This window comes from Musca autumnalis, unplaced genomic scaffold (assembly GCF_047663935.1).
Source record: "Musca autumnalis isolate F117 unplaced genomic scaffold, ASM4766393v1 scaffold_1, whole genome shotgun sequence".
In the NCBI taxonomy this organism is placed as follows: domain Eukaryota; kingdom Metazoa; phylum Arthropoda; class Insecta; order Diptera; family Muscidae; genus Musca; species Musca autumnalis.
This window is the reverse complement of record NW_027411644.1, coordinates 197,462,688-197,599,839: the sequence shown is the minus strand read 5'-3', so window position 1 is coordinate 197,599,839 and position 137,152 is coordinate 197,462,688. Positions and strand designations below refer to the sequence as shown.

Here is a 137,152-nt window from a genome sequence, read left to right as displayed (position 1 = left end):
CATTTGCCGATCATTAATTATTTACAGACTATCAATTTTTTATTTCTATGTTATTTTTAAATATCATTTATAAATTATAAAGTACACTTATTGTTATATTTTATTTTTTTAATATTAATATTATATTTGTGTTTGATGTTTATTTTTTCTCCGGTTATTTCTGATTTTGTTTGTATTTATATTTTGTTTTTATATATAAATGAAATGCTTACATAATAAAATAATATTTAACAATTTTTTTCTTTCTTTTTAATACAAAAGTGACTAGAAAGAAGTAAATAAAGAAACCTTTTTTGTTCATAAAATACTTGGGAGAAGAGACAAAGTCAATGTAGAAGTCATGTGCATCTTGTGCGGATTTTGATCATTGGCATCATTAAAAAATATATGTATTTCAGTATCAAGTATTCTATTATATAACTGCCGAAGTTTGAGTAAAAAGGTAACAACCAGTGACATTTTCAACAATTGCCACAAAATATCGAGAACGTAGACACATTAATTACGTTAAAAATGCCGCTATTTAACTCCAGCATTGACTTTATTCCATCCATAGTTGTATATAATTTAGTACATCTGTCCTTAATGCTGTCGTCATAATTTTTGTAATGGTAATTGTAAAATTTTTCGGAATAATACTTAGTTCAAATACACTTTCTTTAAAAACATATTTAGTTTGTTTTAAAAACTAATTTGAAATATATTTAAATTTTATAATATTAACTTTTTAAATTATTTATTAAATAATCTGAATTTATTTGTATCTTATACGAGTTTGTTGTTATATATTTTTTTACGAAAACTATATTTTTTCCTTATTTTTAACATTATTTGTTTTGTTGTTGCTTGTTTTAAGAACTTGACAGAGATGATAGTTTTTTTCTTATTTTGTGTTCACTTTTTTGAAAATAATTTATTTTTTCGGTTCAAAGTATAAAATTTGCAGATGCGTTCTTCTATCGATTTGATTCTATAATACAACAATTATTTTTTAATTAATTTTTTGGTTAATTTCATTAAATTAAAATTTTATTTTTATAAACTAAATTTTCCGACCAACTTTCTCTGTACGGAGTACATTGTTAACTGTTTTGGATGACAGCTTATCACTGAATTCTAATGATAGACACATTTTATAGTTTCATCTCGAAAATTTAAAAAAAAAAAACAATCTGCATTGACGTTGAATATCGATCTGTTCAGTTGCCAATCGCTTCCGTAAGCTGCACGACTACATCACAGTCTAGTCTCCACACATATCACTCAAGAACAGGCCTTGACATAGGACAGTGTTGGTAGCGATTGACATATGCGGAGTATTGCACGATGTTGGTCTCGGATGACAGCGTTGGTGGCATTTGTGAAAGGTGTAATAATTTTTACAAATTATCGACTTTAGCCAATGTACAGTCCTGCCGGATTTACTATTGTCCTGACTTCGTATGGCTAATATTTCCCGTTCAAATACGGTTCAATTTATCAACGACTACAACCGCTGGAAAAACTATGTATGTTATACAGTTCATTCTTAAATAACCTGTTCTCGGCCTCAGTAGAACCATCAACAGACTGATACCCAGGGCCACCGTTTTCTCAAGGAGGGCTAACAATAATCTACTCTACTCTTTGTATCGTTTTTCACATTCTCATCCACCACACTCAAATTTCGATGAGATGCAACAGATGCTGGGAGTGAGTGCATCTCAGGTGTGGAACTGCGAGTTACTGAACGTATACATCCCACCGATAAATAGCTGTACTCCTGGTTATAGGTCCACCATTATCCCGCTTTTGGAAAGTCATAACCGGCTGGTCTTGGGGGACTTTAAAGGCCTCGACACATAAGCCGCTCGGCTTTCTTACTTATTTAATTTCTGGTAAAGGAATAACGAAATGTCAGAACCACATTTCAATTAGGTCGAACTTGGTCTTTTACCAAAAATGAATTAAGCAAGAATGCCGAGCGGCTTATGTACCCAGGCCTTAATTCTTATCATGAGTTGCGGCATTCGGTCCTCGGAAACGATCAGATGGGTATCGTACTCACTAAGCCGATTGATAGATCTACGTTTTGCTCGGTTAATGAGGACGCTCCAGAATTAGCGGAGAGTGTCAAAATTTGCCATACATAACCATCGTGTCACCTGGTCTGACAAATAAAGTCAGTTGGCAACCCGTTGTTTATCTTAGGTTAGACCATCTCCCCATAATTGTCTCAATCAGCAAACCGCCCGATTTCATCATCTCTAGAGCTCCGAAATACGTGCTCGAATTCTAATCGCGAGTGAAATTCGAGCGAGTTCGAGTATACTCTATTTTTACTCGTCACACCCGAAGCATATTTCAGACTTGCTCGTTTTTATTCGCGAGTGAAAAGTGTTTGAGAGGGCAAGTTGAGCGCGGGGAAGTTGAGAGGGACGTGTTTAGGGCGAGGAAGTTGAGGATGAGGTCGGGGAAATTGAGGGGGAAAATTTAAGGTGGGGGGGAGGGGATTTTAGTGCGGGGAAGTTAAGGGGGGATATTTTGAGGGCGGAGAAGTTGAGGGGTGGGCGTGGCTTGTTGAGGGAGGGGGTGTGAGTTGATGGCGACAGGGCAATTTTTGGGTGCGTCAATTTTTTGGATGGGGAGGGGGCACATTTTTTTGAGGTGGGGCGACTTTTTCAACTTTTCACTCAATTCAACATTTAACTTGATTTTACTCTTCGAGTAAACTCTTAAGACCCCTTAAGAAGCAAGAATGCCATGTTTATTATGTGTCGAGGCTTTAAAGACCTGAGTAAAGGAATAAAGAAATGTCAGAACCACATTTCAATTAGGTCGAACTTGGTCTTTGGTCTTTTACCAGAAATGAATTAAGCAAGAAAGCCGAGCGACTTATGTACTCAGGCCTTTAAAGCCTCGACACATAAGAAACATGGCATTCTTGCTTAAGTCATATCTGGTAAATGACTAAAGACCAAGTTCGACCAATTCAAATGTGATTCTGAAATCTTTTTATTGGGTCGAACTTGGTCTTTAGTCATTTACCAGATATGACTTAAGCAAGAATGACCTGCTTCTTATGTGTCGAGGCCTTTACTCAATTTCGAGCAGTTTCACTGCCAATCTTGTTTTAAAACCAGGAGTGGAGAGTAAACTTGTTTTAAAACTCGTACTCTTCGAGTACTCCCACTCGCAGATACTTTTCAATCGCGAGTAAAAACAAGCAAATCAAACATTTTTCTCGCACTCTTTGTGTACTCCCACACGCGGGTAAAAACGAGCAATTCGGAGCTCTGAACGCGCACTTTCATAAATCATGGGAAAGCTAATTTGCCTAGTTTCAGAGAGTTCACTAATCACCGCTTCAGGGATCTGCCCAACCCTTCTGATGTTCGGGTAGGATAAAAGACTTCGGAGACAAAATCTTTGCTGCAGGCGCCCGCTATATACCTGCTAGTCTAATACCCAAGTGAGACCAAATTACCCAGCAGAGGCAACGGGATTAGAAAATGAGTGTGATGAAAAGCTGCGCAAGTTCCCAGCAAAATGTTCGATGACAAATCATGAGTTGAATCATGGGTGCATGTGACATGTCATAGGTGAAAATTTAGGTGAATCACCAATGACATTTACAAGGGAGTGACACACACTTTCACCAATTCATTGTCATAGCATTTTGCACCAGTTCATTGTTATCGCATCTTGCATCAGTTCATCATGGCTTCATGGCTTCTTGCACCGATGTTTTGGAACCGGATTTTCGCCAATCAAAAATAAAATTTGCAATACAATTATGTAATTTGTTGAATTAATAAGAATACAATGCACAGATGATTTGTATCGCCTGATGTTATTTTTCTTTATTTTTTAAGTAATTTTCAAAATTATATATTAATCTGTAATATCATATTTATCTCATCCGATGGCTGCAAGATATTTCTTTCAAGTTGTGGGGTTCCGTTTTTCCAATATTCGAATAATTATGTGTCAATCTCTGAACCAAGCTCATCATTTGGGAAATCTAGTAAATCAAAAGAAAAAACTTATTCTGTAATAGTTATCATGTTATGGTCTCTTTTATACTTATTTTACCGATCTTCTTCTTTGCTTCTCTAACTTTGGATGCCATGTTTTGTAATATCATATTGAACTTGATCTTTCCATTGGAGTTTTGTTCTTCCCTCGGGTGGCGTAACGTCAAATGGCTCGTATTAATATACCGGTGGCATCTTTATCCATCCTGTTGATATGGCCCGACCAACCCAATAATTGCAGCTCGATATGTTTTAATACATCGGTGTTGCTCGGCTGGTAGTTTATAGACCGTGGTTTTTTCATACTTCTTTTTAATATCCCCAACACGAAACAGGTTTCCAAACACAAAATATATTTTTCTTTTGTTTTATATCAATTTACATTGTATTTTTAATTAAAATATGTATGTATATAAATTTTGCCACTATCGATCACTTTCATCTGACTTTTATTTTCATTTTAACAATTACTTTTGCAAGTACACAATTATTCGGGAACATGAGTATTTGATAATTTATTGTGCGGGTACTTATCAATTTATTTAAACTCATGACAATATTATGACAAAGATCGGATCTTTCACCACTTCAATTTCACTCATGAAAATTCGATGAAAAAGATCGCATCTTTCACGACTCCATTGGCACTCATGCAAAAGATCCAGTGAAATCATGAGTTCACATGGAATCACTTTCATTTAATTTTGCTGGGTTATTTTAAACGACAGTTTGTCGAGCACTCTGGGAGTGACATTGTGAAAAGAACAGTACTACGTCGCCTCAGATCTCTTCCTGCCGAGGAGGAACCATCACAATTCACAATGGATGATGTTGCAAATGTCATCAGAAACACTAAACCATCCAATGCGTTGGACCCTCATGGAATCTCCATGGTAATACTGAAACAGGTGGGTGAGTCGAATATCTCACCTGTCGTTCCCAAAGTTTGGAAAATGGGCAGGGTGGTCCTGCTGCTAAAGCCAGGAAAGGATGCCAGCAAGGGTGGATCTTAAAACCGATTTCCCTTTTGTAGGCCGTAGCAATGACTCTTGAGGCTTATCGCATCCATATCGTGATAAATAGCTATCAAGTTGCCGATCATCAGCATGGGTCCCGTAAGTAGCATAGTACGACAACAGAACTGAACGTCATCTCCATACATATTAGTCAAAGACTCAACCAGAGCAAGTCGTGCGATAGGTCAGTGTTGATGACGCTCGACTTATGAAAAGCCTTTGATGCTGCCAAGCCCTCCACGCTGTTAGAGAACATCGAGCAGACAACCATCCGACCAAGTTTGAAACGTTGGATAATCTATTGTATGTGTGGACGCCAATCGTACATGGAATTCAGGAACAAGAAGTCCAAATCCCCGTATAGTGAAACTGAAAGTTCCTTAAGGTGGGGTGATATCTCCGGAACGGTTTAACCTCTCTTATACTCCGTCCCCTCCAGACGGCATTAAGATCGTATACGGATGTTTGTACGATCTTGGTGTTAGGTACCTTCCTTGATGTCATTTGTGCAAGGCTGAACTACTGTTTGACTGATCTTAACACAATTTTCCAAGCAAAAAAAAAAATATGCAAATATCGGCCCATTCTATTCACCACATAGATTGCAGAGGTGAACACTGAGTTGCATGTCATGATCAATGGTAGCAACCAATAACTACTCCAATATTCTAGGGGTCACATTCGTAAGCATGTCCACGTTGTCCGAGCATGCCAAAGCAAACTGCGACAAGCTGAGATGCAGGAACTAGGTCCTCAAGTCGCCAGCCGGCAGATGTTACCGTGAGAGCCATCCTAATCACCATGTGGTGGATAGGAATTTTTTAACTTTTATGAGGGAGGTATTGTAACGTTTGGATTAGGTTGAACAATTTCGAAAATGATGTAAGTTTACAAGAAATATTACGGTGTGCGATGTTTCGACCAAATCGGATACTCACTTCGAGAGTTATAGTCCTTAGCAGTCATTTTATTCTCGAACAGAATTTCACCGGCGACATATCACCACTCACATACTTACCACAGATTGTATACGCCAGAATATTATTCAAGGTATTTGGACTGTCCTCATATCTCTTGAAGGCCTTTAATTTCATTAATCATGGTCATGCGATATATGATAATAGGTATGTCTGGTTACCTTAAAACTTATTCCAATTGTTGCTGGAAGTCGTCTGCTAAAACAAAAAGCCAGCAAAGAGAGCGAATCGAGAGAGCCATTTTGACAGTTCTTTTACTGAGAGCTTGCAAATTCTTGCTGGACAAATTTCTTCTAGCAAGTACTTGCAGCTCTTCTTCTTCCTGCAAACAATAAAGCTGCTGTTTTTAATTATTCGGTGATTTATGTAGCAAGCCTAATTGTATTGTTTTTTTCGGAGAACAAAGTTGCAAAGTGGAAAAATTCTTTTTTGGTTCATTTTCTATTTTATTTCCAATAAAATAAAACGTTTTTGCTTCCTTCGGTTCCTTTATTGGCGGACAAATCGCTCTGTTTTGGCAAGTCAGCTTTTTAAAATTTTCTTGCAAAAGAGAATAAAAACTGCTTACTCTCTGAGAAAGTTCTTGCTGGACAATTCTTGCTGGGAAAGTAACCAGACAGTCCTAATACCCTTCACATGATAACAAATCTTAAAAATAATTGAATTTTTCATCGACGACTTGCAAACTTGTAGGAGAACGCAATATGTTTCCGTAAATACTTGTCAATCTCATACTATTCCCCTCTAAACATGTGAATGGCATAGAGGATTGTACTAATACTGAATTCTGTAAAAGCTTCTTGCTGACTTCGTCTTCGCCGATTTTCATCTTGGCCATTTGAATCCACATTATGCACTGTGAATGAAGACGCTCCTACGAGGATAGGAACAGAGGGAGGAGCTCGCCAGACATCAGCATTGTGGCACCCGGTCTGATAAATGACGTGCAACCTGTTATATCTCTTGTCTCAGACCATTTTCCGATCATTGTCTCCGTAAACAGAACACCCGACTTCATAACCTCAGACCGCCGTACTTTTCTGAACCATGGAAAAGCTGATTGGCAAGGTTTCAGAGAATTTACCAACTACCGCTTCAGAGATCTGTCCATTCCCTCGGATTCTGGGTTAGCTGAGAGAATTTTTCGAGACATAATCACAGCTGCTGGTCGAATACCCGAAATCAAACAAAATTTTCCAGCAGAGGCGACGAGATTGGCAAATGAGCGTTTTGAACTTCGTCATACGTACTTTTGAAGTCAACAGGTTAGTAGGCGAACACAAGTGAAAAAAGTTGCTAAGCCACCAGAGGCATGTTTTAAGTAAATTGTGGGCAACGGTTAAAAAAACTCTTGAATGAGAAGAGAAAAAAGGATGACCGTGACAGATCCGAAGCAGTTTATAGAGAACCCCGAGTGTGATATGGCAATGAGAAGAGGCCTCCCAGCCGAGGAGGTACCACCACAATTTAGGATGAGCGATGTTGCAGACGTCATCCGAAAAGCGAAATCATCCAAAGCGTTGGTCCCGCACTATATCTTAATGGTAATGCTAAAGCAACTGGATGAACCCGGGGTCGAGTATTTAACAAATGCCCTCAACCTATCGTTAGCCACCCATATTGTACCAGAAGCCTAGAAAGTTGCCAGGGTGGTCCCGCTATTGAAGCCAGGCAAGAATGTCAGCAAAGATGAATCGTAGAGGCCGATCTCTCATGATGAAACGATGTTTCTCAGTTGTCCCACATCAGAATGGATTCCGGATGTAATACTACAACAGCATTACACGCCATATCCACACATATCAGTAGAGGACTGAAATGACACGTAATGCAAGGAAGAATTTAATTCCAGTGTAACTTGTCAGTGCTTACGACTAGTAATTCTCATTTACTTCATACTCCAGGTCTCTGAAGTATTTAAGAAATGGTTGAGAATAATGGGCTGGCTGCTGCAGAGAGTTAGCAACGCAGATTGGAACTAAAGCCGTAGGCTGTTCTAAATTCGCACCTTGGTGTTACAGAGTTGGAAATACTTTTTGAGAGCTACCCATTGAGTTGTGGTGGCTGATACATTCGGCACTGGACCATCGGGTTTACAGTTCTACAGGGCCTTCGGGTCAGCTGTTGCACTCGGCACCGGACCTTCGGGTTTTTCAGTTCTACAGGGCTTTCGGGTCAGCTGTTCCACTGTTTGGGTAATAGTAGTACATTGTAGAAACTAGACCGTAGACGTAAGGCTTGGGTACATAAGCTGCCTCGCCTGGTTGCCTTGCTTGCCTGCTTCATATCTTCATATCATATAAAGAAGGCCGAGCCAATTTCGAATTAGGTTTCCCTTTTCTTTTTTATTCTTTTATCAGAGGCAAGCATGGCAAACAGGCAAGGCAGCTTATGTACTCAGGCCTTTAGACTTACCCCGATACCCGATCGTCTAACTCTTAGTTTCCCCGAACGCCGAATCCAACGTATTCCCGAACATCAACAGCCGAACGCTAAATCCATCAGGCTCCCCAAGCATCATCAGCCGAACGCCGAATCCAGCGTATTTGATCTTCCAAACGTGTATCGAGATCCAAGAAGGTCTATCTATATTGGACAACAACATCTGGCACCTTTTCGTTTATGTGTGTTCTGAGACATAATCACTGCTGCAGCAGCTCGCCATATACCTGCTGGTCGAATACCCGAGGTGAGACAAAGTGGCTAAATCATCTGAATAGTTGCAACAATGGAGTCGGAATAAGTGAATTTTGGGTAACGGTTAAGTCACTCTCGAACCATGGAAAGAAGGAAGATAGACCTCAGTTACATTTGGCGATGTTGCGCTGACGGATCCGAAGAGGTACGCAAGTTATTTCAATCATAAGTTTATCGAGTACCCCGGAAGTGACAACGCGAAGAGAAGAGTACTGCGTCGCATCAGATCTCTTTCTGTTGAGTACGAACCACCACAATTTAAAATGATGTTGCGAATGTCACCTGGAATTCTTAATCATCCAAAGCTTTGGGCTCTGATGAGATCTCCATGGTAATGCTGAAACCGCTGGATGTGCCGGGACACGAGTACCTCACTAAAGTTCTTAACCAGTCGATAGCCACCCACATCGTTCCCGAAGTCTGGAAAATGGGCAAGGTGGTCCCTTGTACAGACCGACTTCGCTTTTGTCGCACGTAACAAAGATCCTTGAGGCTTTAAGGCCTCGACACATAAGAAGCATGGCATTCTTGCTTAAGTCATATCTGGTAAATGACTAAAGACCAAGTTCGACCCAATATAAAGATTTCAGAATCACATTTGAATTAGGTCGAACTTGGTCTTTAGTCATTTACCAGATATGACTTAAGCAAGAATGCCATGCTTCTTATGTGTCGAGGCCTTAAGGACTGCTCGAGGTTCGTTTTGAAATTTTCATCGAAGGTTCTCCTTGTGATTTTGACTTCAATGATATTTTCGTACCCTCCACTATGGATGAGCGGCTGACTTTGAGTATCGTCAGTTGCTTGGCAAATGACTGCAAATGTGTAAAGTATTATGTTTCCTAACGCCGTAGTACTTAACAACTGCCAAGCTACTTATTTCAAAACGTCACAAATACGCATTTTTAACGCGGGTAAAAAGCAAACATGTATAATTTTTTTCTGGGCAATTAGATGCATTTTCGAGGAACAATGCAAGAGTGTGCATCTGAAATATTTTGTCGAGTTTTAGGCGTCGTTTATCGATAGCAATTATCGTTGAGTGGAGTTGTCAGTTGTCAAAATTACTTTATGTATGGCAACCTTCAACTGAAGTTGCGAATCTCAGTTGACGAACCGGCTATTTTTCAGCAACCATTTATTTTCAGTAGCAGTGAATATATTCGAGGAAACCAGAAGTAAAATTGAAAGGAAAAAACATTCAGGTATGTGATGAATTTCGAATCGATTTGCAATGAAAACGATTTGCCCAAAACGAGTGAATTGTTCTTAGATGTGATGGGATCCGCATCGAATTTCAATTCCACGTTGTTTGGTTTTCATTAAATTCCCACAAACAAAAACGGACTGGTGATCCCTAATCAGCAGTTGAAGCAAAGACGTATAGCAATAAAGACTAGAAGAAATGCATTTTCCAAAAACATATGCTAATAGTTCCACATTTTGGTTACAGATGGCTACAAAACACACTGGAATTGATAACAGCAATGCCAATCGTTTTTGGTTCCCATTTCTCGTGGCACAAAACATTAACGTCGTGTTTTGTGGCTGAAACTTATTTCTTCACTATTTCTTGTTTTTTATTTAATAAAAAAACAAAACTCAACGCCGTAAAATTTGAGTTTTAATGTTTTTCTTGTCACTATTCCAATGAGTAACAGTTTTCGTTTAACAGAATGTTGCTATGATATCGTAGCAACAGAGGTTAACTCCCTCTACAGTTAATTTTTCACAATTGACTTTTCCTATCTTATAATATTGACATCTTTGAGTTGAAGGAAGAAAAATAGAAATAAAAAACACTTTTTAGTCTTGGCGATGGCAAAAGCCGACAAATTTAATAACAAATAAAATAAATGTGTGTTCTTGTTTAAATTGGCCTATATGGAAGTTTAGTGTGGAAATTCTTGTCGAATTACATGAGGAGAACTTTACAAACAGTGTAAACAACATATTAAGCGGATGTCTTCACTAATCTAGAGGAAAGAAACATGTTCAAAGTAGATTTTTTGATCCGTGTTTTTAATCGAAATATCAAATATTTTCTAACAAAAATACTAAATATAAGGCAAATTAATGTAAATTTATCTATTCTATATCCGTGTTTAAATTTCAAGCTTTTTTCCTAAAAAATATCAAAACAAAGATGTCAATATTATAAGATAGGAAAAGTCAATTGTGAAAAATTAACTGTAGGTGGAGTTAACCTCTGTTGCTACGACATCATAGCAACATTCTGTTAAACGAAAACTGTTATTCATTGGAATATTGACAAGAAAAACATTAAAACTCAAGTTTGATGGCATTCGCTTTTGATTTTTTCATTGAATGAACAATAAAAAAAGAAAAGAAATAAATTTCAGCCACAAAACACAACGTTTATGTTTTCTGCCGCGAGAAATAGGAATCAAAAACGATTGGCATTGCTGTTATCAATTCCAGTGAGTTGTGTAGCCATCTGTAACCAAAATGTGGATTAGCATATGTTTTTGGAAAATGCATTTGTTCGAGTCTTTATTGCTATACGTCTTTGATCAAAATTCATTACTTCGTTTATAAATCGACCACAAAATATGACCGTTTTCAAAACGAGAAAAATAAACGATTATCGAGAATTGCATCACACGTCTTTTTGATCAATTTTTCCATAGAACAAAATGGAATATAAAACCGACATCGAAAACAATTCGATGTCGGAAAATGAACACGCATCACACCTACAGTCGTTTTTGACTCGTTTTGAGCACGAAATCGATTTCCATCACATACCTGATTTTCTTAATAATTGTTGATAATTTGCATGATTAATTAATTTTGTGTGTCAAAAATCTGTTGAAAATAACAACAAAACAGTTTGAAATATTAATTGATAAATTGAGTGGAAATCCAATGTGCACATGGGTTCCATCTATACAGCCGACTACACCAGGGAATTTTGTTTTTCAATAAAAATGATTTTTGTTTTGTCTTTTTTTCCTCCTCCGTCAACTTCGAAACGATCCAATTTTGACACAATTTTTCTTTATCAAGTGGACAACTTCCTTCAATACGTTCGACAATGTAGATTGAGCCATGCAAATGTTGTACAGGTATGTGATGAATTCCGAATCGATTTGGCATGAAAACGATTTGCCCAAAACGAGTGAAACGTATTTAGATGTGATGGAAACCGCATCGAATTTCAATTCACGTTGTTTCAATTTCATTAAATTCCTCCAAACAAAAAACAGACTAAGAGGAAGTCCTCAATCGAGTTTGGGGTAGTTTTAATTTGGAGGCGGAGTTGAAGTTGGTTTTCAGATGTGGAAAGCGGTTCAGAATTATAGGATGGCAACAGCAATGGAAGAGGACCCAATCAGGAGCAACCCCTTTCTGCAATTGTTGTTCCTCGATAGAACATTGTCCATAGCTTCGTTCCTGTACTTTTTAATGGTAAAACTCGTAAAAGAGAGAACTGCAAAAAATTTGTTCTCACACACAAGATTTTTGAAATAGTTCGGGAACGGAAAAATGGAAAATACGTCAAAAAAACTGGAACAAATGTCAAAGTCGGCGTATCAGCCAATCAGACGCCGGCAACCATGTTACTATTTTTTTACTCGCCCAAATTTGTCGTGTAAAAAGTTTTTAAAGAGAGCGTCATTCAGCGCCATTTTTGTTTAAAGAGAAGTTAACATTTTACAACTTTTTTGTGTACGGGAACGCTTTTTCGAGTAAAATGGGTAAAAGTCGTAAAAATTGTAAAAACTTTTTAGTTCTGGAACACAGCTCATATTTACATTAGGCAAGTTTCCTTGTCAGTCTATTGGTGAGAGAGGGTGTTGAGAGGCAAAGGGTTACCACATGCCTCACCTCTTCCTCCTTCAAACTGGCAATTGCCGCAAGGAAAATTGCTTAATATAACAAGTGAGCCAAGGCTATAGTCGGGTCGGGGCCGACTATGTGATACCCTACACCACTACCCCTGTTCATAAGTTTCGACTAATAAAATTCGAAATATTAAAATTGGGATAGCTTAGCGCCTTTGCTCTGAATGTCTTCATTAACACAGGTCAATTTTTTTGAAACGCATTTAAGTGCATCGACAGTACAACCCAAATAAAAAATGGAAAAGTGGGATGTATGCCAACCATCAATAGGCTTCTTTCTCTGTTAGACCCCCATCGTGAGGATCCGATCAAAATTGCGTAGTGTGATTGCACAATAATGGAAAAAGGGATGCATTACCGACTATTGCGATATCTCTGTTGTTTGACCTCCTAAGACAACCTACTAAACATCGTTGTAAAGGTGATATTTTCTACTTTCCTTGCCAGGTTTTGATTTCGATATACCTCCTACAGATTAACTTTGAAATAAAACGTTGGTCTTTTTTCCAAATATTTTTTTGTCACATTCCCACCCCTGAATAATATCCGACCATTATCAAAAATCAAAAGGTTTTTTCCTCTGTGGGACCCCCAATAACACCCAAAATTTCGTGACGATCCAATTAAATTGCGACCTGTAGCGTGATTTCCAAAAAAGTGGAAAAATGGGATATATTACCGACTATTGCGATATCTCCGTTATTTGGTCACCTACGCCGACCTAGTTTACATCATTGTAAAGATGGGATCTTCTACTTTCATAGCCAGGCGCTGCTTTTGGAAAGTCCCTAACCAAAGCTGTGATATTCGTCTTTATAATTAAAATCGCAAAAATGTTAAGTTGTGTTCTATTAGCGACTTTTGCGATATCTTCGTTGTTTAACCACCTACGACAACCTAGGTAACATCTTTGCAAAGGTGATGTTTTCTACTTTCATTAGCAAGTTTTGCTTTTGATATACCCCTTTTAGAAGCGGAGATATTCGCTTTGAAGTAAAACGTTGTCTTTTTCTCCAAATAAGTTTTTTGCCCATTCCGACCCCTGAATATTATCCGACCATCACCAAAATCAATAGGCTTCTTTCTCTGTAGGATCCCCATTAGCCCCCAAAATTTCGTGACGATCCGATCAAAATTGCGACCTGTAGCGTGATTACAAAAAAATGAAAAAATGGGATGTATTACCGACTATTGTGATATCTCCGTTATGTGGCCACCTACGCCGACCTAGTTTACATCATTGTAAAGATGGGATCTTCTACTTTCATAGCCAGGGGCCTAATTATGTGATTCGATATCGAGTTGTTTCGACCTGAGTACTCAAAGTTGGGATGACAACACTCGTTATCGAGTAAAATTATCGAATAATTGAGCATAAATTTGCGAGTAATTTCTCGAGGCCAAATTGCCTATCGTAAACAAATAAAATGAAAGATTTTTTTATTGTCTTTTTGTTTAAAATGTAAAAATTGTTGTTTGTTGTCGTTTTATAGAAGAAAAACGATGTTAGTAAAAAATTGGCAGCATTTTTTAGACAATATAACAAGAGAAATTGGGAAAAGTCCTTTGTAGTTGTTTTTAGAAATTGTGATAAATTTAGAATCAAAATGCAAGCAATCATTAACCATTAGTTTTGCAGTCATTAAAAAAAAGTTAAAAAATAAGCATTTTTGCAAAACAGAAAAAATATTTAATATTAATAGCCTTTATTTTATAAGTGAAGAACATTATAAACATTTCATCCCCCGTTGTTTACCAAAGGAAATATTCTCTCAGAGAGGCTAATGCAAAACACCCACCAAACTCTCTCTCTCATTTATTAAGGTAGATGTAGTAGCAATCTGTTACTACAATGTCAAAAAGATTTTGCAAGAATTAATCATTTTCTTTTTTTCTTAGCACAACTTCATTCAGAAATTATTATTCAATGTATTGTTAAACAAACATTTACATTTTTCATTCATAATTTTGTTTTTATAGTTCGTGCTTTCAAACAAACACCATTTTTTACATCTACCTTCATAATATTCCCTATAGTACACATAGGTTTTCATAGCTCGATTACCGGTTACTCTCGAAACATTCGATCAACGATTTCGATCGAATCTCGTCATGCCGCTTTTTTATCGTGTCGAAAACTTTTTCACGAGCAAATACTCGATCGAATCGAATCACGTAATTAGGCCCCAGGCTTTGCTTTTGGAAAGTCCCTAACCAAAGCTGTGATATTCGTCGTTATTATTAAAATCGCAAAAATGAAAATTTGGGTTTTATTTGCGACTATTGTGATATCTTCGTTGTTTGATCACCTACGAGAACCTACTTTACATCATTAGAAAGGTGATATTTATTTATTTATTATAATAATAACACTGTAGTAAATACAATGTTAATAAGAAAGGAAATAGCATTGGCTACAATGGCCATCAGCTAAAACTGGTAACAAAATTTAAACTTAAAATTATGTTATAAAGTTATTTTAATTTGCTTTATGTAGTTATATATCTTATTGATGTTTGCAGCTGAGGGGCATTTCAGGATATTTAGTCCATCGTTGTTGAGGTATACGAGGCGGGCATTGTTGAAACAGGTACATGATTCCAAAATATGTTGAACTGTGAAGATATTTTTACATTTTGGACATTTATTGTCCACATCCTTGTTTTATTGTCAGGTTTTGCTTTTGGTATACCCCGTATAGAAGCTGAGATATTAGCTTTGGAAAAATACGTTGTCTTTTTATCCACATAAGTTTTTTGCCCATTCCGACCCCTAAATATTATCCGACCATCACCAAAATCAATAGGTTTCTTCCCCTCCGGGACCCCCATCAACATCCAAAATTGACGATCCGATCAAAATTGCGACCTGTAGCGTGATTAAAAAGGTTTAGATGGACAGACGGACGGACGGACGGACACACATAGCCAGATCGACTCAGCTCATCGAGACATTCATTTTGGTATATATAAGTATGGGTCTACGACCATTATTTCGATGCGTTACAAACTTTTTGGCCAAAACCAACTTATAATACCCTCCCCACATAGTGGTGTAGGGTATAAATATGGACATTGTGCATATTACTTAATGTACATACATACATATGTAGATACTTACAAACTTTGCGGCAACTCAAGATAATAAGTGACATATCGTAAGTGCCTTTGAATAATTCTTTGTTCGCTAAGTTTCCCAGCAAAATATTCGATGCCAAAGATGATATTCAAACATGAGTGCAAGTGACATGTCACCTTTTTACCACCTTCGACCATTCTTTTTACAAGACCGTTACCCCCAAAAGTTCCAAATCATTTTGGAGGGCAACTTCAACAACCCAGTGGAATGGTATCTTAACCAACAACTTGGCATGACATCACTAATGTCCATTGTCATGTCATATGCCACGAACAAGAAGGAGACAAAATATGAAGGATTAAATTCATAAAATAAAATATAAAAATATAACAAAAAACATAACAAAAAGAAAGATAACATTATGAAATTGGTTCAAATGTTGAAGAAAGGAATTTAATTGAATTGTACTTAGCATTTATAAAATTGGTCCTAATGCTGGAGAAAAGATCGGATGATTCACGTGTTGTATTTATTTACAATTCTTGGAATTCCTTAAATTGCTGAAGATGGAATTATTCACAACTTCATTTGAACTAATACAAAAGATCCAGTGAGATATTGGTTTTCTTTGTTTTCCTCAGCGTTTGTCGTGTCGGCCATCATCCAAAATGCAATATTAAACATTTTCATTTCTTTTTGCCATTTAATGAACTTTAAACGATATTTGTTAATTTTTTTGCAAATTACACATACATATCTGTCAAAAAAAAAAAAAAAAAACCTGCTGTTACAGATGTTGCCACATATCAAACATTTACAGCCCTATTCTGAACATTCCCATGGGAACTGTTTCCCATGGGAGCGAAATTTCCCATTCCCACGTTTTCCATATTCTAAACGACGTGGGAACTGCAAACCAGGGAGCTGAAATTTCGAAATTAGGTACACCAAATTATTATATCATACTTTTGGGAGCTGTAATTTTGTTTTATAATACAAAATGCCTATTTGCATTGTATTCGCGGTTTTTGAATTAGATTAGCAAAAGCACAACTCACTTAATTCAACAACCGTGCATTGATTTATGGATTTTTAAGTGAATGGAGTCAGCGATGTGTGATGTTGTTCTAATAGGCACATTTTCTTCAGAATTTGCGAATTGGTGTAAGCATATTTTTAAAAAGTAGGCAAAAATATTTTTTTTGTATAAAGTAATCGGAACTTTTTAAGTTTGTAACGAATTTAAAAATTGTATGTTGATACGGAGTAATTTTAGTTGGGGTTTAACGAGTATATCGCTAGTTTTACTTATTCCTAATGATCGCTAGAACTGGTATTTTGCATATTTAAAAAAAATCAAAAAGATAAATTCGGATATTTTTCTCAATTATTACATATTTTTGCGTGTTATTACATATCGTCACCATAAATTTCCGAAGACGTATCTAAAAAAAAAAATAAATAAAATACGTTTTTGATTGAATATAAAACTAAAACACGTGCCCTTGAAAAATTTCAAGCTTCTACGTTCAAAAGTAACGATCCTATTCAAGAAAAGGCATTTCGGAAAATGGAATAGCATTGCAATAATTTGGCATATATGTATGTACGTTTGTGTGATCGTTGTCGTGTCGTTGAGGAAACTAACACGTTTTCAATAGGACGTTAGTCGTCTGATTTAAAAAACCCGAAGGTTATATTACGAAAATGAATAAAAGTTGTAAAGACTGTATATATTATGGTTATTTTCCAATATATTTTAATAATTATTGCCAAAAATTCTTTTGAAATTGAATCAACCCTGACTTTTTTTCTCGTATTTCTATACATATGGTCTGTTCCAGAACTGCAAAAATCAACTAATTTTTACTACTTTTTTTGTTTTGTTCGATAACATAAAGGAACATTTTTTATCGGTGTAAAACATGTTAGATTCTTGCAAGTTTTTGTATCATATCAGAATATGCAAAATCCGAAGTCTACTAATGACATATTTTACAGTACATTTTGTATGCTTTTATTAAGTCCCAATTTACATTGGGCGAGTTTACTTGCGGCAATTGTCATTTTGTAGGAGAGAGAGGTGAGGCATATGGTAACCCTTTGCCTCTCAGCACCCTCTCTCACCTATAAACTGACAATTGCCGCAAGTAAACTCGCCTAATGTAAATTGGGACTAAGCAAACACATGGCGATTATAAATATTTGCAATAATTTTGTCGTGTAGGTGTCTTAAAATATGAAATTTCATAAAAATATAAAAAATTTCTTGAATTTTTTTTCAAACTCCCACACTGTTTGCTGGGGAGATTTTTCCCACAAAAAGACACAAAATTCTCCCACAATTCAAGATAGAGAATGTATACTTTTTTCCCATGGGAACAAATTCCCAATTCGAACTTTATTCAGAATGAGGGGAGATGGGAAATGGGAAAAAAACTCCCACAAAATTTTGTTCAGAATACGAAAATGTGAGAATGGGAAAAAATTCCCAATTCCCATGTGTTCAGAATAGGGCTGTTAATATTTTTTATTAATTACCAAGTATTTTTAAAGTGGATTGTTGATAAAAAGTATTTTTCGTTTTAGAAACATTAATTTAAAATAAAGTAGCGTTTTATAAAAAAATTACGAATTTAGTTATTGCAAAATTATATAAATATAAAATAACGATATGGCAACACAAATTATATTTTCGCTCCTCCCTTGTCATTTGTGGTAGGTCGAGAAGTGAGAAGTGAGCTGCAACTCACTCGTGAGAAGCTCCCTACGTGAGTATTCATGATCGCTATGAATATTTTTTGGCAAATTGTGTGTTTTGAAAAACTTTGATCGAAAACACGTTTATCGACCACCCAGTTCGGTTGACATCAATAATACAACATTTCATCTCAGCGTTAGGTAACTTCCGTGATGTCATTTATGAAAGGCTGAACTCCTATTTGAATGATCTCACCACATTTTTCCACGCGAGGAATATGTAAATATCCGCCAATAAATCTACGGCCACTCTTTTCAATCACATGGGCTGCAGAGGTGAACACTGAGTTGAATGTCATGGTCGATGGCAGCAGAATTCCGACCACCAACTACCCCAAGATTGTATTGATCACATTCTACAACATATTCACGTCGTCCGGGCATGTCGCAAAGTCATCAAGTCCTTGTTGACCACATAAAACGCGATAGGTCGGCCTGAGGTAAGGTATGCGTCGACAGTGTGGTCCCCGAATATAGGTGCAACGCGATGGAAATATATTCAAAACTGTCTTCTGACAAATAACTGCCACAGGGAGCCTCCTCATGTACTCAGTGGACCATCTACATGAGAAGACAGTACTTGCTGCGGTGTTACCGTGAGATGAGACCTTACCGTGAGACCTTATAAGGTGGATAGGTAAACTATGCACCGATGTTAATTATCGTGTCTGTCCTCCATAACCTTTAACTTTAATTAGTCGACCAAAAATAAAAAAACATTACAAAAGAAAACATACAAAGAATTAGTACAAATTCGTTTTTACATATTTATAATAAATTGACAACATATTTTATTTTTCTTTTTAAATTAAATTTTGTGTAGGAAGAAGAGTTGTGAAGAAAATTAAAAGAAACATAATTTAAAAAATATATATGTATAAACAAATAAAATAAATACAAAAAGTAGTTTCATTTATTTTTGTTTTAATTACCTGCTATTTAAAGTAGTATTTTCTGTTCTAAACTCGAACTTGATTTATAGCAGTAGACAAATATAAATATGTATACAATTATTGTTTTGCTTTTGGGTCTGTCCAATTGGGGTTTAGTGTTTCTTACTAAAGTCGTTTCCGTACTCGTCTTTTTAAAGTAGAAAATTTAGGGGGAAGGGTCATTTGAGTTCCTTGTTGCAAATTACATATGAAAACTTTATATAAATATATAAAAACAGTCGAAATATATAAACATTTCACAAGAAAAATAAGGCTGTAATTCGGCTACAAAATAGTCAATCGATCTGTCAAATGGAATCTCATTATTTTTTTATCGGGCTTAAATAAATAAGAAGAACTTTGATTGTTATATTTTCATTGCTTTTTTACAAAAATGTCGTTCGAACTGTCGCCCAGGGAGAAGAAAAGTCAAGTGGAATCTCATCGTCCCTTTATTGGGTTATAAAATAAATTAGAAGGATTTCGATTTTTTGTTTTGTTTTTTTAATTATTTTTTTATTTTGTTTTTCTTGTTTTTTTGTTGTTTTGTTATACTGAAATTTTACATTACTATAATTGTTGTAATTAATGTTTATCATCTCTTTCTTGTTTTGTTTTTAATTGATGATGATTCTTTTCTTATTATCATCATTTATGTTTTTTGTTTTTATTTTCTTGTTATAAATGTAGCCTGTGGCTAAAAAGTGATTCCTTTGTTTTTGTTTTGTTTTAACTATAATTAATAATAATGGTAATTATTTTGTTGTAGTTTTTTTTGTTTTGTTTTAATCAATTTATCTTTATATATGTATATATTATTTTATATTTAAAAAGTTTAAAAATGTTGTTGTGGTTGTTGTTGTTTGTTCTTGGGATTAGTAGTAATAATAGTTGTTGTTGTGTTCGCAGTATTATTATTTTTATTATTGTAAATGGATGAAGGCGCCGCCGTCAAGACGACAGACGATGTGGTGGCCATAAAGCCGGATGACGGTGAAGATAACACTGATGGTGACGACGTCATAGAGGCCGTAACAACAGGTGGTGGTGACGAAGACATGGTTGCAAATGTTTTTATAATTGTTTCGGCAGCAGCGGCTGCAGCAGCTGCCACAGCAGCAGCACTTGTTGCAGCCGTAACCGTATGCTGATGATGATTATGATGATGATGCTGGTGGTGGTGTTGGTTGAGTTGTTGGTGATTATGTAAATGTTGGTGTTGCTGATGTTGGTGGAGAACATAAGAGGATGTAGGATGGCCATGATTGGCGCCGACATGGGAATGCGTTGCCAAAATCTGTTGCGGATAATCTTGATTTGTTAGAGCAGAAGAAGTATTGTGGGAGTGATTCTGGTGTTGATTCAAAGAATGTTGTTGATATTGTTGTTGTTGCTGCTGCTGTTGCAATTGCAATGGATAGTTGATATTTTGATTTGGGGATTGTGGTTTCTGCTGCTGCTGTTGTTGCTGTTTTTGCACATCATGATTATGATGATGATTTTGATGCTTCTGGTAAAGTTGCTATGCCAAACGTGGTTTCTTTTGATGTGGTGTATCTTCTTCTTCGTCCTCTTCCGCTTCATATTCATCACCGGAATCACTACCATAATCAACAAGCTAAAAAGAGATAATAAAGAAAAGATTTGGTTAGATTTTGTGTGAAAAAACGTGAAAGGGAATTATAAAGAGCCAAAAGAAATAAGGAATCCTAACTTTATTATAAATAGAACCCAATGTGACATATTGAATCGAAACAACAAGAACTTCTATATATGATCACAAAGATTACTCTTAAGGTCTTGTTGTATAGGAGGTCACAAGGTCTTGTGGTATAGATGACAAGGACTTCTGGTATAAAAACCCACTATACCTTTTTGAAGAGGACTATAAAAAACAACAAGGCCTTCTGGCATAGGGGTGTTGTGGTACAGGTGGATCGCATACGGATAGAAAATTGGATCTTGCTGTATAAATACGATCGACCCATAGGTCACAATACAAAACAGTTTTCGGGTATATTTTGTTCATATATAGCAGAAGACCACAATGTCTTTTTGCATGGAATGAGATCACATGGTCCACTGTTATAGAAGACCGCAAAATTTTTGACATACATGAACCCAATAAGATATTTTCTTGTGTATAGAACGAAATCACCAAATCTTTGGTATAGAAAAAAGTTCATTTTCGTTCCAAACCAAAAGGTTTTTGGTATAAAAGAAGACCACAAGGTATTCATTTAAACCGAAAAAGCACAAGCCTTCTGGGAATAGGACACCATAAGAACATCTTGGAATTAAAAATACTATAAGGTTTTTTTTATAGAAAAGAGATTAAGGCCGTCTTGCTCAGAAGCAGACGAGTACTTCATGTATAGGGAAGATCTTCTTGCATAGAAGACCATCGATCATAGTCTTTTTGTACAGAAGCGGTCCACCCACTATTTTTCTATAGAAGTCCACAAAGTCATCTTCTATAGAAGATCACCGGGTCTTCTTGCATAAAAAATACAATATAGAAGATCACAGGATACTAATGTACTTCTACACAGAGTTCTCATGACATTTTAATTACATTGCTGGGTCCCCTTGTTTCGAAATAGACCACCGGGGCTTGTTTTATAAACAAGATGACATGATCTCAAATTCTCTTTATATATGTATGTACTTTATTCAATCATTTCCTTACCTTCTTTAGAATATTTTCACCAGTTGCTGTTGTTGTTCCTGGCGATGCAGTTGATGACGGCGCTGCCTCCTTTTTATTTTCCGTTGTTGTTGTATTACCAGCAGCATTATTACAACTATTAAGTTTATTCGCTTCAACACTGGCCGCTGCTACAGCAGCTACTGCGGCTGCTGCCACCGCAGCAACGGCTTCATTTGAGGCCATTGAAGATAACAATTGTGTTGCGGCCGCAGCTGCAGCTTCTGTCAGAGCACTTGTTGATGGACCAGCCGTCGACGATGGTGAATTTGATGATGATGATGACGATGATGTAGATGATGTTAACGACGATGCTGCATTAGCGGCATTTGGTGAATTTGCCGATGTTGCCGTTACTGATCGATTATCATTACCACCAATTGCCGCTGCTGCTGTTGCACCACCTAACGCCGCCAATTCTTGTTGCTGTTCAACTGCTGCCAATTGTTGTTGTAGTTCCACAATATCACTTTGTTGTTGTGTCTGTTGCGCTTCTAAATGCGCTGCTGCTGCCGCCGCCGCTGCTGCTGCCGTTGATGTACTTGCTGCTGATACACCAGCAACTGCTGCTGCGGCAGCCGCTGCAACTAAAGTGCTATTCAGATTCAATTGTTGTTGTTGCTGTTGATAGCTATGCAATGAGTGAGACGACTGTTGTTGTTGTTGCTGCTGCTGCAGAGTTAAATTTGCAGCTGCTGTTGCTGCAGCAACTGCGGCAGCTCCCAAATGTACGGCGGACGTTTGTTGTTGCTGTTCACTACTATTGCAATTACTACTACTAGTGCTGCTGGTATTGGAGTTGGAGCTGGAGGCATTATTGCTACTAGTGGAGGGTGTTGTTTGGAGGCCTGCATTATTGTCACCAATAGCACCACTACTGCTGCTGCTGCCACCGCCACCTGTTGGTGAATGATTTGATGACGTCGCCGATGTAGAACTATTCAAACTATTGGCAGATGTATTACCACTCAACATACTGTTACTGGTGCTATGCTGTTGTTGCTGCATTTGTTGTGCATTTTGCGGCGGTGATTTTTGTTGTATTTGCTGTTGAGATGCTGGTGAACCATTTTTATCTGTAACAGCTGTGAGAGATGGAAGAGAAGGAAAAAATTAATTGTTTATTTTATTTGTACAATTTTTAGCTTATGGTGCACAGAACTGAACCCAATGTAATTTGTTTCCTTTTATGATAAAAGTTTTATCCCATACAATGTCAATATGAGGTCCACAATGTATTATTTTATTGAAGAAGACCACGTGCCCTGTCTGCATAGAAAAGGTCACACGGTTTTTTTGTATAGAAGTAAACAGGAAGACCTGTATAGAAGGTAGAACTGTATAGAAGGTAAGGTCTTCTGGAATATAATACCTCAAGATAGTAGACGAAGTAATTTCGAAATGCACCAAATCCATACATACATGGAACCTAAGCGTAGTTGACCGTTCTCATGGTGAACAAAGATATACAAAACCAACAAAAGCCGGGGTAATAGATCCTACTTTACGATTTCCTTATCTGGTACATAGATTTTCTTTAGAGTTTTGGATTGTTAACATTCTCCCACCGCTAGCACTGATGTATAAAGCCACTTTTACTTTCCTTGTTTAAGATGTGAAGAAGGTTGAAAGTGCATTTGAGACTGTAACCAAATAGTTGTTAATCTAGTGACGTTGAAAGCTCTGCAAGTTAGAAATTGAACTGCTAAAGGGGAAGAACTTAAACTCGCAGGACGCCTGGTTTTATCTTTCGGAACATCTCTCTTCTTCCGTAAATTCAATATACAATCCGCTTACCCTTGACGTATTTTGTTAGCAAACATTTGATTTTAGTTTTTACAGTGTTTTATTTTTTTCCTCCTTTGTCGTTTCTCAATCACGGAAATGTTCTCAAGTTTACCGATTATTTTTGTTCTAAGGAAAGCAATACAAACCCTATATTAAAGTTTATGTTCTATACAGTCTACAAAAAACATCTCACTCTAACTTTAGGTTCAACCTTTCTCTTGCTCTTTCTTCTAAAAACTATTATACATCTTCTTATAATTGTTATTAAACACTCTCTCCCCTTGTTCCTTTATACCCTTAAAATTGGATACCAATAACAAAAAAATCAATTCAATTACTCACACTTCATGACGGAATTATACGTTTCCAATTCTTCCAAATCTTCTTCTTCATTAAACCACATTTCTTCTTCCTCCTCCATTTGCCTTTGATCACGACGAAAACGACCGCCACGAATAATTGGAATGCCACTGCAATAAAAAAACAATGGAGATAATGTAACAAAATACTACTAAGGAATTACAAATCTCTCTTGCTACTTACGTATCTAAACCCATCTTATCGCGATCTTTTATTCGCTCCTGATACTGATCGTAGCGATTCTTTAGATATTTAAATGTTTGAACATATTCGATTTCATCAAATATTTTGCTAAATGTTTCAACAAAATAAACACACAAAGTTTTGATATCCTCCAATTTGACAAATTCAAATAGTTCCAATATAGCTGATTCGAGGAGATTATAACGGCCATTGTTGCGTATGAAAGCATCAACAACGGGAGCAAACAAATTGCCCTTAACAATGTGTCTGGAAAAGAAATCAAAAAGTAGTGTTAATTTTATAGTCCAATTGTAGATTGTAGTCGTCGTATTACTCACCGATTATAAAACTCATCTTTTAATGCTACAATCTTTCTTAATAGCCTTAAGGCGCCTAAAACAAGGAACGTATGAGAACTCTTCATCAAAACCAGAATTCTCTTGAGGAGATCTTTTTGTATGATAAAATTCTTGATGTGATAGGTATGATGTTCGACACAAAATGATAAAATATCTAAAACTATTCCCAATAATTGTGCTGTTTGATAATCCTCGTTTTGCGGACGATCATCGATCGTGTTGAGCAACAAAGGTGCTGCAAGTATAAGGAAACCACAATAAATCAGGAAATCAAAATATCGCATTTCAGTTCAAAACATACCTATTAATGTTTGTATACTGTGTTTATAGAAGAAATTCAAAAAATCACCCTTTTCAGTTAACATATTTTCCGGTTCCAATAGAATTTTTATGATGCCCATCAATTGCACAGCAACACCCAATTCTGGTTCGGAATCATTTAACATTTGTTCAATGGCAATGTTTAATAACATGCGGTCCTGGATAGGAGTAAAAACATGAAAATATACAAAATACATTAGTAAACTGAATTTCATTTACAAAAAATGTTTAGGGGAAGTAGGGAGGGTGGTGAGGATTTTAAATTTTCACACACTCAAACTTACCCCTTCTGTACGACTCACTTGTTGCAGCGTATAATTACGCACCACTAACGGTGAAAATTCCACTATGGCCGTTAGTATATCTATTGATGCCGCCTTCGTTTTCTGATCATTCATTACCAGGGTGATTTCCAGTGCCTGCAGTATGCCCAAACATGTCAATGTCTTGTAAAATGAATCTTTACCTTGTGGCTGGAGATTTTGGGCATAATTACAGAATTCCTTTAGAAATAAAACAATATCACGACGCTTGGCATCGCTGGTATTTGGATCGGTAAGCATGGTAAACATATCGACCAGAAAACGTTCATCCTCTTGTATCAGTGTGACAATTTCGACTTTGTTAAAAAATATAAAACTAGATAAAGTATTTAACATATTATCCTCTACGAATACAGATGGTGTGGGCAATATAATATCCTGTATATACTGCACACGAAATGTCTGATGGATTTTCGCTAATAGATCTTGATTTTTGATGGGTACTGCTTCACGGAATTTAGCCCATTGCTTTAAATACTGACGATGTTTTTTTGGTTGTGTGGCACTCGGATCATATTCGAGGCAGCCTACCACATCGAAAATGGTATCCTCGGCGAACATTATTTCGAATAGTGCATTTTTATTTAATAGAAAAATATTCTTAAATATTTCGAATAAATGATGCAGTCCCTCGGTATTGTCCAAATCTTCGCACACATGAAATATGTTGAGTAATTTCTTAATGTAATTTTCCGATTCCAGTGCCATAGAGAGTTTCTCTTTGCGCAACGGTGTGGTTAGACAATTTTGTATAACTTCAGAGATATCTTCGAGGCGGGCCAATTCACAGGGGGGCAATTCAATAGGCGGTGCTGTATCGGACATATCTTCGAAGCGTTCATCTTCGGATTCCTCAACGATATCTTGTGTGATTTCAACGGAAGGATCTTTGCCTTGAACCTGTAAAAAGGGGGTAGTAAAAAAGAGAGATTTTGTTAATATTTTCGAAATAAACAAAAGCTCATAACCAAAATAAATAAAATAAAAAAATTGTTATCGTAGTAAAATTTAGTAGCTTCTTGTAGCTTCAAATAAAAACTTCTAAACGATTTTAATGAATCCATGAAATAATTTTTATGGTTCAGAAAAAATATTATTAAAAATATGCACGACTATAGAAAGGAAATTCTTCATAGAGACCTTTATGCCATTCAAGAAATTAAGCCTAACTGCTTACTTGGCTTAAAAAGTATAGGTTTAATTATCTACTTCTTGCCATGGTAGTGGATGATGGCTAGTGAAAATCAACGCCTCCATTGCAACAGAAGACGACATGGGTTCAAAAAAATGTATTACCTAAACAAATCACGCAGGAAACGCTGGTTGAATTGAAGTTATGCGGGCATGGACGATTGATTATATGAAGAGAATTGGATCAGACAACCTCCATAAATCTATGTTCGTCCCATAAAATATATGGATTCAAAATGTGGACTCGACTTTATTTCCAGAGCGGCTGAGTTTATGAATAGGAATGGTTTGGAATTACTTGCTCGACATAGATTGGCTACAGCTACACTGCCTATTTTATTAGCATATTTTTGAAAGGCAATAATAGTTGGTGCCGGCATGTTTTGGCCATTATCTCAGGAAGTATGGACTTACCTCCCAAAAAAGTTGCGTCGTCGTAACTGGCCCACAAGAAAAACTTGTTGCAATAAATTTCAAAACGATTTGAGACGAGCTGTTTTTCCAAAATTTGTGTGGGAGGTACACGAAGGTGTATACCGATTTAGTCCATATTCAAATCTGATATATACTTGGAAGTAATATTACCATATACAAAGTTATGACCAATTCGATTACAACTTTCGAATGTTATTGTGCGCACCATTTCTGAGATTTTTTTGTGGGGGAGTTGAACTTTTGTGGGGGAGTGAGTTACCGATAAGAGTTGACGATATGGCCTAGGTTCGAACTTATACTAAATTCGGAGAAAATATTACGATACCCAAAATTTTAACCAAATAGGTTGATCCATTCGAGTTATCGTGCGCACCAGCCAGACGGACGGACATAGGCATTTTCTGAAACGGATTTCATCCAAACATAATTTGGGTCTATACCCATTACTTCAATAAGGCACCATTTTGGCCTAAAGACTTAGGATATAAAAAGAAGTTCCGTATCTCTTATTCATATTTGCACCCATTGACATGATTTACCACTTTTTCTTCCAAAATGACCGTTCGTGGGAAATAATTTTATTAATACTCCAAGCTGCCCAAGAGATACGTGCTACAAGCTGAGAAGAATGAACAGTTTTATCGGATCTATCACAGGCAGGTTTAGACTAAAGACAAAGAAACCTTGCTTGACCTGACCGGCCATTTTACAGTGGAGCGGGAAAGGTACATACTTCAGCTCTCAACTCATTTACAGGCTATAAATAATATTGCGTTTACTCCAAACTGGTGTTCTCTCTACCATTAAAGCGCTGACGATACCTAGCATCTAAATGCTAACGATGTGTGATTCAATTCCTTCACGTCCATCCCATTCACACAATCAACCAATTTTATTTTTAAAAAATCCTGGAAATTTCTAGCCAAAACCGCATAACAACTTCACTTTAAACATTGCCCATGACACTACAAATTCGAAAAGTCTTATTCTAGTTTTTTTTTTTTTTTAAAACTTACCTGACATATTTTCTCCCATATCTCATCACATCCGGCCTTCTCTTGGAAACTTAAGGCTAAATCAAAATTGTCACCTTCAGACCAAACGATTAATGTGTCCTGTTGCTTTTGATAAGCGGTGTCGGGTTGTATTTTACTTTCCAAAAGTAAGCTACCATCGGATTCAGCGCGTACCAGCAACGAGATACCTTCAGTGGGAGGATCAATAGAAAGAAACATAAAATATGAAATTAATAAATTCAAATAAATTGTAAATCAAGAAAAAATCGTAACTAACCTTTCAGTCTGTCGACATAATTTGATGAAACATGACCAGTGCCACGATCATCCCATTGACGTTCTGCATTTAAAGCATATAATTTGACACGTCGGCGGGTATCGGTAGTCATTTTGTTACGATTGTTTTAAAAAGTTCTTTTTTTATATTTATGTTTATTATACAATATTTTGTTGTATACAATTCTTGATGATGAGGGTGATGGTGTGACAAATTAATTAATTAAATCCCTCCACCTCCTCTTCTCCTTAACTTTAACCTCTGTTCCTGCAGCTTTATTTATAAACAATTTATTGTGCTTGGTGCTACAATCTATATATTTGGAACCAGAAAGTCATGAGTGGATTTTTTTGTTTGTTTATTAGTTATCCTAGCGTTCCAACAGGTGGCACACGTGTCAAGTTTTGTTTGGAATTGATGTTTTTCTCCTAATAAACAAACCACCAGATGTTGCTGCTGTTTTCGCAAAATAAGAGTGTGAATTTACTTTTACTTTCTCTTTTGTTCAGAACTTTGTTCCTTTTTTCTTAATATATTTCTAAGGATGTCGCTTTGTTGGTGTGTTAGAAGAGAACTTAAAAACGTTTGTATTGAATTCTAAATTCAATTGTTGCGGTTTACTCATTTAAATATATTAAATTAAACATTTTCTTTTGTTTATAAAATTCAATTTGGGACAAAGGTTTAATTTGTTTTCCTCCCATTAAGTAATGAAACTTGTGTGGACCACATATGGATCAATATATATGGTGGTGTTTTTTATAATCTGGAAAGAAAAAAATAAATAGAATTAAATTAGTATTGGGATTGAAGCAAAAAATGGTTTTTATATTTTCAATAAAAATAAAACTATTCTAAACAATAAAATGACCATCATAAATATACACTTTTGACCACGGCTGACTTTCAAAACGTCAGTTGTTTTGTATTCGTGCATGAAACTATAGGTTCAGATCGAGATCGAGTTCCATATTAGTATAATTTTATGAAATTGCAGTAGTGGGGAACTCGATCCACGAACCCTAGTTTCATGCAGGAATACAAAGCAACTGACGTTTCGGAAGTCAGCCTACTTTCAGCATTGATTTCATTACATAGTAGAGGATTTAACCTTGCATGAACCTAACCTAAGCCTTTAATACCGCCAACCGAAACACACTGTGGACGTCGAGCAGAGCATGCTTGAAGCGTCGAATAATCAATCATATGTGTGGACTCCAGTGGCATTCAGGAACGAGAAAAGGGGGGTTCCCCAAGAAAGGGATATATCTTCGGAACTGTTTAACATGTAACTTTCTCGAATTCCAGTAGAACGATTCTCTAACTCATTTTTTTTTTTGAGTTACCGACAAAAATCGGTGAATTAAAATCCTTATAATATCGGTAAAAGTCGGCAACTTGAACAAAAATGTCTTCAAAATTAAATGTCTTCAAGTAGCAATCCTTCAGCGGGGGATTTGTAACTCTTTCCTATGGAAAGGTGCAAAAGTCGGCTACGCAAACAAAAGTACTCTTCATAAGCTTTAAAATGATACCCATATTGCCCAAGTAAAAAAAGAAACAATGTTAAGACCCATATTTCGGGAAGTATGGACTTCCACGGGAAAGCTATATATCGTTGTGATCAGTGTACCAAGGAATACCTATGGTAAACATTTCCGGGCGATCCGAGAAGTGCCCTCAAACGAGACTTAAGTTTGCATATTTTCCATGTTAAATTCGGAAACTGTCGGTCTTTTGTTTAAACGGAACTACAAACTGTGTATTTGCTTTATTTATGACTTCGCGCAGAGAAGAAACAAACATTAATCTCTTTCAAAATTCCATGGACTAACCAAAGTCTACAAAATACTGATGAGTGTTTGTTATCCTGTGGACAACGGAATATTGTACAATTTTCAATAATTTGTATTAAAACAAGGAGTTTGTTGACTTGGTGTATAAATGTTTCTGTACCTTGAATGTATTTATTTTATATTTTACCGAAAAATTGATGAAATGTGTTTGTTTTCCTCACAAAATGAAATAGTAAATGGCAAAATGTAATCACGGCAACATTATAAAGACAATTATTGAGAAAGTATTGCTGTCGTAACGTATACTTAGCCTATATGATGAATAACACAATACGAACGTCTAGCGATTTACGTCACACGTCAGAAAAGAGGTGCTTTGTAAGTGGAGAGATCTTCTACGTACAAAATTCATCTGGTAAAGAGCGAAACTAAAGGCCCCGGCACATACGGTCCGTTCAGCGTCGCGTTACAACAACCACATGAAAACTTCAAGAACAAACTTGGCATCACTTACACTTTTTCATATGGTTGTTGTTTTTAACGCGTGACGCGTTGCACAACGGACCGCATGTGCCGGGGCCATAACTTTTTGCCAAGTCAAAGCAACACTGGCTTATACCATGTTTACACATGTTTATATTATAAATACATAGAGAAAATAAAATTGGTTGTGTTTACATACAAGAGAACAAAACAACTTCGAGAGTTACAAGTGACAAATCTTCTAGTCATGTAAAAGACTAATTTTTTTCATTTGATGCAAAGAAAAAACACGCTTTTTTGCACAGCCATAAACAAAGGCGGCTGTACTAGATAACGACAAAGAAGACATAAGCGGGGGGTTTGGTTTTCCCCCAAACCTCAAATAAGAATGAATAAGAGAAATATGGAAAAATAACAACAATATAAATATAATACACAAATTCTCATACACATCATCACAAAGCATACACACACAAACGACTACCACTCTATGAATGAAATATTGTGAAAGCAACTAAGCGTATCATGAAAAAGTAACAACAAAAGCAACAATCGCAAAAAATACACAACACACCCGTAGCGTAAATTTGCAGTGTTGCAAAGAGGGTTGGGGTGGTAGTGGCGTGTTTTAGGCAATAAAATATGAAAAGCGCCAAAGTCACTGATAAAAAATACCGACAAGTTATCCACCGCATGTGAGTTAAAAAAAAAAAACAGACAAAAACGCCGACAATTAAATGTCAACAGAATTGAAAAGATTTACGATAACGAATTTTTAGATATAGTAAACCCCCAAATCGAGAAGGTATTTGTTTGTGAAAATGTTGTACAAAAATAAATCTAAACAATGACGTATGGCTTAAATTTATAACTGATAGTGTTAGAAAATGCTAACACATACCTAATAGCCTAATAGGTCTTGCCAATGTGTAATAAATGAACTCCTTCCTTTTGGACTAAATCTGACTGGTTTGGTTAAAAGTTAAAAAAAAACTATTTCCCACGAATATCCTCAAGGAGACATGTGAATGAGCGTAGCCCGATTCTATTTTGGCTTAATGACGAACGAGATATGTCGTTTGACACACACTCCAAATTTTCAGAAAATGTGGCAGGATTTTGATGAAAAAGGCGATCTTGATGTTTTTAAATTGCAAAATGTTTTGACCCGGTGTTCGTGGAAACAAAGTTTGACTTATTTGAAAATTTTGAGGAAAACTTGACCACTTGTGGCCATGTTACCAGATATGGAACAACTCTAGTTTAGTAAAAACTCTCCGATTTTTTTGAATTTTTTTTTCAGAGGTAGATATTGCTGCGCTGATCACGGAAATGTATAATTTTCTTGGGGGACGGACCCTGTTACCCGGCTCTACAGCACCGACTGCTACAAAATGCGTATCATTGGAAAGCTTATGGAAATACCTATCCAACAAGTGGTCATATTTTCAGGTCAGGTCATTATTTTCAGGTGGTCAGGTGATATAGCCCAAAAACTGAGTTTTTGACCCGGATTTTTCCATAAAACCCTCAAAAAGTCGAAAATGGGTCCATTTGGGAGCCCGTTTTATGTATGTCAGATTATAGCTCGCACTTTAACCTTTCCAAAATGGTGCTTTATGTTGTAATACCTTCTCTGGATCCAGAGATATGGCCCTTAGAATCTTCAGAACTCGGTTCTATAGGGCTCATTTCTTTACATTATAGGGGTCTAAGAGAAATTTTAAATTCCTAAATTGAACAAAATTTTCATTTAACTTATAATTTTTCTGTAAATAGCCGGCCTTCGGCCGGGGATTTAAGACTTTCTCCTATGGACAGGCGCAAATCTCGGGAACGGGAACAAAATTTTCTTTTAAATTATAAATTTTTCTTTAAGTAGCCGGCCTTCGGCCGGGGATTTAAGACTTTCTCCTATGGACAGGTGCAAATCTAGGGAACGGGAACACATTTTTCTTTTAAATTATAAATGCTTCTTTACATAGCCGGCCTTCGGCCGGGGATTTAAGACTTTCTCCTATGGACAGGTGCAATCTCGAGAACGGGAACAAAATGTATTTTTAAATTATTATTTTCTATAAATAGCCACTTGGAGAAACCGGGTTTTCGAGATTCTAAGAGCCATATCTCTGGATCCAGAGAAGGTATCACAACATATAGCACCATTTTGGAAAGGTTAACGTGGGAGCTATAATCTGACATACACTAAGCGGGCACCCATAACTTTTGAAGGTTTTATAGAAAATCCGGGTCCAAAAATCAGTTTTTGGGTTATATCACCTGACTATCTGAAAATAACCCCATCATATGACCACTTGTTGGATAGGTATTTCCATAGGCTTTCCAATGATAACCATTTTGTAGCAGTCGGTTCAGTAGAGCCGGGTCCAACCCGGGTTTTGTACCCGGACTTTCGGGTCCAATAACCGGGTAACCGGGTGCAACAATATCTACCTCTGGTAAAAATTTCAAACAAATCGGAGAGTTTTTACTAAACTAGAGTTAAGCCCCAGATATAATATGGGAGCTTTGTTAAAGATGGTAGTATATTTATTTGTCGGCCAAGCCTTTTCTTTTTAGACGTCACATTTCAATATCAGGTTTTTTTTCATTATACAAATGCAAATTTTTGACAAAATACCACTATCTGTCTGTTTATTTTGTGATAAGAGAGTGAGTGCTGTTGCCAGGAGAGGTGTCACAGAGCGAGGGAAAACAAATTCATATTGAGTGTGGTCGGTCGTTGTTGTTTGTGTAAGAGATCCAAACACAAAATGGGGAGATACACGAGAAAGAAGGAAAACTTGTACCATAAAAGAAAAGAAGAAACCAAGTGTTTACAAACAAAACAGCCAACAATAAAAATAAAACGAAAGTTAAATAAAAACAATTTGAATTGTGTTATATGATGAATAAGAAGGAAGACAGACGATATCGTCTAGTTGACAATGACTCAAACATTGGAAAGTTCTGACCAAGAAACAAAAAAAAAAAAGAAAAAAACGTTTATTTCCACTGATTGTATTATATCAATTCGTGTGTTTTCGCTTGCTTCGCTTTCCTTTTTATTACGTACGAGATTACAAATGTTTCTTTCTCCTTCCCCGGAAAATTGTCCGGATCATGGCTTGGTGGCAGCCTAGCTATAGCTATTGAAATCATATTCACTTTCATTGGATATTGCCCCTTGATTCAAAAATTCCACTGTGACGGTTCGAAAAAAATAATTCTAAATTTTTCAGCGCATCAAAGTCCACATTTAGATATAGTCCGTCCCAAAATTGTAGGCACATTCATTAATATATTTGACTTAAATATCTGTAGTGCGATTCTCTAATTTTTTGAGTTACCGACAAAAATCGTTAAAATTAAAACGCAAAAATATGAATGAAAAGTTCAAACAAAAGTTGACAACACTCTTCATATCGATAGAATTTTGCGACAGCTTTTTATTCGTGGCTAACTTACCGAAAAACATCGGTAGTTACCGAAATTATAAGCATTTCAATTTTACCGACAATTGTCGGTAACTCAAAAAATGAGTTAGAGAATCGCACTACTGAGGTATGTATTATGTATATGGACGATTTTTTTCAAACTCGGTTATTGTTTTGTAATTTGTCATAATGGTTTCTGAGTAGGAAGAACAAAAAAGCTTCTTCTAAAAATATATTAATTGTGGTCAAAACTAGAATATAGCGCCAATCAGGGAATATAGCGCCCATTGAAACCATTTCGGGGACCCGACGGACAAAATTTGAACTTCTGCAAGTAAAATTTTGAGTCTATGATTTCATCTACCTTGACACTACTGTAAATAAGACAAACAACATGAGTTCTAAAATAAGGGACGAATAACAATGGCAAACAGGATGCTCCTTTGGACCAAATAAACGGCTTAGAAATAAAGTCACCTCTCGTGGAACACTTATTTTATCAGTGCTAATGGATGATCCCGAAGCATGGGTACTTACTTGTGCAAGCAGATAAGGCAGTAATTGGTGTGTTTGAGAGCAAAAATATACAACGAATGCTATTGCATAAGAACAAACGATGATGCCCCGCTAAAAAGGCGTAAACGAAAGCTGGTAGGCAAGACTTCGACGGAAAACGGGTAAAACTAGCATCGAAGACCGTGGTATCTCCCCAGACTAGGAAAATATTGCAAGAGGTCGGGGAAGGTGGATGTTTATCTTAGGTTAGGTTACAGGATGCGCAGTTGCTTGTTGGTAGCCGCTTCCCAGTGACCAGCGGTGCTCATCTCGAAAAAGCATAAGAAAGGTGAAGGATGGGAAAAGAAGGAGGAAGTATGGGGAAAAAGAAGGGTGGAAGTACAGGGAAGAGGTAGGAGGAGAGTAGATAGAACATAGAGGTAAGGAAGAGAAGGGGATGACCCGCAGCATAGCCACTTAAGGCCCTTACAATAAGTAAACAGGGCTGCGGGATATATGGAGGATGAGTAAGAGAGAGAGATACAATCTCATGGACAACAAACAACTGCAGAGAAGGTGCTTGATTGTTTCAGTCTCTTCCACATCTCAATATTGTTATCCTCTCAATTACTTCTTATAGATCTAATGCTGCAATGACCAGTAATGACACCTACAGCGATTCTGATTTCTGATTTGCGAAGAGGGATTTTGACTTCGATACTTTACAACCAGCTACCGTCTTGCCAAATCTTTACAGTTTTCTCTGCGTAAAGCTAACCGAGTTTGTCGAGGAAGAAGCAAAGCGGTTGATTAACAGAGTCCTCCACTCGAAGGAAATATTACTGGGAGCCTGTATCGGTTCCCCAAAATTGCAGTGCCCTGATACCCAACAACATTTTACGGCTATTTATAGACCTGCAACCTAACCTGTCTTCTTCCATCGTCGACCCATCAGTGAAGATGGATAGGCTATGAGGAAGTGAATCTGTCCTGCGCCCACTCACTCCTATCTGGGATTATTACCTCAGCTGTGCCGAAGTCCAGAATTGGCGAAATGTAATCGGTTTCAACCTCATGCTACTTAGCTAAATCTGGCTTTCTATCCGCTATAGAATATCCATGCCGTGAACAACGTCACATATTGAGCTCCTTGAGCCTCAAGGCACATTGGGATGCTTGATACTGAACTAGGATATCCAGAGTTTGGATATTCTATATAGTATTCAATGCTGACTGAGAAGTGATTTTTACTGCACCACTCATAATAACTGACGAAGGTCGTTGAACAGTAGCTAACTTTGACAGGTTCGAAGGAGGCAGTCATAGTGCGGTTTTAAGATCCAACTTTTACCGATAGAATTCTTAAACGAATAAAGTTGAATTAGACCCTCTTGTTGTGCTCCTCTGTGTTCCTCTTCTATCTTGGCAATGATCAAGGAGCACCTTCAGTATTTCGAGAGAGATTTAATTTCATACCGTTCAGTATTGGCGGTACAAAGTCTGCAATATTTCTTTTCTTTCCTTCTGGTGAATAGTAAAGGGTGATCCGTGTATAGGTTCCTACTTTCTTTAAAGAAAAAAAAAGCAGAGAAAAATCAAATGGAATGGGAAATGTTTTTTTGCAGATTATGTCTAACAAATAGACTTGTAACTGACGAATGACACGCGTGATGTTTTCGCCATATTTTTTACATATTCCACAGGAAAAAGTCTAACGGTTTGATATGAGACGATCTTGGTGGCCAATCGACTCACCGATGTGTTCTTTCAATAAATCCATTGATGCGATGTGTGGGAAGTGGCGCCGTTTTGTTGAAACCAAATGTAGCCGAGATTACGACCTTCAATTTCAGACATCAAATAATCGGTTATCACGGCGCAATAACGGTCGCCATTGACGATGAAGTCCCAAACGGCATTATTTTGAAGAAATAGGGTCCCATGTGGTTCCGACCCACAAACCGTTATTTTTTCTGGATGAAGTGGCAGCTCTTGAATCTATTTAAATTGCTCTTCTTTCAAAATGTGGCAATTTTGCTTCTTTACATACCCATAAAGCCAGAAATGTGCCTCATCACTGAACAAAGTTAGGCTCAAAACACACTCCCCACATAAAGCAAACTTTCGTACTAAAGTTGAACAATTTGTAAACGTTGTAGAGGCGTAAGCTTTTCCATGATAAAATGGCAAGCAGTACTAGACAAAAATAACATGAACACGTGACACGACTCACGCGTGATCTGTCAAAAAAGGCTGTTGAAAAAGTACCTCTTGTTTGGATACACGTTATAATATACCTTCCATCAATTCAAACAGCGTAGACAAAAATGTCCCACTTATTAGAATGACTGACTACACCATCTGCGTCATTCCTTGAGCATTGCTTTCTCGAACAGAATCCACAGCAAACGAGATAAGAGTCCTCTGTATGGGGTGCCTCTAATGACTGTTAGTTTGCTTTCCAGCATTCTATCAATTCAATTGGTTAGAATACAGGGGACATTCAGTAGCCTTAAATACAGGGGACATTCAGTAGCTTTAGAGCAACATGAATGGATTCGAGTTTCACATTATTGAACGAACGCTCCTTCAATAATGTGAATGATGTGGCGGTAAAAGTGTGATTTGAGTCATTCATATTCTTCTTTATATAACAGCCAACCTTATGTAACGCCGTCCTTCGGTAAAGAGTAACTTGGCTTTCCAGCCTAGGGGATGAATGTCACTGTAACCTCTTTCCATCCGGTCCAGACGATTTATATGGTTGAAAAGTATGACATCCTTTAATCACTTATTAGCCTGTCAACAAAACTCCTCTCGTCAGGAGTATAAGTTCTATTCGTATATACGTTAGGACAGGAATTGGCATACTTGCACCCCGGAAAGTGAGTTCTAGCCAGTATGTCTAGAGTCTATAGAGCGGAGTTCGTCCACGTGCCATCACTTCGTATGATGCTACCAATAGGCTTTTGGATCTTCGAAGTCGGCTTACGAAATCTTGCCTCTGCATTAACTTACTCTATTGCATCACTGAAAATTATTCAGGGATTTCTCTTAGCCTTTTTAACTTCAGTCTTATACTTATGTAAACTATACCTATATAGGTCTCAATTGAAATAAGGTTTAGTCCTGCAAGCCACGTATTCCCTGCTGCTGGCTTTCCTGGGGTTTGCCAGTTATTTGTTTTCAGCAAACTAGTTGAGATCTCTACCAAAATATGCTAATACCTCTACCAGGATATGAAGCAAGAAAAACACTTCTCAGAACTTTGACTTGTCTGTCAGCTTCCCCTGCGGTGTGCATTTCTGGAGTTTCACGCAGCCTTGAAATATACGAGACTTGAAAGTTTATAACCCTGTGATCCGAAAAGGAATATTCCTCCAATACATTCTGTTATAGAAGGAAGCATCCTACATATTTGTAAGAGCGAGGTCTACTATCTACTCCCTTACCATATTCTAGAAGGAGCCACCTAAGTAAAAACCTTCAGATCAGTAGTGTTGACAGTTCTCTGAAGAGGCGATTAGTCAATCCCAGAAGTTTAAGAAATTGGCTTGTCCAAGCCTGTTGATAGTATAAACGGTTATATTGAGTTGGTTTATTCCATCAAAAATTGCGGATTACCCAAAATTTGTGCGAATATTTGACACGATGATAAACTATGGCACTCTACACTAAAAGGCCTTCCTCCATAACGGTGTAGTATGTTGAAATATTGGTCAGTGCTTAGCCCCTCTGTAGAACCCCTTATGTGCATTGCTATTTCCTAGCATCAAAAGGCTAAAGTCTACCTAAATGACTTAATTTGGATCAAATGAGGATATTTTTAGTGTTGTTGATTTCAAACTGTGATTTCAGTTATCACTTGATAGATGTCATCAAGATTTGAAAATTTTCTCTAAGGATTAATCCTCTTAGTTGCATTTCGTTTGAAAATAGCAACACAAAGTTTCTAACTTCTCAACAATATGTATCTACTACTCTACTAATTTTTAATTCCTTGACATTGAAAATTTTCGTATTTTTTTATCATACATATGATTTCGTCATATATTTATGTATTTATCTATAAACAGTATTTCTATTATTGTGGAGGTGTGACGACGTTGAACGTTTTTGTTTTTATATTTTATTTAGCAACTGACCGACCATGCATACATACGATAATCGTCATTCGTTTTTATTTGTTAGATTATTCATTTGAATTTTTCAATATCAGTGTGTAGCAGTGGTATTCATTTTGATTTTCTTCCCCCCAAAATGCTGCTACTTACGCCCCACACAATCAACAACAATTGATCTGTTCCTTTACTTTTGAAAATGCTAAAACCGGCAAAAGTAGTAAAAGTTGTAAACTGCTCCCATGTGAATTATATGATGTCGGAAGTAAAGAAACGCTTTTCGAGTAAAAAGTGGTAAAGCTTGAAGATTCTTGAATGTAAAGGGACACAGCTAATGTATGTATGATGATATTGTGTTGTCAACTGATAGTTGTTTTGTTTTAGCTTTTTAATAAATCATTGTATTGCACAGTCAATGCATACGATACGGCATAGTAAGTGTCCGTCTATTTCATTTGCTACAGTTTTCTTTTAATGAGAGGGACTTAATTAAGAAAGCTCTCTAGATTCTAAAATGTAAACTAATCACGTGACGATAAATTAAAAGAATATATGGCAATTTAAATAAGACACAACAATTATCTTTAAAAAAACTGAACAAGCTTCCTTTACCGACAGTTCGCAGAAAAATATAAAAAACATTAATGCTTTTCCTACCGATTCCAACCATGTATAGCTTTTGTTGCGGAAATGTTATACTTCTCGAGATATAGGTCACAAAAATTTCACAAGTCGACACAATGCCAAGCATAACGCACCAGTCAAAGTAACCATTGTTCCGAGGCCTTAAGCATTTCCTTCATGGCATCGGTTAAGAATTTTACTCGAAAGTAAAGTACCAAAAGTTTCTTTAAAATTTCTTGGAAAATTTATTCCTCTCCAATCAACTTCAGCTTTACTATAGAAATCGCACACAAATACGGTTGGGGTTGGGTTACTATTGTGACACAAATGATCTTGTTTTTTTTTTCAAAAGAGATTTTCACACACATAGCCGCGCATTGCGGATGGTCATTTTATTAACAAAAAAGCTAAATAAATTCGCAAAGTCAAGCCAAAGAAACCAGTTTAACCGGCAATGAAATTTATAATCTATTACCAAAGTTTTTTTGTGAAGCGCGGCATGCAGTAAAAAATGTATGTATACGGAAAATCAAATAAAAACAAAACCCCAACAATAGATAGGCAAAAAAAAGTGGAAAAGGAGTAAAACACACAAATACGAAAAATAATCAAAATAAATCGACAAAAATAAACATGAAATTAAGTGAGAGAGAGGGGTGGCGAGTGGTGGCACGAGTACGAGTGTTTCACACACCTTCTGCTTCCCATTCCCCTTTGAGATTACTATTTACAAATACACACCCCTGGCCTGATGGTACGTGAATATACGACGCATTGCAAAGCAAAGTCAAAATCGTACGAGTCAAATGTTTGTTGACTTTCCGATTCAGAATGAATGTGTGTACGAGAGTATGTATAACAAAAAAAAAGTGTAAAATAAAAAAGGCTCGCATATTGTAAACCTTATAACTGCCCCCGTCAACAATAGGAAATAGCAGGGAAGCAAAAGCAATCCACAAAGTGTAATGTGTATTTGTCTGTATTTTGCAGAGAAAGATTCTTAGCTGATAATTCATCATTCTTTGTAGCAAGAAATTAGCTATTTCACAACAAGAAAGGAAAATTTCTCAGCAAATTCCTACCAAACACAAACACAGAGAGGAGTGTATCTTGAGAATCACTTGGCGTCATAATAAAGGTATGCACAGTGGGTTTTCTTTCGATATAGAGAATGAACTAACAAAGTCATTTTAGTTGGCCACCGTAAGTTTTAGAGATTTTATTCCATTACCAAAGGATCCTCGAAAGACCTTAAACTGCACTTAAAAAAAATGTAGAACTTTTGTGAGGGAGGTGCCCAAATATGTTGTCCTCTTGGAACTTGATATACGCTTGGAAGAAATTTTACGAAGTGCTAAGCAAATCGGTTTCTCTATTCGTAAATTATCGTGACCATCAGTCATTTTAGTTGGAACGATGGGAGTAGGTACTTGCCCCCTAACAAAATGTATCATCGTAAAAGACATTAACCGCATAGATGCGAGGGAGCTGCTTTACAGGTAGCGATACCCGAAAGAAAGGGCCGATATCCATGAATCCCAAGACGCCGGTTTCTTTGTATCGGATTGACTCGAGACCAAAAGCGTTTCGGCCCGAGACTAAAAGCGTTTCGAGTCCAAATTCTCTGAAACGGACCATTATTTCGATGAGGCACGTTTTGGTCGTATGAAAGTGTACGAGTATATCGTTAGCCTGAAGGCTGAGGGTATAAAAAAAAACATTGTTATTTTGAATACATTTTTATACCCTCAGCATTTATGCTAACGAGGGTATATACACTTTCATACGGACAAAATATGCCTCATCGAAATAATGGTTTTAGACCCCAAGTATGTTTGGACGAAATCTGTTTCAGACAATTTGGCTGGTGCGCACGATAACTCTCGAACGGATGAACCGATTTGGTCCAAAATTTTCGAAGATGGTCCACTCCTTCCAGTACCTCCCCCACAAAAGTTCGGAAATGTTCGGAAAATTTGTGCGCACGATAACTCTTGAAGGAAGTAATCGATTTGGTCCATACTTTGCATATCGTGAAATTTCTACCAGACTTAAGGTAAGGTCACATTAGGTAAATATTTGCTCCAGCGACCGGCAGTGTGCGCTGTGAGAAAGTGGCCATGAATAATGCGTGGACATCTATGCTCACTTGCTCTCGGTAAGCGCACACTGCCGGTCGCTGGAGCAAATATTTGCCTAATGTGACCTTACCTTTAGATGAGGTTCCAATATGGACTTAATCGGTCCGTTCCTTCGGGTACGAAAAAGTTCAGTTTAGGACCTGTTCACGAATCGCTTTGATATTTGTTGTATCAACTTGCATTCACTGCCCACCATATAACCGTATAAGCTTCATCAGGGGCAAGTCCATACTCCCTGAGAAAATAGACTGAAAGGTACAAAAAAGCCCTATGACACCGTATGTAGTGGTTGGAGAGCAAGACAACTCTCGAACGGATCTGCCGATTCGGTCCACAATTTGGTCTTTGTAATATTTTGTGCAAACTTAGTTTAAGTTCGATAATAAGCCATATCGGTCCACTCCTTCTGGTACCTCCCCCACAAAAGCTCAAAAATGTTCGGAAAATTGTGCACACGATAACTCTTGATGGGAGTGACCGATTTTGTCAATACTTTACACATCCTAAAATATCTAACAGATATATAGCTATATTATGTTTTTCGCTGGCTAGTGTGATAAAAAAAGCCCTATCTATCGATATCCCCGCAAATTTTTGAGCTTTAATCCTATCCATACTTTTGTCGGTGCATACAGCCAAAATTTTGGAAAAAAAAAGTATTTCAATCCACACAGGCTGAGGGTATATCTCTGTCGACAAAGCCGACTGATACTTTTTTACTTGTTAAATACCCAAAATAAACACCCCAACTTTACGCAAGAAATGCGAAGGATAATCCCGCAATCGGCCACGTCTCTGTGTCCTCTTTGACAAACTCAACAAGTTCTACTTTGACAAAGCAGTAAGGATCTGGAAAGGCGGACCTCGATGTGAGGTAATCTCAGAACGTAGTACTGCATCCCCGCTCTTCGGGGCTTTATTGTCCACTGTCATATAGGATATATAACAAGCAAGTGGAACTACAACAACATTGACTACTGCAAGCTCTGCGGAGAGACGAGGAAGAGACAGACACAATCGAGGTTCTTATCTGCCGGTGTCCTAGTCTGGTAAACAAAAGAAACAGGGCGCTTAATGTCCCTTGAGGTAGTATTTATCTCTTACATCTCCCCCATTGAACCCGCGCCCATGATAAGGTACTACAAGAACCTTTAATGGATCTTAGGATCACTTATTCGATTGATCTCTAACTCCCCTCCACCCACTTCTACTCCCCTTTCGCTACCCTTTTCTTATTCCACTCTTTCTCTCTCTCTCTCTTCAGGATGAACATATTGTACCGCTGGTTGCCGCAACTGAAAACAGAAAAGGATACCGGCAAACTTGAATTGCAGAGACCTTTTTGACAGAATGCTATACCTTTCCTAATCGTCAGCATGGATTCCACATGAACAGCACAAAACAACAACAACAGTGACATCATAGTGGGTACAGTAGCTAGATGGAGTGAGTGAATGATTAACAAGTACAGTGTAAATACCGTCCTCAGTGTCCATCTGACACCTATTGGGCCATAAAAACATCATCTATCTTGACAAATCAAAGTAGTGTTATATCCACCGTGTTTAAAATGAAGTCGCTTCAATGTCTATTGGACAATCATTGTCAACAGTGTGTAACACATCTGACCTGCAATATGCGGTATATATTTCCTCAATATGCTGTATTCGTTCAACATCCACATTCCTTGGCTGGGAGATTCGAGGCCGAGCCTAACTAAACGAAATACAAATTAAACACTAATTAAACGAAACAATGATAAAACAACAGCATCATTAATCTGGCGATTACGTTAATTAATCAAACTCCTTGTCACTTTTTTCGTCAACCTAGACCGGTCATTTCGATGGGATCCACAAATTTGTATGTTAGATTTTGCAACGTCTCATGAAGAGAATCTTTTTTTATTCTGACATTAAAAGCGATTTTTTTTTCATTTCTAATTTTGTTGGGATGTTTAATTTATAAAAACACTGTTGAACCATGGCTGTTGCATTGCGCCAATAAAAAAACTTGGATGACTCTGACATTCACTGCAACTAGGTATGACGTAAAAACGTCTGGCATCGAATATTTGTATTTATCGTAAAATAATTTCTGTTGAAATTTGCCTATGTATGTAATTGTTGCCACAACCACACAAACTTGCTTGAATTTACAATGAATACATCACGAGACGGCCGCCTCATTGTGTATGACACAACCTAATGATGCCGCAATTAACGTGCCCCCATCCCGTCAATGTACAAATCTATCTCTATAGAGAAATATGCACTACACATGGAATTTGATTTATTTAGTTTGTAAACTTTTCAATAAATCGCAATAATTCCACCGATAATATGATGCGATAATGAAACTTCCACTCAATTTAATCAATTTCCAACCTAAACACAAGTATCAATTGCAAGTGAGCCAACAAAAATCAACACATACACACAGCAACAACAATAACAACTGTCAATTCTCACAACAGAAAATAATACAAACAATAACAATGTGAATGGGGGGGGCAGACATGGTAAATATTTTTACCCAGAGTAAAGATGACAAACCTCCATGAGAGAAGTGGCTTTGACTTACGACACAAAAGAGAGGAGAGTATCATAATAAAATTTTCTATAAATGAGACTGAACGATTTTATTATCGGATGAGTGAATGGGTGTTTTTAGCAACGACTTTGCAAAAAAACAAAAAAAAAAAACAAGATACACATAACATAATACGGGAAAATATTGGGAGGACGTCGTAATGTAATGACGTCGCAGTACCAGGTTGGGAAGTAGCAACTCACAATATCCATCATCATCATGCACGTTTTTGTTTTGCTATGACAAAAAAATAAAAACAATTTGTTCGAAATTAAATAAAACAGTGAATAATGCAATTTAAATGTGAAAAAAACACTGATAAGAAATCAAACAAAAATAAACAAAATCGATTGGGAAGAGAATGGTATGAAAATAATCGATGAAATTAATGCATTTTTTACTACGGGTAGGTATCCCAGGAAAAAACTTATTCAAAATTTTCTTACTAACCCATTATTTTAACAAGGACATGTCACCAGAAATACATGTCACCAGGATGATGTTGCAAATGCCACCAGGAACGCTAAATCATCCAAAGCGTTGGGCCCTGATGGAGTGGAGTATCTCACTAAAGTTCTCAACTTGTCGCTAGCCACCCTCATTGTTCCTGAAGCATATAAATGTGCAGGGTGGTCCCGCTACGGAAGTTAGGCAAGGATGCCAGCAAAAGTGAATCGTACAGGCCGATTTGCAAAGACCCTTGTGGCCAGTCCTCAACAGTATCAGGAATAGCTATCAAGTTGCTGATAATCAGCATAGATTCCGAAAGCAGCACAGCACGACAACAACGCTGCACGCCATCTCCACATATATTTGTCAAGGACTCAACCAGAGACAGCCGTGTGATAGAACAGTGATGGTGGCGCTTGACTTATCAAAAGCCTTTGATACAGTCAGGCACTCCACGCTGTTTGAGGACATTGAATAGACAACCCTCCGGCCAAGTTTGAAACGTTGGATAGTCAACTATATGTGTGGACGCCAGTCGTATGTGGAATTCAGGAACAAGAAGTCCAAACCACGTAGAGTGAAACAGGGAGTTCCCCAAGGTGGGGTGATATCTCCGGAACTATTTAACTTCTATCTCTCCTGTATTCCGCCCCCCTCCAGTCGGCATCGATATCGTAACGTATGCGGGATCTTGGCGTCAAGTACCTTCCCTGATGGCATCTGTGAGAGACTGAACTCCTATTTAACCGACCTTACCACCTTTCTCCACGCGAGGAATATGCAGATTTACGCCACAAAATCTACAGCCACTCTGTTCACCTCATGGACAGCGCAGTTTGGAAGAGAATTGCGCCCCCCTCCAGACGGCATCGATATCGTAACGTATTCGGGATCTTGGCGTCAAGTACCTTCCCTGATGGCATCTGTGAGAGACTGAACTCCTATTTAACCGATCTTACAACCTTTTTCTACGCGAGGAATATGCAGATTTCCCCCACAAAATCTACAGCCACTCTGTCCACCTCATGGACAGCACAGTTTGGAAGAGAATTGAATGTCGTGGTCGACGGTAGCAGAATTTCGACCACAAACTGCCCCAAAATGTTAGGGGTCACGTTCGACACTACTTTCAAGTTGTGTGCGCACGCCACAGCTATCTGCGACAAACTGAAAAGTAGGAACAAGGTCCTCAAGTCCCTAGCCGGCAGCACTTGGTGTGCAGATAAAGAAACCTTGTTGACCACATATAACGCGATAGGTCGGTCTGTGGTAAGCTATGCGGCCCCAGTTTGGTCCCCGGTATTATATGATACGTATTGGAAAAAAAAGATTCAAACCTGCCAGAATGCCGCCCTAAGAACAGCAACAGGGTGCCTCCTCAAGTCTTCAGTGGACCATCTACATGAGGAGGCAACGATTCTTCCAGTAAAGCAACACAATCAGATGCTTTCGTTGCAGTACTTGCTCGGGTGTTACCGTGAGAGCCATCCCAATCACCATCTGGAGGTCCAACAATATAGGAGAGAACCTCTAGATCAACAGGCATATCAGGCAGGTTTGAACAGCATTCACACGGACACAGTTGCCAAGGCCATAAGCAAATATAGTTTGAATAAAGTCCTCGAAGTACATCCCCCATCTATCGCAGCTGAGGAGCGTCAGCTGCCACGACAAACTAGAGTAGTTTTGACTCAACAACGCTCGGGATATTACAGTCGCCTAAATTCTTATTGGGCGGAAATCGACCGCGCCGTGCAAGATATCTGCCCAGTATGCGCGACACAAAACACCTTTTCAACTGCCCCGCCAAACCTACTCATCTAACTCCAGTGGATCTGTGGTTACATCCCAGGAACTAGAGATAGAGCCAGATTGAACAGAAGAACGAAAATACAAACATAATAAACACAGTTACAACAACAACAATCAGAAATACACATGTTATTTTTCGGCCTCAAGATCAAATTGAGATTGCCACAAGGCGCAGTCTTTTCACACATTTTCTTTAATCTTTATTTTACCAAATTCCACAATCCACCAGAAAATATCTAAGATTTCTGACTATATAGTCACCATCAATAATTTCTTCCGGGTGTGCAATCATACGTTATCCCCTACAATGTCATACGTATCACTTTCCATTTCAATTCAATTCAATTTTTTTTTTCAATTCAATTCAATTTTTTATATATATTTAGAGGCTTTTCGGAATTTTGTGGCTCTTTTTGGAAATATGAATTTGCCGACAAAAATATGGAGTTGAATGGATTAAAGCTCAAAAAATGTTGCTGGCCGAGGTCCATTTTCGAATTGGATCTTAATTTGGGAGTCATTCTTGTTGATAGATATCGCGCCCACCAGTCATTTCATTTGGTCACCATGGAATTTAGAGGACATAACAGAACATAATACCGCTGTAAACAGGACCACAAGGAATACCTTCGGTAAATTTTTTTCAAAGTATCCTCGAACAGACCTTAAACTGCACATAATCAAAAAAATTGAATTTTTGTGAAAGGGTACCCTAAGAAGTTAACCGATATGAACATTTTCGAACATAAAAAGTGTGTCTGCGTACTCGATAATTTGTAATAATTATTACAAATTATTACTGAAGTTGTTTTTTTACACAAATGTTCAGTAAAAGCAAAGACATAAATACAACAAGATAAGACATTTTTTTGCTATCATTCTTCAGTGAATGGCTTTTGAATTTAAGATAATGTTATATCACGATATGGTGATATAACATTTTTTTCTTTTATACATTTTTACGTATTTAACCGAATTTACCGATCCAATTGACAAAGAACTATTCTTGAATAGATCCTTGAATTCATAAATTTCGTTTCTGATACCATTACATGAAATGTTCCTCCTTGGTTGCGATTTTGAATTAACTGCAACCTGTTAAGGGTAATGTTAAGGTAAAGTTTCGTAAACATTTTTTTGTTGCATGCATTTTGTCTAGTCTTAGTTGTATTTATGTCTTTGGTAAAAGAGAATGAATTGAGAAACTTGTTTTGAAAATTTTATTACTGAGAACTAATAATTTTTACTGAAGGAATTTTGTTCAGTAACATTTTGTAACTTTAGGCAGTTGTCAAAAGTTAAAAATATTCAAACATCATAATCGTAAATTTAATCAAATTGAAAATTTTTACTGAATGTTGTCTTTTTACTTTTTTTAAACTAAATTTGAACAAAATATTTGATATCCAAAGTTTGAACGAAATCAGTTAGGTTAAAATTTTTAACTTTTCTGGGGGAGTATCGGAAGGAGTGGACCGATAAGCAAAGTTGTCGTGCGCTCCAGCCGCACATGGTGGTCGTGGAGATATTTTACTGCATTCGGACCATTTTATTAGGAAGTATGGAATTGCCCGTGGACAAATTTGTATTATCGTTAATACGCTTCGAAAGTTGACGTACGCACCAGGCTCACATAATGGTCGTGGGAATACTTTACAGCTTTCGGGACGTTATTTTTTCAGAAAGTGTGAAGTTGTCCCAAAAAAGAATCAAAACGATTCGAGAGCAGGTCTTAAACTGCACTTTTCCGAAATTTTGTGTGCTTGGCAGCCGAAGAAGTGGACCGAAATATTACGAGGTACATAGTATGGACCACAAATAATTATTTCGAGTTATTCTGAACGTAAATTCCCTGTCAATTTTCTCACTTTCTCCATTATGTTGAAACGGAGGAAAAGCAAAACTCACAGGAAATTTTCGTTCAGAACCCCCCATTATGCCTATAAGTTCTTTTTTTTTCATTTTCTTTCGTTTTCCATTTTCTGATAATACCAATTTTTTCAGGAAATAAGCCTCGATTCCAACCAAATTGTTACGACAACCACTACTTAGTACGCAAGGGGGAATATTGTATTTTCAAGCAAGCCCTTTCTCTATTTGATTTCTTTAATTTTCGACATAATGAAATAACATGATCAGTACACTGTTCTTGCTCTAACAACAAGTTTTATTTGTTATATTTTTCACGATTACAAGATTACACAGGCACACTGTATTTAGATTACTTCAATAAGAATACTAACAACAATTTCATCATATTATTTTGTTTTACTTCTGCCGGGAGAATAGTAAATAACAAACAACAACAAAAATAAACAATGAGGTTTGAGATGCAGTCAACACAGACATCATACAGTTAATAAACGTCAAAAGAGAACTTTGTATTGTGTGAATACTCTCGTGTGGCGGGCGGGCGACGTACTTCGGTTGTTTTTACTGCCACATTGTATGTAGCAATGGGGTGGTGGTGGTTAAACGAATTTTGTGTATATACTAAACAAGTTATTTTTTGTTTTATTTAATATTTAATTTCCTTGGCATTACACTTTTTTTGCTTTGTTAACCCCTCAGTTAAATGACACAAACCCATAACAGAAACCGTCATCATCATCACTACTACTGGCAGACTGAGAGAGTCTGAGAAGTTATGTGAATTGGGGGGTTCTACTCAGAGGCGGAAGTGGGGCAAAAGAGCATCTCCTTGTAATGAGTAAACAATGTACCCACTGTATTTGTGTGCAAAACTTTGGCAAGAAAACATTGATACGATTTCAAGAATGAAAAGAAAACTCTAAACTAAAATACCAAATTTTACTAAACAAATACCTAGGTATGTAATAAAATTTACATTTTCGTCCTGAAATAAAAATAAATTAATTTCCTTAGTCATTGACACATGTTGTATAAAAATCCTACTAATTCATTTGTTGATGATGATTTGCCGATTACGTGAAACGTGTTTTGAGTATCAAAGAAATAAAACCGCAAAACGTTTTGTATAAACAGTTTTTTGTTTGCTGCCATAAAAAAACCGGTTATTTCTTGATTGCCCCCAACACTGTACGTCAATGGTTGTACTATGTTGTTGTGTTTGTATGCGTGCTGAGTAAAGAATCTCATCAAAGTGATTTGTTATTGTTATTTTGTTGCCTTCCTCTTATTGGGGGGTTTAGTATCAGTTGTTGTTATTTTTAGTGCTCGATTTTCGTGTTTTTTTCACTATACTTTTGCTGCTACCGGTGTCCAAGTTTTGCATATCGAACAGATAATTAACCGCTAAATAATGGAGTTATATTCCATGGTTTGGTTTTAAATTAGCATAATGTTGTTCGTTGATCTATTGTTCACTTTTATTGCCAAAAATTGACAGAATTCTACGAACTATTTCAATAATACTTAGAAATCAGTAGGTATAATGGGGAGTTTCGAATATCACCCATTACACCTACAAAAATGATTTAGGTGGAATTATATAAGTTGGATTGTTGCGGCTGTAAGAATGGCTAAGGAGACAGTTCATGGTTGTTTAAGACTCTTGTCGTTTCGGATCGCACACCTGACTTTGATGAGTTTGAAGACACATCGCCCTTGCCTAAACTGTAAGAAACTTTGAAGAGGACTTCTGTCGGCATAATTTACGTTTTTGGACTCAAGTCAGAGCAATATCAATTGTATTGATAACTATAATTGGGACTGTAGTTTGAGATTTCTTTTATTTATGGAATCAAAAGCTTAATATTGATCAAAGCCGTTTATATTTGAACTGAACATTGATCATGATGTTGTAGCAACTTGGAGCGTATGTGCTTTAAGCGGAACCTTTTAAAATACTAAAAAACTCCATATTGCTTTTTTAGCAGGTAATATAAAAGCTGTGTTCCAGAACTAAAAAGTTTTTACAATTTTTACGACTTTTACACATTTTACTCGAAAAAGCGTTCCCGTACACAAAAAAGTTGTAAAATGTTCACTTCTCTTTAAACAAAAATGGCGCTGAATGACGCTCTCTTTAAAAACTTTTTACACGACAAATTTGGTCGAGTAAAAAAATAGTAACATGGTTGCCGGCGTCTGATTGGCTGATACGCCGACTTTGACATTTCTTCCAGTTTTTTTGACGTATTTTCCATTTTTCCGTTCCCGAACTATTTCAAAAAACTTGTGTGTGATAACAAATTTTTTGCAGTTCTCTCTTTTACGAGTTTTACCATTAAAAAGTACGGGAACGAAGCTAAATATAACTTAGTGTTATACAATGTAATATGGAGTTTTTTTAGAACTTATTTCAAAAGGTTACAGTTAGATCTTTGAGTCAGTTTGATTTTTTGGGCATGTGGGATAGGCCGTTTTAGCGCTGAGCGCCTCATTTATGCCTCAAAGAATCTTTATATGCTAGAAGTTTCTTGTAAACCAAGAAAGGAGAAGACGGATATCGTACTACAGTCAAAATCGCTTATAACGACGGCCAAGGGACTGCAAAATGTTGAGTCTTTTGGATTTTGTCTTTATAACCGATATGTCGTTTCAACTGTATTTACCAGGAAGAGCAAACCTCCCAATTTCCACCCCCAGTTTTGAATGGAGATGCATTAGAACTTTTTATTGAAGTTAAATACCTATGCTGTCCTATCTACTCCTACAAGAACTCCTTTGGACACATATAAACGTATAGTATAAATTAGCTGTGTGAATAGGAATGTATGTTGGGAACCGAAGAAACTGTGCGACTTCAGTTGGGTGTAACCACACATCAATAACAGTTAGAATCGGGGGTGCAGACGAGCAGCTGTATAGATGCTGGGTGTAGTGAAGGCTTTGATGGAAAGATATGCATCTCTTTATTGCATCTAAAGCCACTTATGGTGTCGGAGATCGCCTGTTGATGTACGGTTTACATGGAGTTCGCTATCGAAAATGGATTGGCGTCCGAAGCAATGATGTCATGGATCCCTTTACGATAGCAACTGACGAATTTGTCGGGGTGGTGAATCTTCCAGCACAGAGTGATGGCTGGGATGACACGGAACTTTCTTCTCAACAACAAATTATACTGCCTGACAGACAGCATCCTGGTTTCCTCATGAAGGTTAATTCACACTGGACAATATGCTATGCTTGCAAACTTTCCCATTCTGTGTCGCTGAGGAAGGAAGACCAGACTGGACGGAACGACCGATGACTTTATACTTCGCTACAAATGTTTGCTTATCCAGATACTACTTTGAGGACTTGGACTCCTGGCTTTTACTTCCTGCTTTATATGCGGGGTCTGTGACGAGAAATGAAGGAGATTATCAAAGTAGTTCTGGATTATCGACTGTAGTTATACTCCTGTCGAGGAAAGTAAAACGTGACACGGATGACTTTTTAGGGGATAAAGGGAGAATGCGCTCCCGCCGTAAGAAATTATCGGCTGAGGCTAGATGGTCGGAAATCTGAGCACTTGCATCGTAAATATTAAATCCTAATGCAATAATGGAACAGTCATCACCGTACGACACCATCGGAATATTTGCTGGTGAATTGGGAAGTTTCGCAAGATGAAGGATGAACAAAATGGGTAAAAGAACCTTGCAGCACCCTCTTTTGATTTTTAGATATTTGGAATTCGATGAAAACTTGCCTGTTATCTTACGAAGGAGCGTTAAATGGCTATGGGTCGGTTTGATTCTAGGCTAAGCAAGTTCAACTAACCACCTTCTCTTTCCAATATCCCATCTACTACTCTCACTCTACTCTCCTTCTACCACTTTCCTGTTTTTCTCCCCTACTTTCCCTTGATCGACGTAACGAACTCCTTGGACAAGTAAAGAGCTGTCACCGTGGTACGTTCTGACGACATCCGGAATCACAAACGGTGTAATTGACAACTCTAGAGCTCTGGTCACGCAACACAAGCCTGTTGCACCGAGCTTCTTTAACATGAGCATTGAGATGTCATCTTGGCCAAGGGCTTTGAATGGTTTAGATTTGTAGATTATGGCTCTCTTAACACGATTGTTCTGCGAAGGTGGATGTTTAAAAAATTGACGGCAGAACTGTGTGGCACACTTTTTGGCATGGGAACTCTGGATGTTGTTGAAAGCGTTAATAGGGGTTTTTTATATAATTTTGAACAATATTAGCCCTTTATTGTGGAGCAAAGCTGCTTCGAATTTCTCAGAATATTTTCTCACCGTTTTATTCATGGTCGGACAAATCGAAATCGCTTGGTTTCTCTACAGTGACAAGGATTGGAATATGGTCTGAATTTAATGCGACCTTTATCTTTGCAATCATGTTCCCAAGGACTTCTCATGGTAAAAATTTCAGCCCGATGTGACAGGAGTCGGTAAACTGCGTAACGGTATACCCATATCTCGGGAAGTATGGAATTCCCCACGGAAAACTATATATCGTCCTGATCGGGGTTCAAAGGACTACTCATGGTAAAAATGTCAGCCTTATCCGAGTGGTGCACCTAAACAACGTAATGGTGATAAAGTTTAAACATTTGCAAATAAGTCATATCTCATCTCATAAAAATAAACAGTTTATAAAATTATATACGTATTACAGGTATATTAACTTTAAACATGTTACCGTTATGTTTCCTAAAAATTGACAAGAATTTTTTGAAAATTAGCATTCTGATTAATATCCAAAACCATCTTTCCCACAACAATCTTGTTTTGTTTGTTACTTTTTTTGTCTTTATCATTTCATGTTCTGTAATTACACCTTTTGGGCATTCCTCTTTTTCATTTTCACTTAGATACACACTAGTTTTTACGTTCGTAAACTGTGGGAATAACAAGGGAATATTTTTTTATAATTTTGAAGACATTTATATTGGGGGAAATATTTAAATGCAAAAATCACGAATTTATGCAAACAATTTAATGCTTTTTCTTGATTTTCTGTGTCCATTGACCCATAAATATCATAAAACTATTTAAATACCACACATAGTAAAGAACATAACACACGTTGACATCATTACACATTGACGCTGTTGCCACCAACGCCGCCGTCAACTGTTGGCTGGCAGACAGTAGTACGCCGCACGCTGCATGGTTAGGCGACGTCGTATCGTATCAAAAACATTCAAGGGTACCGATTATTGCAATAATAAAACGAAGACTACGACGTCACTTGTCAATGCATGTTGAATCATAATAATGACGATGATGACTGCAGGCGTCGTTGAATGAACTTTTATTCCAATTTGTTGTTTTTTAGAGATGAGGAACAGACAGATGAGGGAATTATGCAAATTTTAATTTTTGTTTAACAAAATATTTATGTTTTGTAAAAACAAATACACACACATCACATAATTATACACGAAGTAAAACACCACACAAAATACACGAAGACCGACCTCTGTTGGTTGGTTGTTGGTTTCTAGTGAGCGAATTCCATAAAGTTGGAAAAGCAAAACGAAGAATTGTTTTAAAAATAATGGATACACACAAAAATACGAAAAAGCGTGCAAAACGCAGATAAGGCAAAATAAAATGCAATATAAATGCCAACAAATGGTGAGCAAAATATGCACAGAAACAAATAAAATAATCTTAAAATTCACCACCAAACGGCTAACATCGCGCATGGAAAAACAGCGCAGACACCAAAAAGAAAGCCAATGGGAAAATAAAAACAAAATCTTAAACAATGTTCTTTGTGATTAAATTTTCCCTGCACCTCCACAATATTTTTTTTCTTTAATTTTGCCCAAAATATTTTGCATAAATTAATTCCAGTTTTCTTTTCTCCATGACTGGTATAATGACATATTCCTACTCATTTTTGCATAAACGAGGGACGACGACGAACAAGCACGATGAAACAATACACACAATAAAACAGAGTTGTTATTTTGGCACATAAAGCCGTCGTTCGTTGTCCAACACGTACAGCAGCAAAAAAGATGGATGGATGGATGAATAGCTGATGGGACAACAACATCACGGTCGGTGATTTGGATGGTTTGGTTGGTACATTGACGTCGTTTTAATTTTCTAAACATTTACGACCGCCGCCAATCGCTCACTTCCATTGTACAACAAACAAACGCACACAAACAAAACTCACGATGATTGACTAGCGCGTACAAAAAACAAGGGAAAATTGAACACTCATTCGAAGAAAAAAAAAAAACACAATTTAACACACACACACTCATGCACACAAAACGCAGCAAATAAAATTAAAATTATGAACAAAAAAAGCCGAAAAATACATTGCAAACGAAGGCCAAAGGCAAGTTATGTTTGCTTAGTTTCGAAAAACAATAATAAAATTAAAGGCTTATTCTTGCTAACAACAATTATACATACATTTTTCTTTTCAATTAACAAGATATCTCGCTCTCTTTTCACCGGCAGCGGGGTTATGTTGTATAGAACTTCTCAAATTTTTTTAATTGCGATTATATCTTCTTCAATAAGATTGTAAGTATTGATCGCTTATCTTTTCTTGTTTTATATAAAAATAAAAAACACTCTGTAAAAACACACTATTTTCTTCCTCAAAAAAATTAACACTCGCGTTATGTTCCTTCTTCGTACGAATGGTGGCTCGCGTTCACTTCAACACTACTTTACAATCTGTATTATTTTTTCAATTACTCTTTATTTAGCTGCTTCTTTTTTCAGTGCTCAAGTTTTTTTCTTTCGATGTCTGCACCTTCTTTTTTCTGTGTGTGAATTTTTTCGTTGGCAAATTAAAGCTGTGAATCGGCGAAATTTTTAGAAAATTTCTTTGTTTTACGTTTTCTCATCATTTAGTGTGTAATTTGTTGAAACTTTTATTAACTTTTTGGGGTTTTTATTAAGGAAATTCTCCAAATGAAATCCTACGTTTTATTTAACACACACCGATCCGACTGTCCTATAACAACGACGAGTTAGCCACAAAACATTCGTCATTCTACCGATCCGCCATATTGGAAATTTGTTCAACAAACAGGGTTGTTTATTTGCAACTGACGGCTACTGGCTACTGAAAAAAAGAGTAGTAAAAAGAATAACACACACAATATAAATAAAGGAAATAACAGCAATTAAGACACAATGAATTGTTAAAAAGTTTTAAAATTAATAATATTTACATTAATTTATGTTTGTTCGTTCTTGAATGTTATTCCTTTCATTTTAAAACACCTTTTAGAGCGAGAATAAACAAAACACTACTACCTTAGTTGCAACACTGAAAGAAAGTTGTTTTTCGGTGATAGTGTTGCCACATCTTAATGGGAAATTGTAAATGATTAAGTATAAGGGATGTTCACACATTAGTTGCAATTTGTTGTGTTGACGTATAGATTCGTTAAGCTGTGTTTACATATTTCTATAATATAATTATCAATTGGCGGTGATTATTATTTTGTATGCTGTCAAATTTTAACTTATTTGATGTAAAATGTAATGATTTTTTTTTTTGTAAATTGAAGAAGGCACATTAATGGGCATTTTGCCGGGTTAACATTCTCTACGAGGATTTAATTAACGTTTGCCCTATGGAATTGACCTTTGAAACCCAGTGGGATTATTAATTATAGATTGCACAAATACTAAGGCCATGTTTATATTATAGCCTTTTGTAGGGTTATCCTTCTTTATGATGATTTATATGAAATATAAGCAATGGAATTGACTTTGAATCCGGTTATATATAAACGTACTATTATAGTACGTTTATATATAACCAGATTTAACAAACCCACTGGGTTTCAAATGTCAATTCCTTTGTGTATGCGTCAAATAAATCCTCATTAAGAAGGTTAACCCTGCAAAAGGCTATAATATAAACATGACCTAATACCCTAGACAGGCGGCAGCGTTAATTTGCATTAACTGCCTTAATTCAAATTAATACGTGCATTATCCACATTCTTAATGCACAAAATCAAAGGAAATTTAAACTGAATTTAGCTATTTCAATATGGCAATGCTGTTGAAAATCTATTGTCTTTTGTCAAATTTCCATGTTTAAGAAAATAAAAATGGAAAGCAAATCAGCAATTTTCGCGTTTCTTCAAAATAAGTAGTGGTCTTTCGCGAGTAGAATAGCAGCTAATCGTTTTTCACGCCTTCTAACAAATCTCTTTTTCAAATTTTTATTTTCACAAAAAATGTCATTACCCACCATACCAATTCTATCGAAAATTATATCTTCCTCAAATGTTTTTTAAAGTTTTGCAATATTTTTATAATATTAAAAAGACTCAAAAATATCGCGGAAAGCTTTCAACGCCAGCTACCAAAGCGGATCCTGGCAGTCATACAAGGATAAGCTAAAGATGTACAAAAAAGCCATAGCCAAAGCAAAAAAGCAATCATGGGTTGATTTTTGCGGATCGTTAGAAAATACCAAAGATACAGCCAGACTAAGCAAAGTTATGGCAAAAGGTCATCCGAATCCTACCTATATAAAGAGAAACAACGGCACCTAGTCCGAAAACTCAGCCGAATCTCTTGAAATCCGTCTTACCACACACTTCCCCGGCTGCTCGGACAGTACCGAAGAAATGCGACCCATTACAGCTGTAGATAAAAACAACAGTGAAGTTGATAAGATAATAAGTCCGAGTAAAGTCACGTGGGCTATAAACAGCTTCTCTCCCTACAAATCTCCAGGACCCGATGGAATCATACCAAAAATGCTACAATGTGCAGAGGAAATAATAAATCCTTGGCTAGTATACATCTATAGTAGATGTATATCCCTTAACTACGTTGCAACGAGTTGGAGACAGGTAAAGATTGACTTCATACCCAAAGCAGGAAAACGTAGTCACGAAAATGCTAAAGACTTCAGACTAATAAGCCTTTCATCATTTCTACTTAAGACGCTCGAGAGACTCATCGACGTGTATATTCGAGAAAAGATGGACAACTCAAACATCATATCTTCTAGCCAACACGCTTATATTAAAGGGCGCTCGACGGATACAGCCCTACACGAAGTCGTTAGGGCTATAGAGAAGTCCTTAGAGCACAAACAATTTACTTCAGCTGCTTTCCTAGATATAGAAGGTGCATTTAACAACGTCAGTACATCAGCTATAAAACAAGCACTAGATAACTTCGGCGTGGAACCACTCATCAGTAGTTGGATTACCACCATGCTGCAAAGCAGAGTTATTAATGCCACACTGGGAAACAGTACACTGTCAAAGCACGTGAACAGAGGAACTCCACAGGGAGGAGTTATCTCGCCATTACTTTGGCTCCTTGTCATCAATGAAATTCTCAATAAAGTTGACCACATGGGGATTAAGGTGGTTGCCTATGCGGACGATGTGGTAATACTCGTCTCTGGTTTGTTTCCGACCGTAATAAGTGACATTATGAGCGGAGCCCTGAGATCGCTAGATACTTGGGCCACAAGATGTGGTCTGGGAGTGAACCCAGGGAAAACTGAGATGGTGCTATTCACCACAAAGACCAAATATGCAATATCTAATCTCCCAAGACTGCGAGGTCAGCAAATACCCCTATCAGATCATGCCAAGTACCTAGGAATCATCCTAGATTCAAAGCTGTCATGGAAACGTAACGTGGAACACCGTGCTCACAAAGCAACTGTTGCATATTACGCATGTCGCAAATTGTTTGGAAGCCGATGGGGCCTCAAACCTAAAATGGTGTTATGGAAGTACACCAGCATAATCAGACCAATTCTCACATATGGAGCCCTAGTGTGGTGGCCAGCAGTGGACAAGAAAATAACACAGAAAAAACTATACAGCATACAAAGATCTGCATGCATCGGGGCAAAAGGGGCGATGCGAACGTGTCCGGCCGAAGCCCTCAATATAATGATGCACATTTTGCCAATTGATTTACACATCGAAGCAACAGCAACATGTAATGCGGTAAGACTCCGAGCTCTAGGAATATGGAGAGACAGACAGTACCTACATTGATTTTTGATCAGCCTTTTGCAGAAGAGAATGGAGTAATGGATCACCATTGATAGCATATGACACTAAGGTATACACGGACGGCTCCAAGATGAAATGTGGAGTCGGATCCGGTGTGTTTTCGGAAGAAGCAAACATATACACATCTACAAAGCTACCTGAGTACTGTAGTGTCTTTCAAGCGGAGATACTGGCAATAAAGGAGGCCTGTACTGAACTTTTACAGCATCACACAGCAAATTCAATAGGAATCTTCGTCGACAGTCAAGCGGCGCTCCTTGCCCTAAAATCCAACTCTGTCACATCAAAGCTAGTGAAAGATTGTAAAGAAGAACTTGCCAAACTAGGGCGTCTGTCAAGAGTAGTTCTCACTTGGATCCCGGGCCACAAGGGACTTGCTGGGAACGAAAAAGCAGACGAGTTAGCTAGAGCAGGATCGGCCTCTAACGAACTCCCAAAGGCGTCAGTCGCAATTCCAATGGGAGTAGTTAAAGGGGATATCTTCAAACACTATCTATCACTGGCTGAAAGTAGATGGGACAAAACGGCAACATGCAAGATATCAAAATTAACGTGGCCTCAATACAACGCCAAACGAACTAAGTTCCTAATCAATCAAACGCGACGGAACCTTGCAAGACTTATTGCAGTGTTAACCGGTCACTGGGCAATTGGCAACCATGCAAAACGTTTAAATCTACCGCACAATGACCACTGCCGTAGCTGCGGGAATGAAGAAGAGGAGGAAACTGTTGAGCACCTCCTCTGCCCTGCACAAATGCAACGAGGATTCAATCCTCTAAGACAACCGTTCCTTCGTGATATCACAGAGATAACAGAAGTAGGTCTGGGAGACCTTCTGCGATTCCTTAACTCATCAGGCTAGATTTAACTGCCAACATGCAACAACGAAATAGCAATCTCTGAACGAGTGGTGTGGTTTTTCAAAACGGTATCTCTTACATACTAATTGAGGCTATAAAGTATAGCCACCACGTAAACCAACCAACCAAACATGGCCTTAAGGCCTGCGTACATAAGCTGCATCGCCTGCTTACCTTGCTTGCTTCTGATAAAAGAATAAAAAAGAAAAGGGCAACTCAGTCTGAAATTTGCTCGGCCTTCTTAATTATTTTATTTCTATTATGTTAGAAATGAAGTAGGAAAGCAAGGCAATCAGGCAAGGCAGCTTATGTACGCAGGCCTTTATGTACCCTGGCCTTTAGGCTATCCATGGTATAATGAAAACGTATGACAAAGATTCCAGCTGGGTGCAATACTAGCTCCGTTCCCTTACTTTTTTGTCCATATTTACATTAGGCAACTTTCCTTGCGGCAATTGTCAGTTTGAAGGAGAGAGAGGTAAGGCATATAGTAACCCTTTGCCTCTCAACACCCTCTCTCATTTCCTAATGTAAATAGGGACTTACTGCTAAAAGTTGCAAACGAGCAAACTGTTGAAAATAAGTACAGGTAATTTAATGTAGAAAAAAAAATCACATACAAATTTCTTCAAAAAGTACGGGAACGAAAAAGTGACAGAAACGTTAAGAACTGGAACAAATGTCAAAGCTGCTTACCGGCCAATTAGGATTTGCTTGCCCAAATTTGTCGGATAAAAAGTTTCTAAAGAAACTTTTTCTTTAGGTCGAACTTGGTGCATTAACTGCCTTAATTCAAATTAATACGTGCATTATCCACATTCTTAATGCACAAAATCAAAGGAAATTTAAACTGAATTTAGCAATTTCAATATGGCAATGCTGTTGAAAATCAATTGTCTTTTGTCAAATTTCCATGTTTAAGAAAATAAAAAAGGAAAGCAAATCAGCAATTTTCGCGTTGCTTCAAAATAAGTAGTGGTCTTTCGCGAGTAGAATAGCAGCTAATCGTTTTTAAAGCCTTCAAACAAATCTCTTTTAAAAATTTTTGTTTTCACAAAAAATGTCATTACCCACCATACCAATTCTATCGAAAATTATATCTTCTTCAAATGTTTTTTAAAGTTTTGCAATATTTTTATAATATTAAAAAGACTCAAAAATAACGCGAATAAATTAAATTAATTTTTTTCTTCGTCGTGGTGCAAAGGTAGAAAGTGTATTTGTTTCGCATATTTTGGCGAACTTTTGTAAAGCTTTGTCCAAATTTACATTAGGCGAGTTTACTTGCGGCAATTGTCAGTTTGTGGGTGAGAGAGGGTGTTGAGAGGCAAAGGGTTACCATATATCTCACCTCTCTCTCCATCAAACTGACAATTGCCGCAAGTAAACTCGCCTAATGTAAATTGGGACTTTATAAAATTGTCTGCTGGGTACAAACAAACAACACAAACAGCTATTTCATAAACGCAGAAACTATCGTCTGTCAGGGTGGAAAATTAATTCAAATTAGGAAATTTTTAATGCAAATTAACTCTGCCGTCTGTCTAGGGTATTAGCCCAGTTAGCGCCGAGAATTTTTTTGCGAGAAAACTTAAAATTTTTATGAAAATTATATTTTTGAGACTTTTTAAGGATTTTTTAGGAAATAACTTTTTTCTCTAAAACGTATAGTTTTCCTGCAATCGGGCCTTCTTTTAAAAGTGCCAAAAACATTGGAGGGTATTATTAGTGTATCCTTACATGCCAATCCTTTGGTTTCTGATTGAGAAAATATTCCTACTATATTCCTAACAAATCCCTGACTTTATATGATTCTAGCATTTATGATTAAATTTTTATCGCATATTTAATTTTTCATAAAAAAATCGAAAATTACAAAAAAGTCGATTTTTTGAATAGCTTGGGTTTTAGGCCAATTGCGTGGAAATGCGTAGATCAAATGAAGCGTTATAAACGTGAAATGATAGATAACAGGCAATACTATATCAAAATGCAAAAAACCCCACAAAAATATTCGAAAAAACCAGAGTTTTACGTCAATTTTTGCAACCATTTTTTGTGGCGTTTAAACGACCAGTGGCTTTATCTGGGTTAGTCATTTACCAGATATGAGTTAAGCAAGAATGCCATGCTTCTTATGTGTCGAGGCCTGGGTACATAAGCTGCCTCGCCTGATTGCGTTGCTTTCCTGCTTCATTTCTGACATAATAAAAATAAGAGAATAAAGAAGGTCGAGCAAATTTCGAACTGGGTTGACCTTTTCTTTCTTATTCTTTTATCAGAAGCAAGCAAGGAAAGCAGGCGAGGTAGCTTATAGTACGTTTATATATAACCGGATTTAACAAACCCACTGGGTTTTATATGTCAATTCCATTACATGTACGTCAAACAAATCCTCATAAAGAAGGTTAACCCTGCAAAAGGCTATAATATAAACATGGTTTTATGTACCCAGGCCTTAAAGGCCTGCGTACATAAGCTGCCTTACCTGCTTAGCTTGCTTACTTCTGATAAAAGAATAAAAAAGAAAAGGGCAACCCAGTTCGAAGTTTGTTCGGCCTTCTTTATTCTTTTATTTTTATTATGTCAGAAATGAAGCAGAAAAGCAAAGCAACCAGGCAAGGCAGCTTATGTACGCAGACCTTTAAGGCCTCGACACATAAGAAGCATGGCATTCTTGCTTAACTCATATCTGGTAAATGACTAAAAACCAAGTTCGACCTAATAAAAAGATTTCAGAATCACATTTGAATTAGGTCGAACTTGGTCTTTAGTCATTTACCAGATATGACTTAAGCAAGAATGCATGCTTCTTATGTGTCGAGGCCTTAAAAGGCAAAGGTCAACCTTATTATTATATATTTGGGTAGGCAGTTTTTTAAGTTCATAAAGGCCTGGGTACATAAGCTGCCTCGCCTGCTTACCTTGCTTTCCTGCTTCAGTTCTTGTTTGGTTCTACGGAAATAAATTTACCTAATTTTACAGTGAGATAAGTAATTCCCGGGTGGAGGTTGTGGAATGCCATAGGGTTCTTGGAGTTATACTTGATAAGCGATTAAGTTTCATACAACATTTTCACTCAGTGCATGGTAAAATTTCGTGTACACTAAGTAGGCTTTACTCCCTAAACATTTTCTTGCCACTACCTATTAGAAGTAGAATAGCGAATGCACTGCTAATGTCCCAAATATTATACGGACTGGAGGTAGTTTCAGGCAAAATAGCAAATATTATGGAAAAAGTAGAGAAAATCGTCAACACTGTGGTACTCTTTGCTTTTGGAATAAGAGGACGAGATCACATTTCGGAATTTGTTTCTAAATTCTTGGGCTGTTCTTTCAGAAACTTTGTTAGATATCATAATTTGGCTTTATTTTATAATTTTATAAAGAGAGGCATCCCCTCATCTCTGCTGGAAAAATTCGTTTTTTCACACTTTAGCAGGAACAAGCAAATTACTGTTCCTATAATTAAGAGTTCTTTGTTTGAAAGATCCTTTATTGTTAGAATTGCCCGGTATTGGAATGTGTTGCCCTATAACCTGCTACTTAGAATACCAAATAATGCTACTTAGAATACCAAAAAAAAAAAAAAAAAAAAAAAGGCTAGTGTAAATGCTTGGTTTACATTTACGAAATCCACTCGATTTCAACTGTCAATTCCATTGGTTAAACGTCAAATGAAATTCAATGGATTTCAGATGAGATTTCGTTTGACGTTTGAGCAATGGAATTGACAGTTGAAATCGAGTGGATTTCGCAAATGTAAACCTAGCATAAACATGACTATACCGGCAATGACCTGTTTGTTTGCATTGGCAATATGGCAACCACGTTTCTCTCTCATACTACAATACTGCGATTGTTTACATTTTCTATTTAATCTTTTACAATTATTTGGAAAGCGTATGCAAAAGAAGGCAAACAAAAACAAAGATACATGCGAAGAAAAAAACAAAGCATTTTAAGGGAAAATTGAAATTATCCTAATGGTCAGAATTACACAAAACAAATATTCACTCACTTTTTCTGAAATCAAAGATGAAAAAAATATCTTTAAAATATTACAGCTATCAAAAACACCGCTGTTGCGCACAGATTGATTGTTTATGTTTTTCAAAATGTCTCAAATTATATGATTATGCAATGGCAACAGAAACAACATTCGCGACGTTACTACTAACTAGACAACAGCGCACAAGACTGATTGAATTTTGTTGGTTTTGTTTTGGAACCCGAACCCAAATAAAATAGATATTGAATGAATGGCAAGTAGCGAATGGAAAGAAACAAAACAAACGAAGAAAAAATTTGACTAACACCGAACAGCTGATAAGCCTATTTAGAATATTAAATATTTTAGAATATTAAAAGAAAGCTTATATTTAAGTAATTAAATAAAAAATAGACTATGGATCAAGTGGGAGGAAGTCTTTTAAAACAAGACTTCCATTCAAAACCACATTTATATCAAGGCATCGAAGAAACAGATCTACGCTTGGAAATAAATGAATTGAGCATTGATGCTCTTCAAATTAAATTGATTAACAAGAACTTCCACAAACAAAAGACGGCTGCTATTAAACAAACTTTGGTGTTTGTAATTATTTGCGGTTTTTACTTATGGTTACATTTGAATGCAGCATTCCGATTACTATATTTCGGTATAATTTCAATACTATGGTTCCTTCCAATACTGTGGCGTTGGATAAGTCTTGTAAAAGCTGGTATGTTTGGTAAAGACTGTACATTACATGCCAATATGTAAAGTAATGAATTTTTTCTGTTTTTAGAAAGTTTCATTTATTGTTACGATTTTGGTATAAATCTACAAATTGAGCGTTTACTGGGGAAAAGTAATACGTTTATATCTTCCTCGGACATACATGATGTACGCATTAATGAGGTGTTGGAAAATGTAAGTACCACCACACTCTTGGTAAACATAACGTTATAATAGCGCAAAATACATATTCATTCTTCCATATAGTTTGATTTTCGTTATTTATTAATTATAAGGACCAAAGGGAAGTTATTCCAAAAGAAGCCTATAATACCCATATTTAAGGTAATTCATTATTGTGTATGTTTCTATTTGCTTTTATTTATTTGCAATATTTTTTTAGGTATTCAAACCCACTTGTGATTGTTTAACCATAATCTACAAAAAACTTAATCTAATGCAGCTAAAGCAAGAGTGACGTTCGGTATTCGTTGATTAAGAAAGACAGAAATCAGAAAAAGATGCAGTCCATCCATTAAATTGCATTCATCTATTTCACACCATCCTGCTTACCATTACGTCGCATACTTCTCGTGATATTGGCGCTATATACTCCCTCGATAATTAATAACTTCTATAGCAAATTGATGCCCTCGTTAACCAAACTGCATTCCTTAAGCAGCTCACAAACCTAAGAAAAAGGAAAACAAAGTTAATCGATTTACCCATGAACTTCAACATTTATTCTTCCAACACACACGCATTTTACCTTGGGCTTACGCCTTTCACTGGGCATTGGTGGTATTTTGTTTTCATCTGGAATTTTCACTTCAACTTGTTCTATTTCCATTTCCACATTGACAAGATTCTTTAGCTCCGACAAACAAGCATTCTTTACCAGCTTACGATACTCCGCCGTTGAGGTCCGATACGTAATGACAGTATTTTGCAATGGTCGAATTTTTAAGATGTCCTTCAGTTTTTCATCTGTAAAATACAAACATTTTAGATTTGTTTTATTAAAATGATTTTTTAAATATATTTTACCCATTTCTGTGTTGTTGTTTTGATATTTGAATGAAAAAAATCAAGCCCGCAATAAAAATGTCAGAAAATCTTTGCACACAGAGTTGCCATATTGCTCACTTTGTGGTGAACTAAATAAAAGCTTCAACGCATAACCCAATTAATGCCAAGTTTACACTAGCGCTCCAAAACCCACTGGATTTCACGAAATCCTGAAATACACCACGGTGTTAACACTTAGTCCCAATTTACATTGGGCGAGTTTACTTGCGGCAATTGTCATTTTGTAGGAGAGAGAGGTGAGGCATATGGTAACCCTTTGCCTCTCAGCACCCTCTCTCACCTACAAACTGACAATTGCCGCAAGTAAACTCGCCCAATGTAAATTGGGACTTATTTTTTGTTGATTTCAAACATATCACAATGATCAAGGTAGATTCATATGCGCAGCTGATCGAACATGAAATTTCACAAGTTGTTGTATATTGAATTAATTATCAAAAATATAGAACTTTACAACTTTATTTGGAAAATTATCGTAAAATTATCTATATACCGTATTAATTGTGTCTAGTACTAACAAATGAAAAAATTAAAAAAAATGATTTTATCGTTGAGACATCATAATAATAATAAATTTTGATAGGTAATAGTTGTGCTCAGAACCTGCATAATATTAGTACTTGCAGTAGCTTTCCCGGTTAGTGCTAAAAATGCGTTCCCGTACTCCGAAATCTACCAAAACTTGCACTTCTCTTTAATAAAAATAGCGCCGAATAACACCTTCTTCTCCTGTTTTCTGCCATACAATTTTGGCCTAGTAGAAACTAGCAGCAAGTATTTTCATTGTCATCTAATATGATAGCTGATACGTTGATTTTGACATTTATGCAGGAGTTTCTGCAATATCCGTCATTTTTCCGTTCCCGTATTTTTTAAGAAATTTTTATGGGGAAGCAATTTTTGACAATTCCCTCGTTTTTCTAACATTACCATTAAAAAAGTACGGGAACACAATGAAAAATAGCATTGTAACAAAGTAATTTAATATTTTTTCACATTGTTTACAAATTTTGATACTAAAATTTTTTATTGCATCAATTGACCATCTACCTTGTTTATTGTGATACGTGAAAAGTGTTGCCACTTTTGGTACTTGTTTAGGCAAAAACAGGGTTGTATATCATGTGTACTGTGATTTCGATGTTGATTTCGCTGAAATCACGAAATGATTTCATTTTTGTATGCGAAATCATGATAAATTTTGCTTGATTCCGCGCGTAATCACGAAACGCCTTCGAAATCACGAAACGACGCCGAATGTAAACTAAGCATAATACCCCGGTTATGCCAAGTTTACACTTGCGCTCTAAAATCTACTGGATTTCACGAAATCCTGAAATACACCCCGGTCTGTACACTTATTTTTTGTTGATTTCAAACATATCACAATAATCAAGGTAGATGCATATGCGCAGCTGAGCGAACATGAATTTTCAAAACAAGTTGTAATTTGAATTAGACCATGTTTATATTATAGCCTTTTGCAGGGTTAAACTTCTTTATGAGGATTTACTTGACGTATACGTAAAGGAATTGACATTTGAAACCCAGTGGGTTTGTTAAATCCGGTTATATATAAACGTACTATTAGTCATCAAAAATATACGACAATATAGAACTTTACAATTTTATATCGAAAATTATCGTAAAATTATCTATATATCGTATTAATTGTGTATAGTACTAATATAGAAAATGAATTTATCGTTGAGACATCATCGCAGCAAAAAGTTTGCATCCGCGGATGCAGTTAAATCACTAGAACAGCACTTTTCCTATGAATTCACCTATGAATTTTAGATCCAAATCACAGCCTTTGATGTAGTGTTTTGGATTGAATTTAAATACAGTCTAAAGATGCTATAAAATGCAAGCCATTGCAAATATCCTAATATAAATAAAATACAAGTCTTATTTGTCTAAAACAAGAATATTAACTTTATTACATTAACAAAAATTATAAAAATGCTCCATTAAATTTAATCGTAACTGAGTTTACTCCTCTGCTCTGCATTTTATGACACCGCAACTGATTTTGCTTCATCATCCAAATGGTTTTTCATTTTTCCTCCTGCTCCAGTTCAGATTTATACAAAAAACTCCAACTCAGCAGCTCCAACTCACAGCAATGTTCGTAACTTTAGTTTGTATTTCTTTATTTTTTTAAACAAATTCTTATAATTTTAGACACTCTTTCTTGTGTTCAGAAAAAAAGACTGCGACTGTAGGGATCAACAAATTGGCTTGCTTGGCTAGGGATCTATAAGCGAGTGCTTCTGAAATGTATCGAGCGGAGTGCATTTTTCATAACTCCGTGTGGACTGCATCAACAGATGTATTGAAATCATAACTCTGCATTGCATTACTTCCAAACTTTTTTGCTGGGCATAATAATAAATTTTGATATATAAAAGTTCTGTTCAGAATGAAGAAGGCCGAGCAAATTTCGAACTGGGTTGCCCTGTAACACATTTGATTGAATATTTTGGAAAACATGAATGAAAATTCAGTACATTTTCAATTTGAATTTTTCCACATCATTTCACTAAATGCATAACTTCTCGCAGAAAGTAGAATTCTTGGGATCGCTGAAAATTCATTGAAAAAGGAGAAGCTGCTTCAATCTTTTGTTTTTGAAATCAAAGAAGCACTTGTTAATTAGGGCTTTATTTTTTATTTCAATTTTAACAAAATATCTCAGATATTAACAAATATTGTACCGCCTCTATAAGGGTGTTTTATTTTTTTTTTCGGAATGATATATTTTTTCCTCAAAAAATATATATCCCTAATGTACATCGAAATAGAAATAAATATATAAAATGTCGTATGGAATTTGACACTAATGCTTGGTTTACATTTACGAAATCCACTCGATTTCAACTGTCAAATCCATAGGTTAAACGTCAAATGAAATCCAGATGAGATTTCATTTGACGTTTGAGCTATGGAATTGACAGTTGAAATAAGCGAGTGCTTCTGAAATGTATCGAGCGGAGTGCATTTTTCATAACTCCGTGTGGACTGCATCAATAGATGTATTGAAATCATAACTCTGCATTGCATTACTTCCAAACTTTTTTGCTGGGCATAATAATAAATTTTGATATATAAAAGTTCTGTTCAGAATGAAGAAGGCCGAGCAAATTTCGAACTGGGTTGCCCTGTAACACATTTGATTGAATATTTTGGAAAACATGAATGAAAATTCAGTACATTTTCAATTTGAATTTTTCCACATCATTTCACTAAATGCATAACTTCTCGCAGAAAGTAGAATTCTTGCAAAAATTTTTGGGATCGCTGAAAATTCATTGAAAAAGGAGAAGCTGCTTCAATCTTTTGTTTTTGAAATCAAAGAAGCACTTGTTAATTAGGGCTTTATTTTTTATTTCAATTTTAACAAAATATCTCAGATATTAACAAATATTGTACCGCCTCTATAAGGGTGTTTTATTTTTTTTTTTTCGGAATGATATATTTTTTCCTCAAAAAATATATATCTCTAATGTACATCGAAATAGAAATAAATATATAAAATGTCGTATGGAATTTGACACTAATGCTTGGTTTACATTTACGAAATCCACTCGATTTCAACTGTCAAATCCATAGGTTAAACGTCAAATGAAATCCAGATGAGATTTCATTTGACGTTTGAGCTATGGAATTGACAGTTGAAATCGAGTGGACTTCGTAAATGTAAACCAAGCATAACGTTACAACCCAGTTCAGTCAGCTGTGTATTGCTGTTACCTCTCATTGTTCTACCATGAATGTAAATGGATAACACGTACCGAATTTCCGCCGGTAAAATACTCACTTGGCTTTGTAATCAAATAATCAGCTGATTATCAATTTTCCCATGTCTCCTTCGTAACAGTCTCATTTCTCATGCTTTCAGTTTTATTTTGGCTACTCATTTTTATTGGTTAATCTCTTTTGTTTTCTTATTCGTTCCTTGGATGAACTCTCATTCACCAAACAGAACCAATGTTTTATATTCTAAACAAAATGTTCTTCATCTTTATTTTTAGTTAGAAGTTTGTTATTGTGTTAAGAAGACGGTAAAGTGTAAAACAGCTAAAAAGCTTCAGCGACGGAGCCATATTAACTATATCCAATTATTAATTATAAATAACACTTTTTGGAATATTTTGGGAGTGATTTCAGCAAAAATATAGAAAAATTGAACTATTGCGACATATAATGACCAAAAATATATAAACCACCAGAAGAGTGACGTCATATGTGAAGAAAAAAATTATTCTGTATCTCGTCTAAATATAAACTAGTCAGTGGCACTGGAATCTAGCACGGAACAACAATTTGTGTCTATAACGTTTTGTTATATTCAAGATTGAAATTAGAAAAAAAAATCTGAAAATAGCCATAGAAAAACGTTGAAATGTTATCTTGCGATTGTTATTAATTGTTCCCACAAGTCCAACCTCTTCAATGAGCTGTTTACCATCATTGGAACTGTAATTGTTCGGTAAGTACCTATTGTTTAATAAATAAAGGTTTAATGCAAAAATCTATTTAAAACAAACGGGTGTGGTTGTTTTGAGTGTTCGCTTTGCTTGAAATAACATCATCACGGTGCTTTCATTCTTATCGCTTTAAGAACAATTCGAGAAAAATACTTGTAATATTTACTAAGGGCTTCATTTGGTTTCTTTCAGTTAGTGTTACTACAACGACAGACATGTTAACAGCCTTGACCGTTAACAAAATATCCAAAATTTTGTTTTTGTTATGACGCCACCAATGTTAGCGTGTCTTGCTAACTGGTTTATCTTCGCTGGCATAGTTGGCAGATTGTTTTTGTCTAGATAACATTTGACTAAGAGAGGGGGGATATGTGAATATTAAGCGCAATTGGTCAAAAGTCAAATAACAAGCGATATTAGGCACGCTGCGGTGCAACAACTGGTCTATAACCATACTGCCTTATCAGAGCCATCAAGTTAAAATAATTTAGCGGTTTTATGACTGCATAATAACCGCCATTCGAGGAACATGGCCAACATCTAAATAGAAAAAAAGAATCTGTTCATGCAATTCTAGTCTTCTTTAAGAATCCCTTCTAGCCTTGTCTTGTATATAAAGACCTACTGTTATAAGCATTTCTGGCCTCCTATAAGAAGCTCTCCTGGCCTTCTATAAGAAGCTCTTCTGGCCTTCTATCAGAAGCCTTCCTTGCTTTCTATAAGAAGCCCTTATGGTCTACTATGAGAAGCCCTTCTGTCATTCTATAAGAAGAAATTCAGACCTTCTATAAGAGAGAATTCTGGCCTTCTCTAAGATGCCCATAAGGAGCCGTTCTGGCCTCTTATAAGAAGACCTTTTGGCCTTCTAGAAGTTTAGACGTCCTTCTGAGCTCATGTAAGAAGCTCTTTTGCTCTTCTATACGAAGAAATTGTGACCTGGCTTAATATAAGAAGGCCTTCTGGCCTATATATGTATATGAAGCCCATCTGACACTCTATAAGAAGTATATCTTGCCTTCTGTAACACGCCCTTCTGTACCACCCACGGTGGCGGGTTCTTCGATACCGGATTGACCTGGAACCAAACAACACCCTTCTTCTGGCCAACGGCTGCCACCTCAGAGTACACATATTTGTATTTGTATCGTTTTTCTGTGATGGGATCTTTTTGTTTTGGTCTGTGTCGGGACGGAGTAAAATCCAGGACCAATATATTTATTCTCGGTTTGTCACATCCGCATCTTAAACCAAACCCAATCTTCGGTCAGCGGGTGCATCTAAGTGGTTGTTCTGGATTTGTCCATGAGAGGGACAATTTTGCTGGGTGAACACAGCCCCAGTCAGCATTGTGGTTGTTACAACGTACAGAGAAAGGATCGCACATGAAGTGGAGGTGGGGGATTAGCTTTCCTATTGCAGCAGTCTGTACAATACAGGCCTATATCGCATGAGCCTGGCTCTAATGATCCGCATGCATGGAATGCATGGGGGTAGCAGTCAGATGAGGAACTGCCAAGGTAGAGTTGCTGAACGTATTCATCCTGCCGATAAATAGCTATACTCCAGGTTATAGACCTAACATTAGCACGTTTCTGGATTCTCATAACCGTCTAGTCTTGGGGGACTTTAATGCTCATCATGAGTTGTGGCATTCGGGGTATACTGACTGAGCAGATTGGTAGCTCTACGTTTTGCACAGTCAATGAGGGCGCCCCTACCAGAATTAGCGGAGAGTATCACGCCAGACAAATGACCTCTGAACGCCGCACTTCGTCAATCATGGACAAGCTAATTGGCCAGTTTCAGAAAGATCAATAATCACCACATTAGATATCTGCCCAATCCTTCTGATGTTCGGGTAGAAGAAAGGACGTTCCGCGACATCATCTCACATACCCAAAGTGACTAGCAAATGCGCGTGATGAGCTTCGTCGTGCCAACCCCAGTGTCCCCGGAGTCAGGTTGGTCGGCCTCTCTAATCCTGGAAAGAAGGAAGATAGGACCTCAGTCACGTTTGGCGACGTTACTCTGACTAATCAGAAGAGGTGCGCGAGTTACTTCAATCGACAGTTTGTCGAGCACCCCTGGAGGTACAGGACGTATTAGATTAGATCTCTTCCTGCCGAAGATGAAATTTAGAATGGATGATGTTGTGAGTGTCATCAGGAACGCTAAATCATCCAAAGTGTTGGGCCCTGATGGAATCTCCATGGTGATGCTGAAACAGCTTGATGCGTCGGAAGTCGAGTATCTCTCTAAAGTTCTCAACCTGTCGCTAGCCACACACATCGTTAGATCCTTGAAGTCTGGGAAATGGGCTGGGTGTTCCCGCTATAAACCATAGTAGTTTTGCCTCAACTACACTCGGGATGGTGCAGCCGTCTGAATTTCAATAGGGCAAGAATCGATGACACCGTGCAAAACATATGCCCAACATGCGCCACAGGCCCACACCGCAAACTGCACTGCCAAACCTACTCAACTAACTCCTGTAGCTTTATGGTTACATCCCATCGATGCACAAACATTCATAGAACTGGAGATAGAACCAGAGCCAGATTAAGGAGAAAAATGAACTTTCAAAAATATAATAAAAACACTGATACAAAAATATAACAAGACCTTCTGGACTTTTATGAGAAGACTCCTGGTTTTCCTTAAGAATCCGTTCTGTCATACTATAAGAAGCCCTTCTGGCCTTCTATACGAATTCCCTCTGGTCTTCTATAAGAAACCCTTCTGGTCGTCTATAAGAAGACCTTTTGATCTTTTATAAAAAGCCCTTGTGGTCTGTCCTTCTATAACAAGACCTTGTGAGATTCTACAAAAAAGCCTTTTTGTTTACTAGAAGATTTTCTGTCCTTCTATAAAAAGACCTGTACAAAAAGATCTATCCTTACGAAGAAGACCTTTTTCTTTTCTTCTTCTTTAAGAAACCCGTTCACTCTTTTTATAAAGGAATTTCCGTTCTTCTGTAAATTCTATTCTTGTATATAAACATCTTTTGTTTTGCTATGGAAGACCTTCGGATCTCTTGCATAAATTAAAACTTAAATTTTGTACTAATTTTCCTTTTCCATTTTTTATTTCAGTTCAACCAGGAAGACCTAACCAAATTATTAATAACCAAATAATAAACCCAAAATATTCAATACAGCCTCAAAATGCATCGATCCGATTCCATACGAAGGGATCGTTCCTTCGATAGTGTACTCAATAAACTGATGCGTATACGTTCGCAGAATCATGAAAGCTTTAAGGCGGCCATGTATAATTTCCTTATTGCGGCGGGAGTGGCAGCATTTGTCGCGGTGTGTTTAATACTTGGACCATTTGTAAGACCACTGTTGTGGGCATTTTTAATGGGTGCTGTACTGTTTCCATTCAAACGAAAGCTGGCTCAATTGTTGAACGGTTGGTTTGAAAAACTTGAAGAACGTGATTCGAATGTTTTTGTTTCCCTCTGCTTGGCACCATTGGAAGCAACAGAAAGTTGTGGTAGCTTTTTGATCAGTTGGCTGAAGGAGCATTGGCAAGTTATAACGGCGGGAGTTGGTATTGCAACATGTGTCAAGCTATTGGTCTTATATGCTCCCAAAGGGTTCCTTTGTGCTTTATGGCGTTTGATTGTCTTCTCCCATTCAATGTTTGTGCAATTGATTGGTTATTTGAATATTTATTTGGTAAGTAGTGGAGTTTTTTTTTTCCCAAAAATATACAAAATAACCGATTTACTTGTTTTCCAGTTGGTGGCCATAATTGCAGTGTATCTAACATCCGTATATTTCTTTTGGAAAGAATCAAATAGCAATCGTTTTGTAATCGCTGGACAATCTTTGTGGATTGCTATTGTCTCCTATGGTTGTAGCTTTTTGGGCGCCTTACAAGTTCCAGCCTTTTTACTTATTATGCTGTATGTTGGTGCCTCCATTGTCTATCATTTGCAAAACACCGAAGAATCCAGTTCAATGGTTGAGAAAATCAAGAAACTTCTGGATAGATCCGATTTTGAAAAATCTATAAATTCTCTGAAGCTGCAGAGTAAAAAACAAAGCTTACACTCTGACATTGAAGATGTTTCATTTAGTGAAACCATGGATTCCATGGAAACTTTGGAGGCCTTTGAAGATCATAAGGAACACGAAGAGGAAGAGCAACCGCCTCAACTGAGTGGAACATATTTTAAATTCCTATTCTATGCCTGTTTGGCCACATTTTTATATCGCAATGTTTGGATGTTTATATTAGCTTTGATACCGATGTTTATGCATTTACTCTATCAACTGGGAATATACACGGGATTTACAGATTTTGTGGCTGACAAATTAAATGATGTGTATACAAAAATCAAGGTAATGGAAAATGAAAGTGAAATCCATTCCCGTTCAAAAGTTTTAACAGATTTTCTTTTTTAGTCATGGGCCATAGAACATCACTCAGCTGTCCTGCCACTCTGCCTTCCCGGGGTATTGGAAATGAATTATAAAATCAATGGCATTATACGCAACTCCCTTAAATCTTCTGTGGATTTGGTTACATCAATACTCATGATAATTTTGATGATTTTAATTATTGTCTTTTTGGGTGTATTCTTTTGTGTCAACATCTATTCGGAAACAATTGAGGTGGCCTATTTGGGCAAAGATTTAATCAACAAAACCATCACCGATCGTCCAGAATTAATTGATATTTTACCCGCCAATATTCAGTCATCATTGGATGACGCCTTAGATAATGCTCATCATTACGGTCGTCGCAAAATTGAAACTTACATCGATGATTGGCTAACGGATGCTGATCCAGTTCATGCCACAAAATTAAAGGAGCAAATACTAGATGTTTGGGATCGTCTTATACAATATTGGATAGATTTTAATAAAACAGATTCATATGGACCGCGTGTGCCCACAGATGCCTTGAAAACAACATTTGGTGAAATTGTCGATAATCCTGGTAAGTTGTCAAAAGATTTTTTCTCTATTATTTTGTTTTTGTTTGGGGGCTTTGGGATTCTTTTGAGTTTTTTGTCTTTTGTTTATTTATTTGTGTAATTTCTTTAACACCACCTTGTTTTGTTTTAAAATATCCAATACACATTGCGAATTGTATTAACTCCTCATACACACATACATATACCTTAATACATACATGTGTACATATCTTGTTACTAAAATTACATTATTATTACTGGGTCATCCAATTTCCATTGATTTACATCATGGGGAACTGACATTACATATTTCATAATTATTTCCACTGAACCAGATCCATATTTCACCTTTCTGATGTGGTCCTATCATTGACCAATAAACCTATAAATTAATTAACAAACAATTGAAAATCAACACAAGCTAATGGGTCAAAACTTATTAGACCAACTCGCTCTTTTGTTGTAGAATGGTCATAAAATTAATTAATAAATTCTGGCAACAGATCATTTTTCCACTCTACAATATATTTGCAAATCTGTTTCAAAATTCGATAGGATAACATCAGCGGTTGTTAGAAGATCCCTCCTAACGGTATTCTGACAGGTTTGAATATTTTTCCATCGCGTAGCACTTATATTCCCGGACCATATTGGCGTCGCATAGCTTACCACAGACCGCCCTAACGCGTTATATGTGGTCAACATGGTTTCTTTAACTGCACCCCAAGTGCTACCGGCAAAACAGAGAGATTTAGTGGGGAATATATGCGTATTCCTCGCTTGGGAAAACGTGGTAAGATCAGTCAAATAGGAGTTCAGTCTTTCCCAAATGACAACAGGGAAGGTATCTGACACAAAGATCGTACAATCATCTGCATACGTTACGATCTCAGTGCCGGGGGCGGAAAACACGAGAGATAGATGTTAAACAGTTTCGGATATATCACCTTACCTTGGGGAACTCCCTGTTTAACTCTACCGAGCTTGGATTTCTTGTTCCTAAATTCCACTTACGACTGGCGCCCACATATATTATTGTTTATGCAAACTAGGCCGAAGCGTATTCTGCTCAATGTTCTCGAACAGCGTGGAGTGCTTGACAGTTTCAAATTCTTATGATAAGTTAAGCGCCATCATCAATGTTCTATCAAACAGCTTGCTCTGATTGAGTCCTCGACAAATATGTGTAGAAATGGCGCGCAGCGCTGTTGTGTGCCTGCTTACGCAACCCATGCTGATGATTGGCAACTGGAATCGGTCTGTACGATTCGCCTTTGCTGGTATCCTTGCCTGACTTCAGAGGCGGGAACACCCTACACATTTTCAGACTTCGGGAACGATGTGGGTGGCTAGCGACAGGTTTAAAACTTTAGTGACATACTCGACTCTCGGCACATCCAGCTGCTTAAGCATTACCATGGAGATTATAACGAGTGGTTTTACCAAAGGCTGAGGTTAGCTCAGCCGCTGCCAGGGTCGACTCAAGGACCCACAAACCTTAAGTAAGATGAGACACGATGGAACTGTGCTTCAGAGTTTTATTTATATAATTTCGTAAACATAAGTTTCAGATAGTATGGAGATTAGTTGATGTTGTAGTATATGTTGGTAAAGTTGGGGAACAGCCTCGTGTGGAATCGCTTCGAATTGGTCGGTATAAAGTAGGTGGTAATCGGCGGATACAAGATGGGGTTGGTCGTTGACAGTCGGTCGATAATCTTCTGATCTTCAGCCCTCGCTCGGCTATACTCGGATTGGCAATGGGTCGGTAGTTCCCGTTGTTGGGGTATCGCACGGCTCGACGTTATTCGGATTGCTGTCGGATTGGTAGTCTTCGGGTGTTGGATTCGGCTCGGTAGTCTTCGGGTGTTGAGTTCGGCTCGGTAGTCTTCGGGTGTTGAGTACGGCTCGGTAGTCTTCGGTTGTTGGGCTCGGCTCTGTAGTCATCGGGTGTTGAGTTCGGCTCGGTAGTCTTCGGGTGTTGAGTTCGGTTCGTTCCCATTCGGATTACTGTTCTGTAAAGAAAAGAGTGGGATAGAGTTAGACAACGGAGCGAACGAATCGGCAGGAGCGAACGAATCGACAGGACCGAACGAATCGGCAGGAGCGAACGTATCCCAAGGTCGATGGCTGATGTAGTCTTCGGTTGAATCGAATAGGACTCTGGACAATGCCACACGTCTTCTCTTTCACGTCGATTAACGCCAGCACTCGACAAATTCAGCGACGAAAACTAAACATCTTATCCATCTGGGTTTACGGAGTGAATGGGAATTATTTGTAGGGCGAGACAACCAGGAAATACACTGAAGTTTAAATAATGTATGAATGGAGTTGTAATTATGCATGAAGTTGGGATTATGCATGCACTGATAAGGCAGCGGTCACCTTACAAGATTCCATCAGGGCCAACGCTTTGGATGATTTAGCGTTTCTGATGACATTCGCAACATCTTACATTGTAAATTGTGGTGGTTCATCCTCGGCAGGAAGAGAGAACCCGTCATTCTCGGAGTGATCGACAAACTCGCAATTAAAATAACTTGCGCACCTATTAGGATCAGTCAGGGTAACGTCGTCAAACGTGACTGAGGTAGGACCTTCCTTTATTCCAGGGTTCCAGAGTTACTTAACCGTTGCCCACAATTCACTTATTCCGGCTCCAATGTTTTACTTTGGGAATTCGACCAGCAGGTATATGGCGAGCGGCTGCAGCAGTGATGATGTCACGGAATCTATTTTCTGCTACCCGAACATCTGAATGGTTGGGCAGATCTTTAAAGCGGTGAATAGTGAACTCTCTGAAACTAGGCCAATTAGCTTTTCCATGATTGATGAAAGTGCGGCGTTCTGAAGGGATGAAATCGGGCGGTCTGCAATTGGAGACAATTATGGGGAGATGGTTTGTCCCAAGAGTAACTGCGGGTTGCCAGGTGACGTCATTTGTCAGACCAGTTGGTACGATGGTTATGTCTGGCGAACTGTGACATTCTTCGCTAATTCTGGTAGGGGCGACCTCATTGACCGTGCAAAACGTAGAGCTATCAATCTGCTCAGACAGCACTATACCCCTCTGGTCGTTTTCGAGGACCGAATGCCACAACTCATGATGAGATTTAAAATTCCCCAAGATCAGACGGTTATGACCTTGCAATAGCGGGCTAATATTGGGCATATAACCTGGAGTAAAGCGGGATGTATACGTTGAGCAACTGCTACCCTCCATACATTCCATGTACGAGTCATTAGAAACGGTGCGCCTGAACTAACTTTAAATAAGAGAAGCTTAGACCTTGGAAGTTTTTGTGGATTCTGAAACTACAATGTAAAAAAAAAAACGACAGAGGGACTTTTAAACAAATCGCGACTAAAGGTCATATTTTTATGTTTTTTTTTTTAATTTTCAGGAGTTGCTTGAAAACTGCAAGCCCTATTGAAATGGGACAAAAAATGCTGCAGCTATGAAAATTCTCTACAGCATTTTTTTGAACTAGATCGTTCAATTGAACTAGATTGGCACAACATATGTACATTCATTATGGCTCATTGGTTTATTATTCAGTTCGGAATGTATATCATGCACATTTTCATATAATGCCATTTTATAATTTTTACAATATCAGAAATGGGAGGTAATGCTTTAAAACTAAAAATAGAATATCCAAACTGCAGATGTAAGCCTTTCTTTCAATATAGCCCACAGTCAAGGAAACATACAATTTTTTAAATTTCTATATGTAGCTGGGAATAGTATTTAAAGTGCAATAATGATGGACTGTGAATGAAATCCACAGGATTTACATTCACTTTGGCCCTACGAGTATTTTTCATGATTTAAGAGTATTAGTCTCGCTGTTTATTTTTATTAAGAGGGTAAGTCCGGAACCATTTGCAGATTTTGATTCTGTTCAATTTTTCTCTGTAATTATTATTTGTATGTATACCCTTACACTTTCTGGGATCCTGTTACAAATGTACATATATTTGTCTTAGTTTGTATTTGTTTTGGGAACTCGATACAGGTTTTTTATTGGTTATTTTGGTGGGTTATAAGTTTGTAAACAAAGTCCCGTGTAAAGAAATTTTGTAAAACAATGAAATAAAAATGACGTCTCTGCTTAACCCTGCATGTCATCATTTCTAACAAAAAGCAATGTGTTTTTAATAAAGGACATTTTAAAGAGCTAGTTTTAGTGGCGAAACAGGGTATCATTGGCTGGGCCAAAAGCAATACGCAGACAATAATGGAAGTAGCTGAATCACTGTGGCATATTATACGCACCAATCTATCGATGATTATGTCGTTTACGGGAGAAATATTATCGCTGGTGTTGTCGGGTGGACAAGCCTGTGTGGAATTTATTTTGGATATGGTAAGAGAAACAAACAACTCATTTCAAAAATAATTTTTAAATTCAAAATATGTATGTATGTATGTATTATTTTTATTTCCAGATTGTTTTCTTCACCGCCTTATTCTACTTGCTATCGAGTAGTCAAACAAAATATGCCCCTCTACAAGTAACCAAATACATTGGTTTCTCTACGTCGGGTTCGAAAATTGCCGATACTTTGGAAAATTCAATTTCTGGTGTTTTAAGTTCCATGTTCAAGTGTTCATTGTTTACGGGTCTCTTTACATGGCTGGTACATACGGTGTTTGGAGCCCGTATAGTCTTTCTACCTTCTGCATTGGCTGCAATATTATCTGCGGCACCATTTTTGGGTTCTTATTGGTGTTCACTGCCAGCTTTGCTTGAACTGTGGCTGGCCCAGGATCGTCTTTATGCTGGCATTGTATTGTTTTTGTTGCAATTCTTTGTGCCACCTTACTTTGAGGCTGCCATATATGCTGAAATGAAGGGGTAGGGGATTTAAAATTAAGATTTAAAATTAGGTAATGAAATATTTTTCTTTTTTTTTTGGAGTGGTGGCCACCCTTACTTAACGGGTTTGGCAATTGCCGGTGGCATGTACTGGATTGGTTGGCAGGGTGCCATATTTGGCCCATTACTGTTATGCTTCTTTATTGGCTTATTTGAAGTAGCAGCTGTTGCAATGCGCGGGAATGCAGATGTCAGGTGAGTTCTAGGTTCTACGATATATTTTTAATTTTTATGTACACTTGCTGCAAGCCAAAATGGGACAGGGTGAAAAATTGTTTATAATGTTAAATAAACTCTAAACTATTTGTATTAGATTAACATGTAATATACATTTTAAATGTCTATCATGTTAACATTAAAAAAATACAAAAACATTTAGATATAATTAAATATAATAAATAAGTATAGGGTACAATGTAAAAACATCCAAAAATAAACGTGCAAGCTAAAATGGGACAGAGGGCAACACTTATCACTAATATTACAACGCTGTATATGCGTGTGTTGTTACTTCACTGTGATTACTTACACAATTCTGGGGAACACCTAAATTACAACTTATGGTCGCGGCACATACGGCGCGTGGAGCGTTGAGCGTTGCCTTACAACAACCACATGAAAAATGCATAAACAAACTTGGCATCACTTACACATTTTTCATGTGGTTGTTGTTTTCAACGCGCAACGCGTCGCACAACGGATCGTATGCGCCGAGGGCTTTATGGGCGTTACAACAACCACATGAAAAATGCATAAACAAACTTGGCATCACTTACACATTTTTCATGTGGTTGTTGTTTTCAACGCGCAACGCGTCGCACAACGGATCGTATGCGCCGAGGGCTTTATGGGCCTAATACATATGGTCCGTTGCGTGACGCGTTGCGCGTTGAAAACAACAACCACATGAAAAATGTCTAAGTGATGCCAAGTTTGTTATTGAAGTTTTCATGTGGTTGTTGTAAGGCAACGCTCAACGCGCCGTATGTGCCGGGGCCATTAGTGTGCATTTCACGGTGTAATAACAACAAAAATGGCGAAATCTGGACGAGGTGCCCAAACTGGAATAGAAGTTAGAAAACTCGTTATTAAACATGCAGAAGATGGCAAATCTGTTCGTGACATTGCCAAAATGGTTAATCGAAGCCACTCAAATGTTTACAATATCATTAAACGCTATAGGAACTCCAAAATTATACAAAATAAACCAAAAAAAGCCCATAACAAAATTTTTACTGAAGCCGAAGAACGGTTTCTCGTACGAAAAATAAAATCAAATCCATTTTTAAGTCCCGCTCCACACTAGCATGAATTTCATTAAAAAATTTCATGAAATTAGGCGTTTTTAAATCGAATTCCTCACTGCAGCAATTTTAAGATTTTACTCTACTATGGAAGTCGATCTAGAGACGCATAATTTCATGAAATTTTTTCAATGAAATCACTCTAGTGTGGACCGGGACTAAGTGCGCCAAAACTTGCTTCCACATCACAAAATGAGTTAGGTAAAAAAGTTTGTGAGAATACAATACACAATGTGCTACGCAGAGATGGTTTTAATGGAAGAAGAGCACGGCAGAAACCTCTTATTAACCCACGTAACCGAGTAAATTCGATTCAATTTCGCAAAAGAGCACGAAATGAAAGATTTTTTCTTTCTGGAAGAACGTTATGTTTACAGATGAATGTAAATTTAACGTTTTTGGGTCAGATGGCAAACCTATAGTGTGGAGAAGAAAAAATGAAGAGCTTCGCTTATGTAATCTAAAAGCGACGGTTAAGCACGGCGGTGGTTCTGTAATGGTATGGGGCTCATTTTCGGCAGAAGGGCCAGGAATGTTGCATTTTATTGATGGAATCATGGATCAAAATATGTATTTAAACATTTTATTAGACAATATACCAAAAAGTGTGGAAAAATTGGGTCTTAGCGAAGGCTGGCAGTTCTACCAAGATAACGATCCCAAGCACAAGGCGTATTAAGTTCGTTCTTGGCTGCTGTACAATGTTCCCCATGTTATGGAAACACCTCCCCCGAGTCCAGACATTAATCCCATTTAGAACTTGTGGGATTTTTTGAAGAAAAAAGTTAATGAACGCGGGGTTTCCAACAGAATTGAACTAAGAAGGGTCCTTTTCGAAGAATGGGGAAAAATACCACCTCACTACTGCAAAAGATTGGTCGAATCTGTTCCAAAACGATTAAAAATGGTGAAAACAGAATAACGGATTACATATTGACTATTAGTTTATAAAAAAAATTAATGACCTTCAGCCAAACCATCATCTACCAAAAAATAAAAAATATCACTTAAAACTTGAAAAAGTATAAACTGTCCCATTTTGGCTTGCGGATGAATTATTGACTATTTTATGTTTTTTTTTTTAATACAACTTTTTGAATAATGAATGAATTTCAATTCTGTAGTGGGATTCTGTAACTCATTTTTGCTGTTATCGATAATTGTCGGTAAAATTAAAATGCTTACAATTTCGATAATTAACGAAATTTTTCGGTAAGTTAACGATGAATAAAAAGTAGTCGCTAGCCTCTACCGACACAAACAGTGATGCCAACTTTTCTTTATGTTTTTAGTCATAATTTTGCTGTTTAATTTTACCGATTTTTGTCGGTAACAGCAAAAATGAGTTACAGAATCCCACTACTGGTTTTTGTTTTTTATAGTTTAGAATATATATAATAAAAGTCCATATAAAAAGTTTTCAATTTTGTTTTTGCTTTTAATTTATTTGGTTTACAAATGAAGTTTGAGTACTGTCCCATTTTGGCTTGCACTGACTGTATGTCCTGCAAAGATTGTTATTTATTGTCTTGTATTAGAAAATTACACCAACTATTTTAAAAGTTGCTGTCAGTAAGACTTACCGACCACTGTTTTGTTTGTTAACTTACCGAAAAATTTCGTTAATTGCCGAAATTATAAGAATTTTAATTTTACCGCTTTTGTCGGTAACTCGAATAAGAATATATACACTTTATATGGTCTCCGACGAATATTTACATCTTACATGGAACAATCCCATATAAGTTGCAAAAAAAATCTTATTCTTGTCCTCTAACACCATTCTTCATCTACTAGGAAATGATCCAAGGACTAAATTTCTTCATAATTTTTCTTTATAAGAACAAGACAATAAATAATATTTTTTTCTTAAATTTTAAAACATAGAAAATAATTAATATTCACATTTTCGCTCTCTCTCTCTCTCTGTCTCCCTATTTTGTATCTTCACCTTATAAACAAACCAAACAAAAAAATTGCACAAAAATTTAATCATTTTATTACTTTAAAATTCAAAACTCTTTTACAGACGTAGCTCTGATGAAGATACTCGTACAACGTGAGTTTGCTTCCATTTGAAGATGTTGGCATCTTAAAAACCGCATAAACCATTTTATTTCGAATTAGAATAGCAAATAAAAATATGGCAAACCACCAACACACATACATACACACATATAGAGAATATTAATGCTATAAATAAGTAAAATTCTTTTTTTTTCTCCAAAACAAAAAAAGAAATTATACAACAACAAAAAACTGTAGTTTAGACCAACAAAGAAGTGATGTGTGTATTAACTTTTAAACTAACAATGAAAAAACAAGTAACACAAAAACGGAACAAAAAACAACAACAGTAACAAAAGTAAAAGTATTAACACATTCCCAGCCTTCCATTTATTTTCGTGCCGTTCTAACTTTTTATAACGCACTAATACTTAGTACACGTAAGATATTGAAAACATTAGGGGATTACTCTGTACTTAAATTCCCCGTGATTTTTCTCACTTTCTCCTTTAACGGCGGAAAGACAAAACTCACGGTGGATTTTAGTTCAGAATAACCCCCATTGTCTTTTTCATGACATTCTCTCAAGTATTTTCATTTCTTTGGCTTTATTTTGTATCTTCAATGTTTCTTCTTCTTTTTTTTTGAGTTTCTATATGTTCTTTTTTCTCAGTAAGTTTTATTTACTTTCAGTGTATTTGTACGTCGACATTCCTTTTGTTATTACTATTAAAAAATTTCAAGCCAAATTCTGTTCTTTTTTACCAAACAAATGTGGATTTTTTATATGTTTTATTAACCTCTACTATTATGACTACCACCACCTCTGCTACTTCGCTACTTCTACTATGACTACCACTACTACCATTAGTCTTCTACACTAATCCAACTTACTTCTGACAACGAATGAATTTCAATTGAAAAAATACTTTTTTCTTAATTATTTTTCATTATACAAAAAATAATATTTTTTAATACTCTTAAAAAACAAAAAGTTAAATAGTACTTATAGTTATGAATGTATTTACAATATGATGTAATTCAGACGACGATCATTTGTTAAAACTTAAAAATTAATTACTTTATGTGTTTTTTTTTTTTAAATATATACAATGAGTAGTGATAATCGATTATTAACACCGTCCAATCCTAATTCCCGAAATAAGGGGTAAAATGAAATATATTTAGTTGTGTGTGGATATTATCCGTCCAGCTGAATATATTGCATTTTATCCACTGTATCGAATAAAATTTATTATTGGACAGTATAAACATTTGTGTTTAGCAAAGTTATCTGTTTTATACGATTTGTGTGAATCTAATCCCTACTTTGGATTACTAATCCTTATTTAAAGATTCCTTCCCTAACAAGTGATATTTTTGTTTACAAAAACAATTTTTTATATATTTCTTTCTCTCTTCCAAATCCTACTTCCACCCTCTTTATGTTATTGAAAACCAAAAAACAAACATACAGTGTTTATAAAGCACTACTACCTCGAATAAATTATTAAAAAATAAAAACAATTCATTTATAATAAAAAATGAAATTGAATTAGAAAGTGATTAAATTTAAAAACAAAACTGTAATCATGAAATTATTTTTTATATATCTAATTTTTTCTATTGTTAACAAAATACAAAAATGCCTGTTTATATTTTTAAATATTAATTAAAAATAATAACAAAATTAAATTCGTTATAAACATTTTGAGCTTTTGAATTCTAACTCAAATATGCTGAACTAAAAAAAAAATAAACCCAAATGTTTCATTTCTGTATGTGATCATCTTAAAGAAAGAAGTAGGTATTGCATGTTTCAAAAATTCTATTTCAAAACTATTCAACAATACAAAATAAACAAAGAGTGCAATAACTAAAAAAATATTTTTCAAGTTAACACTTTCTATTTGCTCTGCACCTTCTACTTCATTCAGAATTCAATGAGTCACACAACATTTTCTATAAGCTTGATAAAAATCAAAAAGACAGCACCGCGAACTCAATGTACAACATAACAAAGAGTGGTTTATCAATTTAACAAATACTGAGATACCCATGAACATAGAGTGGTTACTCTCACTTGGTCCAAAGTTCTCATTATCAACAACAAGGACAACCTTTCCCCTGTTCAATGCCATAGCAGAGGGAGAAGACTGCATTCAGACCATAGAGAATAGAGAATCACAAGAGAACGCACGTGTAAATTTAATAACTCCCATCAATGACCACATGAGAAACAATAAATTAGGAAAAAGAGATCGATACATTCTAGACACAGTTGGCCGAACAAACAAAATTTCTGAAAGAAAATTCACATATGTTGGTACTCAACGCTGATAAAGGAGGCAAGACGGTGGCCAAGGCAAAAACTGATTATTAGACATCGGATTTTAGCATGTTTTTTATTTCTTATCCGATTGGACTCAAATTTTGGATCTAGGCGTTTTGAGGGTCAATTTTTCGATATTTGGGGTCATATCAAAAATATGCAAAAAATATGCAAAATATATGCAAAAAATATGCAAAATATATGCAAAAAATATGCAAAATATGCAAAAAATATGCTAAATATGCATGTGTTTTTTTGACAAAAAACATCAAAAAAGCATTCTAAATTAAGTTTTTTGACGTTTAACATAGTTTTTTGCAGATTATTATGTTATTAAGACTCTCCAGATATTCCGCCACAGCAATAAATCTAGACTAACAAGACTTAAATCCGTTTTCACAAGGTGAGAAAATTTCAAATAACCCAGCATTTCTATTACAACATAATTTGCTTCCTATACAAATGTAGATAGATAATGGAAAAATATCAAAAGCTCAATCAGAAATGTCAAAATCAACGTGTCCAAATATGGGGATAGTTTCTAATCGGCCAAAATTGTCTAGCAGAAAAACAAAGGAGCTAGAGTTAGACATCGCTATTTATACCCTACACCACATTGTGGTAAGGGGTATTATGTCTTTATGCATTTGTATGTAACATACAAAAGGAAACGAAATAGATCCATAGTTCGTTTTGGGGATATACATATAATCACTTTCTGAGTCAATTTATGCATGTCTGTCCGTCTGTCCATGTATTTTTGTTCGCAACGTACAGGTCGCATTTTTTGTCTGATTCAGCTGAAAATTGGGGACTACAATTTTTTTAGCCATAGGAAGAACGCTATTGCTTTTGGTGAAAATAGGTTCAGATTGGATATAGTTCCCATATATATTTTCGCCCGATTTCACGTATTTGCTGCACCAAACACGCTATATACGTCCAATTTCGATATCATTTTAAATGTGTGACTAAATTTTCTGTACCAAACACGCTATATACGTCCGATTTTGATGAAATTTGGAATGTTTGACTCAATTTGGTCTAGAAATAAATGTGTCAAATTATATCGAAATCGGTTCAGATTTGGATATAGCTCCTATATATATTTTCGGCCGATTTCGCGTATTTGCTGCACCAAACACGCTACATAAGTCCGATTTCAATGATATTTGGAATGTGTGACTGAATTCGGTCGGGAAATAAATGTGCCAAATTATATCGAACTCTGTTAAAATTTGGATATAGCTCCGATTTATATTTTACATATTCACAGTGGTGTAGGGTATCATATAATCGGCCCCTCCCGACTTTGTCCCTTTCCGGATTGTCGAGTAGAATAATCGCACTATTTTTTAAACGTAGAACACTTTCATTTAAGTGTTCGTTATTAGCTATTACAATTTAAAAAAGTATTATTATATAACTTCCACGAGTGATTTAATCATATAAAATAATTTATTTTCCTTACAATTCGTTAATCCGAACAGTTCGAACGCCGCCAAATCTGAATCGATTCTTACCAAAATAGGGATCGCCCTAGGGCCACACAATCCCCAATTTTTATGCGAAGTGGTCTATAAATGTGACCTGTGGTTTGTTTTCAGACATGGCGAGATGGATAAGTGCGAATCTATGCAGATCATCAAAAGGAACTGTGGGTCTATTTCGTTTCATTTTGCATGTTGCAAACTCATTCACTAAGACATAATACCCTTAGGGTATTAAAATATAGTTATCAATGAAATCATGAATAAAAATTCCGTGCAGAATTTGTTTGCTTTACCCAATTTCACAATTTTTTATTTCCGTATTTATGCCCAAAAAGGGAATATTTGTGTCGATTCGACTAGAATACGCCATAATGAAGCGTATCTAGTAGTTTTCCACTTTTAACAAATATTGATTTTAAAAGAATTTCACATTTTAAAATTATTTTCCGTGTGGAAAATTCAGAGGGAAATATTCATGATGGCACCGTATATATTTTTTATAAGCTTTTAATAAAATATGAAAAATTTTATGTAATATTCAATATTTTCTTAGTCTTAATTTGTAGCTCATTTGTTATTCTGTCAGACAATTTTGGCCGAGCAGAAACTATCGACATATTTGGATACGTACATTTTGACATTTCTAATTGAGTTTTTGAACAAATTTGTATTAGAAAGCAACTTATGTTGTAATAAGAAGGCTGGGTTATAGGAAATTTTCTAAGTCTTTTAGTCCAGATTTATTGCTGTGGCGGAATAATAATTAATAACATGATAATCTGCTAAGAAATCGACGGTTAACGGCAATAAACTTAATTTGAAACACTTTTTGATGACTTTCCAAATTTAATTTGATGATTTTTGTCAAAAAAAATTACTTGCATATTGTGCATATTTTTTGCATATTTTGCATATTTTTTGCATATTTTGCATATTTTTTGCATATTTTGCATATTTTTTGCATATCTTGTGCATATGCAAAATATGCAAATATGCAAAAAAATGAAAAATATGAGCCTGTCATTGCATTCAGTTTTCTTCAAAACGAATTTTGGTCCAATCAGAATTTTCGTATCTTTATTAATAAAAAATATGCAAATATGCAAAATCCGATGTCTACTGATTATGAATCAAAAATGCACAAAATTCTTAGTGACATGTGTACATACAGAAGGTTATGAAAGGATCCAACATCAGGATTGCAGGAAAAATTCAATTCATTAATAACAAAATTATTTGAATTGAAAACAATAACTGAACAGGAGAAAAACAAATTATTAAATAACACCTCAGTTCCACCAAAAATATATGGACTCCCCAAGATCCATAAAACTGGCATTCCTCTTCACCCAATATAATCATTTGTGAATTCTCCAACTTATGAACTATCCAAATATATGGCAACAATATTAAATGTCCTAACTATGGATTCAAAATATAACATTAAAGATGGTGTACATTTTAAAACCAAAATTAATAGGCAACACACAGACAATGACGAAATCTTAATCTCTTTTGATGTGGTGTCTCTTTTTCCTAGTGTGCCAGTAAATCTGGCAATAAACACGATAAGAGAAAAATGGGTCATCTTAAGAGAACATACACAGATCCCCCAAAACCTTTTTATAGATATGTTGACATTATGTATTAAGGATTCACGATATTTCCTCTACGAAGAAAAGTTTTTTGAACAACAGAAAGGAATGCCAATGGGTTCACCCATCTCACCTATAATTTCGGACATAATCATGGAAAAACTGTTGGATGAAACCATGGAAAAATTGTCGATAAAACCAAGACACTTAACAAAATATATTTATATTTTATTTATTTATGTGATAATGTCTGCACAACAAGACAAATGTCTTATAAATGATAGTGCAGTTTCATACACATATTTACACATCCAACTTAAATTAATGAATGATTTAAACCAAATTATAACAAAAAGTTAAATAAATTTTGGCAAAGAGTAAAAAATTAAAATCATGATTTAAACAAATTTATGACAAAAAATAATTAAATTTTGACGAAAGGAGTAAGAATTAAAATCATTGACATTTTTATATTATGGTATTTAAGTTAAAATTAAAATTTATGACATGGGAAATGAAAATAAGCAATTGTGGAAAATGCTATGACCACATGTAAACAAATTATGATTATATCACTTTAAATTATGAAAGAAAATTTTGAAGCATATTTTTGAATTTAATAGCGTTGCTGGTACTTTGTAGGTTATGCGGTAGGGAATTCCATAGACGTATGGTTCTAACAAAAAACTGCCTTTCTGAAACCAGGCTTTTCCATCTTAGTTGTCTAATTTTCCTACCTCTGTTTGATCTTGCAAACTTTATTCTTCGAAAAAGATACTTTGGTGTTTGTTTATTAATTATTTTGTGCAAAAACTGCAAAGCTTTCATTTTCAGAAGAGAATCGAAGCTAAGACCATATAGTAATTTGGAAAATGTTGACATATGTTGAGATCTTCGTAGACCATAAACGTAACGTATTATATTGTTGTATGCTACATTGAGTTTACGACGACATCCTGAATCACAATGTAAAAAAAGCTCACATCCGTATAGTAGACCAGGAACTAGAAATGTTTTAGCTAGGAGACATCGTATTTGTAGTGGTGTATATGAGTGCGTTAACCATAGTACTCTTAGTTTCGCGAAAGTTTGTCCGACTATAAGGTTGACGTGGTTTGACCAACTAAGCGATTTGTTGAACATAATACCGAGATTTTTTGCGCTGGAAACTAAAGCTACTTTCTCATGGTTTACCATTATTTCAATATTTTGAGGAGTAAACTTTTTATTTTTGTGAATTACAAGACATTTCGATTTTAGTGGATTGAGACATAATCCGTTTGACTTGGCCCATTCACATACATTAAATAAATCTGCGTTAAGATTATGTATACACTGGTCTACATCATTCAGATGACTACTTAAATATATCTGAACGTCATCAGCATACATGTGCATCCGACTATATGTTAACTGAAGTGGTAGATCATTAGCATACATTGAGAATAATAATGGACCTAAAATTGAACCTTGTGGTACACCTTTATCAACGCGCAAAGATTTGGATTTTATGTTGCCTAGGTAGACAGATTGTGACCTATGTGTTAAATAGGACTTTATTAAGTTTGTAGACGTAATAGAGAAATTGAAGAATCGTCTCAGCTTAAAAGCCAAATTGCAGTGATCTACGGTGTCAAAGGCTTTAGAGTGGTCAAGTAAGACTAAAAAGCATACCTGGTTGTCATCAATATCGGTCCTTATTGACTCAGTGACCTCAATTAAAGCCGATGTACAGCTATGACCAACTCTAAACCCAGACTGCATATCGCTTAACAATGATTCACGTAGTAGATACTCGGAAATTTGTTTGTGCATAATCTTTTCGAACACCTTAGAAAAGTAGCACAATATGGCTATGGGACGGAACTCAGAATTTGATTTTGGAACTGGTATAATTTTTGCATGTTTCCAGATTGTGGGATATGTGCTGAATGTAATAATGGTATTAAAAAAATAGGTAAGGTATGGAAGAAGACGAGGGAGGATTATGCGAATAAATTTGGGATCCACTCCATCAGGTCCAATGGCATTGGACTTAACTTGACCAAAACAATTGAGTACTTCACCTTGAGTGATACATCGGAATTCAAACATACCGTCACCAACTACCCCATCAGTAGTTTCATCATCACGATCATAAAAGGAAGGATCTGCGTTGACTGTTGGTATATTAATAAACTGTTTATTCAATTCATCTGCATCCCCATTAGGCAAACCGATGCTCTTACATTTCCCAATACCTACATCATTTATTGTTTTCCATTTACTTCTGGAGTCTAGGGCAGAACTGAAACGAGTAAGATAATATTCGGTTTTAACAAACTTGATAGAACTATTCACTCTTCTCCTTGCAGCACAGAATTCATCATGCAGTTCTGGCGTTTTATAGCGCTTCCACCGTTTTATAGCGCTACAATTTTTTTTTTTATCGAACATGCCTATTGTGAATGCGAATATTGTAATCTTGTCATCGAACTTTGTTTTTCAAATGCAATGATTTTTATACCCTCCACCATAATATGGAGGGTATAATTAAATTTGTCATTCCGTTTGTAACACATCGAAATGTTCGTCGGAGACCCTATAAAGAATATATTATTGATCAGCATAAAGTTCTATGTCGATTTGACCATGTCCGTCCGTCCGTCTGACTGTTGAAATCAAGATACAGCTCGCAATTTTAAAGATAGAGAGTCAGCATTTGATACAGAAGTTTTTATGACTTGCAGGATTGTTGGTATTGAAAATGGGATATATCGGTCCACGTTTTGATATAGTCCACATAGAACGGTACCTCCCGATTTTCGGTATTTTGAAGGTTTTAGCTTCATTATCCTACCAAAATGGCTGAAATTTGGTACGTAGTCTTCTTTAGGGGTATAAAACTTTCCCCCAGAATTTTGTCGGTATCGGTCCACACCTTCATATAGCCCCCATAGAACGGTACCTCCCGATTTTCAGTATTTTGAACGTTGTGGCCTCAATATTCCAGCGAAATGGCTGAAATTTGGTATTTAGACATCGTAGGGGGTACTCAAACTTCCCCTTTAAATTTGACCGTATAGGTCCACGCCTTCATATAGCCCCCATGGAAAGGTACCTCCCGATTTTTCGTATTTTGAAGGTTGTGTCTTCAATATTCCACCAAAATGGCTGAAACTGGGTATTTAGTCTTCAATGTTATATAAAACTGTTCGCCAGAAATATGTCTGTACAGGTCCACGCTTTCATATTGCCCCATTTCTGACTAAAATTCGTCGGTATAGCCCCCATAGAACGGTACCTCCCGATTTTCGTAATACTGAAGATTGTGACGTCAATATCCAACCGAAATCGCTGAAATTCGTTATTTCGTTTTCCAAGAGTTATAAAATATTCCAGAAGAGTATTATCAGTATAGGTTCACGTCTTCCTATATCCCCATAGAAGCTTACTTCTTGATTTTCGGTAATTTTTTAGTTTTAGCCACATTCTCTTACCGAAATATAGGAAATTTGGTATTTAGTCTTCTTGGAGCCTAAAAACTTTTCGTCAGAAATTTGTCGGTATAGATCGACGTTTTAAAAAAGCCTCCATAGAATGGTGCCTCACATAGTTTTACCATAATTGTTGAAATTTAGTATTAAGTCTTCTTCATACACGAAAGGAAACTAATTATTCCATTTTACTTCAATACAACTTGTGGTGGAGGGTATAGCAAGTTCGGCCCGGCCGAACTTAACGCCATTCTTACTTGTTTTTTTTTTTGCAGCGACGAGGGTTTTCTCGTTTCATTCTGCATGGTTTCCGTGACAAACGTCTTTTTAACACAGCATCTCTTCGAGTAAATGAAGGATATGGATTCATTCAGATCTTCGCTATATAAATTCTTCTATGCGTTCGTTTAAAGAAATATTTTGAACAGGTTTTATCTAAGGAAGATCATTTTAAATTCATTGATAACACTGTGAATTCGGTTTTGTGGAAGTCAATGGAAGATGAAAATACCTTTGGTTTCTTTTGGTCACTTCGTTTTTTGATTTTATAACGGTAAATGTAGTAAATAAACGGACATAATTGTAGTAGTGGGGAACTCGATCTAAGATCACCTAGTTTCATGCACGAATACAAAGCAACTCACGTATCGGAAGTCAGCCATAATTGTTTTCAGAGAGAAGAAGAGTTGCAAGTGGTTGCAAGAAGAAATTTGTCCAGCAAGAATTTGAAAGCTATCAGTAAAAGAACTGTCAAAATGTCTCTCTCGAATCGCTCTCTTTTGCTGACTTTTTGTGTTAACAGACGACAAAAATTGGTACAAATTGTTACAAATTTTAGGATAACCAGACAAACCTATTACTTACTTTTATCAAGAAGAAAATTTAGTTAGCTTAGTCTTGTGCCAGACTATGCTAATTTTCATGACAAAGTTTTGAGCTGCTCTGGGAGCTGGGAGCTCCTTTACCTCCGCTCTCTCCTAAATGCTAAAACATTTTCATGTGTTTTTTTCAGTGTCTGGCACAAGAGTTTCCAAAAATGACAAATTTGGTACGTAGTCTTCTTTAGGGGTATAAAACATTCCCCCACAATTTTGTCGGTATCGGTCCACACCTTCATATAGCCCCCATAGAACGGTACCTCCCGATTTTCGGTATTTTTAAGGTTTTAGCTTCATTATCCTACCAAAATGGCTGAAATTTGGTATGTAGTCTTCTTTAGGTGTATAAAACTTCCCCCAGAATTTTGTCGGTATCGGTCCACACCTTCATATAGCCCCCATAGAACGGTACCTCCCGTTTCTCTGTATTTTGAAGGTTTTAGCTTCATTATCACACCGAAATAACTGAAATTTGGTACTTAGTCTACGTTGGTGGTATAAAACTTTTCCCCAGAACTTTGTCGGTATCGGTCCATGCCTTCATATAGCCCCCATAGAACGGTACCTCCCGATTTTCAGTATTTTGAACGTTGTGGCCTCAATATTCCAGCGAAATGGCTGAAATTTGGTATTTAGACTTCGTTGGGGGTACTTAAACTTCCCCTTTAAATTTGTCCGTATAGGTCCGCGCCTTCATATAGCCCTCATGGAAAAGTACCTCCCTATTTTTCGTATTTTGAAGGTTGTGTCTTCAATATTTCACCAAAATGGCTGAAATTAGGTATTTAGTCTTCAATGTTATATAAAACTGTTCGCCAGAAATATGTCTGTACAGGTCCACGCTTTCATATTGCCCCATTTCTGACTAAAATTCGTCGGTATAGCCCCCATAGAACGGTACCTCCCGATTTTCGTAATACTGAAGATTGTGACGTCAATATCCAACCGAAATCGCTGAAATTCGTTATTTCGTTTTCCAAGAGTTATAAAATATTCCAGAAGAGTATTATCAGTATAGGTCCACGTCTTCCTATACCCCCATAGAAGCGTACTTCTTGATTTTCGGTATTTTTTAAGTTTTAGCTACATTCTCTTACCGAAATATAGGAAATTTGGTATTTAGTCTTCTTTGAGCCTAAAAACTTTTCGTCAGAAATTTGTCGGTATAGATCGACGTTTTGAAATAGCCCCCATAGAAAGGTGCCTCACATTGTTTTACCGAAATTGCTGAAATTTAGTATTAAGTCTTCTTCATACACGAAAGGGAACTAATAATTCAATTTTACTTCAATACAACTTGTGGTGGAGGGTATAACAAGTTCGGCCCGGCCTAACTTAACACTGTTCTTACTTGTTTTTTTTTTTGCAGCGACGAGGGTTTTCTCGTTTCATTGTGCATGGTTTCCATGACAAACGCCTTTTTAACACAGCATCTCTTCGAGTAAATGAAGGATATGGATTCATTCAGATCTTCGCTATATAAATTCTTCTATGCGTTCGTTTAAAGAAATATTTTGAATAGGTTTTATCTAAGGAAGATCATTTTAAATTCATTGATAACACTGTGAATTCGGTTTTGTGGAATTCAATGGAAGACGAAAATACCTTTGGTTTCTTTTGGTCAATTCGTTTTTTGATTTTATAACGGTAAATGTAGTGAAGAACTTGAAACGGACATAATTGTAGTAGTGGGGAACTCGATCTAAGATCCCCTAGTTTCATGCACGAACACAAAGCAACTGACGTATCGGAAGTCAGCCATAATTGTTTTCAGAGAGAAGAAGAGTTGCAAGTGGTTGCAAGAAGAAATTTGTCCAGCAAGAATTTGAAAGCTCTCAGTAAAAGAACTGTCAAAATGTCTCTCTCGAATCGCTCTCTTTTGCTGACTTTTTGTGTTAACAGACGACAAAAATTGGTAAAAATTGTTACAAATTTTAGGATAACCAGACAAACCTATTACTTACTTTTATCAAGAAGAAAATTTAGTTAGCTTAGTCTTGTGCCAGACTATGCTAATTTTCATGACAAAGTTTTGAGCTGCTCTGGGAGCTGGGAGCTCCTTTACCTCCGCTCTCTCCTAAATGCTAAAACATTTTCATGTGTTTTTTTCAGTGTCTGGCACAAGAGTTTCCAAAAATGAGAAAAACCAATGAAATCGTTTGAAAAATAGATGAGTTATGCTATGTTTTGTGTTTTGAATTTTTGTTTTTTTTTTTTTTTGTATATTTTCCTTTATAAACGATTGGTAGCTTAGTGCGTATGATTGTAATTATAATTTTTCTACTTAATAATTACTTAATAATTACAAGTGTCCACCTGAGTTACTTCGACCTCACATCACATCAGTAGTGCGATTCTCTAACTCATTTTAAGAGTACCCCAGAAAATAATCCGAGTAATAAAAGCGATGTAAGAGGATGCAGAACTCTCATTTCTTCACAACGGGAACATAAACCTACCGTTCCTCACAAACGCTGGAGTAAAGCAAGGATGCCCTCTGCCACCTCTACTGTTCACAATTGTTCTGGATGAAATAACGAATGATGTGTGCTCTCAGAGAAGAGGCATAATATGGAGTTTCTCAAGACATCTCAAGGTAAAAACCACCACAAATCTCTACTGACTAAGACAAAAAAAAACCACGAAAATGTGTAAACACGACAGAAATGATCAATTGTTCAATGCAACTTATTATGGAATTATTAACTTAAAATTCTTTTTTCTATTTTCTGCGTTTTACGAGCTTCATTTCAGATAGATACCATATTCGAACTGAAGCTCGTAAAACGCGGAAATTAAAAAAAAAATAATTTTTAATTAATAATTCCATAATAAATTGCAATGCAATATTGTGAAAACTGGATACGAAAAATATCACCAGTTAATCAGGAGAAGTTGTCAATTGTCGATAAACAATCAAATGACTCGTTTGGGTCCCCACAAAGATTGCTAATGATATGATCATTCCCTAAAGATGCAATTTCAAAAATTGCGAAATATTGGGAAACATAAAATGAAACAATAAACAAATAAACAACACTGACCTCAAGCTCAAAGAAGATTTTCATTTCTAAAAAGAAAAAATTGGTCAATAAAAAAGGCGGCAGAAAATTTTTTCCTTCGATCTTCCTACAACATTATTCCGAAATCGTTCTGAAATCTGTATGAAGATTTGGAAGAAAAATTCCCCTTCCGAATTCCCCAAGGATTTTCTTCCGATATCGTTCCGAAATCGGACCGACATCGATCCGATTTCGCTCCGACATTTCGTTCCGAAATTATGTCAACCAATTCATATAACTTTCGTTAAGGTATCACTACGATTTCAGATCCGAAATCGGACGTAGCGTCCGAATTTTGTTCCGATTTACGATTGGTTTTCTGGGATACTACGAATATCCAAACAAAGCAATATGGCAAACACGGAAAACCATGTACAAGGGTTTCACTACTTAATACCCCTCGCCTATAAACTGGAAGTCTTCAGTCAAAATAGACACGCGTATAAGGGGGAAATAAAATAATAAATATAAAAAAAGTCTGGCCTTCCGGGTCAAAAATACCGGCGAACCGGATCCGCCGTCCATGAAAATTATATATTTCCGTAATCAGCACAACAAACGCTAACTGTCACTACAATGTCACAAATGACAAGTAGATGTTCGGCCGATTCTATCTTTTCTACATCTTCATGCAATCAACAGTAATCGACACAACTGTCATCCCATCTTAATGTTAATCTAACTCTACAGTAACCCGTAATAAGTACTACAGTGATTCTCATCCAGATTGCTACGTGGTGTGGTGGTCTAATAGGTTCATATGTATGTTAATCAATCTATTTAGAGTAGAGCTGGCAAACTATCGATAATCCGACTATAGTTTTAAATAATTCGCGACAGATAACCTAAAACAACATGTTTTTATGGCGTAACCTTCGATCTACGACACCAATCAAAACGATAGTAAAATATTTTGCCAGCTCTAAATTAGAGCCACCTGACGTAGTTCATATACTAATTCGTTTCCCTTGTGCAGACCAAAAAAACTCATTTTACATATTTCCAAGAAACTACCAATATTTTTAAGTCGTTCTTTCCTTCATCTGAAAGAGCACATTTTATAATACTTTTGGAATTGTTGTTGAAAAATATTGCATAGTCTTGACCTTTTTTGTCCAAAAATCGGGCAAAAAAATTGAAAACAAGTAAAAAAGTATCAGTCGGCTTTGCCGACAGAGTGGCTGACTTCCGTATTGTATATTGCTTTGCAAATGACAAATAATATATGTACAATGTATTCTCTTTCTTATCGTTGATGTACTTAACAACTACGAAGCTCATGTTTCTTATCATCAGAAACAGGTACATATTTTTAAAGCAGGTAAAAAGCAAACAGGTATCACTTTCTGATGCGTTAGCATGTACATTGTTGTGTACAATGCAATGAGTGTGCAACTGAAATATTTTAACTAAGTTTACAAAACAGAAAGCAACTAACGATACGGAATTCAGCCAGTTATACCATCAGCCTGTGTGGATTTAAACACTTTTTAAAATTTTGGGCGTATGAACCGACAAAAATAGGTATTGGATTAAAAATTGGCGGGGGATATCGATAGATAGGGCTTTTGTACTATACTTGCTCACGATAAACATAATATCACTGTAAACAGGGCCACTAGGAAAACCTTCGGTAAAAATTTCCAAAGGATCCTCGAACAGATCCTTAACCACACAAAAATGTTGAATATTTGTGTGGGTCGTACCCCAAGGATTGGATCGATAGGGCTCACATTTGAAGATAAACTAAGTTTAGAAAAATATTTATAGATCCAAAGTTTAGCCCATAACGGTAGCTACGTTTATGAGATATCGCGCTTACCATTTTAGCGAATATTTTCGAACTTTTGTGGGGGTGATAACGGAAGGAGTGAACATATAAGCACCACCTGCGAATTTCTTCTAATATTCGAAGAAATATTATTATCCAAATTCTGGATGAACGCATTATTCGGTTCGAGCTCTCCAGCCACTACATATGGTGCAACAGGTGTTTTTTACAACTATCGGGCTGTTTTACCAAGAAGTATGGATTTGCCCCTGAAAAAAACTTTTACTGACGTAATTGGGACAGCGAATGCAAGTTGCTTCAATAAAAATCAAAGTGATTCGAGAGCAGGTCTTAAAGTGAACATATCCGAAATTTTGTGTGGGAGGTACCCGAAGGAGTGGACAAATGTAGTCCATATTCGAACCTGACCTATATCTGGTAGACATATTAGGTTGTGTAAAGAATGGACCAAATCGGTCACTCCCTTCAAGAGTTATTGTGCGCACAATTTTTCCGAATATTTTTGAACTTTTGTGGGGGAGGTACCTGAAGAAGTGGACCGATATGGCTTATCTTCGAACTTAAACTAAGTTTGGACAAAATATTACGAAGGCCAAATTTTGGACCGAATCGGCCGAGTTATCTTGCGCCCCATACAATACAAGTTGCTACAACAAAAATCAAAGCAATTCGAGAGCAGGTCCTAAACTAAACTTTTCCTAAATTTTGTGTGAGAGGTACCGGAAGGAGTGGACCGATTGAGTCCATAATGAAACCTCATCTAAGTCTGGTAGAAATTTCACGAAATGCAAAGTATGAACCAAATCGGTTACTTCCTTCAAGAGTTATCGTGCGCACAAATTTTCCGAACTTTTGTGGGGGAGGTACCGGAAGGAGTGGGCAGATATAACCATTCTGAAACTACAATGTTCACAGATGAGAAAAACAAAAAAATCGCCTGAGCGCTTTTTAAATAAATCGCGATTAAGTTGACATTTTTAGGGGTTTTTTAGGTTTTCACGACTTTGCTTGGAAACCGCAAGTCCTATCCGAATGAGACTAAAGAAAATGTTATAGCAGTAACAATTCTCTACAAGATTTTCCTTTATGATATTTTCGTAGGCTCTACCATTTTTGAGATACAGAAGTTCAAATTGGAACAATGCACTCTGACTGTATTGCCTCCTTATAAAACAACCCAGCAAAATGTTTGTAGCCAATGAAGTAGTTGAATCATGAGTGCAAGTGATTTCGGACTACATCTTTTTACGTGAAAGAAGTCATGATTTTTACAAGGGCATGGTGCAGTGAGGATACTGTCTAATTTGCTTATTAAGCACACATTTTGCATTACTTCTTTGTAGAGAAACAAATATACATACATACATTCAATGGAAAGTATTTTGAATTGATTTTTCGATTCATTTAAAAATTGATTCGCAAGCGAGGATATGGGAGAAGTTAACATCTATTAAGCGAGGATTTTTCACTGATTTGAGACCTCAGGGCCATTTGGAAAAATTATTTAAAAGAGTTGTGGTAATTTTTAATTAATATTTATGGCCTGTTTCTCTAGGACGATTCGAATTAAAATTCGTTCAAATTACTACCAAACGCATGTTTTTGTAGAACATTTTTGATTGAAAAAAAAAAAAACAGTAGTTTGATAATAGTTCGATCGTCTTAATGAAATTGAAATATAATTAATATAAAACAATGGAATATCTCAAATAAATCATTATACAATGCGACTGAGTGCAAAATCAAATACTTTTATTCTAGAAAGTTAGCTTTTATTAGTCAAAAATACCCAAAAACATCTTAAAATGCTTCTTGCATAGAGTCATCAAAAATTGATTGCATTCTAGCTGCACCTTGTTCTTGTAAAAATCATGACTTCTTTCACGTAAAAAGACATAGTCACTTGCACTCATGATTCAATTACTTTTTTGGCTACAAAGATGCAGTCTGATATTTCTTGCACCCATGATTATCTTTTTGAATACAACAATTTTGCTGAGTAATTAATATACCATAAAATAAATTGTTTCTTGTGTTCTTAAGAATTTTATTTACAAAAAGTTATTATAAATGTAAACATTGCTAAAATGTGAAAATTTTATGAAATGGATTCAGATCGGATATTGTCAAAATGTGAAGAACGGAAGTCATTTTTCATGACTCTGCGTGGACTGCTTCTAAAAAAGCTATTCAATCACTACTTCACATAGAACAACTTCAAATAAATTTTGCTGGGAATGTTATGTACGGTGCACCTTAACTAATTTTAATTGAAACCCGCTTACATCTGGGAAGTTTTTGCGGATTTTGTAAGAGCAATGTCCATAGATGAGAAAAATCCAAAAACCAGATTTTTAAGTAAATCGCGATTTTTAAGTAAATTGCGATCAAAGTTCACACTTAAGGGTTTTTAGGCTTTCACGATTTTGCTTAAAAACCGCAAGTCCTATCTGAATGGGACTAAAGAAAATGAGGTAGCAGTGAAAATTCTCTACATCATTTTGTTTAATTCCATTTCGATAGGACTATGTATTTCCATGCAAAATCCTGAAAACCTAAAAAAAATATAAAAATGTGAACTTTGGCCGCGATTTATTTAAAAATCCATCCAGTGATTTTTCCTTGCTTTTGGATTTTTCTCATCTATGGGCATTGCTCTTTCAATATCCGCAAAAACTTCCTAGGGGTAAGCGGCTTTCATTTAAAGTTAGTTAAGGTGCACCGTACATGACATTGTTTTATAAGGAGGCATTACAGTTAGTGCATTGTCCCAATTTGACCTTCTATATCGCAAAAATTGTAGAACCTACGGAAATATCATAAAGGCAAATCTTCTAGAGAACTGTCACTGCTACAAAATTTTCTTTAGCCTTAATCCGATAGACCTTGCGGTTTGCAAGCAAAATCGTGAAAATCTAAAAAACCCTAAAGTGTCAACTCGAATCGCGATTTATTTAAATAGCGTTTTTTTTTTTTTGATTTTTCTCATCTATGAACATTGTAGTTTCAGAATCCGCAAAAACTTCCCAGGTGTAAGCACCTTCCATTTAATGTTGGTTCAAGAGCACCGTGTTTAGTAAGCTCACCAAACCATATGAAGATCGGTTAATTCGATTTCCAGCTATCGTTGGCACCGACTTTAAAATGCCATTTCGAGAAACACGCGTTTAAAGTTTCCATGCTATATAATAACAATAAATTGTTCCTTTCCAATGCTCATATCCCAGCCAATTTTGTTCCGATCGACTTGCATTTTTTTGCGGCATATTCTATACTACCTGTACTTCAAAATAAGCCAATAACACATTTTTTCGATTTTTTTGAAAGTGACAAGTAGAGGTAACCCCTTAATATTAATATATAGTGGGACCCAGAAAAGTTTAACGATATTTCGTAAATCATACAGAGCCTTTCTGTTATCAGGTATATCTCCAGAGGTTTGTAGTGGGTTTGAGAGCATTAAGGGTTATAGCCACTTACAAATTTTCGAAAACAATTTTTATTTGCTCATTTTAAAGTACAGAATAAGTTGCAAAAAGTTTCGAGTCGATCGACAAAAATTAGCTGAGATATGAGCGTTAGAAAGAGGAAATTCATTGTGATTTGGATGTAACATTGAAGTTTTAAACGCTGATTTCTGGAAATGGCATTTTGGAATGTGGTACCCACCGATCTTCGTATGTCTTTGTGGGATTATTATACATGTAAGAAGCTAGTGCTTAAGCGAGAGACTTTTTTTAAAATTTTTTTGACGGATTTATGGCGAAGAAACTGTCAATTTTTACAGTGTTTTTTTTTAGTTAAAATCGAAATTTTGACTTTGACAGTACACATTTTTTTTTTTGAAAATGGATATTTTTTAATTCCGTTTCGCTTAAGTACGAGCTTATTAGGTTCCTAATGACCCCACATATGCTGATCGGTTTATTTGTTTTCGAGCTACAGTGGGCACCGCAATGTGCTTTGGAAAAATCAGTGTTTCGTAGGCGGCCATTTGTCAGAACACTGTGCAATATTTTTCAACAAAAAGAAAAATTCCGAAAGTAGCTCAAGGTGTGAACTATCCGATGAAAACAAAATCTCAAAAAATTTGGTAGATGTCTTGTAAAACAAGAATCTCTGCTTGAAAAACGCTACAACTATTATTAAGCTTAAATCGACTTTTGCAAAAGACGTCTAATTCATTTCAGTATATTGACACATCGTCCAGAGTAGAGTTACCTTCAGCCCAAATGTCCCTACTTGAAAAACCATAATAATGGAGAGTGAGTCAAACCTGAATATAATCGCTTATGCGATTCCTGTCGTCGGATCTATGATTTTTTCATAGTAGGCCATAAAGTCTCATCATAGAAACCGTAAAGTCCATAAGGTCTTCTTATAGATATCCATGAGGTCTTCTAATAGACGGTCAAGAAGTAGTCATTTTGAATACCGTGTGATATTCGATCTACTTTGAAAGTCTTCTATCTACAGATGATTTATTGATTTATACAAAAAAGTCTTCTCATAGAAGACCATTAGTTCTTCTCAAAGAAGAACATGTGGTTAACTCTAGAAGACTTGGGGTCTTCTTATATTACAGAAAAAAATAGGTTTTACCTTTAGAAATCCATTTGAAGGTTTTCTTAATATAGGTTAACTATTGGAGGTATTTTTTTCTATACATCACCTATATAAAGCTTCTTTGTGTCTTTAATGTTGCCTTCGCTAAATAGCAAAAGCTGCTGTTATATAAAGTTTGTAGCCTGTCTATTTCTACGATTATTTTTAGGAATGTTTCAAAGAAATCCTTAATTTATCCCTAATTAATATTACATTCTATTTTCTATCTTACTTACTAGCCAAGAGGATGTGGTCAATGCCATGGTGGAGATGCAAAATGAAAATCAAGCGAAGAAGAATAGTCAAACCTCAAATGATGATAAGAAGGAAACAAGTAAAGATGCAGTAACTTTCAAAACACCTGATGAAGAAATTCAATGTAAAGAAATCTCCAATCCCATGCGTCAACAGACACTAAGCAAGGATACTAAGCCAGCAGATATGGAAAGTAAAGAGCTACCAAACTCCACGACGACTGATCTAACCTCACAAGTTCCTAAAGAGTCTGATACAAATTCGAATAATAAACCTAAGAAAATTGAAGAAATGACTGATAAGAAACCTGAAAATATTCCCTCCTTGACAAGCGATTCTTTGTTAACTACAAGCCACATCTCAAATCCAGTTACCGCCTCGACACAGCCCGAGAATGTAATGTTACTCAAACCCGTACGAAGAAATGATGCCAATGAATTCTCACGGGATTTACCACGAAGATCAGTGGAATTGAAAATTGTCACAACAACATTTGTACCAACTATTTGAGGTGCCTACACGACAACGAAGTGTTACGACTTTTATTTAAATTTAATGTGATTTTTTTCTCTTTTTTAATGTTAGTTAATTTTTGTATATTTTTTATAATTTTTTAAATATATTTTCAAATGCTAAAATAGGTAAACGAATTCAAAATATTACCAGAGGTATATGTAACCTTCCAATGGATGGTTTTACCGTGCCTCACGTTGGGCTTCATAGTGGCGCCCAACGGAAGAGTAAAAAAACAAGATTTAAATTAAATGTTTAAACATTTTATTTAAGCAAATCATAAATTAATATAAAAAACATAATCTATAACATTTAAGGATTGCAATAAATAAGCAAACGGCGGTGTGTCTAAGCTACAGTTAACATATTTCGAATGGTATGGTGTGTAAATAATATTTCAATACTCCTCCAGATTCTTTAAAATGGGAATTCAGGATGTTTTTCAACACTGTAAAAAAATACAAAAATAATCTTAAGTCCTCTTGAAGCAAATAAAAACTTCACAAAACTTACCCGGGGAAAAATTTGAAATCACAAATGCGTACATTGGCATCCAAAGATTTCATTTTTTCAATCTCCTCTTCGGTGAGATTAAAATCAAAGATGTCTAAATTTTCTTTTAAACGCTTAGCATTGGTGCTTTTTGGTATGGCTGCTACGCCACAATCCAATATCCAACGTAACAGCACCTGAGCTGGTGTCTTGCCATGGGCCTCTGCAATTTCTTTAACTTCGGGAATATCCATAAGATCAGGCAATTCTCTTTCGACGCCAGCCATTTTATTTAGTGCGGCAATACCCTTTGAACCGAGTGGTGAATAGGCAGTTACGGTAATGCCTTCATTTTTGCAGAAATCAATTAGTTCAGGTTGTTGCAAATACACATGGTGTTCAATCTAATGGGGGGAAGGTTAAGTGTTAAGAAATTTGAGGTAAAGTATTGGAACTTTTTGAAGTAATCAACAAACTCAAACCGAAAACACAATAAACGTTTCAATCCCACGGCGCCGGGTTCTTTGATAGCGGATTGACCTGGAATCACAAAACACCGGAGTTCAGGTTAGCGGCTGCTGTCTGAGTGTACATGTTTGTGTTTGTATCGTTTATCTGAGTTGCGAGCAGCATATCCCGAAATCCCTGCTTTGGATTCTTTTGGAAACCCCAGGACCAATTTATTTGTATTCAGTTTGTCACATCAGCATCCACTACACTCTAACTACTGTCAGATGCAGTGAGTAGGAAGGATATCAGGGTCGCGGTGGTGCAGGAAATCAAGCTCAAAAACAACTGCAGCTCAATTTTTCCATCTGAGGAATATTCAAATATCCGCCGCTAAATCCGCTGCCTCACTGTTCACCAATTGGACGGCTGAAATGAGGCTCCTACTGAACATATTGGTCGATGGCGTAGCGATACCGACACCCCAAAATATTGGGTGTAACGTTCGAGAGCCTGTTGAAGTCGTCCGCGCATTTTGCAACAAGATTAGAAGTATGAACAAGGCCCGCAAGTCGCTGGCCGGCAGTACTTGGAGTGCTGACAAAGGAACCTTGTTGACCTCTTACAAAGAAATAGGCCGGTCTGTGGTAAGCCATGCGGCGCCAATGTGATATGCAATGTTAGCGCTACTCAGTGGAAGAATATTCAAAGCTTCCAAAATGCCGCCCTGAGGACTGCAACAGGGTGTCTCCCCATGACAACCAGTGAACCATTTTCATGAGGAGACGAAGGCTTTACCGGTGCATCAACACAACAGGATGTTGTCGATGCAGTATCTTGATCTGGTGAGAGAGAGAGAGAGCGGGAGGTCCAAAGATATAAACGGAAACCTCTAGACCTTAGGAGCCTAACGGTCAGGCTTGATTAGCATTCAAACTGATGCAAAGGCGCAGCAGCAGAACGCCAGCGGCCAAGGCAAACATGAGTGTTTTAAGCCCAGTTTAGATCCGGACGATGTAGCCGCCTCAATTCGTATTGGGTCCAATTGATGCCACGATACCCCACACATGTCCGGCATGTGGATTGGTTGCCCAGCTAACCCCACTCATCTGTCTCCTGATTTTTATTATGGACGCAACCAATCCTCTGGATACAGAGAAACCAACAGCAGCCACACACGTAGCCCTTAACCCCTGCCGTTGTTTTTCCAATCCCTGAAAATGTATCCTTTGCAATTTAATTGCAATAGAGTCCTAGGTAAGATCGAGGAAACAATGGATTTAATGAGTCGAAAGAATATCAAGCTCAACAACACTGCAGCTTACAGCGTTCAGAGGAAGGATCGCATCGGAAGTAGAGGTGGGGGATTAGATTTCCTATTGCACCAGTCTGTTCATACTTTCATCGCCTTTGAACGCCGCACTTTCATCAATCAAGGAAAATTAATTGGCCTAGTTTCAGAGAGTTCACTAATTATCGTTTCAGAGATCTGCCTAATCCTTCCGATGTTCTAGTAGTAGAAAAAAAAAATTCGGACTGCTACAGCCGCTCGCCATATACCTGCTGGTCGAAAAGCCGAAGTGAGACCAAAATTCCCAGCAGAGGCGACGGGATTAGCAAATTAGTGTGCTAAGCTTCGTCGTACCAATCCCAGTGAACTCCGGGTCAGGTAGCAGACAATGGAAGTTAAGAGGTTGGTCGGTGAGCATAAGCGGAACAAGTGGTTAAATCATCCGATCATAAATGGGCAACGGTTGTCACTCTCGACCCTGGAAAAAAGGAAGATAGGACCTCTGCCACGTTTGCAACGTTATGCTGGTGCTGATACGAAGAGGTGCTTAAGTTATTTTAATCGACAATTTGTCGAGCATGCCGGGAGTGACAGGGCGAAGAGAAGAGTACGTTGCATTAGATCTCTTTCTGCCGAGGATGAACCACCTCAATGTTACAATGGATGATGTTGCGAATGTCATCAGGAACGTTAAATCATCCAAAGCGTTGGGCCCTGATGGAATCTCCATGGTAATTATAAAACAGCTGGATGTGCTGGGAATCGAGTATTTCACTAAAGGTCTCAACCTGTCGCTAGCCACCCACATCGTTCTCGAAGTCTAAAAAATGGGCAGGGTGATCCCGCTACTGAAAGCGGGAAAGGATATCAGCAAAGGTGAATCATACAGACCGATTTCGGCTTTGTCGTCCGTCCCTTGAGGCTTTAGTCCTCCCCAGTGTCCGAAATAGCTATCCATTTGCCTATCATCAGCATGAGTTCCGTAAGCCCTTCAGCACGACTGCAGCCCTACACGCCATCACAGCACATATTAGTCCAGGACTCAACCAAAGCCTCGACGTATCAAAAGCCTTTGATAATGTCAAGCCCTCCTGCTGTTTGAGGACATTGAGCAGGCTACCCTCCGGCCATGTTTGAAACGTTTCCAATAAATAAATAAAATAATCAATTATACGTATGGACGCCAGTCGTACGTAAAATTTAGGAACAAGAAGTCGAAGCCCCGTAGATTGAAACAGGTAATTCCCGAAAGTGCGGTGATATATCCGGAAATGTTTCCTGTATCCCTTCCCCTCCAGACGGCATTAAGATAATAACGTATGCGAATGATTGTACGATCTTGGCGTCAGATACCTTCCCTGATGTCATTTGTGAAATGCTGAACTCCTATTTGACTGAGCTTACCACATGTTTCCTTGAGAGGAATATACAAATACTCGCCACTAAATCTACGAATACTCTGGATGGCAGGGGTGAGAACAGAGTTGTATGTCTTGGTCGATGCAGCAGTGCCATCAACAAGTATCGTGTGAATGTTGTCCTCGGAGAACATCCCGCAATTAATCGTAGATGAGGAGCGTCAGCTGCCACAACAAACCCGTTTTCGCTCAACTACGTTCGGAATCGTGAAGCCGTCTAAATTCTTATAGGGCAAGGATCGATGACGTGCAAAAAATCTGCCCAGCATGTGGCACAGGACCGCACGACTGCACCGTTTAAACCACCTGCCAAACCTACTCAAATGTGGCTACAACCCATCGAAGCAGCCAAATTTCTAGAACTGGAGATATACCAAGAACCAGATTAAGCGGAAAAACTGTTATAACGACAACATTTCTGGTGAAATACTAAAAGGAATTGGCTCTTACCAGAAATGGCTTAAGGAAGAACATCATGCTGTTTATATACCAAGGCCTTTAAGAAAGGCAGTCGATTATGTACCAAGGCCCTTATTGTGTTTTCGGCTTAATGGATGGAAAAACTCATATTATTTTTCTAAAATACCATTTCATTACCTGTAAATTAGCGGGACGAACTGAGCAGTTATCCAGAACCCTTTGAATTTGTTTTTGATTGAAATTGGAGATGCCAATTGATTTGGCAAGACCCAAGTCCAACAGGCGTTCCATTTTCTGAAAATAAGCAGAAAAAACAATAAACCCAAGTCCAAGTCCGCTCAGTCATCCGACTTCTTACCTTCCAAACGGCAACATGATCTGTTGTTGGATCCACAACAATAATACCATTTTCATCACGCTTAAAATCATTATTTTCCATCATTACACCAAAGGGTGTGTGTATCAAATACAAATCAATATAATCCAATTGTAAATCGGCCAATGAATTACGTAAGGTGGGCTCAACGTAATCGGGCACGTTGGCTGTAAACAAAAAATAAATATTGGATTCTTCAATTTTCTTACTCAAATCTCAATTCACTCACTTACCTGGTGGTGGTAATTTTGTGGTAATAAATAATTCTTCACGTTTAATACGTCCGGAATCTAACCATTCCTTGAGAACTCTTCCAATTGCCTTTTCGTTCATGTAAACCGGAGCTGTATCAATGTGCCGATAACCAGCCTCTAGGGCAAGATGTAAAGCGGTTTCAACCTCATTGTCGGGAGCCTGAAAAAAAACGAAATAAAATAAGGAAATTAGATATTTGAGAATAATGTCATAAGAATATAATTGATTTGTAAACTCGTTAATTTCCACGTTGGGCGCCAATATAATAATGAGAACAAGAATAAATATAATTATTACAAATTTATGTATATAACCAATTTTTCCAAATTCCGTAAAATCTTATAATAGAAAACCTAGAGAAGGACTTGGAGAGGCGTATTAAAGTGAGTTCTTCTTAAAGATGAGTTTCTTAAAGTCTCTTCGAATATAATTATTCTGAACCTCTTCGTCCATAGATTAGCTGAAGCCTCTTCTTGTAAAATAGCTGAAGGGCTCACTTTGGTCTAATTAAGCTATTTAAAAACAGAGTCACCTCTTCCCAAACTTTCTATACACTACTTGTTGTAGTATATGGTAGTTGTGTTCCTTTACTTACCTGATCTTACCATTTGTTACCATTTTTAACCTGCAAAGCGTTCCTTCACCCCAAAAAGTGGTAAAACTGGAAGATATTTTTAAGAGAGTGAGAGAGGAGAGAGAGCAAAAATGCCTTTCTCTTCTACCACAGGCTACCAGGCAAATTTCTTCAGGTAAAAAATGGTAGAACTAATTTTTCGACATTTGTATGACGATTATTTAACAATGAAGAAAAAAATGAACAAAAACAGAAGAATAAAGCGAACACTGACAAAACAAAATTAAAAACTGTGAAATAAAAGAAGAAAATTGAATTTTTATGTTTCTTTATGACATTGCTACCAGATCTACCATTTTTTCGTTCCTTTACTTTTCTGGTAAAACTTTTCATGAGAGAGCAATTTTGACAGTTTTCTCTTTTACCATTTAAAAGTAAAGGAACAAAGCTGATATGTTTGTTAATTCGTTTTTCTGCTTAATCTGGCCTCTTCACAAGCCAGTAGCCACAAAGCTACTGTAGTTACTTGAGTAGGTTTGGCAGGACAGTTGAAGAGGTGTGTTGTGCGGGCTTGTTCCGTATGCTGGGCACATGTTTTGTACGATCTCATCGATGTTTGCCCTTTAAGAATTCACTGGTTTGTCGTGGCAGCTGACACTCCTGAGCTGCGATAGATGGGGGATGTTCACCGAAAACCGCATTCACACGATAGTTTTTATGGCATCTGTGGCTGCTATTTAAACCTGCTTGATAGGCCTTGTTGATCTAGGGGTTCTGTCTTGTATCGTTGGACGTCATTTTTTAGAACATGAAGATCCCTCCTGACATGCCTGGATGGGGGAGTCCTACCTACCACATGGTGATTTGCATGACTGTTACTGTACCGGAAGAAGCTTTGTCTTCTCATGTGGATGGTCCACTGAAAATATGAGCCAACCTGATGCAGTTCTCAGGACGACAAGTTTGAATATTTTTCCATCGCGTTGCATTTATATTCGCGCACCATACTGGTGCCGCATAGCTTACCACAAGCTGATTTATCGCTTTATATGTGGTCAACATGGTCATGGTTGGTGACCCTAGAATGTTGGGATAGTTTGAATTCGGCTACCATTCAACTCTGTTCCCACCTCTGCCACCAAGTGGTGAACAGAGTGGCCCTAGATTTAGTGGCGAATATTTGCATATTCCTCGCGTGGAAAAAAGTGGTAAGATAAGTTACTGAAAAGCTCGAGCTTGAATCAATCAAACATTTCAGTAAGAACAAGTGGTAAGATAAGTCAAATAGGAGTTCAGCCTTTCACAAATGACATCAGGGACGGTAACTGACGCCTAAATCGTACAACGTTATGATCTTAATGCCGCCTGGAGGTGGCGGTATGCAGGAGAGGCAGAGGTTAAACAGTTTCGGAGATATCACCCCACTTTGGGGAACTCTCTGTTTCACTCTATGGGTCTTGGACTTCTTGTTCCTGAATTCAACGTATGACTGGCGACCACACATCTAATTGGTTATTCAACGTTTCAAACTTGGCCGGAGGGTTGTCTGCTCGGTGTCCTCAAACAGCGTGGAGTGCCTGACAGTATCGACGGCTTTTGATAAGTTGGGCGCCACCATCACTGTTCTATCACAAGGCTTGCCGTTGTCATGCTGAGCTGCCTACGGAACCCATGCTGATGATCGGCAACTAAGTAGCTATTTCTGATGCTGGGGATGATTAAAGCCTCAAGAGTCTTTGCTACAAGCGACAAAAGCGAAATCGGTCTGTATGATTAAACTTTGCAGGCATCCTTGCCTGGCTTTAGTAGAGGAACCACCCTCCCCTTTTTCCAAACTACGGGAACGATGTGGGTGGATAGCGACAGGTTGAGAAATTTAGTGAGATACTGAGAGACTCCCGGGTCAGGGATTTAAAGTTCCTGATGACATTTGTAACATCATCCATTGTAAATTGTGGTGGTTCATCCTCGGCAGGAAGAGATCTAAGGCGACGTAGTACTTTTCTTTTCGCACTGGCTATCCCAGTGTGCTCCACAAACTGTCGATTGAAATAATAGCGTAACTTCGCCAAACGTGACTAAAGTCCTATCTACCTTCTTTCCAGGGTTCGGAAGTGACTTAATCATTGCCCACAATTCACTTATTTCGGCTCCAGTGTTGCAACTCTTCAGATGATTTAACCACTTGTTCCGCATATGCTCACCGACCAACCTGTTAACTTCCAGTGCCAGCTCCCTGACGATGCTCATCACGCTCATTTGCTAATCCCCTCATCTCTACTGGGAAGTTTCGTCTCACTTCAGGTATTCAACCAGCAGGTACATGACATGCGGTCACATCAGCGATGATGTCTCGGAACGTCCTTTCTGCTACCCGAACATCAGAAGGGTTAAGCAGATTTCTGAAGTGGTGATTAGTGAACTCTCTGAAACTCGACCAATTAGCTTTTCCATGATATATGAAAGTGCGGCGTTCAAAGGTGATGGGGAGATGATCTGACCCAAGAGAAAGGACGGCTTGCCAGGAGACGTCATATGTCAGACCAAGGCCAACTTCCGTATTGTCAGTTGCTTTGAATTCGTGCATCAGACTAGGGGTTCTTCAATGGATTTCCCCACTGCTGCAATTTCATAAAATTACTCTAGTATGGAATTCGATTTATGAACTCCTAGTTTCATGCACGAATACAAAGCAACCATGGCACAATTACCCAGGTAGTGGTATCACAAAAAAATATTATAAAGGAAATAAATGTCAAATTAAAAGTTTTATAAAGAAAATATTTTTCATTTCAAATTTTCATAGAACAAAAAACCAGCCCCAGCTGTTCGAATATGAAAAGTCAAATCCTTTTATAAAAAAATTATTTTTGTTGTAATTTCCCCAACAACATAAAGAAAGTTTTACATAACATATTCAAAATTTTACGATGCCACTACCTGGGTAATTGTGCCATGAAAGCAACTGACAATGCGGAAGTCAGCCCAAGTGACACGATGGTTATATCTGACGAACTGTGACACTCTCCGCTTATTCTGGTAGGGGCGTCCGCATTGACCGTACAAAACGTAGAGCTATCAATCTGCTCAGCCGAATACCACAACTCACGATGAGCATTAATGTCTCCCAAGAACAGACGGTTATGACCTACATAAAGCGGTCTAGTGGGGGTCCATAACCTGGAGTACACCTATGTATTTATCGGCGTGATGTATACGTTCAGCAACTCTACCTGGCAGTTCCACAACCCTATACATTCTACGATGGTTCATTCGAGCCAGGCTCAAGCAAGATAGGTCTGTATTGAACAGACTGGTGCACCTCCACTTCTGGTGCGATACTTCCTCAGTACGTTGTAACTATAACAATTCTGTTAGCTGCAGTTGTTGTTGAGTTTGCATTTTCAGGAATTGGAACAACAGCGGCTGGTGTTAAGTGCTGTGTGTGCGGCTGTTGTTGGGGGGAGTCGCGTATTATGATGACGACGACGGCTCATTGGGGGCTGTGTTCACACAGCATGCCGCAACATAGTTGCTGTCGTGATCCCTCGCATGGACGAGTGAGTCCAGAACTAACCCTGAGATGCGCCCTCTCCCGGCATCTATTGCATCTCACCGAAGTTTTATTGTGGTGTATGCGGATGTGACAAACTGAGCACGTCTATATTGGTCCTGGGATTTCCTACGTCCCTGCACGGACCAAAAGAATCCGAAGCTCCCAATACAGAAAAACGACGCAATTACGAACATGTGTAATCAGAGGTGGCAGCCACTAGTCAGAACACGGGTGTTTTGTGATACCGGATCAAATCGGTATTGAAGAAACCGCCGCCGTGCGATAAATAAAATGTAAGTGGGTTTTGCAACAAGTCCTATACAGTTTTCGCAACCTCAAATGCGGATAAATAAATAAAGGGTCTAAATCTGAAATGGTGGGTAAATTCTTGCCGATGCCTGAACATTATTGCTATATTTACATATGTATCGATCATTTGTGTTGTGTCTTCAATTTTCTAAACTTATAGTACGGTTTTTTGGTGGGTTAACCCACTTCGAGAGGATTTATTTGACGTTTGCGCTATGAAATTGACATTTGAAATCCAAACCCACTGGGTTAATCCGGTTAAGTGTAACCGGGGTATTATATATTAACTTAGCCATTTTTATCAGAACAATTGGTTTAGAAATTTATAGATTTACCCGGTTGATATACTAAGTTCGAACACACTTCGTGTATAATCATTACTTCGTGTATAATCAGTTCGAAATCTACAACAAATTAATTCTGCTGAACTTTTTATACCACCATATCGATTGAAAATTGTGGCTGAAACCAATAAAATGAAAATCTGTTTCAAGGTTTATCAACTTTTTATGAATTCGTAATCTACAAAAAGGTTTAATTTACACAAATCTTGGAATAAATCAAACCATTTTTTACGAATATAAAATTTTAAAATCAATAAAACAATTCCATAAAATTTCCAATCAGATGTTATAACAAAGCCATATGTATGTATCTGTATCTCAGAATTTTTTCAGTTATATCTAATTAAGAAAATAATTAAAATCTAATAAGTATTTTCATTGCCCATTAAATATTCATTATATACACCCATACATAACGATGTACAAATGTAACAGATTACATTGCTTACATTTGTCAAGTTTTAAATTTCAAAAATAAAAAAGTTTTTTTTTGTATAAAATTTATAAATAAATAACTACAGGTGACGACCACATTTGTCACGAATGATCAATTATTTATCCACGTTTTGTTGTCTGTCCTCTCCATTGCAATTGAAATTGTTGAAGGTCTGACCAATACGTTATAATTTTTTGCCATACCATGTAGTCGAGGTGTAAATATATAAATATATATGTACTTATATAGATGTATAGTTACTTTTTACTTTGTACATATATAATTACAGTACAGGATTGCTAAAAAGGGCTAATGGACAACCAGAAGGTTGAATTAGTGTAAATGATTAGTTGTTATTCCATTTATTTTTACTTATTTACATTTTGAAATGTCGTGATTTTTGATAGGACACATGTTACATGACTACACAGCTGACATAGAATTTATTGCATGAAGTTATTGCATTGAAATCACTCTAATGTGGACCGAAACATATGGAGGGTATAATTTAATTTGTCATTCCATTTGTAAAACATCGAAATATTCGTTGGAGACCTTATAAAGTACATTTCGCTCATTTACTATGTACATTTGTAATGATCAAAAGGCGTGGCCTTGTTTTTGCCCTACAATTGAATAAAGTATGTTTAAGTTAGACCATTACCGATTTGGTCCATACTTTGCACATCGTGAAATTTCTACCAGACTTAGATGAGGTTCCAATATGGCCCCAATCGGCCCACTCCTTCTGGCACCTCCCACACAAAATTTCGGATAAGTTCAGTTTAGGACCTGCTCTCGAATCGCTTTGATTTTTGTTGCAAGAACTTCTATTCACTTCCCCCCATACGACGGTTAAGTTTCATCAGGGGCAAGTCCATACTCCCTGAGAAAATGGGCGGAAAGGTGCAAAAAGCCCCTATGACACCTTGCGTAGCGGTTGGAGCGCAAGATAACTCTCGAACGGATCTGTCGATTCGGTCCAAAATTTGGTCTTCGTAATATTTTATCAAAACATAGTTTAAATTCGAAGATGGGCTATGTCGGTCCACTCCTTCAGGTACCTCCCCCACAAAACTTCAAAAATGTTCGGAAAAATTTTGCGCACCATAACTCTTGAAGGGAGTGACCTATGTAGTCTATACTTTGCACATCCTAATATATCTACCAGATATAGATCACGTTCGGATATGGACTATATTTGTCTACTCCTTCTGGTACCTCTCACACAAAATTTCGGATAAGTTCACTTTAAGAACTGCTCTCGATTCACTTTGATTTTTGATAAAGCGATTTGCATTCGCTACCTTCATTACGACGGTAAAAGTTTTTTCATGGGCAAGTCCATATTTCTTGGGAAAACAGCCCGAAAGGAGAGCACGATAACTCTCGAATTGTTCAACCGATTTGGTCCATGGCAATACCGGTCCACAACTTTCGGTACATCTCCCCAATATTTAAAAAATAAATTATTAAATATTTTATAAAAATTTAGTTTAACTTCTAAAATGGCCCATATCGGTCCTCCCTAAGAGTACCTGCCCTGCAGTTATTTCCTAATCCACATTTTTGTCGGCAAATTCAAATGTCCAAAAATGGCCACAAAATTCTGAAGATAGAGGTGAAAGGTTCGCTTCACATTGGCTGAGGGTATATATCTGTCGGCAAAGCCGACTGACACTTTTTTACTTGTTTATTGTAAATTATATTGAATTTTTTGTTTTGGAAAAAATACATAAATACAACTCTATGCATTTATAAGCTAAATTATTTGAATTAACGGACAAATGGATCACCTAGTGGCAGTGGGAGGCACTAACCAACAGCAAAACAAACATCGGTAACCCTGGCGGAAATAAACAGAACTAGATAACGTCAGCATACAATCAGCTGTGTTGAGAAGATGGCCAGCCACCGCCACCTGGTATAAAAGGAGGTTGCAAACAGACAATCGGGACAGTCGTCTGTTGATGGCTGGTGTGCTAAGTGGGGTTTACAACGTTCCCTTGGCAAATGTAGAAGTAGTTTAGTAGTAGTTCTGTGGAGTTGACTGGGGTTTATAACGTTGTCCTCGGCTAAACAGAAAGTAGTTGTTTAGAGTCAAGTGGGGTTTATAACGTGCCCTTGGCTTTATACATATTGTGTTATGTTGTTGTTTAGAGTCAAGTGGGATTTATAACGTGCCCTTGGCTTTAGGCATATTGTGTTGTGTTGTTGTTTAGAGTCAAGTGGGGTTTATAACGTGCCCTTGGCTTTAGGCATATTGTGTAGTGTTGTAATTAGAGTCAAGTGGGGTTTATAACGTGCCCTTGGCTTTAGACATATTTTGTGTCGGTGTGTTTGGAGTCAGGAGGGGGATTGCCGTGCCCCTGGCTTTAGATACCTATATCCAACCGGTGTGGTGCAACGTTGACGTCTACGTCCTTTTGTCATCGCCGTGCCGAATCCGTCGCAACAGCCATTACCAACTATCCTTTCGTCAATATTCCTCTCCGTCAACATCCACCGCCCGCTGCCGTGCTAAACGCCTTGCCATCAGTATCTACCCTTGTCAAGCTCAAACTTCGTTCCAGCCGAATCCACGCATCATAATAATGTTGTGTTAAGTGTATTTTAGAACTAATCAATAAAGAAGTGTTTATAACGTTTTTGAAAGAAAAGAATAATTGTGTGTGTCTTTCCTCTCTCTAATGCCCTATACCAAATAAATTCTTGTAACGACCCTGGCCCCGCTGAACCTACCCCTGCTTCAAAGTGAAAATACGCCGTCACACATTGTATATACAGTGTTGCGGCTTCCATACAAAAGTGTACAAAAATAGAAGGAGTTGACCTAGGATAATGCATTTTTGCACAATGACATATGATGGCATTGGAATGAAAAATTTCCCCCCATATATATCTTTCCCCGATTTTGCTATAACTCGGTCAATTTTAATCGAATAGACTTCATATTTAATATGTGATATTTTATTAGGCCCCTGAGTAGTTTTACCAAACTTCACAAAAATCGGTTCATATTTAGATATAGCCCTCCAGATTTAATCGAATAGCATTAAAATTTAATATGCACCTCTTCGTATCAGCGCCAGCATAACGTTGCCAAAAGTGACTTCCTTCTTTCCAGGGTTCGAGAGTGACTTAACCGTTGCTCACAATTCACTTATTCCGGCTCCAGTGTTGCAACTATTCAGATGATTTAACCACTTCTTCCGTTTATACTCACCCACAAAGCTGTTAACTTCCAGTGTCACTTCCAGGCTCTGGGGTCACTGGGTTTGGAGCGACGAAGCTCCCATGTTCATTCGCCAATCCCGTCGCCTTTGCTGAGAAATTTGCTCCCACTTAGGGTATTCGACAAGTAGGTATATGGCTAGCGGCTGCATCAGTGATGAGTCTCGGAACGTCCCTTCTGCTACCCGAGCATCTGAAGTTTTGGGCTGATCTCTGAAGCGGTGATTAGTGAATTCTTTGAAACTAGGCCAATTAGTTTTCAAATGGTTGATGAAAGTGCGATGTTCAGATGTGATGAAATCGGGCGGTCTGCTGATGGGGACAATTATGGGGATATGGTCTGATCAGACTGTCAGACCAAGTGACACGATGGTTCTGGAACTGTGGCATTCTCCGCTAATTCCGGTAGGGACGTCCCGGCTCCGCGAAAAATGGCCCCAGGAAATATGGCCCCAAAATGCATTGTGAAAAATGGCCCCAAATTTGGGGTGAAACTGTATAATGAATTTTGACCCCAATATACCTCGAACAATTTCCCCCCAAAATAATGCAATATTGCCCCAACAATAAAATGAAAAATTGCCCCAAGTTTGGGGCTACTTTGCTTAATGAAGTTTTACCCCAAAATAAAAAATGCAATTTCGCCCCAAAAATTTTATAATTTTTATTCGTAATATAAAAACAACCAACCATAGTATCAACAACACTTTAACTCTTTGCAAGGAAGCATCAGAACAATTGAAAAATTGCCCTTACATAATACATATTTACACCATTTCTTTGAACTTTCTGATAAAAATCTAAATATATCGACACAATTAAAACAGCTACAGTTGAAGTAACTTGTATTATATTGCAAACTAGAATCTATTTTAATATATAATAATTAAGCGGGGGAAAGATTGTATGATTAATAAATCGGAGAAGCCACTAGAGAAAATTAAAAAATCGCGCGAATTTTTAAGTTTTTCTAGTGGCTTCCTCGATTTATTAATCATACAATCTTTCCCCCGCATAGTTATTTCACATAAAATCAGATTTTATAAACTGTGTGAAATCGATTTTTATTTGTAATACTTGTGAATGAGCATAGGTGAAATTGTTTTAAAAATCGCACGATTTTTAAAACAACCTCACCAATGCTCATTCACAAATTTGAAATCAATTTTTAAAACAAAAACCGATATTATGAACTGTTTGAAATCGATTTTTATTTGTAATACTTGTGAATACTTTGCTCATTCACAAGTATTACAAATAAAAATCGATTTCACACAGTTTATAAAATCTGTTTTTATGTGAAATAGCTAAGCGGGGGAAAGATTGTATGATTAATAAATCGGAGAAGCCACTAGAGAAACTTAAAAAATCGCGCGATTTTTTAATTTTCTCTAGTGGCTTCTCCGATTTATTAATCATACAATCTTCCCCCGCTTAATTATTATATATTAAAATAGATTCTAGTTTGCAATATAATACAAGTTACTTCAACTGTAGCTGTTTTAATTGTGTCGATATATGTATTTAGATTTTTATCATCGCGCGATTTATAAAACAATTTCACCTATGCTCCTTCACAAATAAAAATCGATTTCAAACCGTTCATAATGTCTGTTTTTTATTATAATATTTCAGTTATCTTATAAACATACTAACATCAAATGCTCTCTAATACGCGCTCTATACTTTTTCTTTCCTTGTTTTAATTACAAATTCACACTTCTTAAGACTTCCACAGAACATCTAAGAATAAATGGTTTGCGAAGTTGATTATAAATATAAAACAAAATTTTGTAAAATTTAATTTTCATTTTTGAAAAATATCTCAGAAACGCAAAAGGCCCCAAACATCGACAGATAATAATTTTGGGGCCTTTTTGCATTTTTAATGTTTGGGGTCATATTTCATTTTTATTGAAATGCAATTATGCCCCAATTTTTTGGTGCAAAAATACCCCAAAAAATTGTGAAAAACTGCCCCAAATTGCGTGTTGTTGTAATGTACAAAATTTTTTGGGGTAATTTTGCACTTTTGCTTTGGGGCAATTTTGCATTGGGGCCATTTTTCGCGGAGCCGGACGTCCCCATTAACCGTGCATAACGTAGAGCTATCAATCTGCTCAACCAACACTATAGCCCTGGTCATTTCCGAGAAGCGAGTACCACAACTCTTGATGAGGATTAAAGTTCCCCAAGAACAGACTGCTAAAACCTGTCAAATTGCAAAAAAGGATGCAATTTCAGGGATTGGAACAACAACGGCTGGTGTTAAGTGCTGCGTGTGCGGCTGCTGCGGGGGAGTCACGTATTCTGATGACGACGACGACTCACTGGGGGCTGTGTTCGCACATCATGCAGCAACATAGTACCTGTCGTTGTTCCTCGCATGGACGAGTTCAGAGCAACCCCTGAGCCCGAAACAAAAGAGCAATCGGCAGAACATGCTGCTGTGGAAGCGGTCAAAAACCACGTTTTGGAGGTGTCCCAATCAGAGTGGAAAAAGTGTTTCAAAAATTGGCTTGAGTGCATGGAAAAAGTGTATAAACCATGCTGCAAAATACTTTAGAGAACAATTAAACTATTTTTGATGATAAATATTCGCCTTGTCGATAATAGGCCAGAAACTTATATAGTAGCCCTCGTACAAGTTTGTTTTTCATATCTTATCTCACCCATTTGATACGCATAAAAGTTGTTTTCAAACAAAATGTTTGTGCATGGTAATTTATGAAAATGACATGGTTCTCACTGGGAATTATTTATGTCCGATAAGATCGGTCAGAAAAAAATCCCAAAATCGTTTAAAGCCCTGAAAAATAATTTATAGAATTTGGCGATAAAAATGTGTTAATATTGCATTCTGAAGTGAGGTATGTTTATTATAAACATCCACGGAATAATTGAACAATGTTGAATGCGCGATCGTACTGGCTGATATAATGAAAGTCCCAAATAATTGGGAAGAAGTGGAGTCGTGTCATGCAGATATACATAACTGCATAAGGAGTAAAGCCCAATTTACTAGATAAAGAAAGAAAAGATCTCCAATTCTCATTTGTGTTTGTCTTATTAGTCACGGTGTGCCTTAACCAAATTTAAATGGTAGGTGCTTACACCTGGGAAGTTTTTACAGATTCTGAAACTACAATGCTCATAGATGAGAAATATCAAGAAACAAAAAAATCGCCGGAGGCATTTTCAAATAAATCGCGATTTAAGTTCACATTTGTAGGGGTTCTTTAGGTTTTCACTATTTTGCTTGGAAACCGCGAGTCCTATGTAAATGGGCCTGAAGAAAATGTTGTAGGTGTGAAAATTCTCCACAAGATTGTCCTGTATGATATTTTCGTAGGTTTTACCGTTTTTGAGATATAGAAGTTCAAATTGAAACAATGCACTGACTGTAAAACAATATCATGCTCAGTGCTTCTTAACTAACTTTTGATGAAAACTGCTTACACATGGGAAGATATCGCGGATCCTGAAACAGCAATGTTCATAGATAAGAAAAATAAAAAAAGAAAAAATTGCTGGAGCGATTTTTAAATAAATCGGGATCAAAATTCACAATTTTAAGGTTTTTTAAGGTTTTCACGATTTTGCTTGGAAACCGCAAGTCGTATCGAAATGAGTCTAAAGAAAATGTTGTAGATTTGAAAATTCTCTACAAGACGGACCTTTAGGGTTTTTCGTAGGTTTTACCATTTTTGAGAGGTTCAGTTCAAAATTTTAGGTTTTTATCTTAAGTCTTCAAGATTTAGCTTGGAAACCGCAAGCCATATCAAAATGGGACTAAGTAAAATGTTGAAGCTGTAAAAATGCTCTACAAGATTGGATGATTTATTTTTTCCTAGGTTGTACCATTTTCAAGATATATAAGTTTAGTTTGGGAAATTGCAGTATTGACATTGTTTTATAAGGAGGCGACACAGTTAGTGCATTGTACCAATTTGAACTTCTATATCTCAAAAATGGTAAAACCTACGAAAATATCATAAAGGTCAATCTTGTGGAGAATATTTACAGCTACAACATTTTCCTTAGGCCCATTTATATAGGACCCGCGGTTTCCAAGCAAAATCGTGAAAACCTAAAGAACCCCTAAAAATGTGAACTTAAATCGCGATTTATTTGAGAATCCCTCCGGCGATTTTTTTTTGTTTCTTGATATTTTTCATCTATGTGCATTGTAGTTTCAGAATCTGCAAAAACTTTCCAGGTGTAAGCACCTTCCATTTAAAATTGGTTAAGGCGCACCGTGTAGTACAAAGGTCATTATTTATGAAAGTTTTTAATTAATTGAATTTTAATCGAGCTAAAATGACCTAAGGAGTTTGTATTGAAAAAGTGAATTCTAGCGAAGTCCCACACACAAACAATATGCTATGATCGTTTCGCTGGTGGTTAATTCAGGCATATAGGATGTGAATGGCTAGAAGACAAAGGCTGATTTTGATAAAATCTATTTATACAACCATTATTATAAATTAGCAGATATGAAGTATTTTTGAAGCCTGTTTTCTTATCAAATCAAACTAGTATCTTGTCTAGATTCATTTCTCAATACATACACATTTACAATCGAAGAGCGTTTGTATTCATGAATTGTAATGCCTTCCATTTCGGAAGTTTTGATATGATAGATTGTGGCAGTGGCTTAGAAGGCTAAGAGGACCCAGGTTTAAACCTCAGCCGGGCCAATTCTCTTTGCTTGTTGCGCCTTTTCATCTCGCCATCCGCTTGTTTGTTCCATCGAAGCCTTGGCCTGCCAATTCTGCGTGCACCGCCATGTGGCCCGTATTTATACGCATTTTTAGCAGGTTTATCATTGCTCATTCTTATGATATGGCCTAGCCAACGCAATTGTTGTATCTCGATACGTTTATCTATACTGATGTCTTGTATAGCAGATACAGCTCGTGGTTCATACGACATTGATATTCACAGTCAATGCATATTGGTCCGTAGATCTTTCGAAGAATTTTTCTCTCAAACACACCAAGCACTGCCTTGTCTGCTTGCGCAAGTATACAGGCTTGCAATTTCTTTTGACATTTGTATCTCGTATAACCTTTTCCAGCGGGTTGGTGAACAGGTCACACTAAAGGCTGTCTCCTTGTCTGAAACCTCTTTTGGTACTGAATTGTACGGATCGGTTCTTTCCTGTTTTAAATGAGGAACTAGTATCAGTTAAAGTCATCTTACAAAGCCGAATGAGCTTTGCGGGGATACCAAATTTGGACATGGCTTGTAATACCTTTGGGCGCTGGTGGCTTTCGAAGGCTGTCTTATAATCGACATAAAGGTGGTAGGTGTTGATCTGCATCTCTTGGGTCTTCTCCAGAATTAACCGCAGGGTAAATATCTGGTCAATGGTGGACTTGCCAGGTCTAAAGCCGCATTGGTATGGTCCAATTATTTCATTGACCATAGGATTTAGTTGTTCGCACAATATTCCTGACACTATCGTGTAGGCAATAAGGAGAAGACTTATGCCCCCATAGTTAGAGCATACAGTCTTATCTCCTTTCTTGTGGACGGGCCACAGGATACTCAGGTTTCAATCGTCAGGTATGTGTTCTTCCTGCCAAATGGTGCTAACTAGCTGATATATACACCTTATCAGCGTGCCGCGCCTCCGGGTTTGAACAGCTCGGCTTTTAAGCCATCGGCTCCTGTTGCCTTATAGTTTTTCAGTCGGTTTATTGCTGACTTTACCTCATCTTGGCTGGGCGGTATACATTTAATAAAATCTTCTGGGATAGGATCTGTGGTATCTTCGCCGTCTTCCCTACTATTGGATACAAACATTTTGGAAAAATTTCTTTCCATACCCTGAGCACACTACTTTTGTCAGTTATCAAATTACCTTGCTGATCTCTACAGGAGGATGTATGTACCTGTACCAAAGCCATCCATTTGATGTTTCACTCTTTGGTAGAACTTTCGGACTTCATTTTGGCTCCCGTACATCTCGATTTTTTTCACACTCCCGCTTTTCCATTTCTCTCTTTTTTCTGCGGAAAACACATTTCTCCTCTCCATTTCTCCAGATACCTCTCTCGTGCGCCATGCATTGCTACTGATTGTAGAGTAGCCCAATATGCCGCATTTTTCTCTTCGGTAGCAGCACTACAATCCTGGTTATACCATGGATTCCTTCTACAGGAGGATGTATGTACCTGTACCAAAGCCATCCATTTGATTTTTCACTCTTTGGTAGAACTTTCGGACTTTATTTTGGCTCCAGTACGTCTTGATTTTTTCACACTCCCGCTTTTCCATTTCTCTCTTTTTTCTGCGGAAAAGAAGTTTCTCGTCTTTCTCCCGATACATCTGTCTCGTGCGCCACGCGTTGCTACTGATTGTAGAGTAGCCGCATTTTTCTCTTTGGTAGCAGCACGACTCTCCTGGTTATACCATGGATTCCTTGGTGGAGGTCTCTGGTATCCGAGTATGCATTTTGCAGCTGTTTGCATGGAGTGGGGAATACTTTGCCATTCTGCTGATATGTTATCGGGACGAGGAGTGCTTTGCTTAAGTAATTGGTCCAGTTGAGTGGAATATGTTGTGGCAATCTGTTGTTATTGCAGCTACCCGATGTCTAAATTTCGTGTTGGGTCTGTTCGTACGTTATTTGTTACGTTTAACCGGGTACGTACCTTTGCTGCAACAAGGTAGTGGAGCAAGTGTGTGTTTGCTTTTCGGAACGAACGTACGTCCAACATGCTCGATGAATGTCTCCCATCTATCACAACGTGATCAATTTGATTTCTTGTTCTCTGATAGACATAGACATCCAGGTGCCCTTATGAATGTTTAAATCTGGTGCTGCTAACTACAATGTTTTCTTGCCGTAGCAAAGCCAAAGATATTCTCCTTTCCAAATTTAACATTAAGATTGCCTAAAATAGTAGGTCTGTTCTAGTACTGCAAGAATCTACTAATCAATGAACGGAAACAAACAAAACGATTCCCGTACCAATCACACAAAGCCACAAACTTTTCAGCTTCTCTGAATCGTTTCATTCTCACAACCAAAACAAAAACACAAACAATGTAAAAAGATGGAAACCGTACGATTGCTGATATGTAACTTCGGCTATGATTTGCCAAGTTGTTTCATTCACCACCGAAACAAAAAGTATTTTTGGAAAACGTTTGCCGTGCGTATTGTCAATGACACACTCAGACACACACACACACATATGTGATTGCTTAACAACCGACCGCTTTTCGTTTTGTTCGCACTCACGAATGTAAACAAAACAAAACTAAACAGCGAGCTCGGCCAACGTGGGTTATGTTTCGTTTTGTATTGTTCCTATGGAAAATACGAACTGGTAATTTGGTATTTTGTGACTCTAGAGGCCAAAAAACATTCCTACCAAAGTTGGTTTATATAGGTCCACGTTTTGGTATAGCCCACGTATAACGCCCCATATAAAGTACGCGTAATTTTAATATATTTTGAATGTATTAGTCCCATTTGACAACAGAATCGGTTGCAACTTTGTATTTTGTGTTTCCAGAGGCTAAGAAACATTTCTACCATAAAATGTTTATATAGGTCTACGTTTTGATATAGCCCCCATAGGACGATATCTCCCGATTTTTGGTATTTTGAAGGTTTTGGCCTCATTATCATTATTATCGTTGGGGATATAAAACTTCCCCCCAGAAATTTGTAGGTATAGGTCCGCGCCATCATATAGCCCCCATAGAACGGTAACTTCCGATTTTCGGTATTTTGAAGGTTGTGGCCACATTAATCCACCGAAATGGCTGAAATTTGTGGTGGAGGGTATAAAAAGTTCGGCCCGACCGAACTTAACGCTTTTCCCACTTGTTAACGTTCTTATGGGTGAATGCGCATTACATGTTAGCTCACTACCTTTAACAGGTGTTAAAGGCAGCTCCCTAGGTGACACCACGGTGAGGTCAGTGTCCACCTGAGATGAAAGAGATTACCAAGATTATCAGCCAGTTTCTGTATGTTGAAAGAGGAATGTGTGCGAATGAACCACGCCCGAACTTTAGTTTTCGAAATAAATTTATCTTTGCTTCAAAACGAAAAACAAATTTAATAAACCTTTAACAGGTGTTAAATGCAGCTCCCTAGGTGACACCACGGTGAGGTCAGTGTCCACCTGAGATGAAAGAGATTACAAAGATTATCAGCCAGTTTCTGTATGTTGAAAGAGGAATGTGTGCGAATGAACCACGCCCGAACTTTAGTTTTCGAAATAAATTTATCTTTGCTTCAAAAAGAAAAACAAATTTAATAAACACACAAGAGTTTGGACGTGTTTCTTTCGCACATATTCTTCTTTCGACATACAAAAACAGGCTGTAATCCTGGGTTTTGCCATGTTAGAGCCGGTCAGGACCGTTCTTTGGTATCTTTCATGCCTTACGTCAACCTTCTAAGCCCAACTCCCAGTGTCCACTTGAAAATTAGGGTCATGATAAGTTCTGGGTTTTGTCATGCATGCAACATTATCTATCCGCTATCAATTTACAAGTTATAAATCACTTACATACATATCGATTTCATTTTCAATCGACATCTCTACACAATTCTTAATTATTTTGCTTTGGTTATATGCCTTAGTAAAGTATCTGATTATGTCGAACATTTATTGTTAAAATATTATACTAAAAGAAGAGAATTTTATTTGTTGTTTTTATTGTTTTTTTGTTATTTCTTATCATGACGGTGTGAATGAGGCTGACACTTTCTACACCCAAAACTGTTCTTATTGATGGGTTGGGCTGAGATGCAACAAAAAAGAAAAAACTTCTTCGTTGAAGGGAAATTACCTGTAGCGAAGACATTGAATGCCGGTTGTTAATGTTATAACCGGTTCTTGTGGCATATATGCTGCTGTTCTATTCAATTGGGGTCGACTACACAGACAGAAGTGGGTGCATGTGAACAAATGGACATACACACCCAAGCTGAGATTCTCACTTATTGGAGAAAAAATTTTAAAACAAAACCAGTTTGAGAGAATAATAATAAAACCGATCGAATTACATATGGAAATTGTATGGTTTGGAAGTCTGTAACAGAGATGGGATTTGGAAATTATACAAAATGCATTGGAAGAATTAGAAGTGTTATATCGACGCCTCCAAACAATAGTATGCTAAGTCGACTTAGCATGTTTTCAAGTTCTTTACATTTTTATCTTTAACGTCCTTTAACTTAAATTCTGTCAAATTTTGGTAATGATCGGACAATCCGAACAGAAGTTATAAACAAATATTTACTTAGCATAGTACTGTAGGTCAAAGAAATTTCCAAACTTTTAGAGCTTGTCCTGCAAAACTCGCTTTTCAGAATTAGCAAACTATTATTTGGAGGTGTCGAACGTCCTTTAACTTAAATTCTGTCAAATTTTGGTAATGATCGGACAATCCGAACAGAAGTTATAAACAAATATTTACTTAGCATAGTACTGTAGGTCAAAGAAATTTCCAAACTTTTAGAGCTTCTCCTGCAAAACTCACTTTTTAGACTTAGCATACTATTATTTGGAGGTGTCGATATAATGATGCAATGTATAAGGTGCAAAAGTAAGACCTGATTTCGCCCAATTTGTCAAATTTATTGTTATTGCGAATTAATCGTACGAAAACGTAAACAAAAACAAGTAAGAACGGCGTTAAATTCGGTCGGGCCGAAATTTTTATACCCTTCACCACGAACTGTATTGAAGAAAATAGGAAGAATTAGTTTCCATACTTTTATGAAAACACTAATCTCTTCCTTTGAGTTAACTAGTGTGTCCAAAAAACCGGTTTTTTGAAACAAAACGGTTTTCGGTTAACCGAAATTTTTGCTTTTTTTAAAAACCGGTTTTCGGTTATTAACATTTTCAAAAACCGGTTAACCGGTTTAAACCGGTTTATCAAATAATTATAAAATTGCTTATATTTCATAAAAATTTGATTAAAAATTGGCGGAAAGGGGTGAATTAAGTATAACGACTATGTTATATAATTATCTCATCAAATCCATGTTATTAATTCAACCTTGAAATTGGGACAGCAATATTAAGGTTGAAATTGTGCTTTAAGAATAGTATAAACTGATACTAATATAAAAGTATGTACCAAAGAACTAAATTTACAATTTACGTCGTCTTGCTTTGTAAGCTTCATATTATTGAGAAATGTCTGAATCATTCGGCTAATGATGGTGTTAATTACAGTCAAACTTCTTTATAACGTAAATCTTGGGGACGGAAATTAATTTTCTTTGAAAATTCATATTTTTGGTCTAATGAAGAATCTGTGGTAGGGAATTTTTTTCTTTCGACTATATGTGCAGGTTTTGCCTAATTAGGACGATCATAGACGTCATCAGAAAATCGTTCTTTGAATAATGAAAATATTGGACTAAATTTGTTTTAAATTGTAATTACAACAATACTTTCTGAATATTATTTCATTTTTAGGACACTGTGAGTCAAAAAGGAATACTCGTGCCCTCAGAGAGAGCTTCTCTCCACGTACACCATTAAAGCTCCCTGAAGTATGCAACAAAAATAACCTGCCGAAAGCTGCTTTAAGACCATTTTACAAAAAATACTTTTCACTTTTAAACACATTTGGCATCTAGAAATTTGCAGTATTTTATGTTAATTGAGTTTATTTTACTTCCAAGAGTAATATTGTAATGAAATATTGAAAATATTACTATTTTTAAAAAACCGGTTAACCGACACAAATAACCGGTTCTTTCGGTTAACCGAAAATGACGATTTTGATGAAAACCGGTTTCGGTTTTTAGCGAAAAACCGGATAACCGGTTAACCGGTTTCGGTTTTGGACACCCTAGAGTTAACTGATGATAACCACTTTATAGGTCATTTAGATATGACTTCATTAGCCGGATTTAGCACATTATCAGGTTTTATTTGCTAAATCCAGCCAAAATCTACCAGATTTCCCATACAAAAATAAATCCTCCTATTGAGTGGATTTGTTTTAAATCTGGCATAAATCCTCGTATACAACTCTGTTTTTTGCAACATGTTGCTAGAAAATACAAAAAGTTGCAAGCTGGCACAAGAAACAAGGTAGATGCATCGGTGAATTGCTACACTAAAAATAATTTAAAATGTAAAAATTTTTAAACAAGGCGGAAAAATTAAATTTGTTTTGATGTACAAAGTTGATTTTTATCGACCAAGATTAATATTTATGATGTCTATACGATAAAATAATTCGTTTATTTATTTTAGATGGGCAAACTGCGATAAAATAATTCTTTATTTGCTCTTTAGTTAGCATTAGTAGCTAACATTTTCAGTATTAAACAATAAATTTGTAATTTGACGTTTGTTTTTTGAGACGAATTCAATTTAAAAACATATTTTTTTTCGTTCAGATGGGCTGATGCATCTACCTTGGTAATTGTGCTATGAACAAAAATCAGCTGACTGCCATTTAAATCCTCCAAAATGTATATCTAAATGCAATGAGATTTGTACTGGATTTATTAAATCCAGTCGAGGATTTATGGCTAGTCTAAATGAGCTATTATATTGATCATTTTATGCGTGGAGGTTTCCTACCCATTGAGAGGCCAAAACACCCACTTCAGAAAGAAAATGCAGCACAACTCTTGAAAAGAGCTCACGTAGAGGATTATCACTGTTCTTTCCACGCAATACAGTAATTTCGGTTCAAAAACTTGACAAAAATTCCAATTCACAACCAAATTTCTGGTGGATAGTTTTATGCCCCCAATGAAGTCTAAATAGCAATTTTCAGCCATTTCGGCGGAATATTGAGGGTACAACCTTCAAAATATCGAAAATCGAGAAAATACCCTTCTATGGGGGCTATAAGAGGACGTGGGCCTATACTGATAATTATTTTCTGGAATATTTTATACCCACATAGAATACTAAATAATGACGCTGAAACCTTAAAAGTACAGATACCATGAAAATACTGAAAAATCTGGCAGTATGCGGGTTTGAGTCTGTATCAAAACGTGAACCTGTACTGACAAATTTCTGTGAGAAGGTTTTGTAGTCCCAAAGAAGACTAAATAATAATGTCAGTCATTTCGGTGGGATATTGAGGTCACAACCTTCGAAACACCGAAAATCGAGAGCTACCCTTCTATGGGGGCTATATGAAGACGTGGACCTATACCGACAAATTCCTGGTGGAAAGACTAAGTATCAAATTTCAGCCATTTCGGTGTAATATTAAAGACACAACCTTCAAAATACCGAAAATGGGAAGGAACCCTTCTATTGGGGCTATTAGAAGACATGGGCCTATACCGACACATTTCAGGTGAAAAGTTGAATATCCTCAATAAGGACTAAATACAAAATTTCAGCCATTACGGTGGCTTATTAAGCCCACAACCTTCAAAATACCGAATATCGGGAGGTAACGTTCTATGGGGGCTATATGAAAACATGGACTTATACCAACAAATTTCTGGGGGACATTTCTATACCACCAACGAAGACTAAATACCAAATTTCAGTTCATTTCAGTTAGATGTTGAGGTCATAACCTTCAAAATTCCGAAAATCAGGAGGTACCCTTCTATGGAAGCTTTATGAAAATGTGGACCTATGCCCATAACGCTCTTCTCGAATATTTTATACGCCCGTCGAAGGCTAAATACCAAATTTCATCCATTTCGGTTTGATAATGAATCGGTAGGTACCTTTCTATGAGAGCTATATGAAGGCAATTTTCGGTATTTTCAGGATTTTATCTAAATTTTTTGACCGATTTTATCTAATAGTTTGACAGTTGAGATTCTCAATGGTCACAAAACTTCTCCACGAAAAATGTTCAACATAGGTAACAACTTTGATATAGCAGCATAAAAAGGTTCCACCCGATTGAATATATTTTTAGGTACATTTTCTGACCTAATTGAGGCATTTGGGGTGTCCGTAGTCGTAACATATCTCCACCTAAAATTGTACACAGGAAAAAAACTAATTATTATACCCTCAGCCTTTAGCCTAACGAGGGTATGTACAATTTGATACGACCAGAAAATGTGCCTCATTGAAATATCGGGTTTTGACCCAAAGTATATCCATATTTATATTAGGCAATTTTCCTTTCGGCAATTGTCAGTTTGAAGTAGAGAGAGGTGAGGCATATGGTAACCCTTTGTCTCTCAACACCCCCTCTCACCGACAAACTGACAATTTCCGCAAGGAAAATTGCCTAATGTAAATATGGGCTATTTTTGGACGAAATTCGTTTCTGACAATTTGGAGACGATTTAGCCATGTCTGTGCGTCTGTCTGACTGGCTGGTGCGCACGATAACTCTCGAACCAAATTTTGCACTTCATAATATTTTGCCCAAATTTTGTTTAAGTTCGAATATGGGCCATAACGGTCCACTCCTTCGGGCACCTCCTTCACAAGAGTTCAAATTTTTCTGTAAAATGGTGTGAACGATAACTCTCGAAGGGACAAATCGTTTTGGTCCAAATTTGGCACATCATATTATTCCTTCCAGATATAGATCGGTTTCGAATATGGACTATATTGGTCCACTCCTTCGGGTAACTCCCACACAAAATTCGGAAAAAGTGAAGCTTAATAGCTCCTCTCGAATAGTTTTGAATTTTTTTCAGCAGGCTGTTCTTATAGCCCACGGAGCTCTTGAACCAACCTTAAATGGAAAGTTCTTACTGCTGGGAAGTTTCTGCGGATTCTGAAACTACAATGTTCATATATGAGAACACCGACGTATCCCAGAGAGGGGGCCCGGGGGGCTCTAAAAAAGCGGAAATTGGTTAAGAAGTCTTACACCATTTCAAAAATTATAACAGTAATAATAACACTATGCAACACTGAAAATGCATGGATTTTTTGAAAGTACATATTTGGACTACAAAAACCCTAGTTGGGTTTAGTCCTGTCAGATCCAGTTCGGATTTTATGGCCTCATCTAAACCGGGCTAAAACTACCCTTTCTGCATTTATCAGGCCTTTATCTTAGAAAGGAATAGGAATTTGGCCTTGATGTCTTCAGTAATATTGTAGCCCTAAACTAGTAGAACTTATCTGCTGAACAGGCCAGCTAAGAAAAACTTCATCTAGGGCTTCAAAATCGATAAAATATAGAAAATTTTACATAGTTTCTGGAATTCTGGTCGGTATCAGCTAAACTATTGGGAGTTGAACCAAGTAACCTTTTGCAAAAATCATCCAAATAATGTTCTCAGCAATTCTTCAGAACATTCTGAAACTCTAAAATGCTTATTTCATGTTGTTTCAGCAGTATTTTGTATCATCTCTTTTACAACACCTATTTCAAACACTGTTCACATCAACAGTTTATTCTCACATTTCTGTTTTCACCACATTATTGACATATTTATTAAATCGTCGTTGAAAAATATGCTGAAAACGACGTGATGGAGGCATTTTACAACAATGGCATGTCCTGAAGAGTTGTGTATTATATTCTAGCGAACATTTTTTCAAAAGAAAACATTAAAAAAAAATTAACGGTTTTGGAGATATGCTGCGAAATGTATATAAATTATGGAATTTTTAGATATATTTTGAAATTTGAGGCAATAAATATAGTTCATTATTTCTCCAAATATTTTATTCTTGTTCTTATCTACAAATTTGCTTCAGAGGTCAGAAGAAGATTTGCATTGGTTTCAGAGATATAGCCCCGAATTTCTTTAAAAACGCAATATTTAACCATGTTTTGATGGGGCCATAAAATCCGAGCTGGATCTGACACAACAAAAACCAACTAGGGTGTTTGTCGTTTGGGTCTATACTTTCAAAAAATCCTCAGTTCGAATTGTTTGCATATGATTACCTTAAAAATGTTGCACAGTGTAATACTAGTAATAGTTATATAAGTCTACAATAAGGTTTACATTATTGTTAAATAACAAATTTTCGCTAACATAAACCTCCAAAATTTTGGTCCGGTGTCCCCCCCCCAAAATTAAATCGTGGCTACGTCCCTGTATGAGAATAATAAAAAAATCGCCGGAGCGCTTTTTAAATAAATCGCGGTCAAAGTACACATTTTTAAGGTATTTTAGGTTTTCACGATTTTGCTTGGAAACTGCTAGCCCTATCAAAATGGAACTAAAGAACATTTTGTAGCAGTGAAAATTCTCTACACGTCTGCACTATGCGATATTTTTGTATGTTTTACCATTTTTGAGCTATAAAAGTTCAAATTGGGACAATTCACTGGCTGTAAACAATGTCCCAGCTACAATATTTTACCCTAAATCCATTTCGATAGGATTTGTGGTTTCCAAGCAAGATCGTGAAAATCTAAAAAAAGCCCTAAAAATGTGAACTTTGACCGTGAACTGCAAGATAACTCTCAACATTTTCAAAAATTTCTTCCAAACTTAGTTTAAGGTAATTTAATATTTCAAGATCCCATGTATTTTGAGGCAAACTCGTGATAAAAAATAATATGTATATTTTATATACAGCATAATTATTGTGTTTGCTTCTTTTTTTGGTTATAGGCTGAGGGTACATCACCGTCAGCACAGCTGACTAATACTTTCGTACTTGATCCATTTTAGCTCAGAATATATTATGGTGGAGGGAATAGAATGTTCTTGTTCTTCTTAGTTTTGTTTTAAACATAAACTTAATTATTTGAAAGGTCAATAGTTTTTGCATTATTTCTCACAATTCACAGTTGACTTTCCATTTCATTCTCCATCTTCAAAAAAGTACGAATATTTAAATATATTGCTCAAATAAATTATTCGGCAACTATAACCCAACTGTCTGCATTTTTCGTCGTCACCGTCAAATAATACCTAATGTAGCCTAAAATAACTTAAAACTCATATTTTATTCATTCTATTTTTATTAACAGACTTTGATTTATTTATTTTTCATTTTCATTTTTTTTAAATTTTGAGCTATAAGTAATGGACAAAGCGCATGTTTTTCACCCCATGCCAACATCTGGGAAACTTTGCATTTTGTTGTTCTTAAAATCGGCGTTAGCCAAAATCAGAAGCAGAATTTCAATTATCTTAATGATTTTTTCTAAGGTGGTTTTAGTTTTGTTAGATTTTAAGATTGCCAAAGTATGAGTACAATCGGAATATGTTAACACGTGCCACTGGGGCCTCAAAGTTTCCATGTGCCCTATATATAGCTAATAAAAAATCCGAACCGAATTTCAAAAAATTTTGTAGGATTTCTTGTTTAGCCACAGAAATGAACTGGTAATTTTTTCATCGATTGGACAGTAAATGTGAACTGTAGAGCGATTATATGAAAATTCGCCTTTGGCTCCATACAAATTTCTATGGAAACTTAGAGGCCCCAGCGGCAGGTGTTAACATATTCCGATTGTACTCAAACTTTGGCAATGTGAAAATTTAACAAAACTAAACACATTAGGGAGGTGCCGCATAAAAAATCCGACATCGATATTTTTCCCTTTGAGTTAAAACGAGTCTAGTGGTTTTAAATCTTTCAAAATACCGAAAATCGCGGGTACCGGGGCGTCGACCTATACCAATAAATTTCTGGTGGAAAGTTGTATACCCCCAAAGAAGACTTAATACCAAATTTGAGAAATTTCGGTGCAATATTGAGGTCACAACCTTCAAAATACCTTCAAGGTACCATTCTATGAAGGCTATATGAAGACGTGGACCTATACCAACAATTCTTTTCTGCAATGTTTTGTACCCCTATCGAAGACTAAATGCAAAATTTCAGTCATTTCGGTTTAATAATGAGACCAAAACCTTCAAACTACCGAAAACCGGGAAAGTTTTATGCCTACAAATAATACAAAATTTCAGCCATTTCGGTGGAATAATGAGACTACAACCTTCAAAATACCGAAAATCGGAAGATACCGTACTATGGGGGCTGTATCAAACCGCGGACCTATACAGCCCATTTCAATACCAAACATCTATTACCCCTGGAAACTTCGGTATCATAAATATTACCAGCGAGTACCTTGATATCAAGAGAAGACAAATGCTTGTTTTTTCTTAATATTAATAATTTTTTACATACAAGTGGACTGTTTTATAGGATCTAGAGGGGGGCAGCTGCCCCTCCCTAGCTATACCTGGCTACGGTTTCAAAATTTTGGTCTCGTATGAACCGACAAAAATGTTGATTAGGATTAAAGTTCAAAAATTTTGTTGAAAAGGTACTTAAAGGAATGGACCGACATAGACCATGGGTGTGCAATAGGGGGTTTTTACACCCTTCGGGCTGTTTTCTCAAGAAGTATGGACTTGCCCTTGAAACAACTTTTACCATCGTAATTGAAGCAGCGAATGTAAGTTGCTTCAACAGAAATCAAAGTGATTCAATAGCAGGTCTTAAAGTGAACTTATCCAAAATTGTGTGTGGGAGGTACGTGATGGAGTGGACAAATATAGTCCATATTCGAACCTGATCTATATCTGGTAGATATTATGAGAATGTGTAAAGTATGGACCAAATCGGTCACTCCCATCAAGAGTTATCGTGCGCACAATTTTTCCGAATATTTTCGAACCCCACGTACCTGAAGGAGTGGACCGATATGGCTTATCTACAAACTTAAAATAAGTTTGGAAACAATATTACGAAGACCAAATTTTGGCCGGAACCGGCATTTCCGTTCGAGAATTATCTGGCGCTTCCACCCATAAACGTGGTGTCATAGGGTTTGTTTTTCAACTTTCAGGCTATTTTTCCAGGAAGTATGGACATGCCCTTGAGGAAACTTGTATCTTCGTATAGGGGACAGTGAATGCAAAATGGTACAACAAAAACCAAGGCGATTCGAGAGCAGGTCCTAAACTGAACTTTTCCGAAATTTTGTGTGGGAGGTACTCGAAGGAGTTTACCGATTGAGTCCATATTGGAACCTCATCTAAGTCTGGTAGAAATTTCATAATGTGCAAAGTATGGACCAAATCGGTTACTCCCTTCAAGAGTTATCGTACGCACAAATTTTCCGAACATTTTCGAACTTCTGTGGGGGAGGTACCGGAAGGAGTGGACCGATATAATCCATCTTTGAACTTGAACTAAGTTTTGACAAAATATTACGAAAGCCAAATTTTGGACCGAATCGGCAGATCCGTTCGAGAGTTATCTTGGGCTGCAACCACTACACACGGTGTCATAGGGTTTTTTGCAACTTTCAGGCTACTTTCTCAGGAAGTATGGACTTGCCCCTAATGAAACTTACAGCGTCGTATAGAGGACAGCGAATACAACTTGCGTAAACAAAAATCAAAGCGATTCGAGACCAGGTCCTAAACTGAACTTTTCCGAAATTTTGTGTGGGAGGTACCCCAAGGAGTGGGCCGATTGAGTCCATATTGGAAACTCATCTAAGTTTGGTAGAAATTACACGATGTGCAAAGTATTGACCAAAACGGTTATTCCCTACAAGAGTTATCGTGCGCACAAGTTTTGCGACAATTTTTGAACATTTGTGGGGGAGGTACCTGAAGGATTGGACCTATATGGCCCATCTTCGAACTTAAATCGAACCTGGACAAAATATTTCGATACCCAAAATTTGAACCGAATCGATTGATCCGTTCGAGAGTTATCGTGCGCACCAGCCAGACAGACCGACAGACAGACAGACAGACGGACGGACATTGCTAGATCTACTCAAAATTGTCTGAAACGGATATCGTACAAACATACTTGGGGTCTAAAACCATTATTTCGATGAGGCACATTTTTGGTTGTATCAAAGTGTAAATACCCTCTTTAGCCTAAAGGCTTAGGGTATAACAAGTAAAAAAGTATCAGTCGGCTTTGCCGACAGAGAGATACCCTCAGCCTGTGTATATTGAAACAATATTTTCCCCAAAAAACGTATGTATTTAGGGGGGTTTTAAAAATTTTGGGCGTTTGAAACGACAAAAAAATTTTGCGGAGGAGATACTAAAAATAATGGATCGACATTGACCATTATGGAAGTGGATCTTCAGCCACTACATATGGTGCCTATGAGGTTTTTACACCCTTCGGGCTGTTTTCTCAAGAAGTATGGACTTGCCCCTGAAAAAAACTTTTACCATCGTAATTGAGGCAGCGAATGCAAGCGAATGCTTCAACAAAAATCAAAGGATTCAAGAGCAGGTCTAAAAGTGAACTTATCCGAAATTTTGTGTGGGAGTTACCGGATGGAGTAGACAAATATAGTCCATATTTGAACTTGATCTATATCAGGAAGATATATTATTACTTGGGGTCTAAAACCATTATTTCGATGAGGCACATTTTGCCCGTATGAAAGTGTATATACCCTCGTTAGCATAAATGCTGAGGGTATAAAAACGACCTACTGACTAAATTTTTCCCATTTGATCCAAAAACCTTATATATGAAATTGTATGGCGATCGATTAGCGTTAACCGATGCCACCCGGACGATCTTTATTTCCAATCGATGAAACTTTTTCACAAGTTTATTGTCGAATCTTAAAAAAAATTTTGAGAATCGTATCAGATTTCGATATAGCTATATAGGTATAAAATACCTAAAATCGCCCTATCTGCTATTTTTAGACGGCTGCGCACCTTTAAACCTAACCTGTCCTATGTAGTTAAAAAAACGTATCTGAATTACTGTTCTCTTTGCTAAGCCACTTCAAAAGCTCAACTGAAGGAAGTTATCTCATACCTTGATTTCACTTTAAAGACTTTTTTCGGTTTTAGGAACAAACATTCTGTTAGAGAACTTATAAAAACTTATAAATGTTGGTCCCCATTCAAACAAAAGGCATATAATAAGCTCTCAATTTTTTAGTAGAAACTATAAACGATTACTGCAAATTAATAACATTAATTCATCAAATGACATCCCTTAACGAGTGTAAGGGGAATAAGTGATAGACCATGTATGTGGATTTTAAATTTATTGGCATTGAGTTTTACAAACAAAAGGACATTACAATTATCGTTCATTGTCAACAAATTGCTAATGTTATTAAATTTATCCAATCATATGAATGTCCTTTACGCGGATAATGTATCCTGGCTGTACTGACTCCCATTGTGGGAGTATTTAAATAGATTTTATGAAATATGAAATATTAATAATTAAGAATTGCATATTCAAGATTAATCTTTGCCCATACAAAAAATGCAATTAATTTGTAAGAACCCAAACTGGTATGTACTTACTTGCCATGTGCCATAGCCCAAAGCTGGCATTTTTATGCCATTATTAAAGGTTAAATATTGATCACAAACCATGTTTTCTAATTAAAGTTAATTAACTTTCAATATTGAGTTTTAAAGTTTACTTTTTTTTTAACTTGGCAAATATTTGCTTATTTTGTTGTCTTTTTTTCTTCCGGATAAATCAGAAATTGGGTTAATATTTATTATTAAGTTTACTTTTTGTGTTATTTATTCCGACTTTTTCCGTATTTAACGACCGAACTCAACAAGAATTTCAACGCAACTGAAGGCAACCAAAAGATTGAAGTTTAGTTTTATTTGTGTTGCTTGTTTTCTGACTAAGCGAACGGCTAGTTGGTTGGTTGACTGCTGTTTAAAAATTCTTTAGAGAAATGTTTTTTTCATACTCTTACTTTGTGTAATATTTCTTCTGCTCACACTCATTCTCTTTAGCTATTTCAATAATTTTAGTATTTTTTGTTTACTTTGTCAATTTTTTTTTTAATAATTTCTTTTCTGTTAATAATTGATAAATTTGCGTAGTGACTAGTTTTTTTTTTCAATTTGAAAGATAAACGTTTTTTGTGGTTTCAGAATTTTGGTTTATTTTAGAGCCAGAGATGGGAAGTTGTAATTTCTTTTATGTATTTAAATTAAGTTCAAGGTTACGAAATGGAAAAATATAAAACAAATTAAATAAATATTTAAGATAGAGCTTTATAATTTGGTACTGAAGTTTCTTTTACCAAGGATGTTTGGTATTGAAAATGGGTTATATCTATCGGTCCACGTTTTGATAACCCTAGAACACGGTACCTCCCGGCCTCAATATCCCCCCGAAATGGCTGAAATGTGTTATTTTATCTTCGTTGGGTTTATAAAACTTTCAACCTGAAATTTGTCGGTATAGGACCACACCTTCATATAGCCCCCATCGAATGGTCGCTCCAGATTTTCGGTATTTTGAAGAGTTTCAGCGTCATTATCGAACCGAAAGGGAAGAAATTTTGTATTTATTATCACGGTGCTCTTGAAACAATTTTAAATGGAAGGTGCTTACACCTCGGAAGTTTTGGCGGATTCTGAAACTACAATGTTTATACATGAGAACAATCAAAAAACAAAAAAAAAAATCGCCGGAGCGCTTTTTAAAAAAATCGCGATTTAAGTTAACATTTTTAGGGGTTGTTTAGGTTTTCGCGATTTTGCTTAGAGACCGCAATTCCTATCAAAATGGGGCTAAAACAAATGTTGTAGCTATGAAAATTCTCTACAAGATTGACTTTTACAATATTATCATCGGTTTTACCGTTTTTGAGATATAGA

At 36.7% G+C, this 137,152-nt stretch overlaps 5 protein-coding genes across 31 annotated transcripts; 2 read left to right on the top strand and 3 right to left on the bottom strand.

Moving 5' to 3' along the window:
• Nucleotides 1-19,169: 19,169 nt before the first annotated feature.
• Nucleotides 19,170-63,255, bottom strand: flfl (serine/threonine-protein phosphatase 4 regulatory subunit 3 flfl). 8 transcript variants are annotated; one of them, XM_073959737.1, is made up of 11 exons: nt 63,075-63,255; nt 54,578-55,241; nt 28,306-29,071; nt 28,029-28,216; nt 25,348-26,286; nt 25,044-25,221; nt 24,722-24,977; nt 24,384-24,650; nt 24,183-24,310; nt 22,035-23,137; nt 19,170-20,963 (listed from the first exon to the last, which is right to left on the bottom strand). In XM_073959737.1, exons 3-11 carry the CDS (start codon nt 28,415-28,417, stop codon nt 20,868-20,870), a joined length of 3,267 nt encoding a protein of 1,088 aa, XP_073815838.1. In that variant the 5' UTR covers nt 28,418-29,071; nt 54,578-55,241; nt 63,075-63,255; the 3' UTR covers nt 19,170-20,867. The 8 variants fall into 8 exon arrangements, with proteins under 8 accessions (XP_073815838.1, XP_073815844.1, XP_073815839.1 ...); XM_073959743.1 differs by having other exon boundaries at nt 25,366-26,286; XM_073959738.1 differs by having other exon boundaries at nt 54,578-55,238.
• Nucleotides 63,256-63,321: 66 nt separating this feature from the next.
• Nucleotides 63,322-64,819, top strand: PIG-H (Phosphatidylinositol glycan anchor biosynthesis class H). 2 transcript variants are annotated; one of them, XM_073959745.1, is made up of 4 exons: nt 63,322-63,786; nt 63,844-63,968; nt 64,041-64,118; nt 64,177-64,819. In XM_073959745.1, the coding sequence occupies exons 1-4, from the start codon at nt 63,462-63,464 to the stop codon at nt 64,249-64,251; spliced, it is 603 nt and encodes a 200-aa protein (XP_073815846.1). In that variant the 5' UTR covers nt 63,322-63,461; the 3' UTR covers nt 64,252-64,819. The 2 variants fall into 2 exon arrangements, with proteins under 2 accessions (XP_073815846.1, XP_073815847.1); XM_073959746.1 differs by having other exon boundaries at nt 63,406-63,777.
• LOC141388943 (uncharacterized) lies at nt 64,326-64,909 on the bottom strand. Its single transcript, XM_073959747.1, has 3 exons — nt 64,821-64,909; nt 64,543-64,760; nt 64,326-64,464 (listed from the first exon to the last, which is right to left on the bottom strand). Exons 1-3 carry the CDS (start codon nt 64,822-64,824, stop codon nt 64,408-64,410), a joined length of 279 nt encoding a protein of 92 aa, XP_073815848.1. The 5' UTR covers nt 64,825-64,909; the 3' UTR covers nt 64,326-64,407.
• Nucleotides 64,910-68,711: 3,802 nt separating this feature from the next.
• On the top strand, nt 68,712-102,608 carry LOC141388939 (transmembrane protein 245). Of its 19 annotated transcripts, none has more exons than XM_073959734.1 (11): nt 68,765-68,793; nt 68,900-68,929; nt 69,036-69,357; nt 72,448-73,038; nt 73,102-73,707; nt 73,771-74,308; nt 78,480-78,658; nt 78,741-79,150; nt 79,214-79,366; nt 82,505-82,534; nt 83,176-84,242. In XM_073959734.1, the coding sequence occupies exons 4-11, from the start codon at nt 72,520-72,522 to the stop codon at nt 83,213-83,215; spliced, it is 2,475 nt and encodes an 824-aa protein (XP_073815835.1). In that variant the 5' UTR covers nt 68,765-68,793; nt 68,900-68,929; nt 69,036-69,357; nt 72,448-72,519; the 3' UTR covers nt 83,216-84,242. The 19 variants fall into 19 exon arrangements, 17 of the variants coding, with proteins under 17 accessions (XP_073815826.1, XP_073815824.1, XP_073815835.1 ...); XR_012408962.1 differs by lacking the exons at nt 68,765-68,793; nt 83,176-84,242 and adding exons at nt 93,626-94,852; nt 101,955-102,608 and having other exon boundaries at nt 68,855-68,929; XM_073959723.1 differs by lacking the exons at nt 82,505-82,534; nt 83,176-84,242 and adding an exon at nt 101,955-102,608 and having other exon boundaries at nt 68,739-68,793; nt 78,468-78,658.
• A 116-nt stretch (nt 102,609-102,724) lies between these two features.
• LOC141388940 (aldo-keto reductase family 1 member A1) lies at nt 102,725-136,263 on the bottom strand. Its single transcript, XM_073959735.1, has 6 exons — nt 135,827-136,263; nt 107,161-107,341; nt 106,910-107,094; nt 106,729-106,845; nt 102,997-103,379; nt 102,725-102,931 (listed from the first exon to the last, which is right to left on the bottom strand). Exons 1-6 carry the CDS (start codon nt 135,896-135,898, stop codon nt 102,901-102,903), a joined length of 969 nt encoding a protein of 322 aa, XP_073815836.1. The 5' UTR covers nt 135,899-136,263; the 3' UTR covers nt 102,725-102,900.
• Between the last annotated feature and the right edge of the window lie 889 nt (nt 136,264-137,152).

What these genes read in the sequence shown, in the direction of transcription:
- flfl (XM_073959737.1), bottom strand. Translation starts at nt 28,417, where the DNA reads ATGACTACCGATACCCGCCGACGTGTCAAATTATATGCTTTAAATGCA. An exon ending in AAGTGAGTCGTACAGAAGGG is followed by an intron (nt 25,222 to 25,347) that starts GTAAGTTTGAGT and finishes ACTCCTATCCAG; the next exon opens with GACCGCATGTTATTAAACAT. An exon ending in GTATAATTCCGTCATGAAGT is followed by an intron (nt 23,138 to 24,182) that starts GTGAGTAATTGA and finishes CATCTCTCACAG; the next exon opens with CTGTTACAGATAAAAATGGT.
- PIG-H (XM_073959745.1), top strand. Translation starts at nt 63,462, where the DNA reads ATGGATCAAGTGGGAGGAAGTCTTTTAAAACAAGACTTCCATTCAAAA. An exon ending in TGTAAAAGCTGGTATGTTTG is followed by an intron (nt 63,787 to 63,843) that starts GTAAAGACTGTA and finishes TTCTGTTTTTAG; the next exon opens with AAAGTTTCATTTATTGTTAC. An exon ending in TTAATGAGGTGTTGGAAAAT is followed by an intron (nt 63,969 to 64,040) that starts GTAAGTACCACC and finishes TCTTCCATATAG; the next exon opens with TTTGATTTTCGTTATTTATT.
- LOC141388943 (XM_073959747.1), bottom strand. An exon ending in GTGAAAGGCGTAAGCCCAAG is followed by an intron (nt 64,465 to 64,542) that starts GTAAAATGCGTG and finishes CCTTTTTCTTAG; the next exon opens with GTTTGTGAGCTGCTTAAGGA.
- LOC141388939 (XM_073959716.1), top strand. Translation starts at nt 72,520, where the DNA reads ATGCATCGATCCGATTCCATACGAAGGGATCGTTCCTTCGATAGTGTA. An exon ending in ATATATGCTGAAATGAAGGG is followed by an intron (nt 79,151 to 79,213) that starts GTAGGGGATTTA and finishes TTTTTTTTGGAG; the next exon opens with TGGTGGCCACCCTTACTTAA. An exon ending in CGCGGGAATGCAGATGTCAG is followed by an intron (nt 79,367 to 82,504) that starts GTGAGTTCTAGG and finishes ACTCTTTTACAG; the next exon opens with ACGTAGCTCTGATGAAGATA.
- LOC141388940 (XM_073959735.1), bottom strand. Translation starts at nt 135,898, where the DNA reads ATGGTTTGTGATCAATATTTAACCTTTAATAATGGCATAAAAATGCCA. An exon ending in TGGGCTATGGCACATGGCAA is followed by an intron (nt 107,342 to 135,826) that starts GTAAGTACATAC and finishes GTTTTTTTTCAG; the next exon opens with GCTCCCGACAATGAGGTTGA. An exon ending in CACAAAATTACCACCACCAG is followed by an intron (nt 107,095 to 107,160) that starts GTAAGTGAGTGA and finishes TTTTGTTTACAG; the next exon opens with CCAACGTGCCCGATTACGTT.